The sequence below is a fragment of the Mya arenaria genome, chromosome 7 (genome assembly GCF_026914265.1).
Source record: "Mya arenaria isolate MELC-2E11 chromosome 7, ASM2691426v1".
NCBI classification, from domain to species: domain Eukaryota; kingdom Metazoa; phylum Mollusca; class Bivalvia; order Myida; family Myidae; genus Mya; species Mya arenaria.
The window spans coordinates 22,407,372-22,540,616 of record NC_069128.1 but is presented as its reverse complement, the minus strand read 5'-3'; the positions used below and the strand labels follow the sequence as shown (position 1 = coordinate 22,540,616).

General features: G+C 35.4%; 4 protein-coding genes and 1 long non-coding RNA gene across 10 annotated transcripts in view; 3 read left to right on the top strand and 2 right to left on the bottom strand.

Moving 5' to 3' along the window:
• Window positions 1-2,295, top strand: part of LOC128241421 (innexin unc-9-like) — a 3,877-nt gene extending 1,582 nt beyond the window's left edge. Inside the window, exons 2-3 of the mRNA XM_052958341.1 lie at window positions 113-291; window positions 1,083-2,295. Coding sequence (XP_052814301.1) covers window positions 113-291; window positions 1,083-2,209 — 1,306 coding nt within the window. The 3' untranslated portion in view covers window positions 2,210-2,295. The remainder of the gene's footprint in view (window positions 1-112; window positions 292-1,082) is intronic.
• A 9,273-nt stretch (window positions 2,296-11,568) lies between these two features.
• On the bottom strand, window positions 11,569-47,430 carry LOC128240844 (ubiquitin-conjugating enzyme E2 E1-like). The gene is made up of 5 exons (XM_052957773.1): window positions 47,216-47,430; window positions 46,623-46,786; window positions 38,661-38,711; window positions 16,504-16,636; window positions 11,569-14,449 (listed from the first exon to the last, which is right to left on the bottom strand). The coding sequence occupies exons 2-5, from the start codon at window positions 46,766-46,768 to the stop codon at window positions 14,108-14,110; spliced, it is 672 nt and encodes a 223-aa protein (XP_052813733.1). The 5' UTR covers window positions 46,769-46,786; window positions 47,216-47,430; the 3' UTR covers window positions 11,569-14,107.
• Window positions 47,431-52,102: 4,672 nt separating this feature from the next.
• Window positions 52,103-91,276, bottom strand: LOC128240284 (advillin-like). 5 transcript variants are annotated; one of them, XM_052956856.1, is made up of 22 exons: window positions 91,195-91,276; window positions 82,755-82,829; window positions 82,303-82,377; window positions 81,727-81,765; window positions 76,919-77,115; window positions 76,545-76,647; window positions 74,047-74,157; window positions 73,607-73,708; window positions 73,120-73,308; window positions 72,581-72,679; window positions 72,104-72,248; window positions 71,741-71,841; window positions 70,927-71,064; window positions 70,592-70,678; window positions 69,631-69,702; window positions 65,911-66,099; window positions 64,635-64,690; window positions 63,318-63,615; window positions 62,890-63,012; window positions 60,641-60,712; window positions 56,680-56,790; window positions 52,103-56,316 (listed from the first exon to the last, which is right to left on the bottom strand). In XM_052956856.1, exons 2-22 carry the CDS (start codon window positions 82,818-82,820, stop codon window positions 56,203-56,205), a joined length of 2,487 nt encoding a protein of 828 aa, XP_052812816.1. In that variant the 5' UTR covers window positions 82,821-82,829; window positions 91,195-91,276; the 3' UTR covers window positions 52,103-56,202. The 5 variants fall into 5 exon arrangements, with proteins under 5 accessions (XP_052812816.1, XP_052812817.1, XP_052812821.1 ...); XM_052956857.1 differs by lacking the exon at window positions 81,727-81,765; XM_052956861.1 differs by lacking the exons at window positions 76,545-76,647; window positions 76,919-77,115; window positions 81,727-81,765; ... (1 more) ...; window positions 82,755-82,829; window positions 91,195-91,276 and adding an exon at window positions 75,957-75,975.
• A 7,197-nt stretch (window positions 91,277-98,473) lies between these two features.
• LOC128240107 (delta-like protein 4) lies at window positions 98,474-102,820 on the top strand. The gene is made up of 3 exons (XM_052956611.1): window positions 98,474-98,610; window positions 101,579-101,695; window positions 102,661-102,820. The coding sequence occupies exons 1-3, from the start codon at window positions 98,514-98,516 to the stop codon at window positions 102,723-102,725; spliced, it is 279 nt and encodes a 92-aa protein (XP_052812571.1). The 5' UTR covers window positions 98,474-98,513; the 3' UTR covers window positions 102,726-102,820.
• Window positions 102,821-122,080: 19,260 nt separating this feature from the next.
• Window positions 122,081-124,103, top strand: LOC128239787 (uncharacterized). Of its 2 annotated transcripts, none has more exons than XR_008261923.1 (3): window positions 122,081-123,131; window positions 123,376-123,467; window positions 123,986-124,103. It is a non-coding gene; the product is annotated as an uncharacterized LOC128239787 (long non-coding RNA). The 2 variants fall into 2 exon arrangements; XR_008261922.1 differs by having other exon boundaries at window positions 123,376-123,500.
• The last annotated feature ends 9,142 nt before the right edge of the window (window positions 124,104-133,245 follow it).

Below are 133,245 nucleotides of genomic sequence, written 5' to 3'. Positions count from 1 at the left end.
TATGCTTGTTTAGTTACATTATACATATATGCCTCTACATTGATGTACATACAACTGAAAGGCTTTTTGCATCCACCAGCACTGCAAATATTGTAGCATTTGTATTTTGTAGGATTTCCATACTAGGAGGTATAGGCTGGAACAGGCTGACAGGCTCCACAGACGATGACTGGATCGACCGAGCCAATCATTTATGGACCGTGTGCCTTCTGCTTGTGTTTGCAGTGGTTGTGAGTTCGGCACAATACGTTGGTGATCCGATACATTGCTGGAGTCCAGCAGAGTACATGGGTGAGTTCTACTAAGATGTGCTCATTCAAGCTATTGAAATAATTTGTGTGACAATCTACACAAATTTGTTTTGTTCATCTGGTAGGGGTTGAACCTGCAACCCCTGGTTATGCAGGTGGACACTTTTCCACTTTGATTTAGAAGTTAGCTCAATACTCAATCCTGTGACAGAATGAGTGCCACTATGTGCCACTATGTATTCAATACCTGGTTACACTTGCAAATCGCATTTACAAACCCAGCAAGTGTCATTTTTTCCATTGTTGAACCCCAAATTCACAAACCTTAAGGTAATGGCCCCAACTCTTATGGACTATTACAGACGTGTTTAAATGCAGTCTTATTCCTTTAAAACATTCTTCATACACAGGATCTTATATAATAGGGAGCTTTGCTTAGTTACCTTGTTTAAAATATACTATGGTAAAGTCACAATTATTTTCACCATTCTAAGGGTCCTGGCCCTATTCGCTTTAAAGTGAGATAAACATTTCAGCATCATAAATTGTACACAAATAAGTTCAAGTACTTTTTCAATGGACAAGAATGTCATATATGTTGTTAAAATAGTTTAAGCCCGGAATTATAGTTATTCGGGTTTTCCCAGCCTAATCCTCCGGTACAAACAAAATTAAACCGTTGTTATATACACACGTTACTTCGGAGACAATAGAGTCATTGGACTGTTACATGAATTTCAATAGCTCGATATTCACCTTTTATTTGTACCGGCATGGGAAAACCCAGTTAAGTCAATTCCGGGCTATATATATTGCATTGTCTTGTTCCAGGGCCATACGGGACGTACATTAGATACTACTGCTGGATTTCCAACACATACTACATCCCAATAGACACGCCCATCCCAAAAGACAACACCCTACATCAGCAGGCTGAAATCAACTATTACCAGTGGGTTCCCATCATATTACTATTCATGGCGTTCTGTTTCAAAGTTCCAAACATCATTTGGCATCTGATGAACACTAAATCAGGCATTAACCTTGCAAAACTTTGTGAGATAACTGATAAAATTCATCTGAATGGAAAGCCTGAAGACCGGGACGAAAGTTTGCGGATGATCGCACGCCATATTGACTGTTGGTTACGGGAGAACCGAAATTATCATAGGAATATAGTGGTTAAAGTGCGTTCTAGAATTTCGAACGTGTTTGTTTGGTGCTGCGCTAAACGTGAGGGATGTTACCTATGTGGGTTCTATCTATTTACGAAGATGCTGTATTGCCTCAATTGTGTGCTGCAGTTTTATTTCCTGGACGCATTTCTTGGAATGGATTTCGGAAGATACGGTTTTGAGATTCTTGAACATTTTCACGACCATGGGGAATGGAAGGAAACACCACGATTTCCGCGTTACACGTTGTGCAATTTCAAAATTCGTCAACTACAGAATGTACAGCCATTCACTGCTCAGTGTGTGTTACCTATAAACTTATTTAATGAGAAAATTTTTGCAGTCATATGGTTTTGGTTATTTTTGGTGGCCATTTTATCCTTCTATAATTTAGCAACATGGCTGTTTTATTTGTTATTTGCTCATAGAAGAGAGATGTTTGTGAAAAAGTATCTGGAAATTTCAAATCTGATTCAAACTGGATTCGACAAGAAACTGTCACGACGATTTGCGAATGTTTATCTACGTGATGACGGTTGTTTCCTACTTCGCATGGTTGGTAAAAATTCAACAGAATTTATTTTATTAGGGTTGATCAAGATTTTATGGACTATGTATAAAAACAAGCCATTTGATAATCGAAATATATCAGATTTAAGAAGTGATGATGAACCCGGGTTTAGAAGTGACGAGGAAACCGGGTTTTACCATTCTATGATTAATGAGAGTAATAATAATATCCATAAAGGCATTACCAACACAAAAACCATGAGTCAAGTTTAGAAAAAACCTAAGGTCAGACAGCAGCAAAGGTGTGAACTTGTGACTTTTTGCCAGTGCCTTTAAGCGGTGATGAAATTCAACTTTAGACCCTGAAACATTTGTTTGTTATACTGTACATTCAACTTTGGAACAATTTCTACATGTAAATGTGTTCATGCATTGTATTCATAGTGTTGACTGCTAACTTGTATTAACAAAATGTCTATAAGTGAAAGACATTCTGTTGTTGTTGTATTAAAGTTGAGGTATTGTAGAAGCCTGGATGTAAGGGTGTGGGGGTAAAAAATCAATTTGAAACCATCCAAACGCTTTATAAATGGTTATATGTGGACATGTGGACAAGTCCTGTTACTCAGCTATACTATATTTGTTGGATATATGAACTGTTAAATCTATCTTTTCAAAAAATTGTGAACTTTTCCTTTGATGCGAAGATCATAGCTCCATTAAGGCAGTTAAGGCCTGACCTGCACATGTTTTTCAAAAGCCAAACAATGCATTTAAATCTTAAGGGTTAAGGGTTATATATGCTTCACGTAAGAAAAAAGGCAAATCTTAACAATTTTTTTTTTTTAGATTGTTCAGGTAGTTTTTCCAGTGATATTGTTGAAAATGCTTTTAAGGGCACCCTACTGTGATTTATAATATTTGCAGGGGAGCTTTCACGCCCCCCCCCCCCCCAGCTAACAAAAGAATTGTAACATTTAATGTAAGAGATTAAATCTTGACTTTGATATGGATGTTGACATTTCAGATTGTCCTTTATGTAGGTGGCACTTGTTGTTTTATTGGCTTATTCTCCCCCATCACATGTATTGTAGAGCCCCATTGTGTTATGTTAGCATTTTACAGTTGCCAGTTATGTTATTGTTTTGGATGAAATGTTTTGAAATGTTATTTAAATGTACTTGTATATTACCGAGTCCTTAAATGTCTGGAGGGGGGACTTAGAACACAGCTGTTATTCTTAGATCTATACCAACTCCTTAAATGATCATGAAAACTGATACTAAATCATTGCATTCATTCTTATTCTTGATGTGAAATATTGATATTCTTTTCATACCTGAGGCTGTTCAATTTCCTTTTAAGATTTCATCATACAATATGGACACCAGAAAGACCTTCCTCAATAGAACTTCTCAAAAGAAATGGGAAGTTGATTGTCAAGTTGAAATGTGATTTTAAAGACAAGTTATTGTGGTTTAAAGATTCAGAATAAAACAATATATATTTCCAGTTGATCTGTGGGAGTCTTATCACTTCTCGTTGCTTGCGTCAAGTTTCATGGCGCTCAACTCTCGGTCTCGAGTGATATGAAATTTGGCTTAAGTAACAACCCCACAGATCAACCAACGAACATAATATTATTCATAGATATACATATATATGACTTTGATAAGACCATTTCACAATCCTGACATATCCATGCTGTAGTTGCCATTCTAACAATAAGGCATTAGTGGTAGTGTTTGTTGACAACATGAATGATATATATGTTTATATAAACAGAAGTTTTACTCATTTGTAGTAACAGAGTAACCTAATACACGTGGTAAAATGATTCCAAATTGGGCCTAATTTGTGTAAATTGATCCGGAGTACTTCACTTCTACTTTTGATAGTTAATACGTAGCTGTGACTAGTTGTGACATTTTGTAAAGTTTGTTCCTACAACTTAAGTACTCACTATAATTGATTGAGCCATGTACTGGGTGTAGCAAAAAATGGTTTCTTGTTTCCCAACAGATACATATGTATATATAATTTTTAAGCCTGAACCTAGTTATTTATTCACAACAGGCAATTTGTTTTCATGAATGTTAATTTCTTCTTGTTATGAGAATATAGATTTGCTATCAGTTTCTATAACTGGCAAGATGGGTAAACATGCGTTGTCTCAGATTAAATAGCAATGATTTGAAGTGTAAAAAAAGGCATTCAGACAAACTTTCTCAAAAAAATCTCAACTTTCATACGCTAATTTTTTAGCTCGACTATTCGAAGAATAAGGAGAGCTATACTACTCACCCAAGCGTCGGCGTCGGCGTCACACCTTGGTTAAGGTTTTGCATGCAAGCACACATAGGTAAATATCTCAGCAACTACTTGAGGTATTGCATTGGGACTTTATACAATGGCACTCAACCATCCAACCTACTTAATTAACCAAGTTAGATAACTCTAGTTTGCATTTATGCAAATAATAGGCTTTTATTATTTGACTTAGAAATTCTGATTAAGGTTTTGCGTGCAAGCACACATAGGTTAATATCTCAGCAACTACTTGAGGTATTGCATTGAGACTTGATACAATGTTACTCAACCATCCAACCTACCTTATTAACCAAGTTAGATAACTATAGTTTGCATTTAATGCAAATAATAGGCCTTTATTATTTGACTTAGAAATTCTGGTTAAGGTTTTGCATGCAAGCACACATAGGTTAATATCTCAGCAACTACTTGAGGTATTGCATTTAGTCTCGATACAATGGTACTCAACCATCCAACCTACTTAATCAACCAAGTTAGATAACTCTAGTTTGCATTTAATGCAAATAATTGCCCTTTATTATTCGACTTAGAAATTCTGGTTAAGGTTTTGTGTGTAAGCACACATAGGTTAATATTACAGCAACTACTTGAGGTATTGCATTGAGACTTTATACAATGGTACTAAACCATCCAACCTACTAAATTAATCAAGTTAGATAACTCTAGTTTGCATTTAATGCAAAATAATTGCACTTTATTATTAGACTTAGAAATTCTGGTTACGTTTTTGCATGTTACCACTTTTAAGTCAATACCTCGGCGAATACATCATGTATTGCATTGAAACTTTACATACAGGCTCCCAACCATTTAACCTTCTTTTTTAATGAAGTAAGATAACTCTATCTTTCATATTATGTAAATTTTGCCCCTTTATTATGCGACTTAGAAATTCTGGTTAAGGTCTTGCATGTTAGCACACATAGGATAATATCTCAGCAACTACTTGATGTTTTGCATTGAGACTTTATTCAATGGTATTCAACCACCCAACCTAATTGAATAACCAAGTTAGATAACTGTATTTTGCAAATAATGGCCCTTTATTATTACACTTAAAAATTCTGGTTAAAATTTTGCATGTAACCTCATTTATGTTAATATCTCAGCACATCATGTATTGCATTGAAATCTAATCTAACAGCTGATCCATGCATGTTTTGCCAAAACTTTTCAACCCTTACACTGAAAAGTGGCGGAATAGTCGAGCGTGCTGTCTCTGTGACAGCGCTTGTTATGTACCAGGTACTAGATATTCAAATGAAACTGGTACACTCGCTGCCAGAGACACTTACACGCATATACAGGAAGGCCCATCACTCTGAATGTAAGCATTATTGAGTTTTGCCCCCTTTTTTAACTTAAAAATACCAGACAAGCAGTTGTGTTTGCTCTGTGGCACTCTTTGTTTCATTTGATACTGTAAAAAGTATTTGGAAAGGATGTGTTTATTATACAAGATTCTCACACAGAAACACGTGTTTAATTGAATCCAGTCACTGACTAAAGTATTGTCAAAATATTCCCCTTGATTTCCTTTTCAGACAAACTTGTTTTAAATCAGTGTATCTGTTTTTTGTTTGTTTCAAAGGCTGTTGCAAAAAAAATGCAATAGCATTCTCCCAAAAAAGAAAATCCGTAAAACATCTGACACATGCTGTGACACACTTGTGTTCAATACATTTAAAGGCCATTATTAAAAGATAATGGTCATGTAAATATTAATAATGCTGCTTTATTGAGTGCACTCTTAAGTTTGGTATTTAAATCATGCACAAGCAAATATATTTTTTTCTTTTTGATTCTTATGCAATTATCCATTCAAATAGTGTAAGCAAATACTTGAGTACAGATTAATGGATCATAGATTATTAAAGAGACATTGATAATAGTAATATACACTTTGAAAGAGAGTTTATTACATAAGGTTACGTAAGTTTGTGTATGACAGATTCAAGGAGGGACAGCGAGAGCAACCATATAAATAAGTTTTGTTTAATTTGTAAACAACTTCAAGTTTACTGTTTATTGTTGTAACTAGGGCCCAATTTCTCAAAAAATACTTAATTGTATTATGCTTACTGTCTTATTTAATTTACTTTATTTTCATACTTTAAAACTTGATTTTTCAAAAAAACAGACAATACTGTTTAACAGGTTAGTCTGAATTATAAGTCCGAAATCAAACTCTTTAAAGTTATTATATTACACTTTTTATACCTAAAACATAATATGAGTGCTTAGCTTGAATCATTTCAGTCACATACACCAATTAACAAAGTTGAGTGTTTGAAATATTTGACTGGCCAGTGTTAAAAGCATTGAACTGTAATAAGAGATCTTGTTGGCTTTAATATTTCTCCAATTTGGGTATGGATTATACTTAAGTTTGTTCAAAATTGTTTGGTTGGTTTTAAGTTAATATTAATTTGTTTGTTACTAGTTTATAAATATATATTCTGGGATGTTTTGTGTTCTTTTGTTTTGATTTCATATTGTTCTTTTTTGTAATGTTTTTGAATGTGTACATGAGTATTGTGATTATAGGTTGTGTTGATTTCATGTATGTAATGTGGCATGTATGATATTAATATCTTGTCTTTGAAAAATGTTAATCAAAACAATTTCATATTTCATTCATTATTTCATATTTTCAATTGCTATTTCATTCATTCATTCATTCTTTCACAGATTATTTCATGCTTTCATCGATTGTCTCATTTATTTATTGATTATTTCATGTTTTCATATTTCATTGTTTATTTCATATTTTTGAGTTTCATACAGGTACTACATTATGTTTGATATTTAATGTATAGGTTGATGTTCATTAACTTTTGCTCCTTTTTTTGAAACCATTGTTTATGACATTTATTTATACCTTTTAGTATATGTAAACAATTGTATTAATTGCGGTACATCTTATTTGGGAGTAAGAGTGCATCTTTAATGATCATACCCGTTCTTTGATTCAGTAAACTCTAAAGGGACTTGTTCATGTTTTATAGGGTCAGACATCAAAAGAATTCATACCATGTGAAGAGGGAACCAAATGCTTGTGAAAGGATAAAACATCTCAAGTTTTAATACGACTTGTATTGTTGATAATAGAACTTAGTAACTTAGTAAAGTGGTTTTGATATTATTTCTCACGGCCAATGAGAACAAGTCAAAGACAACATGTTATTGCTTTGGACTTTCATTTTAATAATATAATTCATCAGTTTATTTTATGTTAGATACGTGACATGAAAATATAACTATACATGTTAAGTCATGACGTACTATTGTATAAGTCTAATAAATGGTTCTGTTCTGTTATGTTCTGTTCTGTTCATAACTACACTTGTATAAAAAATGTGACAGAAAATGCTCTATTTTGCCGAGAAGTTTCAGAAAATATTTAGTATTGCTATTGTAAATTGAACGACCTTAAGGCTTGGGTTCAAATTAGAATCTCACAGCCATTGGGTGTTTGGTCATAAAGAATGTACAATTACTCAATTTAAACAAATTTTGCAAAAAAATATTTTCAACTTGAAATCAGTGACAAGTCCCTTGAGTCTCTGCAAGTCGGTACATTAGTGTATATCGTACGAGTTGAAGTGAACAATACTTGAAACAATCCTAATAAGGCTACATTACTCCCTACAGTAATTATTAGCAATTAGTCACAATTGTTTCAGTAATCCAATGATGACTTTTAAACTTTGTTCCCACTTAATGAGACCATTATGAATACGTCCAACCAAATGATACAGCTGGTATGGTGAGATTTTCAGCTCAACGTTGATCTTCACTGAACATTTGTAACAATTTCTGGTAATTCGGTATATTTCTATTATTCAAATGTGTGAATGTTACAGATGATTTATCCTACGTAAAAAATAACTAAGTCATGATACAGTTGAATTTAATTCAAATGGTTCTCACCAGGGGATCGCACATAATTCGTCCACATTTCATGGCCGCTTCATAAAATTCTGAATCAAATTGATCAATAATAGCGTGCCACAAATGTTCAATCTCCAGAACGTGTCACATATATGCCTTCAAGATCAAGGCCACACATAGGACATCACATGTAATGTGATGGAGATATTGCAAGTCTGTCCTTGGTTTCAAACTCAAAAGCCACTGAATCTATGGTCCTCAAATGTCACATGGATATTCGGCTCTGACATATAGATGGCCGCTGTTGATTTTGAAGTCAAGGGTATAGGTCACAGTAACCTTCAGTATTACCATGGTTTCAATCAACTGACTCCAGGTTCATCAAATTTCTCAAGAAAATTGTTCATGAAATGTAGATGATTCTTATTCAGTTTGAGATCAAAAGGTAAAAGTAGACTAATCAAAGAATAAGGAGAGCTATACTACTCACCTTGGCGTCAGCTTCACAGCTTGGTTAAGGTTTTGCATGTTAGCACCTTTAAGTCATTATCTCAGTAAATACATCAGTTATTGCTTTGAAACTTTGGATATGTATTCCCAACTATCTTTTATACTAAATTAATGAAGTAAGATAACACTTCATTGAATATAATGCAAATAATAGGCGTTTATTATTTGACTTAGAAATTCTGGTTAAGGTTTTGTGTGCAAGCACACATTGGTTAATAGCTCAGCAACTACTTGAGGTATTGCATTGAGACTTTATACAATGGTACACCCAACCTACGTGAATAACCAAGTTAGATAACTGTATTTTGCCAATAATGGCCCTTCATTATTAGACTCAGAAATTCTGTTTAAAATTTTGCATGTAACCACATTTATGTTAATATCTCAGCACATCATTAAACTGAAATCTTATCTAACAGTGATCCATGCATGTTTTGCCAAAACTTTTCAATCCTTACATTGAAAAGCAGCGGAATAGTCAAGCGCGCTGTCTCTGTGACAGCTCTTGTTAATACCTCAAAATCAACAGGGCACATGTTGCCCTTATTTAAGAAGAAGGTTGGCAGAGCGTTGATTGTTCACAACTTTGTTAGTGATAACATTGTGATGAACAGAATCGAACATGATATGCTCATATCAAGATAAAACAAGTATAGCTGAACCGATTTTCTCAAATCTTATTAGAAATATGGCAGATAATGTATTTTGTACAAGAGTGTCCATGAAACTTCCCTGGGAGTAAACATAAGAAAGTTAACAATGATGACGTCAGCAACTGTTGTTAACCTAAACAAAATTGTGAACCCACTGGCCAGTAAATGTTGACTTGGAAATTCATGAAAACAGGACAGATACCGCTCTATCTAAATAACATGTTGTAACTGGTAGTCTGTAACCAGATCAGGCAGGCAGAGCGATTGTAATCAGATAAAGGAGTGCATGTGGTAAGGGTTTTAACTGAAATTCTGAGAGTTTTCACTGTATGTATTTATATACTCCAGGAGTCATTTGCCTAATATTGTATAAAGAGAGTATATGAATAAATGTCCTGCAGTCATAGTCATTGGCAGTATCGGGCAGTGATGGTGACAAACGTATTGTTTGTATGTAATTGTATAAACAAATATATCAATAAATACATACTTATTATGTTTTTAATAATATCTAATAAAATGATACCCCTGGTCTGCTAACTGTCTCACATTCTGGAGTCAGGGGCGCACGCCTATGCATACTCCAGAACACCCAGGCGAACATATGAATCTAGGTTCCCGGGAAATGGCAAGTGTTTGCATGTCAAAATCATGAATAATAATTGAAGAGTGAAAGGGGATGTAAATAGTATATACATATAATTTTCGCTGGTTTGGTTTGTCGTGAATAAAAAATAGTTCCTTTATAACACTGCTGCTCTCACCCCATTTATCATATTCAGACCAAACTGGAAGAAGACCATCACTCGTTGACACCTCACTCATGTGTATGGTTGCACAGCTCAAAATGCTTCAGGAATGCCACTGGTAATGGTAAACTTCAAAACTTTATTAACATGACTGTTTACAAGTGATCAAGCTTAGAAATATGTAATAAAGGGAAGTAACCATTCAATAAGATCTACTAACAATTTTATTTTAATCTCCCTTGTATAATGGTACTATGGCAGGCATTTCATTTCATTTTCATTTTGACACAAAGAATTGAGTAACTAACTGTTCAAACAAAGTGTAACATAATCAAAAAACCAAAATCAAAAGGATTTAAGGTTTGCCTGCAAGTTTCTGGCCAAGGCAATTGATTCAATGATACCTTTTTCAAGACTCTTCGCCAAAATTACATGTACATATTAAACATTTTGATGTTGACCAATTTGTCCCTAAATCAAGAAATGGTTTATTGTTATAATTGTCAATTGCCAGCTATACCCATCAAGTTGTTCACTTGCTACTGGCTTGACAGTTCTGACCTTGACCGACCTGCAGTGTTTTTCCTTTACCTAAGATAGGGCCTAAATTGAACCAATTACACAATTCCAAAAGCTGTAGTTATTTTGTAGCTGTAGACCCGTTATTTGAACAAAGATATCAATAAGTAAGACATGTTATGAATCCCATTCCAAGCAGTTATTAAATACCAAATTACCATGGTTGTAAAAATCTGATAAAACTGAGAAAAACACTGGATCGTTTTGGCCAACCCACCATGGATCCACTGAGCAAGAACAAGCAATCAAGTATCATTTAGCTATCAAAACATAGTAGTATTCTCTAGTTGATTATTTTAACAAGGACTACCCGTCAAAAGTAATGACCTTGACCTACTGACCATAGAATCATAACAGTTAATCTATCTCTTAATCTGTGACCTTGACTGACTCCGTAGACCCAATAAACAGTAGGAGCCATTTATTGGCAAAGCATAGATATAAGGTTTAGTGACCCTAAAAACAATTTTTTAACTGATAAAATTTGAAAGTTGGAACATCTCACACCAAACCATGCCACAGCTAGTAGCCGTTAGTAACCCACTTTATTTCTAGCTCTAATAAGGTCCATATTCTGCAGAAATCTGTACCAGTTTTAAGTTTCTTGACATATTCATCAATATCTTTCACAATATTTATGTGAAAAACTACAGAAACAAGCTCAATTGCCAAAAGTTTAAACATAAACAAAGTTTCACACATCTTTCACATGTATGCTGCCTGAATGGCCTTGACCAGCTTGATGTTGATTCCCCTCAATCTACCAATTACTTACAGAGACAATTAAATGCTTCTTTTGAATAATACTTATAATAAAACCATTACAAATCTAACTAGCTTTCAGATTTATCTCATAAAATTGCTTCAGGTAATTTTCATATTAAGCTACCATAGAAGATAACAAACACTGTTTTATTCACATAACAATTTTATTATTCACCTTTGACAAAATACAGCATAAAAACCAATGTCAATATATTCATTCATAATTATGTAAACCTAGAAAACAATTACTCATCATTTTTTCGCTGTATGTACAAAGCAATGTTATTGAATAGAGCTACTATATATTCGATACGAGTAATTCATAACGCCCACTTCTTTTTAACTCATTTTCATTCACCTCAGCCAGAAATTTACTAAAACAGGCGACTGAATATAATTGTAAAAGGTACTTAAACTGCGAATGTCGACTGTTTTTTAATTTCAGACAAAAAGGGCCCGGGCTAGCACGACTATGATCTGAGACAGGGCTACGGGCTTTGCTACACATATGTGATCATAAGCATAATACTTATTGTCTCTAGCAACCTGTGTACCAAGTTTCATGTAATATCTTGCACAAGGACACTAATGAAAATGTTGATACCATGGCTATGACAATACTTCAAATTTATTAAAGCTAAATACATTACATGGTGCAAAAGTTGGCGACTGGAAAATGGTATGATGTACTTTTATAAAATCTCAAATAAGAAATGAAATTTGAAATGAAAAGTCAAGCAATGTGTTTTTTAAATCTTGTACAAATTTCATCAATGTATTACAATCATACATATACCTTATAGGCCCATTGGTCAGTCTCCATGACACATCGACAACTCAAAAATGTTGTGTAATAGAATTTCAATTATGTTCATCATATCAAAAGTTAAAACTAATATTGATAAATTCAATACAAATATTTGCATGCTCACATTTATCTAATCAATGTGATATAAATTGATGGGATATCGTTTAACGGGTAGAATATAATAACTACTCGTTCTTTTTCATTTAATAGGCAGCCACGGAATGTCTGTCTATGTTTCAAATGTAAAATACAAGGTCTTATGTTTCAAATGTTGGCAAAAAGTGAATTTGCTGATTTATGAAATGAATTTCAATAAGAAATACTAATACAAAGTTTATTTTAATAAAATCTCATTTGTTTAGATATGCTAATTATGATATTGAAAGCATTTTTGACTTTTTGAATGCATTTCTTCACTTCTTCATAAAATTTTACAAAAAGAGTTTTGTTTTACCAGGTCGCATTTGAAAATATGTCAAAAATATAACTAATGTTTAAAACACAACAGCAATTTCACAGTATTTACAAAAGCAGTAGTCATTAACTACAAATATAAATCGGATAAATTTTGTACAGTAATAAACATTTAATGGTCAACACAAAAGTCAATGTAATACTTCTCAATGCTCCATGCAAGATCAATGGAGCAAGGCCGGCATTCATAAAACATCTTAAGTCATTTTCCTTTTTATTTTTAGAATCTCACTGATCACATGATATAATAATTTCAAAAGTATCTGAAATACTTAATAGACATTTATTTTATTCAATATTCATATTTTTATTTTCAAAACACGTCTACTTTCCTTTTAATTTGACAATGAAAGAATTATGAAATGGAGTTAAGTTGCGAAATGGCTTGAGATTTTTTATGAACATCAGCCCAGACAATTTAATAAACTTAATCATATCTTTAAGTTCTTCAAAAATTGTAAACTATCTTTGAAAAAAATAATAAAGATCTAGTCATAAAATTGGAAAGTAAATCTTTGTTTTACGGCTTCAATATAAAAGCAAAATTAATAACTCTACTAGAATTATGAGATATCTAGAATGGATATGATACCCCCCCCCTCTCCCTTAAATCCATTGCAGAATGCATTCTTTGGTTGGATAGTATTTTTACAGATTCTTAACTTGGCACACGTATCCATGTGTTCAACATAGCACTTTTTTCCATTCTTTTTTACAAACAATTTCTAAAAGTTATCTCCAAAATATCTGTTTTCGTACATGTACATACACATGAGGTACAGTTTGAAAGAGACCTCTTTACATGTACACAATTTGACAATAAACATCAAACTTATAATGTCCTTCAAGGAATCACACACCAGCTCTTGAATAAATTCAACTCATTAATGAATTGATTAATCAAGAATTGAGAATTCATTGACTGCTTTAAGAGTGCTACAATTATTCTCCGGACAAATACAACAATACTCAATTGAAATCTCTATATTTTTCACATTTTATATATATGACCAGTTTCAACATACACATGCTTTTTTCTAATCCACTTAATTTCACAAGTATTCAAATCCTTAGGATTTAACACCGCTTTCCACAAGTCTACCAATCCTCTAGGCATGACTCAGATTCCAACCTATTTCCATTCCTCGGAAATACACAGATTTCATTGTTCAGATCCTCAGAATAACAGATTTCCAAAATCCCTAGGATTACACAGATTTCGCAAATCCCTAGGATTACACAGATTTCCAAAATCCCTAGGATTACACCGATTTCGCAAATCCCTAGGATTACACAGATTTCGCAAATCCTTAGGATTACACAGATTTCCACTGCAAAGTCCAATCCTCAGGATCACACAGATTTCAACAACAGATTATCCAATTTTCTACATGACATAGATGAATCATTATGACACGGATGCAGGACTAGGTGTATTACTGTCTGAAACATTGTTCGAATCACCGTTATTTGTACCATTAATACCATTATTCGTAGATTGAAGTCCCGTAGCGAATCGCTTCGTCCACTGACGAGCAACTCGATCATGCTCTGTACGATTTTGCAGGTAAAGTGTTGCGATACTCCCGACCAATGGATCTCCAGGGTTACAGTCAGTAAGTAACGAACAAATAGAAAGAAGAACTTTTGAGATGGTCAATGCAGGAGACCAGTTGTCTTTAAGAATATCGAGGCAGATATTTCCTTGGCTGTTTATGTTGCAGTGGTAAATTCTGGTGCGGAACGTAACCTGAAAAAGATAACAAAAATATTGTAACATGGGTTCTTATTAAGAAATACAACACACCTCTGAGAGTCATATGACATTATAAGGTTGCTAGAAAGCGCTCAAAGATGTATATGGACTGAGGCGTTATATTTGACCAAACATTAATATTAACATTCAACTTTTTAAAGCGCTTTTGAGGTGTTTTGTTGAACATAGTAAATAATTCGCAAATTTTTTTTGGCTCTTGTGAAAATCACAAAGCTGCATTCATAATTTTTATGACCTCGGCTGTTCATTTTTGGACATGTCTGGACACTGCAAAAATATTTTATCGCCTGCTGATGTCATAAAAACCAGATTTTTATTCTAATACAGATATATACAGACCGATCAATTTTATAGACACAAAGAAGAGACGCATTTATGTAAGGTATAATATTTTCTTTCAGATTGATTGTGATGAAAGCTGACAGCTTACAGCTTCACACTGGCTTCAGTTGTGGAGTGTATTTTGTCAAAGAGTTCTCTTGGTGGGCGGGGATTAATTCCACAACCTCTTGGCTGAGAGGTGGACACCTATACCACTAGGCCACTTACACCTCTCTATATAAATATGGGGTTCTCGCTATGTCCTCTTGCAACATACATCCACATATAAGACCCCTTCCAAGCAAAATCATATCAATGAATTTGTTTGAACATTAAATAAGGAACCTCGTGAGCTGACTGGAAGTAATAAATCTTGAGGAAACAATACATAACACTTGTATTTTGTTTATGCCAAAATCTCACAGAGTTATTTATGCTTCAGCATAGAAAAAAGTTAAGCCACACATAACAAAAACTGATTATTCTCTTCCATGTATTGCAATAAATTTCCAATAAGTTTCAAAATTATTCTTTTCATGATCATGAGCAACTCAAAGAATTACGTCAGTTGTCGAAGAAGGTTTGATCTGTTAGTAGAGGGTCATACTTGAAGGTGATGGGTTCCACCTTGAGTACAGTGTGAGTAAGAATGGCAACATACATTTCTGAACATTTGCATAACCTACAGTAACATATACTTTCCCAAGCTTTTAATACTTTCTATAACAAGATTGCCGCGGGGCAGATTACAATTCTCGCCTGTCTTTTCTTCTCGATCAAGGGGCATAACTTAATAATTATTACAGCCAGAGTTATGGGCCTTGCTGTACATGTTTGTATTGTCTCTGGAAATATATGTACTGAGTTTTATTTAAATATCATGGGAGATGTTCAAGCTATAATCAAGATTACATATTTTGTACAATGACACTGACAACACCCAGGCTTTCAATGTCACGTCAATATTGATTTTGTTTATTGTTGGATATCATATAACATAATTATAAACAAGCTCTTTGTAAAGCTGTTAATAAGATAGATGAGAATACCTCAATTTATTTTCTTTCAAAAAACAGACAAGCTATGGATAAAAATAGTGTTAACATGGCCTTAAAAAAACTGATATAAGTAAGTTCAGGCATTTTTGGTACAATTAGTCTGTCTCAAAATTCTTTGGATTGTGGATTGAAATTCTTGAGATGCTTGTCAAAAATCAAAATAATGCATGATTTAACAGAGCTTCCTAATGGAGATCAGAACATATGATTTGTAGAATTCCTACAAAAAACACCTGACTGGATATTTAGTTTTTCTCCTTATTTTCTATATAAAACGTCAAAATAGTAAAAAAGACATTGGACTAATTGTTCAGAACTTTGTTAAAATAACAATGTGATTAACGGACATGGTTGTTTACTTTTAACTGTGAACTTATTAAGATGGGCTAAGTATATTACTAGTACAGCTGAAACAGTTGTCTCCAATCCAGTAGAAATACAGCAGATCTGTAGTAAGGCAAATTTGAGGTGAAATTATTTGTGATTATTTTGAAAGAATAATTCTTCATTTTGCAAAAAAATTCTCAAATAACCTCAGATTTGCCATACCACAGATCACAAGTGTCATCATTCAGCTTCGAGAGCAATCATGATTTGAAAATTAACAAATACGATGTTAAGAACATTGTTAACTGTTTCTGACTTTACCTTCGGTGGTTTGAAAGGGTACTCGGATGTGAAGTGAATATCAAGGAAGAAGACTCCGCCCTCGTACACCGTGCCTGGGGGTCCCAGGATTGTTGACACCCATTCAAATAGGTTGTCTCCCTTTGGTCCAGCACTGAAACAGTCAGAAATGAAACATAGATACATGAACAAAATAAAAAAAAAATAAAAAATGACTAAAAAAACTACTTAAGGTTGCGGGATGGATTAATTGGCAAGTGGCAGGAATTTTTTCCTTTGCACTATCAAACAATAATTTTGGTGATTAACAGATCACAGTATTAATGGTACCAACATATTATGTAGTTCAAAAAGGTAAGGAAAGACATGAAATTACTGTACTATGTATAATGAGGTAATCAATAACCATGATTAACAAGTAACAAATATCTTGAAATTATTATAAAGACTTGCACACAATTTGCTCAGAGCTTTGAAATCATTCTTTGCCTTACATACACTTGTCAACCTTTTAAACGCCATGATTCATCAGTAAACCATCAAAACTTTCAAAATTGTCAGGAATATTTTTTGGGCCCTGCTAATCTTTACATCAATAATCATGCAGTACTGCAAACATTCCTGAAAATGTCACTCTTTCCTCGTGGCCATATTTGGAATGACAAAAAAACTGATTCACCATGGCAGGATAATGACAAATATGCATCTTTTGCTAGCTGCAGTGTAGTGTAGTGCATGTATCATTTCATTTTTTGAGTTTGAAACCACTATGAATACAGCAGAGTGTGAAACTATACTCATCTACCAAGTGCTTAAAGTGCAGTCGACTGGTTCAATGTATTGCCAACAATGAAGATAATACAATGCATTATTTATCCTGGATGATTCATGAGAACTTGTGTGCTTTGACTTTCTATGTCAATATCAGAGAAACATTTCGAAAAGAATGCACTTTAATGCACAATTTCAGACTAGAATGGCTTAATCACTAGCAGTTGTTTTTGTAATAAAAAAGCTGATGTCTCCCTCCTCTGCACATTGTCTCAACATGGTGAACATTTGTGGCAACTTAATTCCAATCCTTTAAGAGGTTCAAGAGATATGGACCAGACATGAAATGTAGTCATATGACCTTTGACCTCTTAGTGTGGCCTTGACCTTGATCTGAGCTGGTTGTAACCTGCTCTTTGTACATTGTTTTAATATTGAATAAGCTGACATAAAATATAGTCATATTATAGTCATATGACCTTTGACCTCTAAGTGTGACATAATTAACTCACTAAAATCACATATTGTTTGTATTCTTTTGGAAGGGGGGCACTCTTTCATAGTCGGCCTCTCACAAAAGGTATCACTTTAACGCCAAATCCTGAACTCAGGCCCTGTGGTGGGGCTGGCTGATTAAATTCAATGCCAAGCAGTAGTGTAAGGATTTATGAAAAATAACTGCCATTTGACATTTTTTTCAGCATGGTAATTGGTTTAACAGCAGTGTAGATTAGAAATGGCAGAATATCACAAGAAATGTTTGTATCATCAGGAGATCCTCAGTTTTCCAGTATGAGGAATATTGATCAGGAGACAGTCTGATTCCCCTTCAATCCTAGTTGTTCAGGTTTCCATCCTTATTGCACTAACACTTCTGCAGTTTGACAGGAAGTTGACTTTCTGATTTCATGTATTTAGAATAAGGTCAATTGCACTCAACCAAATTTGACAAATGTAGTTGACTGTGTTTTAATGATTGTATAAAAAACAAGAGCTGTCACAGGAACGTGACAAATGCCCCCAAAAGGCTTCAATGGACAGACAGCCATTACTATATGGCCATAGACTGATAGCATCGGGTATGTAACATATTGTCATGTTGACCTACCCTACCTTCCAATGAAGTTTGGAAATATTGATCTGTAACATTTCTTAAAAATCAAAGTATTTGCATGGAAATAATGCCACTTCAAGATGGAAAGGAAGTCAATTTTATTTAAAGACTATTTAAAGTGTTCTTAATTCAATTATTGATCAGAAAAAAACTTTCAGCTAAAGGTCACCACAACATTAACATATGACTCACTGACCTCAAAATTGATTTCAGCTAAAGGTCACCACAACATTAACATATGACTCACTGACCTCAAAATTGATTTCAGCTAAAGGTCACCACAACATTAACATATGACTCACTGACCTCAAAATTGATTTCAGTTAAAGGTCACCACAACATTAACATATGACTCACTGACCTCAAAATTGATTTCAGCTAAAGGTCACCACAACATTAACATATGACTCACTGACCTCAAAATCGATTTCAGCTAAAGGTCACCACAACATTAACATATGACTCACTGACCTCAAAATCGATTTCAGCTAAAGGTCACCACAACATTAACATATGACTCACTGACCTCAAAATTGATTTCAGTTAAAGGTCACCACAACATTAACATATGACTCACTGACCTCAAAATCGATTTCAGCTAAAGGTCACCACAACATTAACATATGACTCACTGACCTCAAAATCGATTTCAGCTAAAGGTCACCACAACATTAACATGTGACTCACTGACCTCAAAATCTATACAATTTATCTGCTGGTCATTACCAACCTGCCTGCCTAGTTTGAGGTCCCTGGGACATCACGACCTCTGACCAACTGACCTCAAAATCAATATGGTTCATCTACTGGTCAACCAGCCATCTAAGTTTGAAACTGATCAATGTTTCTACCAAAAACTACCACAATCATTGAAATTCAGACTTTTTTGAATTAACAAGCCAGGTATATGCTTTCGATCAGTGCTTGTGCTAATATTAAACACTGCTACCAAAGAGTTTTACCCCTGTGGTGATCCACTTTTCCTGTTGGAATTTAACCTGTATAATATATTTCAGTTTATTTTTTTTTATTCAATTAGAAGACCATGTGCTGGCACAAAGAAACCATAGAATACAACCTACACTTCCTTCCAATGAAATCACCTATTGGCATCTAAATATATGTTGAGAATTCATTTTGAAGATCTAATGTAAATAGAGCAGGCATTGCAAGGTAGCAGGCCAAGAAAGCTTGTACCATTTTCTGTAGAATGCCAAAATGAACCCTTACATATTTGGTGTTTGCACTAATTTGATTCATTAGCTCTTCCCTCGAAGTAAAGTGGTATTTTGGCTCATAAGTTAAAATCACCCAGGCATTATAGTTTATTTAAACCAGAAAATGAGTGTCGTGCGATGGTAAATTGTCACGCTTGAAAATTTCATAATAGCAAATAAAATCAATTGTTGGTTGAACAAAACGGGAAAAACACTAAAATATGAACTTTAATGGTAATTTTCATTAAAAATCAACAGATTGTAGGTATTCGGTTTACTATAGTAATCTCGGTACATTTGCAAAGAACAGTTACTCGGATGAAATTGTTATTTTTGTCATTCATAACAATGTCGAATATGCTTCTTTCAATAACGCTATTCTAAGAAGAAATATAAAATACATTTTGGTACTTGATTATCCTTTCTAGGTTGTATATTAGAAATAAAATAAAATAAGAAGTAGAAGATCTAAATTAAACGCTTAATTATTTTTTGTATGCTATAATATACATAATATGAAGCTACAGTTAATTGGATAATTCACAATTGTCATTTGCCCACAAATCACTTGAAGACCTGGCACTAAACAGGCATATAATAATATGTCATGGTTTGGTGTCTTTCTGCAGAAAACATATTTAAATCTAAGTCAATAATTATTGAGTGAAGCTTGCTTGCTCTAAAGATTTTTATACAAAATCAACCAACTACATTACATAATCAGTGTGTTTACAATGCATTCTGTATATTATCTGCAGGGCAACACCAATAATAGTTTTCAGGAAATATATTCCAATTCCCCCCTTATCATTGAGTAGGTGGTTCTCATTCCACACAAAACAGTGTCCTCTTATAACCTGGTATAATCATCCAATAGAATACCCTTCTTAAAATCCCAGCAGTTATTTAAAGTTTTAAGTGTGAAAGAAAACTGAGATAAGTTAGGGAACTTGATAACTCTGAATCCTAAAAATTGAAATAAAGATTTAGACCATTTTCACTTATTATAACATATTTATTTCACAAGTGAATACAACAATGATAGTATGTTCATTGCATTCATCCATGTGTGTGATATTGAGAAAACTATTTGTGTTACTCACATTTTTGGGGACTCTTGAATAATAAATATCATAGTTTATATACACATTAACCTTGCGATGATTTACAAGGTCTGTTTAATTTTACTCAACAGTTAAACACTAGTTGTTGATTCTCCCCCCACCCCAGGTTTAATAATTGTAAGATTTGTAAGTGTTTATCCAGATGTTATCAAATTTGGGGATGGGGTTTAAGGCCAAGAGAAAGATTTTAAATTTTTAATTCTTTCATCATGGTGTATTCTACCAAGTTTACAAAATTGTTTGGTGTTGATAACAGGTTCTCACTCATGCATGCTGGCAGGCTATTAGCCTGTAAGACATACTCCCATACTCTCCCATTTTTTTGTTAGGAGGGGGCACCCATCACACACACACCCCATGATGCACATATCTGACAATTTAAAAAAAACCTGCATGGAAGTACATTGAATTCAGCCCTATAAAGGTGGTTGTTTTTTTCTTAACCTCAAAGTAAATTGCATTCTTCAATAAGCCTGGAACTTCTGTAAGAGGAGGGAGACAAATGAGGTTAAGGGTGGAAATGGTTTTGTTTCCAGACATTTTTTCATGGTAAAGTTGTTAAAACAGTTATCAAAAGACCAGTGTAAATTGGAAATGGCTGAATATCACAAGAAATGTTTGAATCATCAAGAAATTCTCAGTTTTCCACTATGAGAAATATTGATCAGGAGGAGATGGTCTGGCTTTTCTACAATCCTTGCCTTCCAATGTCTGTTAAAGGTTTCTATCAGCTTTTTTCAGTTACTCTACTGCAACTTGACAGCAAGTTGACTTGATAATTTCATGCATGTATAATTAGGTCAATTTAACTCAACCAGACTTGATTGGTACAGTTCACTATGTTTTTAAAATCATTGCATAAAAAAGGGTTATTTCACCCAGTGTAGATCTACTGTTTGAGTTTAAACTTATTTGAAAGCAAACTGATAAAATATTGTCAACTTCCTAATGAAGACAAACATAACTTGGTGACCAACTTGAAATGTTCTAGCATGCATAGACATTTTACCTTCATAATACACAATCATGTTAGATTTGCGACCTTGAATTCCATAATTACACTAGACTAGTACAGGCAATTATTTAAATTCTTTGGTTTGAGAGGTACATGGTTTGAGAGGTACATGCTGTTTGGTGGAAACTATACCCCTGAAGCCCTTTTTTCATACATGTAATAGTCTCAGCACTTCCTTTCTAACCAGGATATTCAGCATTTGAAACCCAATCTTAAGTCAACCACAATTCTCTAACATCTTCTGTCAAACTCATAATGTTCAATTTCTTCATAGCCAGACACAATGTGCCCTTTTCTCCATTTTGAGTACCATTACATCAAATTTGGAAATCCAGTCTTTCATTCTCTGAAAGACATAATGAGGGAGAACACCAAGTATTTGGCCATTTTCATATCCCCAGCCCCATCATCATCATCATCATCATCATCATCATCTCTTTCTTCAACAAGAATTCCATCATGGAATTTCTGCCAGCCCCAATCCTAATTCACCAGCTCAAGATTTCTGGCTTGTGGGTTTAGATGACACTGTTTATTGCACTAGACTATCAACTATCATTTTAAAAACAAGAGTGTCACACGCCTTCTTAAATCCATGCACATTGATTGGTATCAAAGCATGACCAACTATTTTAACAAATCCCCACGCTAGCTGTATGACTCGGCAATAAAACCTTTTATTACAAAATGTTTTCCTTGTTTAGATATTTTACCTTTTTTTGAATTTGCTTTCAATATCAAGATGAACAAACAATTATTTTAAGATGTTTAATATCAGTACCTACCAATACATATTACCAAGGTAGGCATGGGTTCAATCAGATTTTTGTTTTTATTTCAATTTTAACCAGGAGTTAAGTATTTACAAACATGCTTGCAGTGTTAACAGCCTTGGAAAGGAATAGACACGCACATAAATTATGCAGGAATTGTTTGTGGTTAAAAAATGGGCTCCAAATATGACTTGGTCATTTGGAGTTCTGGTCCCAAGTCTCTTCATTAAATATGGATCTTTGTCCCATTTGTGATCATTTATGGAATAGCTTTCTAAAGCTTTGAACTTAGACCTTATAGGGAACTTATTCTTCATGACCACAAGGCCACGCAGGGCGTGCAAGGCCAACAAAAACAGGGCCATCAAGATCAGGGGCCACAAGACCAGGGTCCATATTCACAAAGTTTTCAGTCTGAGTTTGAGAGGCCAAACAATGTATGTTATGAAACATATTTGATTTAAATAATTTTGATTTAAAAAAACAACATACGCGTTTCTGAGTCTTCGTCTAGGCGCAGACTGGAAACTATTCAGAATCATATGGCCCAGGTGTAAATGCGATAAACATTGCTGCCAAATTACAGTCGAACCTGTTGGCTTGAACTCCCAGGGACAGGTGAAAATACCTGGAGAATTCGAGCCAAGTGGGAATTCTTACCTTCAGTAATAACAGATCCGTCCTTTACATTCAGTTGGACTAAAGGGAAATTTGGAGTCAAGTGAGTTAGAGCTGTTACAGGGTTTGACTATATATTAAAATCTTAGAGCATAGTAACTGGGTGAGCCCCAACAGTTAAACCCCTGACTATACGAGGCAAGAATGACAACAAAGTTATCTCTATGATGAAATACATCAGGGAGCATTACTATCAAGGTTTCTGCCGGTGATCCTGACATTGCAGTCACCAAATGAGACAAAATCCCAAAGTTGGCAGAACTTATCAGTTCTTACTATGTTAATGATATAGACAGTTATAACATGACCTGACTTTACTTCCCAGTGTAACACTAGTGTAATAGGACTTTAATTGCAATCATTTCTCCCTACTTTAGTGTAAGTGTTTTTACAAAAAAGTAAAAAAATAATTAGTGGTGACATATGTTCAGGTCTTTCATTTGTTGAATGGATTGCTTGATAATTAAGCTTCTTTTTCTTGTTTCATAAATGTTTGTTTTAAAGGCAACCTATGTTAAATGTAAGATCCATATATGTTATGCTTCTTTTATCAGTGACTGTTCAAAAACAAGCTTATTACACACAAAAAACCTTCTCATTTTGTGTTTAATATGCATTCTTCATATGATCTGCAGCTTACACAAATAATTTCTTCCAATTTCTCCCCTTAATACATCAATTTCACATCACTTGAGTAAGATGTTAATCATTCCACACAAAACAGTGTCCTCTTATAACCATGGTATAATCATCCAATAACCCATTACTGTTTATTGTAATTCTACAGTTTCTAAGAAAAATCCAGATTTGCTATAGAGAACAGTATTACTCTGAATCCTGACAATTGAAATTATAGATCTAGACTAGATCATGACATTAACAAATGTTGCAAGTGAATACCACAATGAATTATTTTTACTGCAATTTGATCTTTGAAGTGTGATATGGAGTCAACTGTTTGAGTTACTTTTATCTGTTATGCCTCTTAGATAATAAATATGATGAAGGTTTAGAGACAGACTTTGAGATGTACCTAGGCAATTTCATTTTCCTCCCAACAATTCCTCAATCATTGAAATTAAACATTAAGATAGAACAAGCCAGGATATTCAGCAGTTTAAGCCATGCTTGTGCTAATTTTGACCACTGCTTCCCTAGAGATTTTACACCCCCCTTCCTTTTCCTGTTTAAATTTACCTGTATAAATTACTATATTCCTGTTCACAATATTCTAATGACCTTGAAAACTATGTGATTCAGACAAAGAAAGCTTAAGATTATATTTTTAAATATTACATTCACTACATTTCCAGTCAATGAAATCATCTATGGCCTCTAATAAGAATCAGGCTTAATATGCATTGCCAAAATTGGCTGTGTTTATTAGACTTAACATCCAGACAGGACACATGACTTGGTTCCCTGCCTGCAGTAAACACCTTAAAACTATAAAGTCAGTACGAACATAAAGTGAACAATCTAATGAGTACAAAGGGCTGTAAATCAGTTACTTCACTCCCCTCTCCTCTGAATCATTCAAATGTTACACAATGTTCTAACAATTACATTTATTCATACTAATTGTGTTTAATTAATGATAATTATACTTGCTTCAACTACCCAAAAAATATAATAAGGTCCATTAAGCTCAACTATGTTCCAATGATCGAAAATAATAAGTCAAATTTAAGACAATATGTTTTAACTATAACATAATCATTGTGTTTACAATGCATTCTTCATATTATCTGCTGTGTTACACCAATAATAGCTTTCAGGAAATTCCCCTTTATAATCCCACCATCACTTGAGTTAAGGTTGCCATTATTCCACACAAAACAGTGTCCTCTCATAACTTGGTATAATCATTCAATAATGAAACAGTCCATGCTCAGGTCTGCCAAATGCCAGCAGTTAGTTTAAAAAAAATTGTAAGTTTACAGTGGCTAAGTAAATCTCAGATTTGAATCCTGACAATTGAAATTATAGATCTAGACTATATGATATTATATATTTATTTCACAAGTGAATACAACAATGAGTTATGTTCACTGCAATATGATCCATCAAGTGTGATATTGAGTAAACTATTTGTGTTACTTCAGTTACAAATAGTCTGCCTTTAAATAATAAATATCTTCAAACTTCATAAAATCATGACAAAAGAGGCTATTTGATTTTGTTCATCTTTCACTGAAAATTCTTATGAACACTACAATATCACACACAAGTGGTTGGCCTAAAAAATATAAATGGTTTGGTTAGGGTTACATCCTTTTCAAAACCAGGTAGTGTAGGTAGGCCTTTTTAAAAAAAGGCTTTATATAAAAACAGACTTGTCCTCATTGGAGGAATGTGTTGAGGTTATCTTCTGTATAAAGCTTTAAAGGTTTTAAACTAGTATTAAAACACTCTATAAGAAAAAAAATTGAAAAGCTCTGCTGAAAATTGAGCAATTGTGAAAAGCATTTTAGTAACGCAGGGCTCCAGGGCTTTACTTTCCACCACAGCTTCTTCAAGAATTGGTATCTTTGTCCCCTTTGCTCTCCTAATTCTAATTTCCAAAAGTTTTGCAATAACATTCACTTCATGTATGATACCAGAGTTAAAGTGAGGTGAGTGTGTGGGGGTTGCTGGTGGGTGGGGGGGGGGGGGGTTGGGGGGGGGGGGGGGGGTCTGTTTGTGTTACAGCCTATTTTCTAATGTAATCAGATTAATCTTAAAGGAAAAGCTTTACAAACTATCATTAGATGATCACTACTTGATTTTTATCTCCATCCACCCTATCCCTTCACCCTGACTACCCCAATTCCTTCAAAGGTACAAGGTATGTTTGGTATTACTGAAAAGTTGAACACAAGCTGACTTCCCCCCCCCCCCCCCACACTCAACCATTGAATACTATCACCCCAACTACCTTCCCCTGACAAATAAGGTTGGTCCATAAGACCAGAGTTTTTATATCTTTAGATTTACGGGAGCGCCGTACCTAAATATTGCAAAACCCAAATAAAAATAAAATTCATTTTCATAGTTTTATTTTTATTTTTTCCGACGAACGTTGCTCCAATGTTAAGAAGAAAATAAAATTAGTGTTCTATAACCCATATCCCAGAACCAACTGGTGTACCAATTGTCATTCATTATAGGTCTTTTTACTGCACAAACCACGTAAACCAGTCGGAAATACGCGGGGAAACAGAACAGGTACCCGTTACCATAACAACGTCCTGTCAAAAGTGAAAGTAGTTTTTGTCATAGCCCTTATTTCTCGCAATTTCTGCAGCTATATAGAAATGTTTTACTACAAAAACGTTCCGATGTTTATGTTTCATTATTTAAATTAATCTGTGGATAACTTAAAGCGTGTTTATTGTGAATTTTTTATAGATTCAGTATGTTGTTCACGTTTCGTGGAATGATTGCGAAACTTCCGGTCAAAATAAGAAGACAGAAATTCGTGGGTTGTTTTGTCTATTAAAAGTCGTTGGCGCATGTCGTATATTAACAAGGATGAATTGGATTACAGCGCAAAAATGTATAGCTTCTGACAAACACAAACTGCAAAATGATATCGTGTTCATCATAGTCAAAATGGATATTTTTTTCTGAATTTGACTCTGGGGAGCATTGAACACACTACTTCACGGACACGATCACATAATTGAAGAGAAAAACACAAGGTATCGTGATATTCGTAGTTGTTAATTAGTTTAATAATGATTTAGAATTTAAATCGTTATAGAATACTGAAAATGATGTAATAATAACATAGTGTGTGTTTCCGATAAGACAGAAAAAAATCTGAACATAAGATATTTGGCAGTCAGTGCAAGAAGTCAAACTTATCCGTTGCTAATTGCCAACGGGCATAGCTGGAATTAGAAGGATATTTTTCAGGACTGATTCTAAAATCAGTTCTTAGACCTGGTTTTTTGAAACATATAACACTTGCCAAATTTATCTTAATGCTCCCGAATTTTCTTTGGTGAAGTACATAAATGTAGATTTTGACTGTCTGTGTATCCGTAAGCCCTGTCAAACTTTGAAGTGAAGAGGAATTTCCATTAGGGCTTCGACTTTTTTTGGTTATTTTTTCTATATCAAAACCACATCACGGTAAATTGTCACGGTACTATTTCGTTAAAAACACATTTGACCTCCTTATTATACCGTGTCTGAAACTTTGTTCAATGTTTGATTACTTCACAATGGAAAGGATATGCTTATACTGTGGGCAAAAGGTTAGAAATGGCCATTTAAACTTCTTTATTACACTGACATGTTTCATAAAATCCATGGGTTGATAATATATGCACCTCATATGCATAGATGCATTCAAACAAATATATACATTTAATTTCAATGAGCGCTTGAACTCCACAGTGTTGAGGTCAATATTTTTAGTCATTAAAAGGATCTTATAATTATGCTTTTGAAACTTGATGGTGATCTATCACCCTTTTTTCAGCCTATGAAATAGCTGACACAAGTAAGGTGTGTTTTGTCTTCATGATATAAGAAGATTTAAAAAATAAAAAAAATCGGAGAAAAATCCGTTTTATTTTTATTTATTTCTCCTTCCGGACATTTTATGCATTTTATTTTTATTTTTATTTCCTCCTCCTTACCCAACTTTTTGAAAAATCTCCCGTAAATCTAAAGATAAAAAACTCTGGCCTAATCATCATGAATCATCTGTATAGAGGTTGTCTGCAGTTTAATTATTATAAGATTTCAAATAAGACTAAGATCAAATTACAGATGGGGTTTAAGGCCAATAGGAAGTTTATAACACTGCCAATTTAAAAACAACCAAGAATTCCCACAAGTTTGATTTTGATCGAATGTTAAAATCCTTAAGTTCCTGTTGAAATTTTACCAGTGACAAAATTGTGTGGTTTGAAAATGTTTCAATGACTTTGTTCCCTGGCTCGCAAGTTTTAAATCTAGAAATAACTTGTATTCATCAATAAGCTGGAGTTTCTTTTTACTAGTAATTAACCACTTGTGGTATACAGGTTTGAAACCTAGAAAATAATGCATTTCATTCATCAATAAGCACTGCTTTCATTATGGGAGGAGAACAAATAGGGTTAAGGGTGGAAATGGTTTTGTTTCCAGACATTTTTTCATGGTATAGTTAAACAACAGTTATTTAAACACCAGTGAAATTGGAAATGGCAGAATATCACAAGGAATGTTTGAATCATCAAGAGATCCTCAGTTTTCCACTATGAGAAATATTGATCAGGAGGAGATGGTCTGGCTTTTCTACAATCCTTGCCTTCCAATGTCTGTTAAAGGTTTCCATCAGCTTCTTCAGTTACTCTACTGCAACTTGACAGCAAGTTGACTTGATTATTCCATGCATGTATAATTAGGTCAATTTGACTGACCAGACTTGATGGATATAGTTGCCTATGTTTTAATGAGTGTATAAAAAATGTTATTTCACCCAGTGTAGATCTACTGTTTGAGTTTAAACTGTTTTGAAAGCAAACTGATAAAATATCAGTTGTCAACTTCCACATGAAAGATGAAGCCTAAGAAAACAAACATAACTTGGTGATAAACTTAAAATGTTCTAGCATGCATAGATGTTTTACCTTCATAATACAAAGTCATGGCATTCAGATATGTATCATGAATTACAGAATAACACTAAACATAAACATGCAAGTACAGGCAATTATTCAAATTGGTTCTTGTGTTTGAGAGATAAATGTTGTTTAATGCTAAATGACCTGAAATGATCTATCCTTGAAATGATATACAATCTGAAATGATCTAGGACCTAGAATGATCTAGGACCTGGAATGATCTAGGACCTGGAATGCTCTAGGACCTAGAATGCTCTAGGACCTGAAATGATCTAGGACCTAGAATGATCTAGGACCTGGAATGATCTAGGACCTGAAATGATCTAGGACTTAGAATGATCTAGGACCTGGAATGATCTAGGACCTGAAATGATCTAGGACCTGGAATGATCTAGGACCTGAAATGATCTAAGACCTGAAATGATCTAGGACCTAGAATGATCTAGGACCTGGAATGATCTAGGACCTGAAATGATCTAGGACCTGGAATGATCTAGGACCTAGAATGATCTAGGACCTGAAATGATCTAGAACCTGGAATGATCAGGTGGGCATTATGAGACATTTTACCTTCATATAAAACCTCAGTCATGTTGTTTATAAAATGAGCTACGACTAGAAATGATAAGTTAATTACGTATTTCTTTTTTTTGTTTATTCGAAAGTTATACTTTGATTATAAAAATATATATTTAATGATCATGCAGATTTGACTTTGAATCCTAATATTACCTTAATTAATTGCAATTCCTGACATATTCAGTCAAATTCATATATTGCTCAAGTTTATCATAGCCATGCATTTCACTATGTTCTTATTTCCCTCTGTTCTGCACCCAGTTGGTTAAACCCCTTATCAGCTGCATAGAAAGGGAAAACCAGTTGCAGCATAGGTATCTCACAGTTTCATCTATATGTATATACCTGGATTACAATAGCTTTAGGGCTTAATATTGTCTGCCTCAAGTGTAGAAACCAGTACCAGCATTGTTATTTAGAAAGGCCAGGAGAAAATACCCCATAGTGGGTGCGGAACCTTTAACCTGTTTGAACGAGTAATGAGCACCTACAACAGCAGAGAGCTATTTAATTAAAAAAAGTGGAACCTTATTTATTTTCATAAATCAAAACCTTGTATGGCTTGAGCAAAAGTATAACTGGTCTCCACTAGAATCTCAATTTCGATACAATAGTGTCATACCCAGTTTCAAATCCATGCAGAGGGATTTAATGGTATTGAAGCATGTCACAAACTATAGGAAAAACTCCTCACACTAACTTTATGATCGGCAATTAAACCTAATATTACAAAATGTTTTCCTTGTTTATATAATCCATGTTTCTTTTAGTATGCTTCTTACTACAATTATTTGGAGGTGAACACTCTTAGACAATTGACTTTACATTACAATGGCATGAATGAGTTCAATCAGAATGAAATAAAAAAATTCTCTGAATTTTAAAACTAGAGTTTATAAGTATTTTAAAAACATGTTTGCAGTGTGCACAGCCTTAGACTGCAATGGACACTAGCTATTTGCAGAAATTAGGTGGTGGTTAAAATTAGCCTCCACGTATGACCTTGACCTTTCTAAGTTTCTGGCTCCAATACAAGAGTTTTAATTAAATGGGCATCTTTGAAAAATAGCTACCTTGAACTTTATAGGGATCACAATATTCATAAGGCCAAAAAAAAAATGTTTGTTTAGGGTAACCTTCCCAAAATTTTTAGGTAGGGTAGGTAGGGATTTTTTAGGATTTTTTTATTATTTTTTTTCAAAATCTGTCTTAAGTTCAGAGTGTTTTCTTTTACATGGCAGTCGTTCCTACATTACTGTCATTGCCTGACTTTGTTTTATCATATAATCAATAATTCTGAATAAAATCTGCATTTATCCGCCCTTCGTAACTCTCTATTCGCTAACGAATATTTTTTTTGCTCAGAAACGGAAAAAAATAGTTAGGGTCGGCGCATTTTTAAAGGTAGGGTCGGGTTACCCGAAACAGACATATTTTTTTTTATGCCTAAACACAAGAATAATGTGACCATGATGACAAACAGTCTCAAGTCTGAGCTCAGACTCAAGTGACAACATTGCAAATTAGCATTACACAACACGATTATTTGTGATATAACTTGCTGAATTCATTACAATTTGAAATTGTACAATTATAAACATTTATCTTTACAAAACATAAAGTCCTTTGCAATTTACAATTAATGAATTTCTAAGTACAGGTCTAGAGTTGGACTTGAGCACACTAGCGGATCAGAAAGGGGGGAGGGGTGGGGTAAAAAGGTTACACTCTTAAGTTATGCCCCCTCTATGTCAAATCCTGGACTGCCCCTGCTGAGACTGTTTCTAATCACGGCCTCTGTTTTCCCATAGTATCAAGTATCAAGGCTGATTTCATAATGTTTTATTGTTTCATTAATGTTTAATTAAGGAAACTTATGTCAGATTCAATATGTTATGCATCTTATTTCACTGACTCTTCAAAAATGTGCTTGACACAAAGAAAACTTTGCTTTGTGTTTATTATGCATTCTTTATATAAGCTGCAATAGCTTTGAGGAAATATATTTCAATTCCCCAATCACTTGAGTAGGTGGTTCTCATTCCACACAAACAGAGTCCTCTTACAATGTGGTATAGACATCCAATAATGAAACAGCCCATGCTATAAGGCCTGCAAAATGCCAGCAGTTATTCTAAGTTTACAGTGTCTAAGAAAAAATATCAAGATTTGCTAGATAGAGCACTATTACTCAGTCCTGACAACTGAAGCATAGATCTAGACTTTACAAATTAATTCATATGTTTATGTTGCAAGTGAATACAACAAAGAATTATGTACATTTACAGAAGGAATTGCTGGATTGATGGCATTATCAGTAGTTCATTATTTATATCCAAGAATGTTAAAAAAAACTTCATTGTGGAAACCAGTGATTCTTCTTACCCAGTCCATAAATAGAACGATCCGGTCATAACCAGAAAAAGTTTATCATGTTACATCAAAATAATGCAGGAAAAAATGATTTCACTTGATCATAAAATTGAAATGCTAGTGACGTCAACATATTTCAAATATATCATAAATTAACACTTTCCAACATGTCGATTTTAAGTTTTTCATGGTCTGCCGACAAAATATAAACAATAACAGCAAAAACAATTTTAATGTATTAATATGCACTGATTTGTGATCCAAGCATATTCAAAAAATTTGCGTTTATTTGAAAATATTTGCAATTGCTAAAAGGTAGTTCATGAGAAATGGAAGTTGAGGTGTAAATATTGCAATTTGATCTTTGAAGTGTGATACTGAGTCAACTATATAAATTACTTTCATTCTTACATAATAAATATGATGAAGGATTAGGCCATCATTTTTTAATAATCTGATTTACAAACCCGCCGACCCAAGTTTTTGCTAAAATGAAATAAAAATAAAAGAGATCATCAACTGTTTTATTTTTACTTTGCCCGCCGACCCGAAAAATTGGGAGCAAATAAAATAAAATAACTTCTTGGAAAAATTAAATTAGCTATACATGATCATTAAAAAACAACTCGTAGACTTCATTTCCGAGTATTAAACCTATATCACGGGTTTCCCTGGTGATTGGAAGCTGACATTCGGCTATCCATCGACATTCTCTACAGCTTTGTGATCGCCGAGCTGCTACGGTGACGTCATTTTCGACAACCCACGGAAATTTCCGAACGACTCCGTTACACAGATAACATTGCAGCTTGTTGGCCGAGGAGATTCGATTGCGGTGAGGATGTGGTTAAGCCCGGAGCCTGAACTCCGGAGCCTGAACTCGTCTATTCCACGACGCTCTGTGCTAAACATAGGCCCTGTGCATAATGTTGCAAAAATTTTAACTTGATTGTCTGCCAATTACACTTCGACTAGTTTTAACGAATTCGCATTTAACATATCCGCATTTCGAGCATCGATGCCGTGTTTTAGTATAACCATCAAGGGAGGTGACTCTGAATATCGTCTGCAATGGCGGCATCGTCAGCTGCTTGTTATTTTAAAGTGAAAACAATCCTCAACAAAACAGAAACATCGACAATCCAGGCCATCAACCTTAACCAATCGTTGTCGGAGTTCGCATCTGCTTATTTAGCAGACAAAGACGTCCATATCGAGCGTGTGGCCGGGGATGATGCGGACACGGATTTAAACACGCCGTTCTGGGTTCTGAATGATTTCGGGTAATTGAATTTTAAAAAATACACGCCTTTTCATTTAAAGAAATATTCCAGTTGAAACTTTTTACAAAACGCAATTTATTATCGGGATTAACAATGATACAACGACTACGAGTTAATATTTCCCCAAATTAATGCGAGTTAGGCTGAGAGTGAGATGAATATACGGTACTGATGACCCTGAATACCGATGGGCTATGAATAACATTATTTAAAGTGACGAGTTTACGGACATTTGAATGGATTCATTTTTTAATTTAAAAAAAAAACATATCAAAGAAGATGATGGAGCCATTTGATGTAAAACTGTTTCTATTTACATGTTTATCAAACTTCATGACATATTTTGACTTGTGATTTGGATTTACACACTAACTGTGATGACATCATTACTTTCCCACTTTTTGGGTCACGTGCAATTAATGCTGTCTAGACCACAAGCAAAAGATGGTGACGCAGTTACAATTATAAATTTACATCAACTGTACTGTACAGTTAAGTGCACCATGCAGGCAGTCTAGAGACGTTTGTTAACATATTGTCTCTTCTTTTTGGTACATTTCACTTGGTGACTTTGGAGCTTGGTATCACGAGTAATTGAAACAACTGATCAATGGGATGCATGGCATTGCATTACATTTCAAACAAAACCAATCCACAATTCATACAGTATTGAAGCAACTACAGAATGTTTAGGTTTCTTCTCAACTGAAATTTTTTCCAACTTAACAATGATAGAATGTTTTTGAAAAAGTCATTTTTTGAAGACCACAAAAAAATCGGTCAATGGCGCTACCGGGAATTGAGCATGGGTCTACTGATTGCCATGTCATTTTCATGTAAATGTAACTGATTATAATTATTATATTGATCTAGAATGTATTATTGTATATTTTAAAAATTATTTCCAGGCACGTAATCGAACCAAGTATTTGTCAAGCTAGAGCAGAATCTGTCGTGCTCACTGTGGTGACATAGACTCAATTTTATTTGTCCACATAACCTAAATTAGCTATTCTTTACCGTTTTTACAGAATTAACTCCCATTATATTGAGTGAATAGCTAATCCTCTCATAGTAACAATATTTGGACAAGACATCAAATAATTAAATTTTTGTATGTTGGATGTGTGATATAGTAATCTGACAAATACTTAGAACGAAGGTTTGAATATGACAATGCAACAGTAATGTAAACTTATGGTACATGTACGGTAATTGCCATATTAGAATTTGATAATGTTTAGTCATGTGTCATATGAATATTGTTTTTACAAACTTCTTTTGTGAAAAGCTTTTGTTGTACAATGTATGTATATTAGTATAAACACTGACCATGATTCTTTGTATATGTACACATGTCTGTGTATAGGCCGGTGGCCATAAGCACAATAAATAAATATATATATATGCATGCATGTATATATAAAATGAGAATATATTATTTTTGCTGATAGCATTTAATGTTATATCCTCAGTATACCAGGGGAATCTTGTTAATATGTTGAAAAAATGACAAGATGTATATGTTACAATGTTTATTCTAGTCAAAATACCAATAGTAAGGCTTTGGTACATCTCCTGTTATGACTACATAATTTTCTAACATCATTTTAGCTTGTCTGAGTTAAAATATTAACAAACACTAGTTTGTTTGTGAAGATTTTTATTTTGCAAGCACATGTAGTAAGTTCTATAACATGTAATAAGAGATTAGACTGTGGAAGGTGAACTTGTATATGAATTGTGCCAACAGTGCTGAAATCCGGACGTCAATATTTGTTTCAATAGGTTTAAAAACCGTTTACCATCTAGACAGTGTATTAACATGTTCTTATGACTCAGTTAATATGACTAGTACTTAACAATGCACTTCAGATAATGCAGACCTTTTTGTCTCTTATTCAGCAGCTTTTTACCTAAATGCTGTCAAACTTTCTCCGTGTACAGTTTTCTGTTTCATTCTTTGTACACTAACAAATCTGAAGTGAAGTAAAATACTTTACTGTGTATGTATTGAATGTGTGGTCAACATTTATGACCAATCTGTTGGTTGATATTGTAGACCACTTTGTGAGAATTTGATATCATTATGTTCAGTCATTTCACAAAGTATGTAGTTATACTACTACAATACTTACAATATACAGTATACCTCACTTTGCGACCACCCTGGGGATCCTTTACAACTGATCTTATTATTGAGGTGGCCTAAATAACGACCTTAAATGAAAGAGCAAAATTTGGAAAATGGACTTGAACATTGTGTTCTTAATTTTGAGGTGGTCTTATTATTGAAGTGGTCTTTAAGGGAGGTTTTACTGTATCTGAAGTAGCTGATGTTTTATGTCACCTTGAACTGCTACATAGAACATTAACTTTGAGTTGTTATGAATAAGAGAAAGTTTACCATTCACTATTGGTAATAGTGCATTACAAACTAAGTAAAATCAAATAGTTTGCAATATTTGTTTGACTGCTGTTTAACTTGATGTTAGCGAGTATTTCATCTGAAAAGTCATTCTTGTTTTACAAGTTCATGTTACAATAAGCCAAAACATGTTTCTTCATTCAATTTATTTCGTACAATTCAATTGTTAATCCATTTCAAATCTTAATCTAGCTTCAATCTACAAGACTTGAAAATAAAGCATATATTGAGCAAATTTGTGTTGTGAAGTAAAATAGTGTTTTATTATACATTTCTGTGGTTATTATGGACACAAAACATGCATATACATGATATATAGCTCTATAAACAGGCATTTTGGGCTTAAAATGATATAAATGAAAATAAAATTTATGCTCCCTCTCGGTACTTTTATTTTTATTTTTTTGTACTACTGCTCACTTTTTCAGCTTTTATTTTTATTTTTATTTCGCCCCCTCGACTCAACATTTTTGAAAAAAATCTTGTAAATCAGATAATAAAAAAATGATGGCCTTAGAGACAGACTAGATATGTAGCTAGGCCAGTTTCATTTTCATCGCAACACTACCTCACCCAATCATTGAAACTAGATATTAGATAGAACAAGCCAGGAAATAAAGCAGTTAACTTTTGACCACTGCTACAAAAGAGATTTTAACACCCCCCTTTACCCATCCAAATTTTACCTGTATATTATATTACAGTTTACAAAATGTAATTGACTAAGAAGATCATGTGCCTCACACAAAGACACAGGTCTAAGAATATAACCTACTCTTTCAGCCAAAGAATAATAACAATAATCAATCACTATTAAATCATAATTTTATACAAGTATCACACTTATGCACTAAAGTGACACTCTTATTCAAAATCAATACATAATTACACATGTATAACAAACATAAATTTTGAGTGATAAACCTTAAACTACTTACTAAATAATGCATTTATGGAAATTATTAATTACTGATAACAAGAGTGTAACCATGTTTTTAATAGTTGGTATTATGTAAACAATTATATTAATCGTGGTAAATCTTATTTGGGAATAAGAGTGCATCATTAAGACTTGACAGATGTTTGAATCAGACTCAAAACATTTTTTTTCAGTTTTAACTTCATTTCAGTCTCAAAAGTCAAGACAAATGTTCATGTCATTGTAATTTTCATTCTAGCAGAGCATTGATGGTGAACATAAACACATGTTTTGTAAGAGGAATGAAGCAGGTTTTTTGTCATTCCTTTAAAAATGATTTTCTGAGTCTGCGTCTAGACGAGGACATGAGACTGTTTGTAATCATGTGCTCAGGTGTAAATGTGGTGAACATAAAATCTCAGAGCATAGTAACTGTACAAGTCCACACAAATGATAGCCAGACATGATGTCAAACCATACAAGGCAATCGGGAAAACAGAGCAACCTGTATTTAGAATACAACCTACATTCTAAGCCAATGAAATTGCAGATAGGCAATCATTAAGAATTTCACCTTTTATGGGTGACCGGTACATCTGATACACACTCCCTGTTTCAGATTTTGCACAGTCAATGTAACAGCCAATAAGGCTGTATTCTAAGTCAGTTAGATGAACAGAAGTAATTTCTTAATGATTAAGAAAGACTTGCACACTACCTCACTCTGCCCATTCTTACTCATTAAGAATTATCTTCATGTCATCTAACTATTACATACATCAAATGTAACAAGGAAACTCCGCCCATTCTTATTCATTAAGAATTATCTTCATGTCATCTAACTATTACATACATCAAATGTATCAGGGAACATTACATATTGCTCAAATACCACGGTTTCCTAAGGCAATGCTCGTTGCTCATAATATTAAGGTTCCAGCTGGGGACCCCATCATTGGTACCAATGCGACCAATTACATTAATTGCGATGGCTTTTCAATTCTTACAATTTACATTACTTATCTACAAAAGACCTATTGTGACATTTCAAATTCATTATTTCATGAATTCATGAATTCACAGTTTTACAAATTCATGATTTCAACTCCACCACTTCAAGAAAACTGAAATTCTTTAGATTGAAATAATTAATTCATGTATTTGTGAAGTTGAAATCGTAATTGTGTGTTATTCAAATTTCCCCTTTATTATCCCATAGTTACTCGAGACGGTTTGTTATCATTCCACATAAAACAGTGCCCTCTTTTAACCTGGTATAATCATCCAATAACCTTCTGGAAATCCTAGCAGTTCAGTGAGTTATGGTAGGTTTACATCCAGATTTGCTAGAGAGAACACTATTACCCTGAATCCTGACAATTGAAACTTCAGATCTAGACTATATCAATGACATAGTTATTTTAAAAGTGAATACAACACTGAATTTGGTTCACTGCAAATTGATGATCATCAAACTTATCTGATACTAAGTAAAATATTTGTGTTACTTTCGTTTTCAATGATAACGGCTCAATTTTTTTTTAAATATCTTGAAACTTAGGCAATTCAGTATCTCTGACTTCAGACCCTGAACATAGCGACACAGAATTCCCAAACTCCCACCTTTTCACTCAAACAGACTTCTGTTTGTTTGAAACATTTTCTTTCTGGCATCAACAAAAATTGACATGCCCTGGGCCAGTATTCGTATAACATCTTAAATCAGCACTTACATCATTATCTTCATTTAAGTTTGTCACTGGAAATTTCATTTAATTAATTTAAAAATATCTTTTAAATTACGGTATTGAATAACCCACTAATGTACTTGGCAGCTTATTTAATGTTAAGCATATTTAGCAATCATGTCCAACCTATCTTAAAAGCCAGTTTTACACAGATCAATAGTTGAACACTAGGTGATTCTTTTTTCCATCTATACCCCCACCCCACACCCTTCTTCAATAAGCCATACTTTCAATATGGAAGGGGGAATCTCCCCCCCCCCCACCTCCATTTTTACTAAGCCCCTCTTTCATTATGGAAGGGAGACAACTGAGGCTAACAGTTATAGGTTAGTGCCCATGTTTCATCCAGAAGTGAATATGCCACCATGTTTCATCCCGGTACTCCAGTTTCCCCCACAACTCAAGACCACACTCCTGCACAACATTGTGTCAACGAGAACGCTTCATGTAATGTTGTTATAACTTGTTTTGCGAGCATTGTAAAATCAATTGTTGTTGTTTGAGGACTTATGTCAACCCAGCAAAGTCAATGAACTAAAGGGGGATAACTCACCTGCAATTTGGGGGAGGGTCAAGAGTTATCTCAGCTAGCTCTTTCTGGATCCTGAAAGTACAAAAATGAAGACAAATATTGAATCCTTAAATTTTAAACTCCATTATGAAATTATATCTTACAGTAAAATTCCTTAAGAACTTGTAGCAGGTCACAGCTTAAACAAATATTGGTTCCTGTGACATGCTGAAAAAAGATGGTGTAGGTATTCTCATTGATGGATTTACAGGTAGATAGTGCTTAACTGTTATATATTTGGCAGTTAAAACCTAATATCTCTACATATAAACACAATCCATGACATTTTCTGTCGAATTCATGATGCTTGCTCTATACTAAGATAGGGTGTTTCAGGACTTAACTGCCACATTTACAATACATTATGTAGGAGTATTCAGTATAAACTAATGAAAACTTGCCACTATGATATAATGCTCATGTGCATGACAAGAGATATGGAATAGGCACATATTCACAGATACCGTAAATTACCTAATAGGAACGCTAGGAGCTCGTCTTTTTTTTAATATAACCAATTTTCCCCAATTCTGCAAACTTTTTAAACAAGTTTCCATGATAAATCATATATTGAGTCATAAAAATAAAACGTTGTCTATGTTTGTCACATAAATTTACACTTCACCTAGTCTGGCAGTAGGCCGAGTCAAGAGCTAGGGACTGACCAATAACTGACCAGTGTTGGCTACGAGTCAAGAGCCAGGGACTGACCAATAACTGACCAGTGCCGGCTACGAGTCAAGAGCCAGGGACTGACCAATAACTGACCAGTGTCATTTACGAGTCCAGAGCCAGGGACTGACCAATAACTGACCAGTGCCGGCTATGAGTCAAGAGCCAGGGACTGACCAATAACTGACCAGTGCCGGCTACGAGTCAAGAGCCAGGGACTGACCAATAACTGACCAGTGTCATTTACGAGTCCAGAGCCAGGGACTGACCACTAAATGAGCAGTGTCGGCTACGAGTCAAGAGCCAGGGACTGACCAATAACTGACCAGTGTCGGCTACGAGTCAAGAGCCAGGGACTGACCAATAACTGACCAGCATCGGCTACGAGTCAAGAGCCAGGGACTGAACACTTACTGAGCAGTGTCGACTATGGCTTAGCTGTGCTGTATACATCTGTATGTAAATCAATAAAAATGTCCATTTAACATTTATTGGATTCACCAAATACACAAACTTTCACTCTGTTGTCAACATAACGTAACCTAAATTCTAAGGTAGGGCATGGTTTATGTGCATGATGTCATCAGTTTGAGCAGGTACATCATAAACACAGCACAATCAGAAAATATATTACAGAGAGACACTATATGTCTACAGGGCATGGTTGTCTAATAGGACATAGACCGAAGATCTACATGACTTATAAATGAAAATCATTTTATGCCATAAGTAGCAGTTTAAGTTGCTTGATTTGGATGAATAGCTCATTTGGGATGTATACCGTACATACATTAGTTGGTTCACAAAATGTAACATTTCAAACTCTGGAGTCATAATGACAGTTTTGTATAAAACAGCCTTTTTTTGGTTTGGTCAAAATTAGCCGAAATATGTATTGTTCAGTCAAAAGTTATTCAAAAGTAACAATTAACCAATGAAATCATTTAAAACTGAAAGCTTGCTAAAACACTTCTACAATCACCTGCTGCCTTTCAGTGGCCATAACAAGATAAGCTTGTAGGTTGGAATATTGGCAACCATTTTGTGAAAATTCAATATCCATGAAATTTAAAACTTGCAAAATTAAATAACTTAAATCTACAGTTAATAATTATTCCCAGAATTGATGACTTCCCATGCACGCCGCCTTGACACAGGATATTATCGATTTACTGAGCCTACTAATGTTGAAATGAAATCAGAGTAGATGTAAGATTACAGAATATAAAGGAAATTAATTCTTATTTGCCAAAAGATCGACCTAAAATCTCAAAATAGCGAAATTTTAACCAGATGTTCACAAGTCTTGGCCTAAGTTTAAAAAAAAACACGACTTACTCAACTACCCATCATGGTGGAAATATGTACCAGGTATAAGAGTGATATCTTGGTATTGTTTTTTTTACAGAAAATGAGATGTCAATTAGGCCCCATTCACAATCCTAAAGCGTATACTTTTTCCACAAAATTCTGTAAGAAATTTTGTCGATTTTTTCACTCTTAACAACTAAAATATGCGTTTAAGAGCACTTCTGGTTATTAAAATGATTCAACCCTGAGAGCTAAGGTGCTGGGTAAATTCTCCATTATTAAGCCATGTCATAGCTCCATCCAAATTCACCTGCCAGAGACGCTCGCTCAACAAACTTCAAATCAGAGGCTCTTCCCTTGCCAGAGATGCCTGCTCAACAAACTCCAAAACAGACACTATTCACCTGCTGCAGATGCTCATTCAACGAACTCCAAAACAGACACTATTCACCTGCTGCAGACGCTCACTCAACAAACTCCAAAACAGACACTCTTCACCTGCCTGAAACACTCGCTCAACAAACTCCAAAACAGACACTATTCAGCTGCTGGAAACGCTCGCTCAACAAACTCCAAAACAGACAATATTCAGCTGCCGGAAACGCTCGCTCAACAAACTCCAAAACAGACGCTCTTCACCTGCCTGAAACACTCGCTCAACAAACTCCAAAACAGACGCTCTTCACCTGCCGGAAACACTTGCTCAACAAACTCCAAAACAGACACTATTCAGCTGCCTGAAACGCTCTCTCAAAAAACTCCAAAACAGACACTATTCAGCTGCCGGAAACGCTCGCTCAACAAACTCCAAAACAGACACTTTTCACCTGCCTTAGACACTCCCTCAACAAACTCCAAAACAGACACTATTCACCTGCGGGAGTAGCTTGCTCCACAAACTCCAAAACAGACTCTCTTCACCTGTGGGAGAAGGTCGCTTCACATACTCCAAAACAGCCCCTCTTAACCCGTGGTTGTAGCTTGCTCAACAAACTCCAACACAGCCCCTCTTAACCCGTGGTTGTAGCTTGCTCAACAAACTCCAACACAGCCCCTCTTAACCAGTGGTTGTAGCTTGCTCAACAAACTCCAACACAGCCCCTCTTAACCCGTGGCAATAGCTTGCTCAACAAACTCCAACACAGCCCCTCTTAACCAGTGGTTGTAGCTTGCTCAACAAACTCCAAAACAGCCTCTCTTAACCCATGGTTGTAGCTTGCTCAACAAACTCCAAAACAGCCCCTCTGAATCCGTGGTAGTAGCTTGCTCAACAAACTCCAAAACAGCCCCTCTTAATCCGTGGTTGTAACTTGCTCAACACACTCCAAAACAGCCCCTCTTAACCCGTGGTTGTAGCTTGCTCGGCAACCTCCAAAACTTCTTAACTTACGGGATAGCTTGCTCCAAAAACTTTTTCGTCCAATAACCTCCAAAACAGCCACTCTTAACCTACAGGAGTAGCTCGCTCCACTAACTCTTTTTGCTCCACAAAATCCAAAACAGCCCCTCTTAACCTTCCGAGTAGCTAGCTCCACAACCTCCAAAACACTCACTGCCACTCTTAACCTGCGAGAGAAGCTCGCTCCACAATCTCCAAAACAGCCCCTTTTCACTTGTGGAATAAGCTCGCTCCACAACCTCCAAAACAGCCACTCTTAACCTTCGCAATTAGCTCGCTCCACAATCTCCAAAACAGTCCCTCTTAACCTGCTAGAGTAGTTCACAACACAAACTCCAAAACAGCCCCTTTTCACTTATGGAATAAGCTCGCTCCACAACCTCCAAAACAGCCACTCTCAACCTGCTAGAGTAGTTCACAACACAAACTCCAAAACAGCCCCTTTTCACTTATGGAATAAGCTCGCACCACAATCTCCAAAACAGTCCCTCTTAACCTGCTAGAGTAGTTCACAACACAAACTCCAAAACAGCCCCTTTTCACTTGTGGAATAAGCTCGCTCCACAACCTCCAAAACAGCCACTCTTAACCTTCGCAATTAGCTCGCTCCACAACCTCCAAAACAGCCACTCTTAACCTGCTAGAGTAGTTCACAACACAAACTCCAAAACAGCCCCTTTTCACTTGTGGAATTAGCTCGCTCCACAACCTCCAAAACAGCCACTCTTAACCTGCTATAGTAGTTCACAACACAAATTCCAAAACAGCTCCTTTTCACTTATGGAATAAGCTCGCTTCACAAACTCCAAAACAGCCACTCTTAACCTGCTAGAGTAGCTCACTACATAAACTCCAAAACAGCCCCTTTTAACCTGCTGGAGTAGATCACTCCACGAACTCCAAAACAGCTCCTTTTAACCTACGGGAATAGCTTGCTCCACAACCTCCAAAACAGCCCCTCTTAATCTGCTAGAGTAGCTTGCTCCACAAACACCGGAACAGCTCCTTTTAATCTGCAGGAGTAGCTCACTCCACAAATTCCAAAACAGCCTCTCTTAACCTGCGGGAGTAGCTCGCTACACAAACTCCAAAACAGCCCCTCTTAACCTACTAGAGTAGCTCACTCCACAAACTCCAAAACAGCCCCTCTTAACCTCCTGGAGTAGCTCACATCACAAACTCCAAAACAGCCCCTCTTAACCTACTGGAGTAGCTCACTATACAAACTCCAAAACAGCCCCTCTTAACCTACTAGAGTAGCTCACTCCACAAACTCCAAAACAGCCCCTCTTAACCTACGGGAGTAGCTCACTCCACAAACTCCAAAACAGCCCCTCTTAACCTGCTGGAGTAGCTCACTATACAAACTCCAAAACAGCCCCTCTTAACCTGCTGGAGTAGCTCACTTCACAAACTCCAAAACAGCCCCTCTTAACCTACTGGAGTAGCTCACTATACAAACTCCAAAACAGCCCCTCTTAACCTCTTGGAGTAGCTCACTCCACAAACTCCAAAACAGCCCCTCTTAACCTACGGGAGTAGCTCACTATACAAACTCCAAAACAGCCCCTCTTAACCTACGGGAGTAGCTCACTCCACAAACTCCAAAACAGCCCCTCTTAACCTACGGAAGTAGCTCACTCCACAAACTCCAAAACAGCCCCTCTTAACCTACGGGAGTAGCTCACTCCACAAACTCCAAAACAGCCCCTCTTAACCTACTGGAGTAGCTCACTCCACAAACTCCAAAACAGCCCCTCTTAACCTACGGGAGTAGCTCACTCAACAAACTCCAAAACAGCCCCTCTTAACCTACGGGAGTAGCTCACTCCACAAACTCTAAAACAGCCCCTCTTAACCTGCTGGAGTAGCTCACTATACAAACTCCAAAACAGCCCCTCTTAACCTACTGGAGTAGCTCACTATACAAACTCCAACACAGCCCCTCTTAACCTACGGGAGTAGCTCACTCCACAAACTCCAAAACAGCCCCTCTTAACCTACTAGAGTAGCTCACTCCACAAACTCCAAAACAGCCCCTCTTAACCTACTGGAGTAGCTCACTATACAAACTCCAAAACAGCCCCTCTTAACCTGCTGGAGAAGCTCGCTCCACCAACTCCAAAACAGCCCCTCTTAACCTGCTGGAGTAGCTCGCTACACAAACTCCAAAACAGCCCCTCTTAACCTTCCGGAGTAGCTCACTCCACAAACTCCAAAACAGCCCCTCTTAACCTGCTGGAGTAGCTCACTATACAAACTCTAAAACAGCCCCTCTTAACCTGCAGGAGTAGCTCACTATACAAACTTCAAAACAGCCCCTCTTAACCTGCTGGAGTAGCTCACTTCACAAACTGCAAAACAGCCCCTCTTAACCTACTGGAGTAATTCACTCCACAAACTCTATAACAGCCCCTCTTAACCTCCTGGAGAAGCTCGCTACACAAACTCCAAAACAGCTCTTCTTAACCTGCTGGAGTAGCTCGCTGCACTTACTCTCAAACAGCTCCTCTTAACCTGCAGGAGTAGCTCGCTACACAAAATCTTAAACAGCCCCTCTTAACCTACTGGAATAGCTCACTACTCAAACTCTAAAACAGCCTCTTTTAACCTGCTGGAATAGCTTACTACACAAACTCCTAAACAGCCTCTTTTAACTAGCTGAAGTAGCTCACTACACTAACTCTCCAACAGCTCCTCTTAACCTGCAGGAGTAGCTCGCTCCACAAACTCCAAAACAGCCCCTCTAAACATGTTGCGGAAGTTTACTTCGAAACAGACCAAAGTGCAAAAAAAAATTTCCAGGGCACACAACTCTTAAAGGCAATGTGAATCTTTAAGTCGCAAAGTAGGGGTCCGGGTGTGGCTTGTGACACAAGCCATAGTCGTAATGTGAAATTATTTCAAATATCACCCTGAATAACAAAGATATGGACTGGACCGGACCTGAGCCACTATCATCAGTAAGACTTTTATAGCAAAACTGACACTGCCAAGTGTTAAGTGACCTTTACCTTGAAATGAATGACCTTGGTGGGGTGCTCAACATGTTGTCAACTAATGGTGGTCACTTCTGCCAAATTATTTTGAAATCCCACCATGAATAAGAAGGAATTAAACTGTAAACATGAAGAAGGAACGATGGAATGAATTGCGAGATTCCTAAATAGTATTTACCCCCCACACAGGGTGTATAATGGAAGTTTAAATTCAAGAAGTTTTCAATTAGTCAGTACATGCAAATTGTTCAAACTTTTTTCTCAATCATTAGTCCATTTTATCTACATAATACCTGCATATTTATTTCAGTTTTACAGAAACAAAGAAATTATAGAATACTGCACATTGGGGAGTTATTTTAAGAGAAATATTTCTAATTCATTAACACCCGTACATGACATACATTCTTTCTCCTGTACAAACACACACGGCTGTCTTTTTTATGATTCCCCACCTTTAAAAGTTTTTTTTTTCCTCCAGCTTGTGAAAATTGTCCTGTTTGAGAATTGTTTATTTCATATTCGGACAAAAAATTAACAGCCACGATATACGTTTTTTACCCAATTATTGCTCATGAGATTGATGATACTGTATATTATTACTTAAATTAACGATGCCTACATTTCAATTACAGAAAATGAAACAAATTTTATTCAAAACATGAAATATATATTACAGTGTTTTTTTTCTGAGTTTTAAATGATCTCTTGTAAACATTGTGATAGATCACCAGTATGATTTTGAGTTCGCATTTCCTGTTGGATAAAATAAAACATTTAAGGTCAAAAAAGTACACATATTTAGATAGGATACAACCGGACAGTCAACTGGTTTTGATAATTTAATGTAAACAATCATTGATCAACAAATCATTAACCCACTATCATTCAGATTCTCCTTCCAATTTGCATCCAGTTTAAAATTATAGCTTAAACCTTTCAGTTTGTCTTTGCAAAAAAGTAAATATGTCAACAGTTTAATTGATGTAGGACGCTCTAGTTAACAGATTGTCATACAACTGGGCCCCCTCAGGATATCAAAATTCTATAAAATCTTTTTTTCTTTAAATTTCTTCTGAACAACAAATCTTTATCTTTCAACAGAGCATAATAAAGAAACAGTTCAACAAATGTTAAATAAAGCCACTGGGTTTTAGCACACATGAATTCGCTAGCTTGTAGCACAAGCCAAAGAAAACTCGATACTGTATAGGGAAAATTTAACACACAGCAAATGAACAGAGAACGTTAAGGTTTAATGGTGATTTTCTCTAAATGTATTGAAATATCAGATAATACAATTGTACCCTTTTAAAGATAAGCTTATTTACTGCAAGAATATGTAAAAAATATATACATAATTAAAACAATGAACTTACATGAGTCTGTCAAAGCTTATATGCAAATGAGATGACACTACCGTACATACTCAACCAAATCCAATAAGCAATCCAGAAAACCAGCCAAGGATCATCAAGACCAGAAAGAATATTATGAACTCAACCAAATCATGAAATGTTAACAAAAATAGAAAAAAAGGAATTAATTTAACAAAAAGTTTACCGTTTCAACGAAGTACTCATCAGTTTATTGTTGGCGCTGGCTTTCGATGATTTTGGAGCGGGTGCACTTGTTGATGTTCCTGCACCATCCTCATTGGCTTGGGCTCGAGACCGCTTTTTCCCTCGACCGCTATTTCCAGACGACATTGTCAAAGTCTTTGTCACCTTTAAAATATGTAAGTATACTTTGTCTTATTCAGCCATAAAATCAATTGAAATACTTCTGAATCTTTTACGAGATAAGAATTATTTATAAGATTAAACTGATTTAAGATAAACAACATAACATAATAATTTTACTCTCTTTTTTTCAATTATTTACACTCATTTAAATGTGGTATGATAATGGACTTATCAAATGATCAAAATAAATATGACCATATTCATCATTATAACTTATAATAAGAGTTCGATGTAATATTCGAAGTGAAGGGAATTTTAACAAAGACTCTCTTGACTTGAGAAAAACTGTGTTTTCTTCAAACTGAAAATTCATGGGGCTTTGCCACCCAGCCATTATATTCAGTAAAGAAAGAGCTCTATGAAAGTGAAGATATCTACTCAATACATTAAGTATTTGCTTAAAAATCTTACCTTAAAATGATGACAAAATCCGAGTGTGTTTCAGAAACGTGCACTTTTCCTGTATGGCTGTTAGATTCTCCTCCCTCCTCCGGTATGTTCTGTGAAGACGCAAATATCCGTAAAACTATGTATCCAAACAAATAAGTAAGGGCACATACATGAAAATCACTCAAAGCCCTATGAAAATCAGTAATATTTATTCATGAAAACCGATATAAATGTAAAATTATCCATACACATTTATCATACCTAATCGCGGGAGGCAAATCTACTTGGCGTAATCCTTGCGATCATTAGACCATGCCATTTTTTGTCATGGGGTCAACAGAGTACGCGACCTGAATATCAAACATAACCGCAATAGTAAAAACACTTGAAAATAACGATTTATTAAACTTAACTAATATTGTCTGATGACATAGTGGTGACATGAATAAATATTTCCAATAAATACATGTTTTAAAACTCATACACGTTTACTTGAACAGCTCCACACCTATGGAATATTGGATGCCTCCAAGATTGCTTCGTGACACCACCCGACAAAAGATCAATTAAAATCACCCATTAATCGATTAAAGAAGCACATCTGCACGTGACAGCATCCGACTAATGGATGTAATAAAGAGTATTTCCCTTGATTAATTAATTTTATTAATGGTTATGAATGGGCGATGGGAACAGCAGTTAAAGTTAAAAATCTCAAACAATATCGCCCTCAACAAATGATAATTATGATTTCAAGATACAGAATGTCAGAACCCTACGGCTTCAGTGAGTGGGAAAGGGGGTGGGGGCACCTTGCCCCCCCCCCCCAAATCGTCCAAGTTTACTTTGTATGTACATATTGGAGAAAAAGGTAATAACAGACGCTCAAAATGCACCGTTCCGGACAAGACAATCTTAAAAGAATTGTGGGGGGGGGGGGGGGGCGGACCACCAATTAAACCTGCCAACAATTTAAACTATTTAAATTTCAGTTCTGAGGATGGGCAAATGACAAGAAAGTGTGTCCCTTAGTTTCGCGCTCCCTCTTACGACAAATTATTGGCCCGCCCCTGAATACAGTGACCTCAGACGAAATGCGCCGATAATACACAGTTCAACAATTCATAAAAAATAAGCCAATAAATATCGAATTAGGAATTATATAAGTTAAATAAATCAAATGATTTCATTTTTTTTCATCCTGACAATGTTAATATACTAAAATATGAAGGCAATATAAGTTTGCTGTCTATATTAATTTAATTTTCATGTTTATAGTTACTTAATAGCTATATTATGATAGCTATGATCATCATCAAATATACACGCAACTCCCCGGGAATATATGTAAACACAACTGAAATTCACGAACGACCGAAATTAAGATAATTACACAGATCTGTAAACCTAGGTATGTGATAATGATAATAGGTATATTAAATCCAATTAGATGAAACTGGAGCTGTATCATTTCATTTCATTTTTGTGTAACTTTATTAAAAATAATTTGACCTCTCACCATGACAACACTATTCAGTGAACTTGGGGGAATTACTTGGGGCTGAAACTCATCAAAACCAGGGCTGCCTCCACAACCTAAAATATACATGCTTTAAATGTAACGTGTAACGGGGGGTGGGGTGGGGTGGTGGTGGTGGTGGGAGGGGGGGGGGGTAATATTAGTTAAGTATTCATGGTGTATTTTTGGTTCATTTGGATGTGCGCTAGTGGTTATGTCATTTGACCTTTCCCGAATTGACCTTGACCTGATGGGTTTGACACAGACATTTTCTTTCTGTGAATTTTCCGCTTTAAGTGTAACTTTCACCATTCACCATGTTAGCACTAAGGTGATAACACATTATTTTTCCCCTGGACTTTTCTGATCTAGGTGTGACCTTGAACCTTCACCCTGTCAGCACTAGGAAGATAACTCCAACTATTTTGCAACTTGATTTTCCCCTTTGTGTGTGACATAACCTTTAACCATCTCAGCAATAAGATTAGCACGCTTTTGTCATATTACCTTTTTGAATTAAATGTCACCTTGACCGAAACACATAGCGATGTTAACACTTGTAGCACATATATCCTAGCTTTGACCTATTGAGTCTAAATATGACCTTGACCTTTTCCCATGTCAGCACAAAGGAACCTCTTAGAATGACCTTGTCCCCAAACCATGTCAGTACTATGCAGAAAACCAATACTTTCTGTCATGTGACAGTTTTTGTGGAGTTATATTAAACATAAATTAAGTCACTTGACCTTTCATCTGTATGCGTGACCATTACCTTAAATCATGTTATCGCTTTGGAGTAATTCCAGGAGCTGCCATTTTCCCTCCAAATGCGACATTGCATTTTATCCATGTCAGCACTATAAAATTAACACAAAAGCTTTGTCACTTGACCTTTTCACTGTTCGTGTGACCTTGGTATTTAACCACTTTGAACAACACTTTTGGGTTAACAGAGAAGTTTTGTCACTTCACTTTTTCACTATAAATGCGATCCTAACCAAAACAATTGGGTTGTCACTTGTTATTCTCCTTCTTGATATGACTTTGAACTTTCCCCTGTATGTGTGTCCTTGACCTTTGACCATTTTGGGACTAAATGTTAACACAGATGTTTTGTCCCTTGACCATTGAACTCCTAATCTGACCCTGAACTTTGACCAATTTAGCACTAGAGTTAACAAAGTAGCTTTTTCACGCGATGAGGATCAACGTGTAACCTTGTTTTTAAACATGAATGTTACCATTGTGGAGTGATCACAGAGATTTTGGCACTTGATGGGGAACAAAGTGTGACCTTGACCTTAACCATTTCAGTACTATGCAGGTAATGTTATTTTTTATCACTTGATTTTCCCATCCAGGTATGACATTGACATTTAACCATATAAACAATGTACCGTGTACACATGTTTTGTCACTTGACCTTTTCCTTTCTAATTTTGATCCTGACATTGATTTCAAGCACCTTTGTGTTATCACAGATCTTCTGTTTCTTTACCATTCCCCCTAGAGTGTGACCTTGACCATTACTGCGGTCAGCGTCATTGAGTAACATAGAACATTTGTCGTTTGACCTTCATTCTTTAAATGAGGCCTTTAATTTTAACCATGTCAGCAATTTGGAGTTCACACAGAAGTTTTGTCACTTGACATTTTCCCTCTGAGTGTGACCTTGGCTTTGAACCATGTTTACACTGTTTAATTATCCCAACGCTTTTGTTACTTAACTGTGCCCCTCTAAGTGTAGTCTTGACCTTAAACCAGTTTAGCAATATGAGGGAAATGGAGACTTTTTTTACTTGGCAAGTCCCTCTTATTTTTGACCTTGACCTTTAATCATTTAAACACTGGATTTGTCACTTGACCGTTGCCCATTGAGTTTTAAACATGTCAGCACCATGGAGATATCATAAAAATGCTACACGATATTTTCCCTCTACCTGTGACCTTGACCTTTAACAACGTCACTGTGAAATTGCCACAAAACTTTTGTTTTAACGTTCCCTTTTAAATATGACCCTGATCTTCAACTAGTTCAGCGATGTGTAGTCAATGCATACGTTTTGTCACTCTATAATATTCCCTTAGGTGTAAACTTTATCCTTAAATATGTCAACTCTATGGATAATATTAACTATATTTATGAGGTGACAAATAACTTATCTTTCATGACCGTTCTCCTTAATGAGTGATCTTCATCTGAACTATTTCAGCATTACAGTTAGCATAGAACTTCTGTCACTCGACCCTGTCTCTCCACGTATGCCCTTGATCTCCATATCATTACTATGGATTAACATAGCACCTTTGTTACATTACCATTTCCCTCTAAGTGTGACCTTTGTCATTTGTCTTTTGTCCCTCTAAAGGTGACCTTATATCTGAAGCCATGCTGGAACTATGGAGTTAACCCTGAACTTCAGTCACTTGTCAATCTAAGTGTGACCATGATCTAAAGCCATGTTTACACTATGGAGATAACACAGAACTTTTGTCACTTGTCAATTGTCAATCTATTTGTGACCTTGATCTATAACCATGCTGTCACTATGGAGTTAACACAGAACTTCTGTCACTTGTCAATCTATTTGTGACCTTGATCTATAACCATGCTGACACTATTGAGTTTACACAGAACTTCTGTCACTTGTCCCTATAAGTGTGACCTTGATCTGAAGTCATGTTGGAACCATGGAGTTACCACATAGCTTTTGTCACTTGTCCCTCTAAGTGTGACCTTGATCTATAACCATGCTGGCACTATGGAGTTTACACAGAACTTCTGTCACTTGTCCCTATAAGTGTGACCTTGATCTGAAGTCATGCTGGAACCATGGAGTTACCACATAACTTTTGTCACTTGTCCCTCTAAGTGTGACCTTGATCTATAACCATGCTGGCACTATGGAGTTTACACAGAACTTTTGTCACTTGTCCCTCTAAGTGTGACCTTGATCTGAAGTCATGCTGGAACCATGGAGTTACCACATAACTTTGTGTCACTTGTCCACTTAAGAATGACTCATCTACAGCCATGTAGCTATATTGTGCACAAAGATTTACAATTAGGCATTTAACAAAAATTGTTTCCATTAACCAGACCAACCCTTTTTTTCTAATCTGACCCTACACATTTTTTTGCTGTAGCGCAGATTGTTTTTTCGTTATTCCCTAAAACATATGCGTTTTTTCAGTGATCATGTAAAACATTTGACCATTTTATATTTAGTTTTTCTACAATAGTGATCTGATTGAGATCAGTCAATCCCGGTTCTCAAAAAAAGAAAGAAAAATATGTTACGCTTACTAACATGTAGCTACCCTAAAATGAATTGAGATGTTGGGGGGTGGGGGGGAAGGGAGGGGCTAAGCAAACAACAACTGAAGATATGTATAATTTTATTGCCGGATGATATGTATATAGAAGTGAAAATATGTAGAACAATTACAACCTACTGTAAAAATATGGTGCAATACACACATGCAAACATGCTCCAATTATTATTTTCTTGAATGATCAGTTTACACATAACAAATATGATTAAAATGTTTAATTGTATCTAAATTTAAAAAGCAAAGTTAACAACAGTGATTCAGGTCATCACAGTAATAGTAAATTTTGGAGCATTTTTTTTTTAGGTCAATGTACTATTCGGGACATAATTTAACAGTCATTGTCTTAGGCATACAGTATCTACACTTGAAGTTAACAAAAACATCGCAAGGCGTCATTGATAGCTATGTGGTATATTCTGTAATAGGATCAGTCTATATCAATATCAGACTGATGTTTTTTAACAAACCATTTAGCTGAGGAAGAAATTATTTACCTCAACCAAACTATCATAGTGTAATAAGCAAGAAAGTAATATTTGATAAAATAACTGTTATTGAGACATGTTTTGAAATAGATCACAGCAATTGATATAATATTTCCATTATGCATGCTATCTTTAAGTGCAATCTTTACAAGGTATTTATTACTAAAAACTAAACCATAAAAAATATCAGCCATGGTAAATATTAATGCAAATATGTAATGAATTTTTAACTTTTCCTATATGAATTTAATGACTTAAAACACACAATTAGGTTTGGAAGTATCTGTATCCTCTATGATTCAGACTAAACACATACGGAATTGCACATTTTCATAAAAATAACAACTGTCCTGAAAAGGCCACACTTTCAGAACGTTTTTAATTTGTTGTTTCATGAGATGCAAAGTGTTATAATCCAAAATATATTTTGTATGCAAGAGTGACCTGGAGCAACACAATTGCTCGTCTGTAATTTTTCAGTAAAATAACCCAGAGTTATGGGCCTTGCTGTACTTGTGCTTCATTCCAATATCTTAAACAGTTTTTGAATAATGGCCAAGGGTAAAGTGGTTACACTATGATGCAGACAATGATGTGACAATTGTGCTGACAACGATGCAGACAATGATGTGACAATTGTGCTGACAACGATGCAGACAATGATGTGACAATTGTGCTGACAACGATGCAGACAACAACAATGCAAGCACCATACACTGACTTATCTTCTTGGAATAAAACACACAAGCTAAAAACAAATAATAATTGATATGTAGCCCAAAATATGAATATTTGGAAAATATTAATATAATCAAATAACCGTCATGGAATGTTCCATTATGGAATGGAATGGAATGCTTGTCACAGGCCTAGCACTGAATGTATATACAATACAACAAGATTTTGAAAACTGCTTAACTTTTATACATGACAAAAAAATAACAGAATTAAACTCTGTAAATATTAAACAGTTTTGAGCAAACTGAAACTGAGTATGTTATAATAGCTTAGATTTCAAAAGAAAAATAATTCAATTACTCATGTCTGAAATGAATTCTTTGTTCAAAATCAAAAGAATTAATATTAATACAGAAACAAGGAAACTTTCATGGACACAGACATGTTCCTAATCCAAAGATATCTTATGGAAATGATTTTTGAAATATATGAAATAATTTTTCAGAAACACTACTTCACACATGTCTAAGAGCTAGTAAAGATGTTATATAACAAGAAAATGCCCCCAGTTCCAAACTACAACACTACTTGATTAAGCTAAACTCTGACTAATACTGTACCCTAGCAAACCAAAGTTGGCCAATACAGCATAACAACAGGTCACAGTATATACCTGAACATTGGTTTACTAGGGATTTCTATCTACGTTAAGTACTGCATGGGCCCATATTCACTTACATTTCAACTTCGGTTTTGAAATTCAACCTCAAAATGGATACATAAATCATAAATTTCATTATAAAATTGCTATGACATATCATTGTGAAATTTGTAGAATAAACCAGGAATGAAAAAAAAAGTTTAACAGTTGTTTACACACTAAAATATCCTCAAAATATAAAGTTTCAGAAATATTTTGTTCTTTCCGAGTCAGAGTCTCAAACCGCGACTTAAGATGTGGGTGAATATGGACCTTGAGTCCAGTACTGCAAGCTATACAGGCAAAGCTTATTGGCTATTTCAATATTTTGTCACCTTGCAGCAAAACTTCATTTCGTAATTAATATGTAATGGTATTATATCCATCTTGTTTAGTTAAGTGATGTTTAGATTTAAGCCATACAAACAATTATAACAGTTTGAATAACGTTCAAAATTAGGATCCAAAATACTTCCCGTCAAAGATAAGAAATGTCATTGTTTAATTAAAGGGAAGTTACTGCATGAGGACAATCTCAAGGTCTGGGCCAGTTCCCTGTATTTCATGCCAGCATAGTTGATTTATTCAGACATCTTTTAATTACTCGTTGGTCTCCGCTTAGTGCCAATGATTCGGACAAGATAATCTACAAATAGATATATCAGGGTCTTGTGAGGAGTGAAATAATAATGATCACGGAGCTGATGTAGCTAATTTACAGTGAAAACTTTCCCTTTAACTAATTTGAAATATTTTAAAACTTTTAATCTAACATTTAAATGGAAACAATTTAAATGGTACTCATTTCAAACTTAACATAAACAATAACATTGAAATGTTTACCAGCAATATTATAACAACAATATAGGACATTGCATGTCATTGCAGCGCAAGTTTTCAGATCTATATAAAGAACAGCAACAATAACTCTGTGATACATAACTGAATATAAGGTAGAAGGCAAAATAGAGAACATTCTAGATATAGAGCAGTGAGCACTAGTAATATACAACATTGACATTCAAATTGACAAAGTTCTGCGTACAATAGAGAAGCTGTGGAACACTACTTGTAATGGGTAGGTGTATGTGTTGTGTATGTGTGCACTATTGTTTGCGCGCTACATCATTGAAGTTAGTCTACTTTGTCCAAGTGAAGTTTGAAGCCTGCACTCCAGGACATATATGTAACACTTGGGACTTGTGTCATATGAGTAGGCTCGGCGAGGTAACAGTAAATGAATGATGTCTACAAGAAAAGCCATTCAACGAGCGTCAACGGGCCTACCATTACAAGTGGAATAATTTCACAAACAAGAGTTAAGGCTAACTGAAACTACTTCCATATGCTACACGTACAAGAGCAAGAGGTGTTCCGCAAACTTTCTATTTATAGCAAATATACATGTATGAAGGTCAATAAGAAACATGTCTCACAAAGTAGACACACAGTATCTGGGCTTGTAGGTACACCCATTTTATGAGGTTAAAAGCAACTGAGTCGCCCTTGTCCATCAATTCTTTCCAATGTTATGCATTTTTAGTCAATAATTATTTTTCACCTTTAAAAAATTCCGATGTTACATACAGTTTTAACGCGCAATCTGAAATGTTCTAACAAGTAAACAAAATAAATCACAAATCATCAATACGTTTATAAAGTTATTAAATAATGGAATCTAATGATAATATTATATTTATAACAACAATTTAACAATAAAATATCAACAATCTTGAAAACATATGTTTTGACAAATTAATAATTGATAATTATTTATCATAACTAACATTTACATCATGTGAAGGCCAGTTTTTATAGATAATTTTCTAAAAATAAAAAGTAATGACATTGATTACTTTTCAGTTTCCTTTTTCATATTGTCAGATTGATTTGGCAGTGTTTCCAGCATTTCACTACTCCCATTTCCCCATTTCTAACTAATTCACAACACAAAGTTCATGAATGACAACTTCTATTCTACTGCAACGACACACTTTATTTACCCTTTTATTCATAAAATTGAAGCTTTATAACAATAAATATGATCTCGATATTAGATGCTAGGTTAAATATGAATTATTAAAAAAATACATCCCTAAACAAAAGCTTTCTATAACAGTTTCCACTGAAACACTGAAGTTACCATAGAAACCACGTTTCTTTTCCAAAACATGTAATAAACATAATTGACATATTCTTGCTAGGTTATAGAAAAGTTATTGGCATGGTTACCAACAAGTATTTACACAGATCACCATGGAGACTAACACTAGTGAGAGAAACAGTTCTAGAATAATCCCGCACTCTTCTTAAGAGCTTGTTGTTTCCAAATCGGTTTGCTAAGGAAGTCTGTGTATGTCATGCCAAACACACTCTGGAATTCTTCCTGGCTCAGGTACATCTGTAATGCAACAAATACCTTGGGCATAATTGTTGGTTTCAGTGCAAGATAGCAGTAAAATATTTCACTGTTTCAACACCAAAGAACTACAACTGTCTTACTAACTTCATTGTTTTCTTTTATAATCTTGGTATAATAACCATTTTCTTATTTTCATTTATTCATTGTTTTTTCTTTCATCTCATTTTTTTCAGTTATCAAGTCATGTTAAAATGTTATATTAAACCAGAAATGATATGTAAAATAAATTAAGCTTGAAAGATATGTGAGCAACTTACTCAGGTGACATAGCAAGAAACTGAGACTGGTTGCTTCATAAAACACAAACTAGCAACAAAAAAACCCCAGACTGTATCCACTGACCTCTTTAGTCTTAGGGTCAACCCCTGCGGGCAATTCCTCAGTGGCACCTTGTAACTCAGACAGGGGATATTTCATGGTTTCCTCAAAGCTGTTCCCACCATTCATATCATTCTGAAATACAAACATGTTAAAAAGTTTAAAATAAACGTCATCTAATGTTATTTATTGTTGGGTTAATGTCAGAAGGGACAAAGCAACATTAAACCATAGATGTTTCAGGTACCTTTTCGCAATAAAGCCCATGTTATATGGTCTCTAAACTAACTATGAACGTCAATTAGTTTATTAAACTTATTTAATTTACAATGATTGTGAACAAATTATTACAACATTATATGCACCACTCTCATTGGCATGATGTTACGCGAGAGTGTAGTCTTGTGTTGTGGGGTAAACTGAAGTACCCAAAGTGTATTTCTATACTTTTAAAGTGTTGGTATGAAAATGTATGATCATTTTTGTGTACCACCAATTCTGGTCAACTCATTGATGATTTTCGGTTATATTCAATCATGACTTGGTGACTACATACACAAACATGGGATGATTCAGGGGCTCAGCTAATAATTTGCAGGCATGGATTGGGCAAAATATCATAGTTGGAATACAGTGTGGTAATACACGGAGTGAATAATCATAAATTGCTGATCTTTTAGCAATTAGTAATCAGCAATATCTATTGCAAGGTGAATCTTTTTTTTCACGATAACCACTTTCAAAGACAGTGATAAAATGTGAATTTTTAAAAAAGACATTAAAATAATTGAAGGGTGACATGCAGAAATGGGTCATAATTAACATAACAATAAGTGCAACAGGTCACAAGTCTAATTGTTATATGGTGTAACTGGGAAACATGGTATCAACCTTCTGGGGACTTAAATTACATCAACCTTCGGGGGACTTATATTACATCAATGTTCTGGGGACTTAACTAACATCAACGTTCTGGGGACTTATATTACATCACTATTCTGGGGACTTATATAACATCAACGTTCTGGGGACTTTTATTACATCACCGTTCTGGGGACTTATATTACATCAACGTTCTGGGGACTTATATTACATCACCGTTCTGGGGACTTAAATTACATCAACCTTCTGGGGACTTATATTACATCACCGTTCTGGGGACTTATATTACATCAACATTCTGGGGACTTATATTACATCAATGTTCTGGGGACTTATATAACATCAATGTTCTGGGGACTTATATTACATCACCGTTCTGTGGACTTATATTACATCAATGTTCTGGGGACTTATATTACATCACCGTTCTGGGGACTTATATTACATCACCGTTCTGGGGACTTATATTACATCACCATTCTGGGGACTTATATTACATCAATGTTCTGGGGACTTATATTACATCACTATTCTGGGGACTTATATTACATCAATGTTCTGGGGACTTATATTACATCACCGTTATGGGGACTTATATTACATCAACATTCTGGGGACTTATATTACATCACCGTTCTGGGGACTTATATTACATCACCGTTCTGGGGACTTATATTACATCAATGTTCTGGGGACTTATATTACATCAACATTCTGGGGACTTATATTACATCAATGTTCTGGGGACTTATATTACATCAATGTTCTGGGGACTTATATTACATCACCGTTATGGGGACTTATATTACATCACTATTCTGGGGACTTATATTACATCACTATTCTGGGGACTTATATTACATCAACGTTCTGGGGACTTATATTACATCATTATTCTGGGGACTTATATTACATCACCCTTCTGGGGACTTATATTACATCACTATTCTGGGGACTTATATTACATCAACATTCTGGGGACTTATATTACATAACACTATTCTGGGGACTTATATTACATCACTATTCTGGGTACTTATATTACATCAACGTTCTTGGGACTTATATTACATCACTATTCTGGGGACTTATATTACATCAACATTCTGGGGACTTATATTACATCACCATTCTGGGGACTTATATTACATCACTATTCTGGGGACTTAAATAACATCAACGTTCTGGGGACTTATATTACATCACTATTCTGGGGACTTATATTACATCACCGTTCTGGGGACTTATATTACATCACCGTTCTGGGGACTTATATTACATCACCATTCTGGGGACTTATATTACATCACTATTCTGGGGACTTATATTACATCAACATTCTGGGGACTTATATTACATCAACATTCTGGGGACTTATATTACATAACACTATTCTGGGGACTTATATTACATCACTATTCTGGGGACTTATAATACATCACTATTCTAGGGACTTATATTACATCACTATTCTGGGGACTTATATTACATCACTATTCTGGGGACTTATATTACATCACTAGTCTGGGGACTTATATTACATCACTATTCTGGGGACTTAAATAACATCAACGTTCTGGGGACTTATATTACATCACTATTCTGGGGACTTATATTACATCACCGTTCTGGGGACTTATATTACATCACCGTTCTGGGGACTTATATTACATCACCATTCTGGGGACTTATATTACATCAATGTTCTGGGGACTTATATTACATCACTATTCTGGGGACTTATATTACATCAATGTTCTGGGGACTTACATTACATCACCGTTATGGGGACTTATATTACATCAACATTCTGGGGACTTATATTACATCAACATTCTGGGGACTTATATTACATAACACTATTCTGGGGACTTATATTACATCACTATTCTGGGGACTTATAATACATCACTATTCTAGGGACTTATATTACATCACTATTCTGGGGACTTATATTACATCACTATTCTGGGGACTTATATTACATCACTAGTCTGGGGACTTATATTACATCAATATTCTGGGGACTTGTATTACATCAACGTTCTGGGGACTTATATTACATCACCGTTCTGGGGACTTATATTACATCACCGTTCTGGGGACTTATATTACATCACTATTCTGGGGACTTATATTACATCACCGTTCTGGGGACTTATATTACATCACTATTCTGGGGACTTATATTACATCACCGTTCTGGGGACTTATATTACATCACTATTCTGGGGACTTATATTACATCACCGTTCTGGGGACTTATATTACATCACTATTCTGGGGACTTATATTACATCAACGTTCTGGGGACTTGTATTATACTGACAGCATCCGTGGTGTCACATGTTTTTAGACCCATGAAACTTTTTAAGGAGCACAATACAGGTTGATGCCATTTTTTTATTTTATTTTATTTTAATGCATGATTATGTTTAACTCATTTGACAGTACAGGAAAAACAACACAGAAAAAAGCGTACCAGTTATTCTGGGGAATTTGTAACCCCATAGCTATTCAATAATAATAACAAAAAAAAAAAAAAAAAAAAAATATATATATATATATATATATATATATTATATATACACCCCCCCCCCTCTAAGTTGAGAGCATAAAAACATTTAAAAAGGCTAACTGCACACAAATCTTTTTTTTTATCATCAATGTCAAATGAGATGAACATAATAATGCATTCATCTTCTTATTTATTTTTTTTGCATCAATCTATGCAATTGGCCCAATTCATCTCCTTATTTCTACATAAAAGAATCTTTTTTTTATTTTATTTTTTTTATATCTAGGGAAGTGCTGAGGATTAATAAGGATACTTACCAACACAGAGGCATACATATTTTCTAGTTCAGCAAGCTATTCCCAACAAGATATTTATAGAATGAAATGTGCATGTTTTGTTAATATTAAATGATGGAAAAGATGAACCAGGCAAAAGTAAAGGCACAGTTATATGTATTAAGTACAATATTCTTTAACCACAAACCTTATTTGGAGTTATGCTAGTTTGTGTTATATACATCAACTATTTTATCCATGTCCATAAATCTTTATTTGTACTTATTTATATACTGTAAAATAAGCAAACCTGTTGGACCAGGACGACGGCATCATTCCCGGCGGCCAATTCCTTGCCAAAGTCTTCATATGACATTGAGTCCTGAAAGAGTAGAAACATAACTACAGCTATCACTGGAGTGATGACTTTCCCAGCACACTGCCTTCGTACATGTTATTTCTATTTTCAGGTTAACGACAGCATTGTTCTCGGCCGCATATTCCTGAAATAGTCTTCATTTGACATTGTGTTATAAAAAACACATCAAATACAATATTTCTAGGACAAAGAGACCCCTAGGCTAAGTATTTTTTTTACCTGGCATTAAGTGCAAGAAACAAATGTTAATATTCTATTATCCACCCTGATGGCGATTGGTTCATGAAACCAATTGGCAAGATTATGGATATTAGAAGAAAGAATTCACAAACCATTAACTTGCCCAAAGTTTCCATACAACAATTAAACACAAGATCAGGACATTCAGATCCTTAAATTATGATATAATGGTCATGTCAAGGCCTCTGTAAGCTGTCAAATGTTGCTTGTTCACTAAAGACAATATTAAACAAGAGATGTTTGTCAAACATTATGCCCCCCCTGAGCGCCATGTTGTCAGGATTATATGGACAATTGAATGAAATATGCATGGACCGAAATGACAGCTGATTTGTTGCTGTTTTAAGATTATGGCCATTAAAGTGTGAGGATAAAGTGTGTTATGACCGTCATGACCTTTGACTCTATGAACTCAAAATCCAGAGTCATCAGCTGGTCACCAGAAACCTAAATGTCAAGTTTGAGGGCCATGGGTGCAGGCATTGTCAAGTTATCACAAGACAAGTTTTTTTCGTTCAAGGTCACTGTGACCTTGACCTTTGACCCGATGACCCCTTAAATCATAAGGGGTCATCTTCAAGTCAGATGCAACTCCAACTCAAGTTTGAAGGCCATGGGTTCAGGCATTGTTGAGTTATCACTCGGACAACCTTTTACCATTCAAGATCACTGTGACCTTGACCTTTGGCTCTATGAATCCTAAAATCAATAAGGGTGATCTACTGGTCAGGCTTAACATCCATGTTTAATGATCATAGGTTCAGGCATTGTTGAGGTATCAGTGGGGGAAGATTTGTTAACTTTTTTGCGTTAAAGGTTACTGTGACATTGACCTTGGCCTGATGACCCCCAAAGTTGATAGGGGTCATCTACTGGGCAGGTCCAACCTCCATGTCAAGTTTGAGGGCCATGGGTGCAGGCATTGTTGAGTTATCACTCGGAAAACCTTTTATCATTCAAGGTCACTGTGACCTTGACCTTTGGCCCAATGACCCCTAAAATTAATAGGGACAATCTTTTGGCCAGGCTCAAACTCCATATCAAGTTTGAGGGCCATGGGTGCAGGCATTGTCGAGCTATCACTCGGACAACCTTTTACCATTCCAGGTCACTGTGACCTTGACCTTTGGCCAGATGACCCCCAAAAACCATAGGGGTCATCTCCTGGTCAGGCCAATTCTCCAAGTCAAGTTTGAGGGCCATGGGTGCAGGCATTGTTGAGTTATCAATCGGACAACCTTTTACCATTCAAGGTCACTGTGACCTTGACCTTTGGCCCAATGACCCCCAAAAACGATAGGGGTCATCTACTGGTCAGGCCCAACCTTCAAGTCAAGTTTGAGGGCCATGGGTGCAGGCATTGTTGAGTTATCACTCGAACAACCTTTTACCATTCAAAGTCACTGTGACCTTGATCTTTGACCCATTGAGTCCAAAAAACAATAGGGGTCAGCTACTGGTCAGGCCCAACCTCCAAGTCAAGTTTGAGGGCCATGGGTGCAGGCATTGTCACGTTATCACTCGGACAACCTTTTACCATTCAAGGTCACTGTGACCTTGACCTTTGGCCTGATGACCCCCAAAAACAATAGGGGTCATCTACTGGTCAGACCCAACCTCCATGTCAAGTTTGAGTGCCATGGGTGCAGGCATTGTTAAGTTATCACTCGGACAAGCTTTAAAATTATTTTACCATTAAAGGTCACTGTGACCTTGACCTTTGACCCGATGACCCCCAAAATCAATAGGGGTCATCTACTGGTCAGGCCCAACCTTCATGTGAAGTTTGATGACCATACGTCCAGGAATTGTTGAGTTATCACTCGGACAAGCTTTGGTCTACAGACGGACCGACCGACATACCAACATGCCTGTGCAAAGCAATATACCCCTCTTCTTTGAAGGGGGGCATAACAATTTAGTCATCGGGGAGACTTTACCTTAAAGAAGTCTGCCTCCCATATACCAAAGTGTCCAGTAAATGTTGGTGGTTCGTAACCTTGTTTTACGCGGAACACAGGTGTGTCAGGATCACGATCTGCGGGGTCGGTTGTGATGTACTCCTGCAGATAAAGGTGACATGTAATAGTTATGTTTAACCAGGTTTTTTTTGAAGAACTGCTAAATTATCATTTTTTTATAATCATCACATGTCTATTAAAGTTATTGAATTAATCTTCATTGGAAAAACAATACATATATAGGTAGATACTGCAAGATGGAATATGGTGCAGAGCTTTTCTCAGCATAACTCAATAACTATTTTTGGAAGAACAAAGTGATCCGCTAATACATCATTGTAATCGAGTACCCCATCAATGTGAACATTACAAAATCTCAAAGAGTTGAGCTAAATATGTGCACTAACCATTGCGAGTCGTTCAGCCTCTTTCTTCTCTTCCTCTCTCGCATTTGCGCCGATCCACACATACACCCCATCCCAAACGTCGAGAATCATACAATCATCAGTCACACAATCCTGCTGCGTGAATTCTGGAATCTCTTCACACATGAATCTTCCAGAGGCGTTGCTCAGCTGGAACAAACGAGCCGGGTGCTCTGACTCAGGGTCAGCCAGGCGCTTGCTGCTCATGTATTCTCCCTTCCCGCCAATTGCGTCCCAGAAAGCTGGCTTCTCCTGGCCTTCAATCACAATTGTGCACTCCCTAGAAGTATATTAATAGAGAGTCAATTGTTCAGAACTTAGTCAAATAATAAACTTCATTATTCACATTGTTGTTAACTTTTAAAAGTGAAATTTATGGTGATGATGATTAATAGCTTCAAGGTTTTAGCAAAATACTGGGTTAATGCCGTGTATGTCTATATTGAGTTCAAACTGTCTTGCACTGAGCTCACAATATAATCAATTAAAACAAGCGAAGCTTAAGCAGTTTATCAGAAGAACTGTAAATGAACATGAAATTCCAAGACCAATTAATATTTGAAAGTTAACAACAATCACATATAGCAATATTGTAGAACCTTACAAAAATGAGAACAATCAGCCCATAATGTTAACCACATTATACAAAAATCAGTACTAATTTCAAGACTTTGGATTAAGTCAGTTTGAACCACTAGGAAAGCATATGATCTGATATGGAAGCATAACTTTAAACAACATGCCTATATTGAACCCAATTAGGACTTCACTTTTGCTAGACCATGAGCCCATTACAGTTCTGACATGTTCAGATGTCTTATAGCAGCAACACTTGTTTAAACAAGCAATGTGTTTTCAGTAAACTTGCCATGTTAAACCAAACTGCTCAATAATGTACAGCAGCATATAAGCCCTTTTAGATGCATGGAATGCATGTCATTCAAGTAATAGCATTAATTATAAAATCAATTTTACAAATCGTCTTTTCAGTGTAAAGTACACACAATGTGGAGCAGGTCCGGAGGGTTACCATGGTGATTGGTAAACACTATAAATGTTATACGACGATAGCTGATTGAGTCGGCAGCTGTACAGTTGTTCAAACATAGTAATAGCTGAAGAATAGTTACACTTAAGGGGGCATGAGATAGTTCCCATTTGAGGAATTAAACCTGCGACTTGTACAGTTGTTGATTATAAGAGTCAAACACATATAGCAATTAGACACTCTCATCCATATACTAATACATGACTAAATAATGACATGTTTAGTAATCATTTATTGTACAAAACTGTTACCTTGGCGACCTCTTTGCCACAAGTTTAGCAGCCTCTCTCTCATCACCTGTGCTGCCCTGAAAACAAAATAAACATATCAAGGTAGAATTATGATTGAATATCAAAACACTACATAATATCAAGGTAGAATCATGATTGATTATCGAAACACTACATAATATCAAGGTAGAATCATGATTGATTATCGAAACACTACATAATATCAAGGTAGAATCATGATTGAATATCAAAACACTACATAATATCAAGGTAGAACCATAATTGATTATCAAAACACTACATAATATCAAGGTAGAATTATGATTGAATATCGAAACACTACATAATATCAAGGTAGAACCATGATTGATTATCGAAACACTACATAATATCAAGGTAGAATCATGATTGATTATCGAAACACTACATAATATTAAGGTAGAATTATGATTGAATATCGAAACACTACATAATATCAAGGTAGAACCATGATTGATTATCAAAACACTACATAATATCAAGGTAGAACCATGATTGATTATCAAAACACTACATAATATCAAGGTAGAACCATGATTGATTATCAAAACACTACATAATATCAAGGTAGAACCATGATTGATTATCAAAACACTACATAATATCAAGGTAGAATCATGATTGATTATCAAAACACTACATAATATCAAGGTAGAATCATGATTGATTATCGAAACACTACATAATATCAAGGTAGAATCATGATTGATTATCAAAACACTACATAATATCAAGGTAGAATCATGATTGATTATCAAAACACTACATAATATCAAGGTAGAATCATGATTGATTATCGAAACACTACATAATATCAAGGTAAAATCATGATTGAATATCAAAACACTACATAATATCGCGGTAGAATCATGATTGATTATCGAAACACTACATAATATCGCATAATAATGTTATCATCCATACGCTTTATCATATAACATATCATGTGACTTTAGGCTCCATAAAAATGAATTATCAAATTTAAGTTTAAACTTACCGTATTTATTTTACAACGATTGCAAACAGGTTATTACAGCATTATATTAATCACTCTTGTTGGCACAATTTTACAGTTGATTGTGGTCTTGTGTTGTGGGGGAAACTGGAGTACCCAGAGGAAACCCACTTGTCCAGCTTGGTGACCACAAACAAAACATCATGAATATCTTTAAAACAATGTATTAATGGGACTTTCATGGTCTTGATACAAAGTACTTGCCCCGTACTACACTTGAACATGCCGGAAGATAGCCCTTACCTTTCCACACCAGATGTAGACGGCAGTTTTGAGGAAGACCACAAACGTGTCATTAGAGTTGAGTGACGCAGCCTCCATTGGAACCTGAATGGCCTTGGTGTTGAGAATGGATGTGCCTCTCACTTGGAGCATGTAGGAGTCACCAGGGCCTTCATTACTGGGGCCACCGGTCCATCCGGCATGACCTCCCTGTAAAAGAGTGAATTATCAAGACAATTCAATAACTGGTCTTCTATGGTTAATAAATGACAAGCCTCTCACTTGGAGCATGTAAGAGTCCTCAGAGCCATTTTTACATAATGGAAAAACTATTGTTGAATAATTTTATACAAACTTTTAAAACACATACTTGGTTGTACGTGGCATATGAAGGTTTAACATTGGATTTGATAACCATAGATTAAACTTTTATGATGCTCAAAAATGCTAAAGAAACTGTGCTGTGTATTTATTACCTGGAACACTTTGATACACTTAGCGCTATTCCATTAAACATACATGAATAACCCCCAGGGGGTAGACACTTTTAAAATATACCACCCCCCTACAGAAGCAAATTCACCCTTTCGGGATCCAAATTAGTGATAAAAGACACCCACCTATATACTATTTAAATAATTGCCTTCCTCCGTGGGTTGTATGTTTTATTGGAATAGCCCTTAGTTCCATAGATGGCATAAGATGAAGTTTATACTAATAAATAACAAGAGATGTTTGTCAAACATTATGCCCCCTGAGCGCCAAGTTGCCAGAAATATTTGGACAATTGAATGAAATATGCATGGACTGAAATGACAGCTGATTTGTCATTGGATGCATATGAGGCAGGTCATCTACTGGTCATACCTAATCTTCATGTCAAGTTTGATGACCATAGGTCCGGGAATTGTTGAGTTATCACTCGGACAAGCTTTGGTCTTCCAACAGACCGACCGACATGTGCAAAGCAATTATATAACCCCTCTGCTTCGAAGGGGGGCATAATTAAACTAGATGTTCACTGAAAACTGATACTTCAACTCATGCATTTAGTGACATATAAATTTCTACTGTCTACTATATAAGAAAATAAACAAGTTATTGATCGGAAACCGTTTTTCATGTAAAGGTCACACTGACCTTGACCTTTGACCCACTGACCTCAAAATCAATAGGGTTCATCTGCTGGTCATGACCAATACACCTACCAAGTATGAGGTCCCTGGGTCAAAGCGTTCTCAAGTTATTGATCGGAAACCGTTTTTCATGTAAAGGTCACACTGACCTTGACCTTTGACCCACTGACCTCAAAATCAATAGGGTTCATCTGCTGGTCATGACCAATAAGCCTACCTAGTATGAGGTCCCTGGGCCAAAGCGTTCTCAAGTTATTGATCGGAAACCGTTTTTCATGTTAAGGTCACACTGACCTTGACCTTTGACCTCAAAATCAATAGGGTTCATCTGCTGGTCATGACCAATACACCTACCAAGTATGAGGTCCCTGGGTCAAAGCGTTCTCAAGTTATTGATCGGAAACCGTTTTTCATGTAATTGATCGGAAACCGTTTTTCATGTAAAGGTCACACTGACCTTGACCTTTGACCCACTGACCTCAAAATCAATAGGGTTCATCTGCTGGTCATGACCAATAAGCCTACCTAGTATGAGGTCCCTGGGTCAAAGCGTTCTCAAGTTATTGATCGGAAACCGTTTTTCATGTTAAGGTCACACTGACCTTGACCTTTGACCCACTGACCTCAAAATCAATAGGGTTCATCTGCTGGTCATGACCAATACACCTACCAAGTATGAGGTTCCTGGGTCAAAGCGTTCTCAAGTTATTGATCGGAAACCGTTTTTCATGTAAAGGTCACACTGACCTTGACCTTTGACCCACTGACCTCAAAATCAATAGGGTTCATCTGCTGGTGATGACCAATACACATACCAAGTATGAGGTCCCTCGGTCAAAGCGTTCTCAAGTTATTGATCGGAAACCATTTGGTATTCCTACCGACCGACCGACAGACCGACCGACCGACCGACCGACCGACCGACCGACATGTGCAAAACAATATACCCCACTTTTTTCAAAAGGGGGCATAAATATGGACAATCAGAAAACCTTTTTTCAGCTTACAGTCACACTGACCTTGACCTTTGACCCACTGACCTCAAAATCAATAGGGTTCATCTGCTGGTCATGACCAATAAGCCTACCTAGTATGAGGTCCCTGGGTCAAAGCGTTCTCAAGTTATTGATCGGAAACCGTTTTTCATGTTAAGGTCACACTGACCTTGACCTTTGACCCACTGACCTCAAAATCAATAGGGTTCATCTGCTGGTCATGACCAATACACCTACCAAGTATGAGGTTCCTGGGTCAAAGCGTTCTCAAGTTATTGATCGGAAACCGTTTTTCATGTAAAGGTCACACTGACCTTGACCTTTGACCCACTGACCTCAAAATCAATAGGGTTCATCTGCTGGTGATGACCAATACACATACCAAGTATGAGGTCCCTGGGTCAAAGCGTTCTCAAGTTATTGATCGGAAACCGTTTTTCATGTAAAGGTCACACTGACCTTGACCTTTGACCCACTGACCTCAAAATCAATAGGGTTCATCTGCTGGTGATGACCAATACACATACCAAGTATGAGGTCCCTCGGTCAAAGCGTTCTCAAGTTATTGATCGGAAACCATTTGGTATTCCGACCGACCGACAGACAGACAGACAGACAGACAGACAGACAGACCGACCGACATGTGCAAAACAATATACCCCACTTTTTTCAAAAGGGGGCATAAATATGGACAATCAGAAAACCTTTTTTCAGCTTACAGTCACACTGACCTTGACCTTTGACCCACTGACCTCAAAATCAATAGGGTTCATCTGCTGGTCATGACCAATAAGCCTACCTAGTATGAGGTCCCTGGGTCAAAGCGTTCTCAAGTTATTGATCGGAAACCGTTTTTCATGTTAAGGTCACACTGACCTTGACCTTTGACCCACTGACCTCAAAATCAATAGGGTTCATCTGCTGGTCATGACCAATACACCTACCAAGTATGAGGTTCCTGGGTCAAAGCGTTCTCAAGTTATTGATCGGAAACCGTTTTTCATGTAAAGGTCACACTGACCTTGACCTTTGACCCACTGACCTCAAAATCAATAGGGTTCATCTGCTGGTCATGACCAATAAGCCTACCTAGTATGAGGTCCCTGGGTCAAAGCGTTCTCAAGTTATTGATCGGAAACCGTTTTTCATGTTAAGGTCACACTGACCTTGACCTTTGACCCACTGACCTCAAAATCAATAGGGTTCATCTGCTGGTCATGACCAATACACCTACCAAGTATGAGGTCCCTGGGTCAAAGCGTTCTCAAGTTATTGATCGGAAACCGTTTTTCATGTAAAGGTCACACTGACCTTGACCTTTGACCCACTGACCTCAAAATCAATAGGGTTCATCTGCTGGTGATGACCAATACACATACCAAGTATGAGGTCCCTCGGTCAAAGCGTTCTCAAGTTATTGATCGGAAACCATTTGGTATTCCGACCGACCGACCGACAGACAGACAGACCGACCGACCGACATGTGCAAAACAATATACCCCACTTTTTTCAAAAGGGGGCATAAAAAACATGAAAGGTAGGGCTGAGACTTTACCATAGCACATAATATTTACCCTATATAAGATATGATGTAAATGTGTACAACTTACGGAGAAGATGATCATTTTCCCATCAAACATGGCCATGAAGTGTTGAGGTTCCTTCCCCATGACAACCCTCACCTGTAACATATACAATGATTGTTACTCTTCACAAAACAACATATACACAAGAATTAAAGTAAACATAGCTTAGGAAATATATACGGTACTGTAAGAAAAGTTACTATTGCCATAGTCATTCACATAGCTTGAGCACCAATGAATAATTTTCAGCACGAGAGTAGTAGATGATGTAACTGTTTAGTACCTTGTTGTCAAGGGCAAAGTTTAATAATAGTATGCCTTATAAGTGAATAGCATTTTCTTTTTATCCGCTTGCTAGTTTCTGAACAGTTAAGCTGCACCTACTATCGTTCGTATAGTGGAGCTTATGTATAGACAATAATAAAGGAAATGCTCTTGAAAATGAAAAAAATGTATAGTACATCCAGCTTGCAGTATTAGACAACAATGCAGCGAAGCATAAAAATGACTTCATGATTTGTGCGACATGTTTGGTGTGATGCCTTTAAGCTATGCAAAGTAATAATGATGAACAAAATTGCGTAAAACTTGCAAATACATGATACACATAAGGTTTTTTTGTGAGCAAAAAACCATAAAGCACTCCTACTTTGTTATACATGTGTGAGTCAGGCCTTTTGGCGTCGTAATTACATTACTACACCTCTTAATTCCAAACCCTGCTCTTCATTCACCAATAAAGCAATCTAGTTTCGCAGTTAAACAAGCGATCCAAGCCACAATTTCTCAAACAATGGTATGTCCTTATCAAGGTAATGTTTGTAGAAGTTTCCCATTTGGAGGAGATCTGAGTGTTTTCTATGATAATCACTATAAACTATTTATATCCAGTTAAATCAAGTTTAAGTCATAATTTTGGCAAAATGAAATCAGAAACTTGTCAGACACTTGAGATATTTTGTGAAAGTGGGGCTATATATCTCACCTGTACAGCAGCGCCCCCTAGTTTATCATCAAGCTCCACGGCCTTCAGAGCGGACGTTCCTTTCTCATCTGATGAAGATTTGGATCCCTGTGAAATGGTACAATAAAGTATATTACTTATCCAGAAATCCAATATTTTATACACTTTTTGAATAGGTTGAAAAAGGCCAATAATTCTGACCAGTTTCATGAAAAACCAAAAAAGGGTAAACATGTGGCTTTTAAGAGTACCAATTAACAAGCAATCTGTTGATGCCCAAAACAACTGAAAACAAAAGCTGGCATTTTGTTTCTCAGGTGAGGTAAAAAAAACAACTGCAGGTGTCAATGATTTACCTGCCAGTAGTAGATGATATAGTTCTCTTTGCCGTTCACTTCATACGTGTAGAGGATCACGTAACAATCCCCTCCGTAAAACAGGCCAATGTCCTGGCTTCTGATTGGCTTCATGTCAAAATCATCAATACGCCAGATCTGGAAATAGACATTGACCAGTTCACGTAAATTTCCCTCAATTACTTCATGCTTGTACCTCAACATTTTGTGTAGGTTATTAGTTGAATTTAGTTAAAGCTTATTTATTTTACAACGATTGTGAAACAAGTTATTACAACATCATATAAATCACTCTTGGCAAAGTGTAATGTGAGAGAGTGGTCTTGTGTTATGGGCGAAACCAGAAGAAACCCACTTGTCCAGCTTGGTGACCACTAAACCAATCTCACAGGCTGGGAATCAAACCTGGGTCGTCTAGCTGAGAAGTGAGTGCGTAAACCACTGCGTTAGCTGGACAACCTGAAGATCCTTGATCATGCATGTACTTTTTTACCGCAGAGACTATCAAACTTTTGATGCAAAGGAAGTAAAAGGATTTAGTAGCCATCTTAGCAGTGAGTCTATGACAAAATTTCCTCAGATCAAGAATTTCACTTCAGTGTATCAAATAAAATCGCAAAATCAATTAAACTCTGCCTTCCCTTACTTATAAAGTCATAACTTTCGAGATATATATCATAACTATTCCAAAACCAAAAAGTGATTGCATGATACTTGCATTGACAAGATATCTGTGTAGGTCATCTCATTTGTTTGGTCATCTTATATGTATCAGTCAACTTCATGTAATGTACATCCATCATCCCTCACTTACCTCACACTTTCCTGTGCCATCATCCACCATCTGTGTCTGAGCGGCCAGGGCTGTGTTACTGTGAAGGGTGGTCGCGTCAAACTTGGTCTGAACTGTCTTTGCTGAAATAAATGGCCAAAAGGTTTTGAAAATAAGAAAATTTGCAAAGTTAAATATTACATTAATAATTCTACTCATGTTTCAGGTGGTGGATGGCACTTTTTTACCCATTAAGTTTTTTAAAAGTTGGTTGATAAAGCTCTGCATTGTATCTTGCCGTGCCAACTTAACCTTAATCCTACTTTTTCCCCCTCATCATTTTTTTATTACCAAGACATTAAGAGACATATTTAAAGTACATCCTAAATCAAACAGAAATCCTACCAATCTTGTTGTTATTGTAGGCTTTGCCTGTGGCCACGGGCATGGGCCAGGATTTAAAGAGAGACTTGAAATCTGATGGCTCCCCTCCCTCAATAATGCGGGTAACACTAGTACTGTTAGGAAGGCCCTTCTTCTTGATAAAGCCCTGAAAAATAAAATGTTAAATTTCATGATCTCACTTTTTCTATTTAATTATGCATACATCAGGGCATACAAAAATCTACATGTTAAATGTATTATTCACTGACGAGGTCATCACTAATACCTCATTATTGTTTTCATATTTAACAAGTCTTTTCAAATTGGAGGAAATAAAGAATCTCTCTCTACTTTGGTAATATTTGATAAAACTCAGTCGCCCATTGGCCTCTATCCTCATATTATTTACAAATCCCCTTGGGCATGCCTTAAACCATTTTATACACAAACATCAGGACATCTATATAAAAGTTGTTGATATTTTACATATCCCCTTACCAGGGCATTCCTCATAGCCTCACTCTTCTCCTTCTTGGTGGAGTTCTTGCCGATCCAGGCCCAGATTCCAGCTGCTCCATTGTCAATGATGTACGAGTCCTGCAAACATATAGTGAATAAGAATTAATAAATATTCAATTTGACATTAAATTTAGAGACACTCTTTTGAGAAATAAACCATTTAAAACTTTTTTAAACTTTTCACTTATATGAACATTTTTACCGTAATACAAAGCTTTATGAATGCAGTCCCAGTGGACAACATTTAAAGCTTCCCAATAAGACGTTTGATTGTCTATAAGGGCTCAAGATGAGCAATTGAGCTTAAAGCCATAACACACTTGCATGATTTAGATGAAATTTCCACTGCAACTACAACTGGAGTAAAGACCAGACTTTACCCGTGACCAAATATGCATTGTTAAGACCTTTAAAGTTCCTCTCTTTCTGCACATTATGCTTCTGTACAACAATGATGGAGGACACATTTGACCCCTGAATAATTGATACTTTAACAATGATACATAAACCCCACTTACACTGGAGTCAAGGTCAGCCTTCACCAGGGGCCCTGATTTCACTTCAGAGACCTTCAATGTCCCTTCCTCTTCTGTACACCTGTACAGCTTGATCATGGATGCATTTGTCCGCTCTGCAGCCTCGTCTGTGCCGCCTTCGCTGGCAGATTTCACTGACTTTTCAGCAAGCGGAATAAGGGCATCCCACATCTGTAAAGTAGGTGTAAAACTAACTCAGCTCAGAGCATCAATCAAACTCAAGATCCTCTGATCCACAAGAGTGTGATTGGCTATATATAACCACTTGGCTATCACTAACAACTTGTTGACATCAAATTAAGCCTAAAAGTTTTACAGCTACTTCACAGCAGTTTCTCATTTGATTTTGATGCCCAGTTCTGCAAAATTTAGTGTCTCTGAAAAAGGTTTGCTCATTAATAAATATGCATGCACTAAAACTCTTAGCAGAAAATGTGTTAACCGGCTACAAACATATAACTCTTCATACCTTGATCTCACTCTCGGCCATTTTATTCTCATCCCCCTCTTCCACGCAGACAATGTTGACCTTTGACCTCTCATCTCGGTACATACGGGCCTGTTCCAAACCCTGAAGAATTCAAGATTAGGGATATCAACTACCTATATAACACAGACAATGTTGACCTCTGACCTCTCATCTCGGACATATATGTAAGGCCCTGCTCCAGACTTGTGATCACACAGAATTTGTTACACCATGGGACAGAAAACAATCCAATTCCCTGGTACTAACAAAAATCCATGCAAATTGATGACTTGTCAATTATTGGTCGATAAAAAGGTTGAATTTAACCAGCATGTGTTACCTGAATGATGACCTCCAGATAGTTGTAAGTGTAGTAAAGTCTCAAATGCAAAGGTATGATAATTCCCGACAAAGTTTCAAACATTTCCTCCAAATCATACCTTAAATCTCTCTGTACGTGTGCTGTCCTTGCCGTTCCACACATAGATCATCTGACCAAGATCCAGCAGGAACACGTCACCACTGTTGAAGGAAGACCATGCCATGTCCACCTGCAAAAAATGCTCATATATTACATTATCATTGCAATAGCATGATAGCAAACAAGTAAAAGGTCTTCTATATCCAATCTCATTCAGACCTCTTTTTGAATTTGACCCTAAAAATTGAGCCCTACTGAGTAAATACAAAGTAAGTTTGACCCTGAAACATTTTACCATTCATGATGAATTTGACTGCTTTATAAAAAAAGCCCTTGTAATACTATGTTCGTTACCTCCTGCACCCTGACATTGTGTTTGCCCTTGTAATACTATGTTTCCTTACCTCCTGCACCCTGCCATGGTGTTTGCCCTTGATAGACTATGTTTCCTACCTCCTGCACCCTGACATGGTGTTTGCCCTTGATATACTGTGTTCCTTACCTCCTACACCCTGACATTGTGTTTGCCCTTGATATACTGTGTTCCTTACCTCCTGCACCCTGACATTGTGTTTGCCCTTGATATACTGTGTTCCTTACCTCCTGCGCCCTGACATTGTGTTTGCCCTTGATATACTGTGTTCCTTACCTCCTGCGCCCTGACATTGTGTTTGCCCTTGATATACTGTGTTCCTTACCTCCTGCACCCTGACATTGTGTTTGCCCTTGTAATACTATGTTTCCTACCTCCTGCACCCTGACATGGTGTTTGCCCTTGATATACTGTGTTCCTTACCTCCTGCACCCTGACATGGTGTTTGCCCTTGATATACTGTGTTCCTTACCTCCTACACCCTGACATTGTGTTTGCCCTTGATATACTGTGTTCCTTACCTCCTACACCCTGACATGGTGTTTGCCCTTGATATACTGTGTTCCTTACCTCCTACACCCTGACATTGTGTTTGCCCTTGATATACTGTGTTCCTTACCTCCTACACCCTGACATGGTGTTTGCCCTTGATATACTATGTTTCCTACCTCCTGCACCCTGACATGGTGTTTGCCCTTGATATACTGTGTTTCTTACCTCCTACACCCTGACATGGTGTTTGCCCTTGATAGACTATGTTTCCTACCTCCTGCACCCTGACATGGTGTTTGCCCTTGATATACTGTGTTTCCTACCTCCTGCACCCTGACATGGTGTTTGCCCTTGATATACTGTGTTTCTTACCTCCTACACCCTGACATGGTGTTTGCCCTTGATAGACTATGTTTCCTACCTCCTGCACCCTGACATGGTGTTTGCCCTTGATATACTGTGTTTCCTACCTCCTGCACCCTGACATGGTGTTTGCCCTTGATATACTGTGTTTCCTGCCTCCTACACCCTGACATGGTGTTTGCCCTTGAATTACTGTGTTCCTTACCTCTTGCAATCTGACATGGTGTTCTCCCTTGATAGACTATGTTTCCTACCTCCTGCACCCTGACATGGTGTTTGCCCTTGATATACTGTGTTTCCTGCCTCCTACACCCTGACATGGTGTTTGCCCTTGAATTACTGTGTTCCTTACCTCTTGCAATCTGACATGGTGTTCTCCCTTGATATACTGTGTTTCCTACCTCCTGCACCCTGACATGGTGTTTGCCCTTGAAATACTAATTGTTTACTACCACCTGCACCCTGACATGGTGTTGGCCCTTGATAGACTATGTTTCTTACCTCTTGCACCCTGTCATGGTGTTTGCCCTTGAAATACTAATTGTTTCCTACCTCCTGCACCCTGACATGGTGTTTGCCCTTGAAATGCTAATTGTTTCCTACCTCATGCACCCTGACATGGTGTTTGCCCTTGATATACTGTGTTTCCTACCTCCTGCACCCTGACATGGTGTTTGCCCTTGATATACGGTGTTCCTTACCTCCTGCACCCTGACATGGTGTTTGCCCTTGATATGCAATGTTTCCTACCTCCTGCACCCTGACATTGTGTTTGCCCTTGATATACTGTGTTCCTTACCTCCTGCACCCTGACATGGTGTTTGCCCTTGATATACTGTGTTCCTTACCTCCTGCACCCTGACATGGTGTTTGCCCTTGATATACTGTGTTCCTTACCTCCTGCACCCTGACATTGTGTTTGCCCTTGATATACTGTGTTTCCTACCTCCTGCACCCTGACATGGTGTTTGCCCTTGATATACTGTGTTTCCTACCTCCTACACCCTGACATGGTGTTTGCCCTTGATATACTGTGTTTCCTACCTCCTGCACCCTGACATGGTGTTTGCCCTTGATATACTGTGTTTCCTACCTCCTGCACCCTGACATGGTGTTTGCCCTTGATATACTGTGTTTCCTACCTCCTGCACCCTGACATGGTGTTTGCCCTTGATATACTGTGTTTCCTACCTCCTGCACCCTGACATGGTGTTTGCCCTTGATATACTGTGTTTCCTACCTCCTGCACCCTGTCATGGTGTTTGCCCTTGATATGCAATGTTTCCTACCTCCTGCACCCTGACATGGTGTTTGCCCTTGATATGCATGAGTCTCTTCTTGAAGGTCGTGTCCACGTGGTTGAAACCAGACTTCACACCTCCATCATTGTATCTGCACAGTAGAAAACATGCTTGTTCATGTCCTTTGATGCAGTGAAGACATTTCGAGTGCATTGCGATATGGCAAATATTATAAGGCACGAACATAATATAAGGCCATCATTATTCATCATCTGATTGTCATTGTCTTCATCATCAGTCACGCTATTAAAATTACAAAGTGAATTACTTTTATCTAAGTTTGTCTGACCTATTTACTTAATTGGAAATTTCACAATTTAAAAAATAAATGAAATAAAGCCGCTGCAATAAAGACAACTCACTTGATTCCCTTCTTAAAGTAGCTAAGAAAGAGCTTGGATTCACTCCCCTGGACTTCACGATGCTGCACGGGAAATCCGCCCAGAAGATCATCCAGTTCGACTGATTTAAATGCAGCCACACCGGCCTCATCCTGCGATGTTTCCTTGCCCAGCCAGAAGTGAATGTGGGCGTCCAGCGAGCCTTTCACATCCTTGATCTACAATAAAAGGAGAAATTTGAATTCTCTCAAAACTGTTGTTATATTCATTCACATTGAGGACATCGTCTTTGTATAACGCTGAACACCTAAGGCAAACAGACAGACAGACAGACAGACAGCCAAACTACACATTCTATCACATGTTAAAAATCTGGAAATATATATAGCTACATTACATTTTTAGCTAGGCTGGATTCTTTAAGATATAATGAACAATAAAAATTATTTGTATATACATGTACATGACTTTTTATAGTGTTTCACAATAATATTAATTACAACATAATGGAGGTATTCATGCAAGCTTCTGTTTATAATGTCACTTAAATTCTATTAATAATAATTTTAGGTGTTTTATCATATTTGTTTTCATTTTAGCATACAAGATTTGAGAAAAGTATAACATTTCAACATTCAATTATCTGACATGACTGTCATCTTCTGAAAGCAGGAGAACTAATATCAAAACCCAAACATGATTTAACTGGCCATGAAATATGATACACATAAAATGCAAATTTCATGCACAAATTTTGTATCACATTTCATATCTTTATGAATTTCTGGTTAACAACTTTTCCAGTCGGTATAAATTATATCTTAAAAGTGCAAGCCTCGCATTATCATTTAGTATATTAAAACAACCTACTTCAGAACTTTCTTTATCAAATAGTACTGGATTTATAATGTGTCCAGCTGATAAGACAAGATTTAAACAAATTTGAAATAAAAATGTGAATGCATTACAAAACGTTCTTAAAATAAATGAGCTATTTAAAAAATGAAAAGGCATTTGACAATCCTATAGAGAGTGGATCCGACAATGCACACCCACACATTCAATGTTAAAATCAAGGACAGCGAACACGACCTGTCAGCTCAATTGACTTAATATGACTAATGGTAGTACACCAACACAAAAAGTAGTTCCGACTAGTCTTCAATGAAGTAGTCAAAAGATGGAACTTGCTCTGTCCAAAAATTTGATTTACTAATTCAAAAGTTTGATTAAAGAGAACGCTAACATTGTTATTGACCGCAGTCTTAGGGTTACAAATTTAGGACTATATATTAATGTTCTATGTTGGGGTAGTCAGATTAACTCTAATCTTTGCTTCTATATAAATGTATAATTACGGTATATCAATTATCAATCAAAAAACTCTTTATCAAGAAGATGGCAGGAGTAATTATTACACAGTTTGAGTTCTTGATTTGAAGCATTCTAGATAATGTAATTTAGATAGAGACATGAACATTACTGTCATAAACTTTGTCGAGAGTTTTTAATAACCTGTATTTTATAATTATGTAAATTATTTGATGTATCAGTAATATCAGGTAATGATACTGTGGTTGAAGCATTATGAGCCGAAATACCACTGGACTACATTATAGAGGGAGGAGCTAATCAGAGTCAAACACGTTGTTAAGAGTAAGAATTCATTTTGGTGCTCTACAGAAAATGGAGCGAGCTTTCTTGGCATATGTCCTCTCAGCGCTCACTCTATTTTTTTTAGAATGTTAAAATGAATTCTCAACATTATAATACTTAGATGACAATAGGTGATATCATTGGCTGGACGAAATCCATGAAACTGAACGTCTGTAAATCATACATTGATAGGATGTTTATGATTATACACTAGGGTGGGGCAATAGTGTAGATAGGTTCTCTGTCAATTTCTCATTAACTGCCCACATGTAGCTATATATAATAGTTGTTGTAATCATTATTGTCCGGAGAAAACAGCCTACAACCTTACTTAAAGACAGCTAAAAGGTACATTAATGGTGTCGTGTAAAACATTAACATTGATTGATGAAATTGTACATGGTCTATAAATAAGTCTGTGTTTTATGAGTTTATGGGAACAAATATTGTCATTTTGGATAAATTATAAAGTCAACTTATCAACTTACTTTTATGCAAATTTGTTTAATACAGCTCATCAGTTTGTCAGGTTAAAAACTTAAATATTGATAGTAAACAGTTTCAATGTTTGCATTTCAAATTATTTCCCTGCATTTTAAGGTTTCTACTAAAATTTCTTAAAATTTGACGGGTGAAAGCTTTTTTCAATGTTATTTAAAATATGAGTGATGAATGAATGAATTCAGTGTGGTAAATGGTGCGGGGGCTTCAAGTTATGCGTGGGTTCAAAAAGCTTTCCAAAAATCAAACATATCAGATAATTAGTTATAAACACATTACCGACCAAGCAGTAAAAATGACACCCTAAATCTTATGTCAATAAAGCAGACAGTCATATATTTAGTGGCCATATTTATACTATGTCTCATTATTACTATAATAACGAAATACTGACAGCTTTAATACATAACTAATGTGTACATTCTGTATATTGTACAAAATACACTATATTCAATAAAAACCATCTGTAATACTGTTCAAAATGCTGTAAATATGATAAAATACATAGGTATGTAATAGATTTAGGAAATGTTTTTGAAGGACAGATAGTTTAGAGAGCAATGCTCTGGCAAAAATGTTGTGACATCGCTTGAATTCTCGCTTACTTTCTTCATCTGTCATACAAGAAAGATATTTAATAAACGAATGATTCATTCAGAAAAGAAACCATGTTTTCACCTTGCATTTTTACTAGATATCGATATAGACCCAACTTTTATGCCCTGTTGATTTCTATATAAATACTTAAACATATACTGATATTGATGCTAACACAGTACAATAATATCATAAATATTTAAAATGCCTATGTGGTCTTTAAAGCATTGACAAAAACAGAAAACAATTCAACTTTACAAATCATGGACACAATTAAGAACCAAGAAGGCTGGCAAGTTTAAGATCAAAATAAAAGGAAGCCTGGTTCTCCTTTGTTACAAACCTACACAATGTCACTACAATGCTATAACAAACATTATCTCATTTTAACCACAAATTATTTCATAAATTCGTTTTTTCGATTTATTCCTAATATTTTTTATTTTTTTTTTATTTTTTTTGGGGGGGGGGGGGGGGGGGGGCTGTCAATGGAAAGTAGGTTAAATCTTCCTTTAAGAAGTACAAGTTTACAATACTTAAAGCCAGTAAACGGTGAGAGAATTAAAAAATATCAAAATATCTTACGAAAACAACCCTGAACAAACCATGATGATCTTAACTTACTTGTATGAAATTAAATTTTACATCTTTATTGAAAACCATTGTTGCATAGAATAGTTACAGACAGATGCATACATTGCATACCGCGAATAAATGGCTGACTCCACATGGGATATCATCTTATGAAACGAAAAATATTTTTTAAGAGAAATTTGATAATAAACAGACACAAATTTGCAATATAATTAAACGCTATGTTAAAGGTACTTGCTCATGCTTTTGGACCAAAAATTTGAATTTCCTGGCAATGCATCTGAAAACACTTATTTTATCATTATTTTACTCTGTGATACTGAAATTGCAGATGGAAATAAAATTATAGAATAAAAAAGTTTGGTTTTAGTGGGGAACAAACCAACGCCGGTAAAGTCAAGAAATCAATCGAAAACAGATACCTAAACCACTAGACCACCAGGACTTAAACAAAAGAGATGGATATTTTGACCTTTTAACAATACATTGATAACATAGCATAACATTGAGCTGATTGTTCAGAACTTTGTTAAAGTTAACAATGTGATTAACAAGATTGTTGTTAACTTCTAAGCAAGAAAAAATTGATAATGTGCTCATATATTTAAATAAAACAAGAAATACTGAAACACTTAGTCTCAAATCTTGTTAGAAATACTGCAGATCACAAGAGTAACCATTAAACCTGCAGGTAAGAAATGTTTTGAAAGTTAACAACGATGACGTCAACAACGTTGTTTACTTTAACAAAGTTCTGAACAGTTGACCCATTGTTTATCAACCAATCACACAACAACAAAGCCAATACCAATGTACCATTAGTGTTATTAACGCTAATGCAAATGTGGTCTTTGATGATATTTGAGCAAATATTAACATTTGCTGAAGCTTTCCAGTTTTTGGTATCTTAGTTTTAACACTTTTTATTAATTGCCACACTGTCATACAGGAAAGTGCATTTTGCGAAAACATGAGTGAGTCCCTTTAAGAGAGAAAACCTCTATACAATATATTTAATTCAATACCTTTGTAGAAATACAAAACCCTTACACAGTGCAACAGCATTGGATCCATTCAGATTATAATTAGTAATTCAGATTATAATTTAATATAATTGCCACATACTGTACATATTACAGTATTTTTTTTTCAAAAGGTTTACATCATGACACAGTAACAATTTGAAAATTGAAACACACTTTCACAACAAAAACATGCTACAAGCAAATTCTGCGTAAGCAAATATAGGGGAAACTCTGAAAAACTGTTTATAAACACAAAATCACCGCAATTTTCTGTTAAAAATTCTATTTATTGATTTAAATGAAAAAGGGTTAAATGTTACAACGCACAAAAACACATACACTTGCGAAAATAGCAAAGATGTTAAATATGCAAAAAATATCCCAAAATAAAAGGATATAGCTCATACAATAAGAAACTTGCTGCTATGGTGACACAATAGCAGTTGCCATAGTTACCTGTACACTTGCACCCCGACGGTGTCCAGAAGAAGATATCTGTTACCATGGTTACAAGGAAGATATTTAAAGCAGAATATTTAGTAAAAGCTTGTAGGATATAATTGTGAAAAATGTACAAAGGAAACTTTGAAATAGTTCAGCTTGTCAAAAGTCATTGTATAGAATTAAGGATGTAGACTGTAATCTATACAGAAAGATGAAACCTTTTAGTCTGAAAGGCTTTTAACTACACAGAATTAGTAGGATGGTTATGTATATATGGGTGCATATTCTATACATAAAAAGTGTATGTTAATCATTCTCCGGGGTACAAAACAAGTATATATTTTGCAGTAGTGAGAGAAAGCTAATGTTTTAAACAAGGACATGTACGCTACCAGAATACAAATCTCTCTTTAATGCATCAGTTTTACCCCAAATTAGGAAAACCTGAAGTGCACCTTCCTGATTCTGAATTTCAAAGATGTAACAAGGCAAATATTTATAGTTTTTAATAATTATGTAATTTGCTAATGGAAATTAAAAATAACTACAACTACAATCATTGAACTTGTATATTGTATAGAGTCTTACCGAGAGAATGATGTATGAATCGCCCTTGAAGAAGTTGCCATACTGTTGCTTAGGAACAGCTACCACATTCAGTTTCTGAAGAAACACAACAGCTTCATTACGTTCACATATTATTATAGCTCTTATAACTCAGAACTTAACAGAAAGCTCATTGTTTCAAACAGGGTGAGGGAATTGTTGTTTTCTAAAATAACCTTTAATTTGAAAATATGACCTTAACCTTTGATAACATGTAAATGCTTTAAATGTTTAAAACTTTCCTTTGGGAAGTACAGAAAACCAGCAGAAAATGGTGGCTAGTGGTGAGCCCATTCTCTTCTCCCCAAAGTGTCCCTTATTCGAGGCTATGCCTAACAAAAATGAGTGAGTCGGGTAGGTCAGGACAACATGCCCTCATTCTTGAACTGGGTTTCCTCCATATTGCAACTATTGATACCAATAAAGTGACAAACCTCTATGCGCCAAATGAGGAATGTGGGCTGTCTAGGGTTCACAACCTTGAAGGCTGGGTCTGTCATCTTGTCTGTCTGAAAATAAACATGGATGTAAATACAATGTTTAAATGTCAATTCAACCACCTTTCAACTTTCCAACACATAGCTGTTTTTCCAAGTTTGCCAGAGTGTCAGCAAGTGATTGTTGGAACTGTTAGCATATAGGGTAAAGGTCAGGCAACATTTAATATGTTTTCACCAAACTAATGATTAACAGAGTTGAAACAGTTTGTCAGCAGACTTTTTTTGGCAATTTAATTTCAGCTATCAATAGACAATCAATCGGCAAAAACATTCTGTAATTAAGTCACCAACCGGGTTGCCTAATGTTTGATGAACATAAAAAAAACATGACTTGATGAGCTACCGGTAACAGCTTGGCAAATGTTTGTCATTTGCACTTCAAACATTTTTTTCAGATGTTGCAGATTTGACGGGCTGCAGGTTTTTCTTTGACAGTTTCTTTTACCTCTTGTGCTTTCATGGGCCGCTTTAATTAAACAAAATTGAATTAGACCAAGTCTGGTTAAATACAGAAACATGGTGATAAAACAATTCACAAACTTCAATTTAAATACAATTAGGACACAGCGAGCTCAAATTAGAGAATAATGCAGTTAATTCAGATAATTACATTGAATGGAGAAACACTATTATTCTCACATTCCAATCAGGGCTGGGTTAATTACAAGTCAATGAATGCAATTTTCATCGATTGATAAACAAATAGCAGATCAATAGAGAAATTCAGGATGGGGAAGATGAGGGAAACACCTTCTTGAATACTCCCTAGGTAAGGTTTACACAAGCACGAGTCATGACAGTAAGATTTAAGCCTGAAACCCCCCTTTTTGTAAGAAATATTCACGTTGGTGACTACAGCGTAACCGACGAAACACTACATAGTGAAACTCCAAATTTGGCATTGTTCAAAATGCACACTCAAAGAAATGTAGTCTAGAATATTATTTATTACGCCTGGGCAATGAAAAATAGTTGCCACCCACCCGATAACAATCTATTGTCTTCAACATGAGGCTGCCTTTACAATAATGGCTTAAAGAGGACTGCATACTCTTGGCATTAAGCAAATACAACAATGTTCAAATATTTATTAAATGCGCTAGTAATCAAGCGATTACTGGGAGAATCTGTTCAGTGATATAATGATTGCTATAAAATGGTGCTTGAGCAAATGCAAGGTTAAGATTGAATCCTTCTGCTTGATTTTAATAACATCAGCAAATATTTGCAAAGATATGAGACATAAACTCTATGAAGAGATATTAAATCAATCTTAAAAGGTTCACGACAGATAATTCTTTTAAACTATAATAACTGGATATACGGGTAAATGACTAAAATTTCAATATACACAAAATCATTCACCTAACCGGACATAATAAAATGTTCATAATTATGTGTAAACTTTTTTGGGGATATTTTCCTGAACACCAGGATAGGGCAAGCCGATATTACTGTTTGTCTGTTTTTCTGAACATTTCTTTCAGTCACTTCAGCATTATAACAGAGCATGTAAAGATCTGGTACAGTCAACACTTAAGTTTTGGCAAATGGCTAACTATATGACCATAATTAAACAACATTTCTTCAATTAATCTGTAATGTACATAGATCTCATCAACACATCTTAAAGCATCAATTTTAACTACTGTTCAATGCCTATATAATTAGGAATCTGAACAATGACCATGCAGATCTCAATCTTCAGATTGTGTCAGCTGTATTCATTCCTGTCACAATGCTAGTATGTCCGAGACCTGTAAACATTATAGGACACTAAGTTATCGTCAAGAGGTGTGAAAAATAGTTACAGATCTAAGCCAGCCTATCTTTTGAAAACTTTATCGACCATTTGTCAACATCTTTAAGCAATCGTAAAGCAAGATTTAGAGCTCCTGACTCAGCTTTTAGGCAACCTTAATATAACTTGATAACAATGAGTGCAAAACTGAGGCTTTTAACATCAAAATTGTTTAAGAAAGATTTAACATATATTTGACACTGTTACTAAATGTACTATGTACAATATGATCAAAGAGTGATAATTTCATCAATAGATTTGGCAAGAAACAAACCCCAAATTAATTAAAGCACACATTTTCACGATCAAACTTAAAGCGCTTGGACTACAGCATGAATGAAACTTGAATCAGAAGCACACATTTATTGTTGAAAGGCAAATATTGGAGTCTGTCACTGAGTAAACATAACGGTCCTGAATATTCAAATATTTCAACACAGTAGGGTAAAAGGCATCACATGACATCTGCAGTAGTTAGATTGAAATTAGTCAGTTTTGAAATTTGCAAATAAAAACTTTCTCTCACAGTTTTGACAATCTTTTTTATTTTTTGTCTTAGAATGAACCGATTTTTGCGAAAATCCATGGAAACCAGTTATATAAGACTCCAGACAAAAATTAGATATAGACTCAGTAAATACAGGCTTCTGAAGATATTGATTGGACAAAACCAAAGATAATTTCTTTACTTATTAAAAAGGACAATAATTCTCAAGTGACTTGAGCGATATGGCTGGTTAAGGAACATGTTCAAGAAATAATTCCCATACACATACTGACTTCGGGCCCCAATTTCTCGAAACTTCTTAAGCGTAACAGGCTGAAGTCGCTTATTTCAATTAGCCAAAATACATACTGAAAATGGATTTTGATAAATGAAAAATGGTTTATTCTGATAATCATACAGATTATTCCTACGTAATTTCTAAACATTCTTGAAGAAGTAAATATAACACATTTTATAGAACAACAAAAATAGTGAGATTAGCTTAATCCTGTTATAATGGACTTAAGAAGTTTCGAGAAATTGGGGCCGGTTTCTTAAGTTGTTAATCAGACAAGACCGATTTACAATCAAAGGACAAGAACTCTTGAGTGACTAGAGAAATAAATTGGCGGAGAACTGTTGTGATACCAGCCGCACAGAGGTAATTGCATGGTCACAGACCACTCTGGGTCACTTGACGAAATACTTTTCCTTATTTCAATAATATTGAGTGTCTTAGTTAATGACTGGTATGGATTGTTGAAAGACATCAGAAATCAAAGATAATTGAGTTTATTTTAGTTTATAATAAAAGTTATTTTTAAATGGACACTTATCAAAGTTACAACAAGGCATGGCCTTAGTATTTCTGTACGTAAAGAAGACGAAAACCTGTTGTCTCACAAATAGCAAACCATATGTTGTATCATATTAACCCTTTTTAAGAACTGTTACAGCAAATCCCAATCATTATAGACTTAATATGCCTTTCCTTTTTCAAGCCTACTTATACAGACTTTATTAGGACATTTAGTGTGCCGTGGTTATTTGAAGCTATTTATTGTTCACTGCACAAGTAAATATAAAGCATTTATTGTACAAATGCAAGAAATAATAAGGTATTAATTTTAAACTTCATCACAATTTCTCCACCTAGTTTAGCTGCAATCGCCACAAGCTTTATTTGTGCACAGCAGTCCCCAAAAGACTTCAATAGGGAAAATGCTGAACAATTATTCTTCCCACTAATTATTTGTAAACTATATAAAAATAAGGGCTTGTCTCCAAATTCCTGTGCTCCATAGAAATATGGCCAGAGTGGAGAGATTTGTTTGGCCGTTTGTCTCCACATGTATACCAACAAGCTTCTCTATCTATATCGCTTTTCCGGGTGCGATGACATTGTCAGCATTGCACAGATTGTCCCGTCCCTTAATTGCCCTGTACTCAGTTTGGGGTAGATTATGATGCAAGAAATGTTTTTGTTTTCAGAGTGATGCACTTCATCAAGATGACATTAATTTGTATCAGGGAAATTGTTTAAAAACAGCCGCAGTTACCGAACTACAGAGGGATTTATTACAGAGGTTGCATAACAAGACATACACATGTTCCTGTAGTCTTGTATGTGTGGCTACACATACACATGTTCCTGTAGTCTTGTATGTGTGGCTACACATACATATGTTCCTGGTAGTCTTTAATGTGTGGCTACACATACATATGTTCCTGGTAGTCTTTAATGTGTGGCTACACATACATATGTTCCTGGTAGTCTTTAATGTGTGGCTACACATACATATGTTCCTGGTAGTCTTGTATGTGTGGCTACACATACATATGTTCCTGGTAGTCTTTAATGTGTGGCTACACATACACATGTTCCTGGTAGTCTTGTATGTGTGGCTACACATACATATGTTCCTGGTAGTCTTTAATGTGTGGCTACACATACACATGTTCCTGGTAGTCTTGTATGTGTGGCTACACATACATATGTTCCTGGTAGTCTTTAATGTGTGGCTACACATACACATGTTCCTGGTAGTCTTGTATGTGTGGCTACACATACACAGTCATGTTCCTGGTAGTCTAAGTGTATGTGTGACTTATATAACACATACTTGGAAAAATGACATAATGGATTTAAAAGTTGTTTGCACAATATCATGTTTAACATCTTTTGTAGGCTAGATGATACTTGCATTTAAATCACCTTCCTTATGCAGTGCTATCATACAAAAAAAGTAATTCTAAACTTATACAATGCACTCACACCTGGATAAAGCACACACACAGTAGCCAACACGTGCACATAACCGATTAGGAAGTGTTTCAGAACCTATCTGTCATTTCAAAGCTACCCAGACCAAACTATTACAGGGCTTTTTCTATAGTACCCACGGGTCCGACTATCGGACCCATTCCCAAAGCAAAATATAAGATATTTTTCCCAATCTTCAGGAAAAAATCCCAAATTAAAAAATATTTAAAAAAATTTGGTATTTGAGCTCAGAAATCATTGATTTTCATCACAATCAGAGATATGAAATATTATCTGTCATGATTTATTGCAATAGATATTTACACCCCAAGGACTGATATTTCAGCCATTGTGGGTCTTTTAAAGGGAAAATAAACTAATATTTAATCATTTCCTAATTCACAGGAGACTAGACAGCTTTTTCTTTTCACTGTAAAATTTCCCAATTTCCTCATTTTCACGAAGCAAAATTTCCCAAAATGTCTAGGGTCTGTATACCTCAGTTTAAGGTTATGTGGGTGGGAATAAAATTATACAATTACACTATTGCTCATTTGTATTGAGAAATATCATAGTTTTATAGACATTGTAGGCGAACTCCTCATTTCATCCAATACTACTTAACAGTGCATTACTCATTCACTGAATGATAACGTATGACACTCCGTATTACCAATTACGGTAAATGTAAAAAAGATTAGACTAATCTGACCCATTCATTGAGATGGTATGAACCTATGATAATAATACATGTTATGTTCCTCCTTGTTGCTTCTTGCTTTGCTATACATTATCCATATAATTATCTAAATCCTTCTAAGGATGCTTTAATTCACCAAACAAGGAAAGTGAATGGCATATCGCAAGGGCTTTTTCGACTCAAGATGGGGCAGAAAATTGGCCACAATCACACTCCAAAAAAGTATATTTTTTCACAAAAAATGGCCTCAAAATTCACAATCCTATGCAAGCCATCTGTCAAAAACATGTCTGACCTAATTTTTGGGCACCAAGTTTGGTAATAAGTGGTTGTTCGTTAGGCCAAATTTAGAGAGCAGACTCTGTAAAACCAGTTCTTGCTAATTCAAGGGTTATTACTCTCAAGTGACTTTGGACATCGAGTCTGACTGAGATACTCTGCCCATACACATTCTGCCCAAATTTGGTGATGATTGGAAAAAGAATTCTAACATTGTCAGACAAGACAGATTTAAGGAAATTTCTTTGATTAAAGGGCGGTAACTCTGGAGTGACAACAGCAATATGGCTGTTTATTGAACCTGCCCGAGATATTATGCCAATTCACATTTTGACTTAATTTAGTGGTGATTGGACGATGGTTTCTAAAGATATTTAGTGGATTAGACCAATTTTTAGTATTAAAATGTATTGCAGTGTACAATAATTATCATTGAAACTGAATTAAAGACATAATATCTTCATTGCATGTCACTCATGAAACATTATTATCAACTAAAAGCAGTGTATTGTTGTCATAATATTTTACACTAACGATTGCCTAAATGACTTAATGTACATATAGATGGAGACTTACATTGAGTCATCTAAGATAGCACAGATGTATTGGTATAAAATGATTGCTTATTGACTTAAATATGAGTTTTATGTAAATATTGATTGATGGCTGTTACTCACTGTGGCAACTGTAAGTAGTTTTTTATAACAACTATTATTAAGTACATATACTAACACGACTATTTTATTTCTCCGATGTCATCAAGAGATCATAATAAAAAAGTAGCACTGACAAACAGAGCTCGTCATTATAAGATCCGCTTGTCTGTCTTGACTGACGTTGGCTTAAAGGGCTCTTATTAAATGATCAAATACATGTAAATATCCTTTCGACACCCGCTCAATCTTTTTTACAATGAATGCCTGTAACGCAATAAAATGTATGCAATTTGTCTCTCTTCAAAACCTAGAGAATTTTAGCAGTTATTGCCTTCAACATTGTTGTAAATGTATGCATGTTTTTCCCTCATTGACACCAGGCAATGATGTAACATGAAGTTACAAAGTAATCAATCTGGAAGTAGGATTTTATGTATATTTCCAAACGTCTTGCAATGCTATTTTGATCAAATCTGCAAAGTTTTATTGCTTTGTATTTATAGGACTATATTTAAGCTTTCTATCATTCAGCCTGATTGGACAAGTTTTACCCGCTTGTTTAATGGTGCAGTTTGAAAAAACTTATGCATATGTAGTGCATGATAAATCATTCAATAATGTCAACTTATCAACGTACCCCCCAAAATACATTGAAAATTCTACAGCATTTATAAATTGTGTCAGCATAAGGCATTGAACGTGTACATATTGAATGTCTAACATTTAGCTAACCTAACTGCTCACAGCATTTGAGCACCATCTCTATTCATGAGTAACTTATGATTAAACTATACACAGTGTGCTAGACGTGTTGCATTAATACAGTGCAGATCTCTCTAGATCAACTTGGCACCAGAGAAAACAAAGAAGACAGTAACCAAGAAGTGTGCCATTAGGCAAGAAGAACTCATCATCATCATGAAGGCTGGAGAAGTGATGGTGATCAGCTACTCTTGGGCTTCCATTTATACTGGGACCGCAAAACACAAATATGCTAGTTTACATTAGAAACATGTTCAAAAAGTTTCTCAATCGCCAGACATACGTCTGATATGACATATGTGTTACCTTAGTACCTCTAACATATTTAACATGAGCACGACATATGCCTAACCTGGGATAACTAGGATATCCACATATATAAGCTTAAAAAGATTGTGCATGTGATTTTTTTTTATTTTGGGCTCTTCATGCAAGTACATCAAGGTTATACCAGCATGCTTTTAACGTTTAATACTTATACCACTTCTACCCCTAACATATGTAGTGTGTGTGTGCTACAAGTCATAGTGTGATCGACTTGGCCATAAGATGTGAACTAATGTATGTTATGCACCAGTCAATTGTAACCACGCCCCCCCCCCCAGGTCCGGGGAATAGCCGGGGACTTTGACTTTCGGTTCAGCCAACTCCAGGTAAAATGAACATAATGGTTAAATCCCCATCAAATGCCCTCACACCCCAGGGACCCTAGGTTAGGCCCAATCCCCGCTATAGTTTTGCGAAGACGAAACCACCGCATTCACCCGGCACTACGGGGCAACCTTGAAGGTAAAAACATGGCCCATTTTCCTGGCTTTCCCTGGACCTGGGGGGGAGGGGGGTGGGGGGGGGGTGGCGTGGTTACAATTGACTGGTGCATTAAATTATGTTACAAGTAAACATGTACAGAACATATCAACTTACTTTTGAAATATGTTTAATAAAAATATCCACCATCAGTGAAACTAAGCTTTTGATTTAGCAATGAGTAAGGCCTCTGTGAGAGACAGTCAAAACATAAAATGTTTGCAAATAATAAACATGTGCAAGTCTATATGGTATGTTACATTTGGATTTTTAGTCTCTCATTCAAGATATAATTATTGCATTTTCTGTTCACTTACATGTACATGTACGTTGCATGTCATTTGTGTAAAATGCAAATAAACGTCAGTAATCTCAAAATGTATTTTACACTTATATTGTTATAAATAAGTTTATTTTTACACATGACTACACAAGAATTATAATCTGTCAGTTATGGAATTTGCTAATTCAGAAAATTTGTCAACTAGTTTCGGCTTCAAATAAATGCAGTTTTACGTTTTAACAATTGAATTCGACTTAAAATAATTTAGCAAATGGGTGCAATTGTGCCATATGCTACAAAAAGTAAACAAATGTTAAGCATTTTGAGTGAACCTACCTGAAGTTCGATTAGTCCAATACACAAATCAACAGGTAATCAACTTCCCTGCGTAGGAATACAAGGCTATATTTAGACTAATACCACGCCTTTGTCAACTTTCCGCCAGGTAAGAAATAGTGCGTTGTATTTGTTCTTTACATTCATATGAAACATTATTTGAAAAATAGTTTTTAGCCTTTTTGTCTACAAAACTGTTTTATACACTGGAATTATGAAAGTACAATAAGTAGATGAAAAGAAAGATTGAAAATAGTTTAAGGTCTTGGAACAGGATTTTATAGAAAACCAAGCACAGTTTCTTCCCTTATTCTGTAATTTGCCTTTGGCTACAAATAACTATACTGTAAAGAACCAAATTCCAACGCAGTGATGTCCCTTATCTGAGATTCATAATTTATATTTTCAATATGTGTTGGACATTTTGTTTCCTTCCTATTGTTATTGAAATCAACACAGACTACATGTACATGTTTCGTGCAAACTGTTTTAACCCCTAAAAATGAATAATAATAATAATAATAATAATAATAATAATAATAATAATAATAATAAAATAATAATAATAATAATTATAATAAAAATAATACATTATAGGTTAAATAATATGAAAATAATGCATTAAAAAGTGCCATTTCAAAAGTAAATAGCCAATATGTAATTTTGGGAGGAACCTCAAAATCCCTGCACGTATCCGAGTCTGTTTTGGAACAAGTGCCACACGTCATATGTTGTGCCACAAAAGTGCACACTTTCTACACTTTCCAAATCCTGAACTTGCCCCTTTCCTGTAATATAAACGGTGTATATCGAGAATACGATATTATTAACAATTATATACGTGTCTAATTAATGACACACATGCCGCACTGAGAATACAGCCTTTAAATGGTACAAACATCTTCTTTGTTAAGACAGGGGGTCGGCTGCTACCTACATATTTGTACGTTTCATGTCAGGACGCAAACTGAATTCTTGACATTTCTTTGCATATGCCCCGGATACCATAAAACATATAATATAATTGCACACACGACCATATAAAACCAAGGGTGACAACTCCGGATTCACTCTACCTATTTAACACAAGAAGCAGGGATTGTCGCCCGTGACATTGGACACGAGTTCCTTCAAAGCAGAGGTTCATTTATGTTTATTGTTCTGGCTGTTTGCCCACTGCAATATCTGTTTCCATCTTTTCTTGAAGGCCATGTAGGTCAAGTAAATTTTGTAAACACCTGTCAAGAAATCATCACACTGAGAATACAGCATTTGAATGGTACAAACATCTTCTTCTTTGTTAAGACAGTGGGTCGGCTGCTACCTACATTTTTGAACGTTTCATGTAGTCAATAATACTCTTCTATTGATTCAATGTTTGGCATGCTTAGAAACAAAACCCGTATTGCAGCTAATAGCGTTTGAAAACAAGACACGGTGTTTATGAGCAATTTGTCAGTCTTAGAATAATGATTCCTTCTCCTGCCACTGTTGAACAGCTTGAAGTTTTAATAGTGCCCATTCACGACGAGGAGATATCAGTACATGGACGACGTTCCTCCATGTACGGTACATGCCCTTGCGCGCCTCACTGGTTGATGCGTCCGCTGGACGTTCCTCCCTGTATGGTATATGCCCTTGCCGCGCCTCACTGGTTGATGCGTCCGCTGGACGTTCCTCCCTCACTGATTTGTCCACTGGACGTTCCTCCTTATCTGGCAATGTCGCGGCGTTCTCACGGTGCCCCTGGCGTTTCTATGGAGCTCCATGGCGCTCTAACGCGTTCCAACGGAGTTCTAGTTGCCGATTTTCTGCGCTCTCATGGCGCTATAACGGCGCTTCCACTGCGTGCATTGAGATGTCACGGCGCACTGCGCTCACTCTACGCTGTTTTGCACTACCTATTAAAAACGATATCTCCATTAGTTCTACATTTTTCTATTTGCTCTCGTATAGTTGAGACCATGCCCGCCAAAATAGGTCGAAGGTGAAGAAGGCAGGGACAGATTAATGCCCAACGCAAACAGAAGTAAGTCCACCACCATGTTGCACATCCGTCATGGTTAAGTTTATGTTTATTTGCATTAGCCATATACCATAGCTTTATGCTATTTTGTTGTGTTGTATTTTATTGTCATGCAAACGCAGATTGACGCAGAAGAAGCGCATTGGGAGCGCAGTGATCGCCGTTGCGGCTGCGTAAAATCGCTGTAAGAGCGCAGTAAGAAAAACAAAACTCATTTAAAGCGCCGTAGACGCGCCACACATGCGCTGTAGAGACACTGTGTCATCTCAGATAACGCCGTACGATCGCCGTGCAAGCGCCACCAATAACCATCGCGTCATCACTACGACCTCTGTGTGCGCCCGTGGCGATCCTGTGGCGTTGTAGGAATCCTAACTGCGCTGCTACGGCGACCTCACGGCGATCCCACTGCGCTTTTATCAGAACGCCGAGCGACGGCGATTGTTTTGGCATGCCCAAAGTGCGCGCCGTCGCTCGGCGTTCTATGCGATCCCATCGCGTTCATTGGCGAAGTCACTGCGTTGCCGCGGCGATTCTTGCGATTCCACTGCGCGCAGATCGGCGTTCTAGATTTTTCTTGGACGCGGCCCTAGTGTGACAAGTTTTTACATTACGACCAAAGAAAATACAGAGGATAATTGCTTGTTTCAGTGTAAGCATCTGAGCTATATATAGTCCACGAATGGCCAGGGGCGGTCCAGGAATTGCCGGGGCGCAACTTTTTGACAAGCGCCTATCCTTAAGAACCAAATATATATTGCATAAACTATTTACATGTGGGGTTGGGGTTACTGCCTCAAGACCATTATACAATTTGTAGTCAAAAATGGTGCATTTTGAGCATGTTTTATTACTTTTTTTCACTCCCATATTGAAATAAAAAGTAAACTTGGACGATTTTAGAGGGGGCGCCCGCCGGTGGACACTGGTTAACTATTTATTGTTAGTTACACGAACTGAAATGAATTGCAATCTTACACTGAGAGAATTTTTTTTTCAATTATTTAATTAATAAATATACACCTATAAAGCATGATTAATTATATGCACACGTGACGCCATCGTAAAAATTGTATCCCTGCCCTGTGTGCGCGGACGTGATTTGACATACGAGCGGACAGTGAAAAATATCAAAGTGATATTTTAACTGTTGAAACAGTGAAATGACATTTTCATTTTTAAAGATAAATCTATATAAACTACCGAAAAGCATACATGATAACCAGGGGCGTAGCTAGCCCTCTATCCATGTGGATTCATAATTGTGCTAGGGGAGTGGGAAAAATCTAAAAACCATTGTGCAATCTAGTGCATTCTATGCGTTCCGACGTGCTTTATTTAGTTCTTGAAAATGGACAGTTTTAGGATCATGGAGCTAAGTTCGCATACTGCAACTTTGGCTGATTTTTCTGGGTCAGAATCATGTGGATTCAGCCGCGTATTCGCGTATAGGCAGTTACACGCCTGATACAATTTAACTTTCACCTATTAAATGTCTGCAAACTAATTAGTATCACTTTTCTTTAGATAAGCATGTCTATATAAAGAGCCATACAATGCCAATGTCAACAGCATTATCTTTACGATTAAACCTGAACTTAAGGTGCATTTCAGCTGGACATATCCTTCCTCGTCATGAGAACTGGTAGGCTGATATTTGAAATGCAAAATTATATTTTTAAATGTGCAACGTATTCATATCAATTGCATTTGAATGAGTATTAACTCGACCGATATTAATCTCATTTATATTTCTTTCATTATAAGTGCAAGTGTTTTTACATACAAATCAGGTCTATTTGAAATTGGGCACCAAAAACCGGGCTTAAACCCATGGGTGGTGCCGTATACACTTTTAAATGTGCAAAATATTAGTTTCATTTTTATCAATAACTACGGATTCCACCGACTTTACCGCAAGCTCACATGATAACCACTTACAGATAGTTTTTTTTGCTGGTATGTGGACATTTTACCGTGGAATCATAATAAGTTGTTGAATTGTGTCCCATGTCGTGATAGATAGTCCAAAATGTGTGGCTCTGCATTACATCCTGGACAATCGGAACACCTCGGCCATTCTCGCGAAGCTTTCCGAAGATGGCCGAGTTGTTACGTTTGACATCCTGGTGTATGTGCACGGAAACGGGCTTATACCCTAAGTAATGCTCTATGTAGTTTCACTGGCCCTTCCAAAATGAGGTATATTTTTGTAATCAGTGTAAACAGATCAGAACAGAACATAAATGTATTTCAGTTCAAACATTGAACATAATTGCACACAATGGAATAGATTAAAATAATCCTTGATCATTGGCAAGAACTAATACATGTTCATATATGCATGGCCATCAGCGAGTCAGTTAATGAAACGAAAGAATTTTTAGTGTTTTATCCTAATAGGATAGATAAAGAACACAATATGGTAGATTGTAATGAACACACTAATTTGATTCTAAAGAAAATAAATGTAAATAAGACCTTGACATGTCAACAATTATAACGTTTTCAGAGGACATTCACACAACATAATACGTCTATAAATATACAGAGGACATTCACACAACATAATACGTCTATAAATATGCTTAAGCTTCAGAGTAAACTGTTTTCTTATTTCAAACGCAAAAAATAGGGTAATCTCCAACACTTTGTGATAACCAAACGTGATAGAATCCCAATGAATTTAGAACAAATTTTACTTGTTTAGCGCAGTTGTTTTTTAAAGGACAAGATTGATGTATTTGTGTTCAGGCGAACATATTCCTTAAAACCAGTCTTAAATCATGTTTAATGTACTTAACGTCATAATGTCTAGTCTTCCCGTGTCTGATAAACTAAAATCGTTCTGTGTACTAGTTTTTTTACTGAAAGTTTATATAGTGTATTCGTTCTATATCAATTCTTTTCATGGAGCCCCATACTTCAGACCCATACAACAAAATTGGCTTCATAAGTTTGTCAAACAGTTCAATTTTATGATCAGGAGCAATATTGGAAAATTTATTTAAATATTTTCTTAACGTGTATATTGCTTTTTGCGCTTGATCGGCTAGTGTTTTTTTTGCCTGCATAAAAGATCCTCCTGTTGTAAAAACTATTCACAAGTACGTAAAATTATTAATTATTTCAATGGCGGTACCATAATAAAAAAAATTCTATTGCTCTTGGTAATCTTCCGCTTTTTCTGAAAATTAACACTTTAGTGATATTTATATTGACCTTAAGTTTCCATTGTTTGAAGTAATCGCTTACTATATCAATATTGTATTGAAGTTCCTCTGCAGAACTGGCAAAAAAATACAATATCATCTGCGTACATAAGTAAGATTTTTTTTTAATAACCCAGTATCGACTCCTTTGGCCCCTTTCAGTAAAGTGTATCTTCTAAATCATTAATACTCGTATAAAGAGAGAACACAATTGGTGAAAGGCTTTCACCCTGCCTTAACCAAAGATGACCTTTCAATATAGCACCTATATCATTTTTGAAGCTTAACTCTTGTATATACATGGTTACACATTGGCTTTATAACATTAAATGGCGATAACTGATGAAGTCCAACTTCAACAAAAATCATTTATTAATGAAACAAATTTATAGCATTAAAAAGTCTACCACGAATACCTAGTCTATATATCTTTAACCAAAGGGTTCCCCTTACAATATAGTCAAATGCTTTACTAAAATCAATAAATGAGCAGAATAATTGCTTATTTTAGTAAACAAAATGTGTTATTAGTCCATTCAAGGCAAATATATTGTCAGTCGTTCCCATCTTAGCCCTAAAGCCTGCATCAGCTTCCAGAGGTACATGATAACTTTCTGCCAAATTTGTGAATAATTATCCAATGCCTCTAAAGTTGTTTGGTGCGTGAATGATTTTGTGATATTGTTATATCAAATGTCGGTTCTGACTGTTCAAGGACATGTTTGCATTACCACGTGACTTCAGGGAATATTACTATATATTATCCAGGTGTGATTTTATTGGTTGTGCTCCCTTTGCTCCACGTTAGCGTCTGTGTACGCAGGAACAGGCGTATACTGGCCGGGAGTGGACGTTTAGATGCAAGCGGCGGTTTCACTCAAGGTGACTTAGACTTAAACAGTTGTTTAATGTTTAGAATGAATTTGATACAAATAAAATAGCTAAAGAGGTGCATTGATGGTGAGAAATAGCTGAACACATTGTCTCTAATTGTGTTTATTGGTTGGCTTGATCTGTATTTTTGATGAAAGTCAAAGCTATACAGTCAAACCTGTATTAAGTGTCCACCCTTGGGAAAGAGGTCAAAGTGGCTGCTTAAGACAGGTGGCCACTTAATCCAGGTTGGACATTTCCGCCACTTTAGCTTTATTCAAACGGAGGTCGAATATGCATCTTAACAACAACCTCTCACCACATCAGTACTATAATTATCTAAGCAGATTAAATACAGATGAAGATAAAATAACTTTATTTCAATTTTATAAAATTTATAAATAATATGCATAAGATAAATGATTTATGCCCTCATATCCCTCCACATAAATGTATATGACAGGACATGCAAGCTGTTTGTTCATTGTTTCAAGCTTGCTTTATATCTACGTACAAACGCACTTTTACTGCGGCATCTATTTGAGACAGAAGACGACAGAAAGGCGGCATTTATTGAGAAAAGAGTAAAGGGAATTTATTTTCGACAAAATGCGACAATAAGGGGGCATTCATTTGAGACAAGAGGCGAAAGGAAGATGCATTAATTTGAAAAAATAGGCGACAGTAAGGGACATTTATTCGAGACAAGAGGCGACAGAGAGGGGCATTCATTTGGGACAAGAGGCGACACACAGCTGAATTGATTTAAGACAAGATGCGACACTAAGCGGCAATCATTTGGGAAAGAGGCGACAGCAAGGGGAATTCATTTGAGATAAAAGGCGAAACTAACGGGAATTTGTTTTAAACAAGAGGCGAAATTAAGCGGCATTTATTTGAGAAAAGAGCGACATTAGGGAGCGTTTATTTGATACATGAAGCCACTGTAAGCGGCATTTATTCCTGATCAAGAAGGCTTTACTGTTCTGATCTTTCTTTGATCGTATTTTATTTAAACTTTATTTTCCTACACATAAGACCTTTTAATGACACCAGAATAAGCTGGCCAGAATTAGGACTACTAAGTGTTAAGTAAGGGTATAAGTAAACGAAATGATACCTGGTAAATGTAAACGGAATTGTTTTCTTTAATGTTTATATCAGGAACTGGAGGCATCGGACTAGGACCACTGTCGCTGTCGCCGTGTATGGAAGAGCTGTGTTCTGGAAAGGGACAATGCAATGTGGAAACAGGGAAGTGTGTCTGCAATGGGGATTACTGGGGAGAACATTGCCAGTATTATGGTATGTAAATGGTTGGGTCCTATACTGGTCTCTTGGTCTTGAGCATGCTTTTAGTTTCTTGTCTCCGATCCATATTATGCAAGGGTTTTCATTATTCCCGCTAGTTTTGAACATATGGCGTTGTTTTATATTTAAAATAAACGGTTGATTTCATATCTAGCCTCATTAGTGATGATGAGTGATGTATAGTTAATCGGACCCTAGATACTCACTCTGAGTGAATCATTACTACATTAGTGAAAGAGTATATTGACCAGAATTGCTATCTGATTTATGAGAGGCACGTATCGCATTTGTCTCTCATCTGTCTTTATTTGATTAAAAGTAAACTACTTTGATTGAGAATAACAACTATAGAGCTCATCGCCGTCTATGCATTTTTCATCAGCTACACTTTATTTGCTTGTCTTATGTGTAAAATATTAGCTATAAGTTGAGTCCTATGTTTAGACAGTTGGTCCTATGTTTAGACTAATGTTTAGACAAGTGGTCCTATGTTGAGACCTATGTTTAGACGATTAATTCTATGCTGAGTCCTATGTTTAAACAGTTGGTCCTATATTTAGTCTAATGTTTAGACAATCGGTCCTATGTTGAGTCCTATGTTTAGACAGTTGGTCCTATATTTAGTCCAATGTTTAGACAAGTGGCCCTATGTTGAGTCTTATGTTTAGAATATTGATCCTTTGTTGAGTCCTTTGTTTAGAAGATTGATCCTATATTGAGTCCTATGTTTAGAAGATTGATCCTATATTGAGTCTTATGTTTAGAATATTGATCCTATATTGAGTCCTATGTTTAGAAGATTGATCCTATATTGAGTCCTATGTTTAGAAGATTGATCCTATATTGAGTCCTATGTTTAGACAAGTGATCCAATGTTGAGTCCTATGTTTAGAAGATTGATCCTATATTGAGTCCTATGTTTAGACAGTTGGTCCTACATTGAGTGCAATGTAGACCGTATCGATCAACTGATTGGAGACTATCGGTCAACTGATTGGAGACTATCGGTCAACTGATTGGAGACTATCGGTCAACTGATTGGAGACTATCGGTCCTGTATGTAGATGACTGGTGAAGTTTTCTTATTTTCATTTATCTTGTAATAAACATATAACTTATAAAACATCTTCGACACTTTGACTTTGACATTTGACATTAACACTTTGACTTTGACATTTAGGCATTAGCACTTTGACTCTGACATTTCGACATTAACACTTTGACTTTGACATTTCGACATTAACATTTCGACATTAACACGTTTACTTTGACATTTCGATATTAACACTTTGACTTTGACATTTCGACATTGACACTTTGGCTATGACATTTCGACATTGACACTTTATAGCAACACAAGAAAACAATAACATTTACATAATTTTATTTTTATTATTTCAATATTAGTTAACGAAATTAAATTTCTCTATATTATTTTGTAACTAAATACATGTAAATCTATATGCATGTATAAGCAATAACTTTAAAAAGACTGATTTTGAAACGAACAAGCATCCTTGAAACATGAAAATTTTCACTGGCAGGAACATTATTTTGCAGGAGAGAATTTTAGGGAAAGAATTTGTCAGTAGTAAAAATATGAGCAAACAAGTTTATACATAATTACGTCAGTCCTATGTTTAAACTATCGGTCCTATGTTTGTCTAGACTATCGGTCCTATGTTTAGACATTTGGTATTTGTCATATGTTACGTGCTATCTTTAGACGATTGGTCCTATGTTACGTGCTATGTTCAGACAGTTGGTTCTATGTTAAGTGGTATGCTTAGACAGTTTGTTTTATGTTAAATGGTATGTTTAGACAGTTGGTTCTATGTTAAATGGTATGTTTAGACAGTTTGTTATATGTTAAGTGGTATGTTTAGAAAGTTTGTTATATGTTAAGTGGTATGTTTAGACAGTTGGTTCTATGTTAAATGGTATGTTTAGACAGTTTGTTATATGTTAAGTGGTATGTTTAGACAGTTGGTTCTATGTTAAATGGTATGTTTAGACAATTTGATATATGTTAAGTGGAATATTTAGAAAGTTTGTTATATGTTAAGTGGTATGTTTAGACAGTTTGTTATATGTTAAATGTAATGCTTAGACAGTTGGTTCTATATTAAATGGTATGTTTAGACAGTTTGTTATATGTTAAGTGGTATGTTTAGAAAGTTTGTTCTATGTTTATTGGTATGTTGAGACAGTTGGTTCTATGTTAAATGGAATGCTTAGACAATTGGTTTTATGTTAAGTGGTATGTTTAGAGAGTTGGTTCTATTCTTAATGGTATGTTTTGACAGTTAGTTCTATGCTAAATGATATATTAAGAGAGTTGGTTCTATGTTTAATGGTATGTTTAGAGAGTTGGTTCTATGTTTAATGGTATGTTTAGAGAGTTGGTTCTTTGTTTAATGGTATGTTTAGAGAGTTGGTTCTATGTTTAATGGTGTGTTTAGAGAGTTGGTTCTATGTTTAATGGACTGTTTAGAGAGTTGGTTCTATGTTTAATGGTATGTTAAGAGAGTTGGTTCTATGTTTAATGGTATGTTTAGAGAGTTGGTTCTATGTTTAATGGACTGTTTAGAGAGTTGGTTCTATGTTTAATGGTATGTTAAGAGAGTTGGTTCTATGTTTAATGGTATGTTTAGAGAGTTGGTTCTATGTTTAATGGACTGTTTAGAGGGTTGGTTCTATGTTTAATGGACTGTTTAGAGAGTTGGTTCTATGTTTAATGGACTGTTTAGAGAGTTGGTTCTATGTTTAATGGACTGTTTAGAGGGTTGGTTCTATGTTTAATGGTATGTTGAGAGAGTTGGTTCTATGTTTAATGGTATGTTTAGAGAGTTGGTTCTATGTTTAATGGTATGTTAAGAGAGTTGGTTCTATGTTTAATGGTATGTTAAGAGAGTTGTTTCTATGTTTAATGGTATGTTTAGAGAGTTGGTTCTATGTTCAGACTATTGTGGGACAAGGGAGAGGTGTTTCAATGGTGGAACCTGCAGGAATACGATCGATGATCAGGGATTCCAGTGCCACTGTCCAAAATACACCATAGGATGGTTTTGTGAGCATAGTGAGTATCATCTTCAATTACTCGTACACACATTACAATAGAAACAGCTCGACACATACATTAAAGCTGCACTCTAACAGATTATATGACTGGTTAAGAATCGATTTTGCAAGAATTGGCTCATTCCAAGACAAATATTTTTGTTTGTTTGTCAAAATGCTCAATCTGTGAAAGTGCAGCTTTAAATCAGACCATTGTGAGCAAATTAAATGTTTATTAAAGAATATAACATCCTTACAAAAGAGAAAGTGCAATAATTGCAATAGTATCATAATTGATTGTGCGTATATTAACAAAAATTAGGAATGCCTTAAAGTTATGAAGTTCGATGGATGATTTTTACGTAAAATCTTACTTCTATTCTAGATTTTCATTACTTCATTTTAGACAGTTTATTGTATAGTACGAATAATAAGTCGCGAATGGCATTGTAAGAACTTTGAACAACCTATAACTGTTACAGGTTTTAGGCGCACACATTTTTTATTTTAAAGTGACACTCTTATTTAAAATCAATACATACACATGTATAACAAACATAATTTTTGAGTGACCTTTGATTATTTACTAAAAATGCATTTATGGAAAATCTTAATTAATGGTAACCGTGTATGTAATGGCTAAAATGCACAGATATTAAATGACTGGTGAGTGCTAAAAGAGTTACAGTGATTAAACATTGTTAAAATACCGTGTTGTCTGCACCGTTCGTTGACATTAAAGAGGGTATCCTTCATAAGAACCATTGTTTTCGATATTTATTCATCCTTTTCGGTAAATTAAAACAATTGTATGAATTGTTTTATATCTGATTTGGGAGTAAGAGTGCATCCCTATTTTATATCGGGGTCGGAGGCCTACAACACAATACAACTTTTGTCTTGTTTTGTCTTTTCTTGTCTTGACAATTTATAACACTGCGTCAATCTAGATTTGTTTATATTTATTTTGCGTTATTCTTCCAGCGACCACAAGCAGCACGACGACCACCACCACCACAACCACAACAACTTCACCTGCCTCACTATAAAGTCTTTCAAACGATCGCATGCAATTCAAAGTATTAAAACGATTACATGTTCATATTGGTAAATGATTCCATTAAGAATAAACCAGAGAGGTAAAGCTGACTATCTCTCTGTTTGGTTAAGCCCCGGTCCAATACAACTACAACTGCAATCGTAACATGTCGCCCATCTCCGGCAAGCGTCGAGATAGTCGAGATAGTCAATTCTGTTGGATGGCCGAGGTGTTCCGATTGCTACAAATGCATACGGGAATATGGTATTGTTTCAAAGTAAGGTTGCCACCCAGTGGACAACTGATGTTCAATGACCGCATGGTAGATCCATCGCTAGAAATCTTTAAGAAATTGATTTTATTACATGCTTTCGAGAGATTTATCAGTGAAATAGAAATGATATTTCTCTGTCTTGAACCTTTAGCCCGATAAACTTTCCAAATCAAACTCCGGCGCAAACAAGGCTGGGACCCAATATCAACAACGTCATTTCCGAAATGACGTTACGTGCAAAGAGTCGTCTTTATAATACAGCCTTTAGAAATGAAATGAAAATAAAAATATATATGGTTGTTTCAGTGTAAGATCGTAATATATTTAGCCTCGTAAACAGCAAAAATAAACAAAAATTGGGTACGACACTCATATAATATAACGTTTGATTTTCACTGAGATATATTGCGATTATCTGACTTGATCTGTTGTGATCGCATGTATTCCTTACAATGTCAGTTGACTTGGTGAATATGGCTGAAGACTACAAACGTTGAATGTCTCGACATAACAACATAAAAGATCGTTCACGATGTGAAAATCTCGAACGTCCATTGTGCGTCAAATTCAGACCGATTCAAGATAATCTCAGACAACGCTGCCAGGATTCCATACATACACGGACATCTCGCTGCGATTGAAATCACTTGCCCGACAGGATACGATTGCCAGAGAACGTCACAACTGGCGACGCTCACCATGTCATTTAACAATACTTTTTAATACGATTACACACAAATGGTACGTGCACAGGCATCGTATCATGTTGTAAGCGATTGTAATGCCTAGTGTGGCCCGGGCTTTAAAAAAACCGGATAAACTATTTAAGCACTCAAGCTTAAAAAAAGTAATAAAACATCCTAAAAATGCACCATTTTTACAACAAATTGTTACAATGATATTGAGGCAGTAGCCCCAAACTAATATGCAAATAGCTGATGCCATATATTTTCGGTTCTTAGGGAGGGGCGTTGCACCCCGAAGTTACGCCCCTTATAACGTCAATTCATGGACCCGCCCTTGGGATCTTTATTCATTTTATAATGAATTTGAATATGAGAAAAATACATATTGCGCATAATTGCCCACATATTGCCCACAGCCGAACGGTAATGCACCAGTCAATTGTAACCACGCCCCCCAGGTCCGGGAAATAGCGGGGACTTTGACTTTCGGCCCAGCCAATTCCGGGTACAATCCCCGACCTGCGAGGACGAACAGTTGGTTAAATCCCTGCCAAATGCCCCCGCACTCCAGGGACCCTAGGTAGCACCCATTCCCCGCTGTATTTAAAGCGAAAACAAAACCACCGCATTCACCCGGCACTGCGGGGTCACCTGAAAGGTAAAAACACTGCCCATTTCCCCGGCTATCTCCGGTATACCCCCTGACCTGTGGGGGGAGGGGCGTGGTTACAATTGACTGGTGCATAAGCAACCCATTTATATAGAAAAAAACAACAACAACAAACAATCATGTTGGCTGGGTAATAAAACATTAAATCTTGCATCGAAATCACAAATCACATGATATGATTTTTACGTCTCATCTCCGTCTCATTGAACACCAGGATATATGGTAATACAAATAGCTTTCAATGTTTTATGTCAGGGCCTGTCTCACAGATGATAAAACAGCAATAAAAAAGAAAATTGTCGAAAAATGACATAACCTTTGCATCGATGTTTACAATGCATTGGAACTTACTAACTGAAGTATCACATAGTTTACAAGTTATTTAAATTTAGCAGTTATTTTGTATTTTTTTCATTAAAAAAGATTACTGGGTATGTCTTCCAGGTAGAATTCATTCCTTATGCGTGATTGGCTATTCTGTGTTATCACGTGATATTACCATGGTAGGTGTATAGCTTAATTATGTCACCCGATTAGAATAACCCTTAATAGCCCAGTGAGTAAGACGCTGGGCTTCAAATTTGGCGACGCGGGTTCGAACCCGGTCTCCGACATATTTTTTTTTTTTACATTTTGGTCCTTTTTTACAATAATGACATCAAAGCGCAACACATTCTATTAGATAGTTGTCCTGAGATTCGTTACAGAAAAACTTTTTATGGTGCCAATCTGTGACACAATCCTTTTACAATTGATATGATGAACTCAAATATCATGTTAATACTTAAAGACAAATGATGTTAATTGCAAATAAGACTAGATCATTTGAAATGCCATTTTTGAAACAATATTGCAAAATGCACTGTCCTGCCTTCATAAATACAATACAAAATCATTAAGAATATTAGTTATAACACGATGTACAAGCATATACTAAATGTAAAGAAATTTGCACTTCACACGTGAAAACCAGTCGTGCGCGAATTGTATGAAATGTGTTGAAAGGAACGATCGAAATGATCACAGGACAGCTGAGGTGGAGTTTGGTCAATAACAAAATAAGAACAATATTGCAGCTTATATTAAACATATAAACACTACAACTCCACCCCGCAAGGACAGCACAAACTATAAATTCAAGTATCATAACAAGAATGTAACAGGTATAAAGATTCTTTTGTACAAGTTGTACAATGCCTTTTAGCCCGTGGACATGTTGACATAAGTTTGAGTAAACTGGGTGATATTTAGTCCACCTTGCCAACACATTGATCAGTTTTCATAGAGGCGGCCACCGAGAAATATTTTCAGGCTGCAGGTACCTTGCATATTTTGCTCGCTGTTTTTTTTATTTATCATAATAGCTAATACTTTAATGAAAAGTTTCTGTTCATTTTGTGATTTTTCGTGCGATTCTTGTCGGTAAACAAATCGTTCAGATGATCTGATAATTCTAAAATGACCTGCTTAAGAGTTCAAAAGCAGTGTGGCAGTTTTATCGTGATCTAAAATTTTCAAATCATTATTCTTCAGTTAACTTATTGTAAGAATAATCAGTTTATATTGATTTGGGTGCAAACAGTTCTAGTATGAGTGTGATCCGTCTGGAATCCTTGTTAACCAGATTTTTCAGTTGATGAATTGTTGTCCGAAGTGGAACTGATGAACATCCATTCTGTCAGCGCGACCAACCTGTACCTGCATGGCGTCAATATTGAAGGTCCCATCCTTAACCACGGAGCCACTGCGATGATTCACACGAAGTAACGTCTCATCCCCGTCTCACTGAAGGCCCCATCCTCAACATGGAACCACTGCGATGATTCATACGAAGTTACGTCTCATCCCCGTCTCATTGAAGGCCCCATCCTCACCACGGAACCACTGCGATGATCCATACGAAGTAACGTCTCATCCCCGTCTCATTGAAGGCCCCATCCTCACCACGGAACCACTGCGATGATTCATACGAAGTAACGTCTCATCCCCGTCTCATCGAAGGCCCCATCCTCACCACGGAACCACTGCGATGATTCATACGAAGTTACGTCTCCTCCCCGTCTCATTGAAGGCCCCATCCTCACCACGGAACGACTGTGAAGATTCATACGAAGTAAAGTCTCATCCCCGTCTCATTGAAGGCCTCCCCCCTCTGAACCAGCTGCCACTACAACGAGAAGTAAGTTGAATTAGCTCGATTTTATGTAGAAAAAAAATCAATGTTGCATTTTGAGGATAAAGATAAACAATTGTAAGTTTATAAATACAATAAACACAGTTTTCACAAAATAAGTAGCTTTAAGGTAGATAGGTTTTACATTTATCTCTGAATACAGTGGCAAAAATACCAACGCGAAAAATTAGCTTCAACAACCATTATTTAAATTATGTTCATTTTCTCATCAAAAAGTATAAGCAAAACAATCTTGGTAGAAAACACGAAAAACAGGAAGGCATTGCTGTTTTTTTAGTAATCTCGTACTGAAAATGCTAAAAGATGCCAGCATCTTTCCCAAGGTTTCTTTAACTGAACATGGGTAGCAAACCACCAACACTCACACATCTTTTACTTTGCCTCTCATTCTTTTCTTCTTCGTTCTTTCTCATACTATATTTTTTCTACCTCAATACAGTTGATTAATTTAGAATAAAGTTTTTTTTTCTACAATAAATGTTTTTGCATTTAACGTCTATCATTCAATTGCCTAAATTTTAAACATCATTTAATATGAGCTTGTATATTAATATGATTATAACTCCATCACTAGTATCCGCCTCAAATGCTAATTGTAATTTATCATAACAGGGAAAGGAACTCTATTAGTTTATTTCTACCGTTCCAATCCTGAAATTTGATTATGTATTTGTATTGAAATGTTGATAAATTTTGCTCAATAAAATATGTTTAAACCAACATGGGTAGCAGAAACACATTATTTCGTTTTCGTGTATGTTCATATTTATATGTATTGTACAAAACCAATAGGAGGCTAAATTTGTGCGAGATTGTTATAATCTGCAATGCATGGGTCAATTCTATACTTTATAGTAGAACGGTTTACCAAATATGAAGTGATAAGGTATATACAAGAAATTATTGAAAGAAATTGAAAAGGATTGTCAAATGAAGTTTTTTTAGTGTATTTTTTTATTCACATATTTATGAATATGTTCTTATTTTGATTCTATCACGATGTTATATGATATTGTTTTAAACTAAAATTCATAAAACGGTTCGATGTTTCAGTATCCACTCTACCGGAAGTGTCCATTTTCGCAACTGGAAGTATCCATTTTCGCAACCGGAAGTGTCCATTTCCGCAACCGGAAGTGATGTCCCTTGCCACCTGAAGTGATGTTCCATCAACGAAAGCTCCGCCCGACCTATCGGCACAAACCTACACAACGCTTCATCTTCGCGCCAGCTGACTTGAATAACAAAGCCAGTAAAAAATATTTCATTTCTCTGTTATTTAAATTGTTTAAAACCTACCAAACAACTTCAAAGTTTTTAGTTAAGGAATCAGTATCTTTGTTTACCTATGGAAGTACGAAAGGGGGTATTGTCCATACTAACGTATAGGTGCAAGACCTACCAAACAACTTCAAAGTTTTTAGTTAAGGAATCAGTATCTTTGTTTACCTATGGAAGGACGAAGAGGAGATTGTCCATAAGGAATCCATATATCTTCGTGTTAACTTATGGAAGGACGAAGAGGAGATTGTCCATACAAAGGTATAGGTGCAGCTCAAGACGTCGTATCTATGTATTTATTTCAAGGGTCAACGTCTGATATCAAATACAAAATATTTATTGTGAGGACCCCAAAACTTAGGGATGGACCCAGCGAGTGGTTTCAATAATAATTTATGGCTAACAAATGGTTACTCTTATCTGTATTTCAGGAGCCACCCTCATATGTTAAATACGTATTATTTCGTAAGACCAGTCCCAAATTGATGTGTTATTTAGTTTGTTTCTTTCTTACATATATTATCAGCTTTATATCGAATAAGAATTACATGAATTTCTTCAATATTTTAGCTTCTACTGTACCGGAAGTGACCCATCATGCAACCGGAAGTGATGCCCTTGCCACCTGAAGTGATTTTCCATCAACGATTCCTCCTCCCGTTCCATTGACGCACTCCTACACCCTGTCCCTTCGCACCAGCTGACTTGGGTAACAAAAGCAGGTAAAGATGAGTTTCTTTTACACCACTTCTATGTATTTGAAATTGTTTTAAACCTACAAAACTATTTAACGCTTTCAGTTATTGATGCAGTATCTTCGTGTTTACCTATGGTTGTGGCATATTGACCATATTGCTATATAGATGCAACTCATCTATGTATTTATTTCACGGTCTAGTGTCTGATATCAAATGCAAAATATTTATTGTGAGGACCCCAAAAATTAGGGATGGACCCAGCGAGTGGTTTCAATATTAATTTATTGACCCACTCATGTACGTGAAGTTAGCGGCCTAGCGGCCTAGCGGCCTAGCGGTGTGAAGTTAGCGGCCTAGCGGCCTAGCGGCGTGAAGTTAGCGGCCTAGCGGCCTAGCGGCGTGAAGTTAGCGGCCTAGCGGCCTAGCGGCCTAGCGGCGTGAAGTTAGCGGCCTAGCGGCCTAGCGGCCTTATATAGTATCTTATTTCAAAGTAGGAATATATGCTTTTTCTTAAAAACAATGATAAATTAAATGTTTTTGTGCACGAAATATCAATTTCAAGCGATTTTCAACATTTTTTTTCAAAAAAGTTTATCAAACATTTTTCTATTTTATAGCATGCAAACATGCCTGCTCTGCTAACAAACTGATATATTTGCTGTTTATATGCACCAATCATCACTCTGAAACGATTTACAACATTTTTTTCAAAGAAGTCGATCTAGCGATCTAGCGGCCTAGCGGCCTAGCGGCGTGAAGTTAGCGGCCTAGCGGACTAGCGGCCTAATATGGTATCTTATTTCAAAGTAGGAATATATGCTTTTTCTTCTAAATAATGATAAATTAAATGTTTTTGTGCACGAAATATCAATTTCAAGCGATTTTCAACATTTTTTTCAAAAAAGTTGATCAAACATTTTTCTATTTTATAGCATGCAAACATGTCTGCTCTGCTAACAAACTGATATATTTGCTGTTTATATGCACCAATCATCACTCTGAAACGATTTTCAACATTTATTTCAAAGAAGTCGATCAAGCGATCTAGCGGCCTAGCGGCCTAGCGGCGTGAAGTTAGCGGCCTAGCGGCCTAGCGGCCTAATATGGTATCTTATTTCGAAGTAGGAATATATGCTTTTTCTTCTAAACAATGATAAATTAAATGTTTTTGTGCACGAAATATCAATTTCAAGCGATTTTCAACAATTTTTTTCAAAAATGTTTATCAAACATTTTTCTATTTTATAGCATGCAAACATGTCTGCTCTGCTAACAAACTGATATATTTGCTGTTTATATGCACCAATCATCACTCTGAAACGATTTTCAACATTTATTTCAAAGAAGTCGATCAAGCGATCTAGCGGCCTAGCGGCGTGAAGTTAGCGGCCTAGCGGCCTAGCGGCCTAATATGGTATCTTATTTCGAAGTAGGAATATATGCTTTTTCTTCTAAACAATGATAAATTAAATGTTTTTGTGCACGAAATATCAATTTCAAGCGATTTTCAACAATTTTTTTCAAAAATGTTTATCAAACATTTTTCTATTTTATAGCATGCAAACATGTCTGCTCTGCTAACAAACTGATATATTTGCTGTTTATATGCACCAATCATCACTCTGAAACGATTTACAACATTTTTTTCAAAGAAGTCGATCTAGCGATCTAGCGGCCTAGCGGCCTAGCGGCGTGAAGTTAGCGGCCTAATATGGTATCTTATTTCAAAGTAGGAATATATGCTTTTTCTTCTAAATAATGATAAATTAAATGTTTTTGTGCACGAAATATCAATTTCAAGCGATTTTCAACATTTTTTTTCAAAAAAGTCGATCAAGCGATCTAGCGGCCTAGCGGCCTAGCGGCGTGAAGTTAGCGGCCTAGCGGCCTAGCGGCCTAATATGGTATCTTATTTCATAGTTGGAATATATGCTTTTTCTTCTAAATAATAATAAATTAAATGTTTTTGTGCACGAAATATCAATTTCAAGCGATTTTCAACATTTTTTTTCAAAAAAGGCGATCAAACTTCACGCCGCTAGGCCGCTAGGCCGCTAGATCGCTTGATCGACTTTTTGGAAAAAAAATGTTGGAAATCGCTTGAAATTGATATTTCGTGCACAAAAACATTTAATTTATCATTATTTAGAAGAAAAAAGCATATATTCCTACTTTGAAATAAGATACCATATTAGGCCGCTAGGCCGCTAGGCCGCTAACTTCACGCCGCTAGGCCGCTAGGCCGCTAGATCGCTTGATCGACTTCTTTGAAAAAAATGTGAAAATCGTTTCAGAGTGATGATTGGTGCATATAAACAGCAAATATATCAGTTTGTTAGCAGAGCAGGCATGTTTGCATGCTATAAAATAGAAAAATGTTTGATAAACTTTTTTTAAAAAATTGTTGAAAATCGCTTGAAATTGATATTTCGTGCACAAAAACATTTAATTTATCATTGTTTAGAAGAAAAAGCAGATATTCCTACTTTGAAATAAGATACCATATTAGGCCGCTAGGCCGCTAGGCCGCTAGGCCGCTAACTTCACGCCGCTAGGCCGCTAGGCCGCTAGATCGCTTGATCGACTTCTTTGAAAAAAATGTTGAAAATCGTTTCAGAGTGATGATTGGTGCATATATAAACAGCAAATATATCAGTTTGTTAGCAGAGCAGGCAAGTTTGCATGCTATAAAATAGAAAAAATGTTTGATAAACTTTTTTGAAAAAATTGTTGAAAATCGCTTGAAATTGATATTTCGTGCACAAAAGCATTTAATTTATCATTGTTTATAAGAAAAAGCATATATTCCTACTTTGAAATAAGATACTATATTAGGCCGCTAGGCCGCTAGGCCGCTAACTTCACGCCGCTAGGCCGCTAGGCCGCTAACTTCACGCCGCTAGGCCGCTAGGCCGCTAACTTCACGCCGCTAGGCCGCTAACTTCACGCCGCTAGGCCGCTAGGCCGCTAGGCCGCTAACTTCACGTACATGACCCACTCATGGATACTCTTATCTGTATTTCAGGGGTCACCCTCATGTGTTAAATACGTATTAGTTCGTAACACTTGTCGCGAATCGTCGTGTAATAAGTTTGTTTCTTTCTTTTACATCAACTTTAAATTGAAATCGAATAACATTATTTGTTTTCATGTTTTAGTTCCTTCATGCGACCGGAAGTGACGTCCATTGCAACCGGAAGTGATGTCCCTTGCAACCTGAAGTGATGTTCCATCGACAGGACCCGTTCTCGGACAGTGCTCGCGCCAGCGGCCGTTGATAGCAACATTAACAAAAGATGAGTTTAATTGTAGTGCTCATTTATGTTTTAAGAAATCGTTTGAAACCAAAAAGTCCGTCTAACATTTTTATTAACTGAACATGGGTAGCAAAAACACTTTAATTCACGTCCGTATATGTTTATTTTTATATAAATTGCATAACTGTAGGGGGTTTCTTTTCTATGGGATTATGTTTTTATCTTTAAGGGAATGTATTCATACTTAACAGTAAGACAATTTATCCTATTTGAAATGAAAAACTATCATAGACATCATTTCAAGAATTTGATATTAATTATTCAATAAATTGATTATTTAATTATGTTCGTAAAATATAATTGTCTTGGGATTCACTCACGGTTGGTTACTCCAATTTTTTAAGGGGCGATTCTCGAATTCACTAAATAACTTGGTATTAAGTGTGCTTCATTATAATATATTATCAACTTTATATTGAAATAGAACTAAATGAACTCGTTCACCTAAAGTGATGTTTCATCGACGTGACCTCTACTCGGACAGTCTTCGCGCCAGCTGACGTTGATAGTATCATTAGCAAAAGATTAGTTTCATTGTGCTCTCTTATGTGTTAAAGAAATTGTTTGACGGCATTCAGTCTGTTTCGCATTTTAAGATATGGCAAAAGTCAAACAGAAGACGGTACAGTAAACAAAGGGTTCATTTAAAGAAAAACAGTAATAACTAACATTCCGGCTCAAAACGATTGATTTCATTTTATAAGTCTGTATAAAATCTTAACATTCATCTCTGTTTATAAATTCAATCATCAAGAAAACCACACACACTTGAATTCGGTTAAGGGAGAAGTTCTTAATAAAAAAACAATATCATCAATCTCATAAACGTTCAGTGATATTGTTTATTTCAATTCTAGGGGGCGGAGGTTAGGGGGTGGGGTGGAGTTGGTCAACAAAAAATATAACTTAATTAATTCTTTTTCGAAATACACGAAAATCGAAATGGGCATTTCTGTTGGTTTTTGAAATCTTACAGTGAAAATGCTAAAGGTGCCAGTATCTTTCCTAAGATTTCTTAAACCAAACATGGGTAGCAGAATCGCTTTATTTCGTTTTAGTGTATTTTCATTTTATATATAAATTGCACATAACAGTAGATGTTTTGTTTTTATGGGATTTTCATCAAAAAAGGATTTCTTTTATACTTAACAGTAGGACGATTTATCTAATTTAAAGTGAAATTTCATAAAAGACATCATTTCAAGAATAATATTAACTATTTAATTAAAATGTTTTTGTCAATTAAAAAAAATGTAAATTTCATCGGGATCCACTCACGACTGGTTAATCTAATCCTTTAAGGGGCCCTTCTCATGAATTCCTGAAATAACTTGGTATTAAGTGTGCTTTACTACAATATATAATCAGCTTGAAATTGAAATAAAATTACACAATTAGTTCACCTTAAGTGATGTTCCATCGAAAGGACCTCTACTCGGACAGTATTCGCGCCATCTGACGTGAATAGTCCCATTAGTAAAAGATTAGTTTCATTATGCTCTCTGTTTCGCATTTTAAAATATGACAAAAGTTAAACAGTTAACGGTAAAGTAAACACAGGGATCATTTAAAGAAAAACGTGTTCACAAACAGTCCAGCTCTAAACGATTATTTACATTTTATAAGTCAGTCTGTAGACAACTTTCTTAAAATTAATATCTGGTTATAAGTTAAAATATCAAGGAAAACACGCACACTTCAATTCGTTTAAGGTAGAAAGTGTTTTATGAACAAACAATACCATCAATCTCATAAAATTGCATTGTAATTGTTTGTTTCAATATAACAGTAGGATTCATTACTGTGTGATTATGTTTTCATCTAAAATGGAATTATTTCATTCTTAACAGTAGGACAATTTATCAAATTTAAAATGAAAATTCATAAAACACATCATACCAAGAATATGATAATTCCTTTTTAATTAAAATGTTTTTGTTAATATGCAGAAAATATAATTTCTTGTGATTCACTCACGACTGGTTAATCTTATTCTTTTAAGGGACCATTCTCATGACATCCTGAAATAACTTGGTATTAGGTGTCTTTCACTATAAAATATCATCAGCTTTAAATTGAAATAGAATTACATAATTAGTTCACCTTAAGTGATGTTCCATCGACAGGACCTCTACTCGGATAGTCTTCGCGTCATCTGACGTTAATAGTCCCATTAGCAAAAGATTAGTTTCATTGTGCTCTCCGTTTTGCATTTTAAAATATAACAAAAGTCAAAGAGTTAACCGCAAAGTAAACACTGGGATCATTTAAAGAAAAAATGTTCACTAACAGTCCAGCTCTAAACGATTATTTTCATTCTAATAATAAGTCTGTATATAAATTTCTAAACATTCATCTCCGTTTATAAGTTTGAATATCAAGGAAAACACACACACACACACGCACACACACACACACACGCACACACACGCACACACTTCAATTCGTTTAAGGTAGACATACTTTATTAAAAAAACAATATCATCGATCTCATTAAATTGCAGTGTCCTTGTTTGTTTCAATATAACAGTAGGATTCATTACTGTAGGATTATGTTTTCATCTAAAATGGAATTATTTCATTCTTAACAGTAGGACGATTTATCAAATTTAAAATGAAAATTCATAAAACATTACATTTTAAAATATAACAAAAGTCAAACAGTTAACGGCAAAGTAAACACAGGGATCACTAAAGAGAAAAGTGTTCACTAACAGTCCAGCTCTAAACCACAGGCATCTGAATCATTGTTTGTCACTAAAATATTGTTTAAAACCATTGTGGGTACATACAATGAGAAAAACAACACATCTGAAGATATTTAGTGTCTTTAATATACAAAAAAGAAACAAGGTATGTAACTCAAACTTACCCGATTTCACGGTAGAGTCCAGTTTTATGTAAATTTCTCAACCAACATATAAACAATCCATTTTTAAATAAGTGACATGGAAAGAAGAGTCGATTACCTTTAAAATGGTATGCGATATGTTGGTATAACTATATTGTCTTTAGACAAACAAGCATAATTCAATGTAAAATTCTCATGTTTTTCTTAAGTCGGAAAGAGTACAGCAAAAAATCTTCATGAACACAGACCTATTCAAGTTATTTTATGCTTCAGTGTACAGATAAATTAATTCCATTCCATAATATCACGAAAAGACTAACATCACAATGTTAGAAACAACTGTATCAGTCTTTAAACTAAATCCTCTTTAAATTTCGTAGGCACCCGACCATTTTACCGACAAGCGCCCAGATGATGTCATTGACATGTACATTTAACATCTTTGTACCGGCTTGAATGTGAGCCACACAAGCTTGGATGGGTCAAATACTCTTCTTTGGAGGTTGATCAGAAACATCTGAGCGCTGTCAGGAAAATGTCCGCCTCAAACAATATTTTAAAGTGGATTTAATTTGAAGACTGATACGGTTCATTCTTAAACTGTGGTGTTAGTCTTATTGTGATATAAAGGAATGGAATTAAATTATCTGTACACTGAAGCATAAAATAACTGTAATAGGTTTGTGTTTAGTACTGTTTACACGGGGAAAATTGAAGATTTTTTGCTGTACTCTTTCCGACTAAAGAAAAACATGAGAATTTTACATTGAATTATGCTTGTTTGTCTAAAGACAATATAGTTATACCAACATATCGCATACCATTTTAAAGGTAATTGACAATTCTTTCCATGTCACTTATTTAAAAATGGATTGTTTATATGTTGGTTGAGAAATTTACATAAAACTGGACTCTACCGTGAAATCGGGTAAGTTTGAGTTACATACCTTGTTTCTTTTTTGTATATTAAAGACACTAAATATCTTCAGATGTGTTGTTTATCTCATTGTATGTACCCACAATGGTTTTAAACAATATTTTAGTGACAAACAATGATTCAGATGCCTGTGCTCTAAACGATCATTTTCATTCTAATAATAAGTCTGTATATAATTTTCTTAACATTCATCTCCGTTTATGAGTTTAAATATCAAGGAACACACACACACACACACACATTTCAATTCGTTTAAGGTAGACATTCTTTATTAAAAAACAATATCATCGATCTCATTAAATTGCAGTGTCATTGTTTATGTTTCAGTTCTCGGGAGGGGGAGAGGGTCATCAAAAATTCTAACTTAATCTTTTTCGAAATACACGAAAATCGTAAAGAGCATTTCTGTTGGTTTTCAAAATCTTACAGTGAAATTGCTGAAGGTGCCAGCATCTTTCCCAAGATTTCTTAAACCAAACATGGGTAGCAGAATCGCTTTATTTCGTTTTAGTGTATTTTCATTTTATATATAAATTGCACATAACAGTAGACGTTTTGTTTCTGTGGGATTTTCATCAAAAAGGGATTTATTTTATACTTAACATTAGGACGATTTATCTAATTTAAAGTGAAATTTCATAAAAGACATCATTTCAAGAATAATATTAACTATTTAATTAAAATGTTTTTGTTTATATGCAATAAATATAATTTTCATCGGGATTCACTCAAGACTGGTTAATCTAACTCTTTTAAGGGGCCATTCTCATGAATTTCTTAAATAACTTGGTATTAAGTGTGCTTCATTTTAATATATTATCGGCTTAATATTGAAATACAATTACATAATTAATTAATAATAAAGTCAGTCTGTGTACAATTTTCTTTCATGCTTTACGATGAAATATGGGGTTTTAACAGTGAAATAACAACAGTGAAAATATCAATTTGATATTTTCACTGCAAAATAAGGAGTGAAAATATCAATTTTCAGAACTACTTTTAAAATCCTTTGTTATTACATGTACTTGCCTTGGTCAAAACAGAACACTGGACTTCAGTAAATTATGTCAAAAAATGTTAAAAAAAATAAAGAAATATTTTATAAATTTAAATAAATATATAATTGGAAACTAACAACTTACCGTTTATTACCGGTTATCCCGTTTATCAAACATTTTACTGATCTTTGAAGCTGAATGTTCGAACATTTGCTTTCATTCCAAACAAATTACAGACAAAAGCAACTGTTCGAACATAAATAAAATTTTATAGCATCGTTCAAATGTATTTTGAACTGTTAACCGTTGTAGTACGTAAAATGAGCTTCCTGGAGAATTCACACAACAATTATAGAGATAGATCCGATATTTTTTACCCCACCCACATCTCAAAATGTGTCAACAAACTAGTGTGGCATTTACTCTTCTGGAAAACAAACATTTTAAAGCGAAACAGACTGGTCTGTAAGATGACTGAATATTAACTTACTATAAAAACACGCGTATATGCAGTCTTATACTAAGAAGAATAGTTAAAATCCAATGAGTATCCACATTTGTTTTGCTAACACATTTGACCTTCCAAATTTTCATTCCATAAATAGCGGCGTAGTAATTTGGTTAAAATAAAGTGTTTTCATTATTTTTTGGAACATTTGTGCACTAATAATACTTCATTTTTTACTGTTCATAAAGCTTTGCAATAAAAAACGAGCGAATATTAAGCTATAAGAATGAATAGCAGAGAACTATTTCTCAGCAAACCGAAAGTAGAAAAGTTGACAGCTATAATTATGCATGAGGGGCGCCCCACGGGTAGCGGCATAAAGCCCACCCTTTTCAAAAAAGGGGGTAATTCAGAAATAAATAAAAAACAAATAAAACTCCGAAAATAAGCATAAAAGAAACAGATTTTTTTTTATTTCAGTGTAAGATCGTATTTAATTTCACTCGTGATCATAAAAAAACTACATTTTCACTCGTGGCTTCGCCACTCGTGAAAATATGTTTTTCTATGACACTCGTGAAATAAAATACGATCTTACACTGAAATAAACAAATATCCTCTATTTCTTAACATTAATATCTGGTTATAAGTTTAAATATCATGGAAAACACACACACTTCAATTCGTTTAAAGTAGAAGTTTTTTTTATTAACAAACAATACCATCAATCTCATAAAATTGCAGTGTAATTGTTTGTTTCAATATAACAGTAGGATTCATTACTGTGGGATTATGTTTTCATCTAAAATGGAATTATTTCATTCTTAACAGTAGGACGATTTATCTAACTTAAAGTGAAAATACATAAGATATTATTTGAAGAATATGATAATAACTGTTTAATTAAAATGTTTTTTGTTAATATGAAATAAATATAATTTGCATTGGGATTCACTCACGACTGGTTAATCTAATTCTTTTAAGAGACCATTCTCATGACATCCTGAAATATCTTGATATTAAATGTGCTTCACTATAGAATATTATCAGCTTTAAATTGAAATATAATTACATAATTAGTTCACCTTAAGTGATGTTCCGTCGACATGACCTCAACTCGGACAGTCTTCGCGCCATCTGACGTTAATAGTCCCATTAGTAAAAGATTAGTTTCATTATGCTCTCTGTTTCGCATTTCAAAATATGACAAAATGTTAACAGTTAACCGCAAAGTAAACACCGGGATCATTTGAATAAAAAAGTGTTCACAAACAGTCCAGCTGAAAACGATTGTTTTCATTTTATAAGTCAGTCGGTATACAATTTTCTTAAAATTAATATCTGGTTATAAGTTAAAATATCAAGGAAAACAAGCACACTTCAATTCGTTTAAGGTAGAAACTTTTTAAAAACAAACAATACCATCAATCTCATAAAATTGCAGTGTAATTGTTTCAATATAACAATAGGATTCATTACCGTAGGATTATGTTTTCATCTAAAATAAAATTATTTCATTCCTAACAGAAGAACAATTTATCAAATTTATAGTTAAAATTCATAAATGACATAATTCCAAGAATATGAGAATACCTTTTTAATTAAAATATTTTTGTTAATATGCAAAAAATATAATTTCTTGTGATTCACTCACGACTGGTTAATCTAATTCTTTGAAGGGACCATTCTCATGACATCCTGAAATAACTTGGTATTAGGTTTCCTTCACTATAAAATATTATCAGCTTTAAATTGAAATAGAATTACATAATTAGTTCACCTTAAGTGATGTTCCATCGACATGACCTCTACTCGGACTGTCTTCGCGCCATCTGACGTTAATAGTCCCACTAGCAAAAGATTAGTTGGATTGTGCTCTCCGTCTTGCATTTTAAAATATAACAAAAGTCAAACAGTTAACGGTAAAGTAAACACAGGGATCATTTAAAGAAAAAAATGTTCACTAACAGTCCAGCTCTAATCGATTATTTTCATTCTAATAATAAGTCTGTATATAATTTTCTTTACATTCATCTCCGCTTATAAGTTTAAATATCAAGGAACACACACACACACACTTCAATTCGTTTAAGGTAGACATTCTTTATTAAAAAACAATATCATCGATCTCATTAAATTGCACTGTCATTGTTTATGTATCAATTCTCGGGAGGGGGAGAGGGTCATCAAAAATTCTAACTTAATCTTTTTCGAAATACACGAAAATCGAAAAGAGCATTTCTGTTGGTTTTCGAAATCTTACAGTGAAAATGCTAAAGGTGCCAGCATCTTTCCCAAGATTTCTTAAACCAAACATGGGTAGCAGAATCGCTTTATTTTGTCTTAGTGTATGTTCATTTTATATATATAATTTGCACATAACAGTAGACATTTTGTTTCTGTGGGATTTTCATCAAAAAGGGATTTATTTTATACTTAACATTAGGAGGATTTATCTAATTTAAAGTGAAATTTCATAAAAGACATTATTTCAAGAATAATATTAACTATCTAATTAAATGTTTTTGTTAATTTTCAAAAAATGTAATTTTCATTGGGATCTCTGTTTCGCATTTCAAAATATGACAAAAGTTTAACAGCTAACGGTAAAGTAAACAACGGGATCATTTAAAGAAGAGTGTTCATAAACAGTCCTGCTCAAAACGATTGTTTACATTTTATAAGTCAGTCTATATACAATTTTCCTAACATTAATATCTAGTTATAGGTTAAAATATCAAGAAAAACACGCACACTTCAATTCGTTTAAGGTAGAAGTTTTTTTTTTATAAAAAAACACAATATCATCAATCTCACAAAATTGCTTTGCAATTGTTTGTTTCAATATAACAATAGGATTCATAACTCTGGGATTATGTTTCCATCTAAAATGGAATAATTTCATTCTTAACAGTAGGACGATTTATCTAATTTAAAGTGAACATATATAAAACGACATTATTTTAAGAATATGTTATTAACTGTTTAATTAAAATATTTTTGTTAATATGCAAAAATATAATTGTCTTGGGATTCACTCACGACTGGTTAATCTAATTCTTTTAAGGGACCATTTTCATGAATTCCTGAACTAATTTGGTATTAAGTATGCTTCACTATAGAATATCATCAGCTTTAAATTGAAATAGAATGACATAAGTTCACCTAAAATGATGTTTCGTCGACATGACCTCTACTCGGACAGTCTTCGCGCCATCTGACGCAAAATATAAGTTTCACTGCGCTCACTTTTGTGTTAAAGAAATTGTTATAAGGCATTTAGTATGTTTCGCATTTTAAGATATGGCAAACGTTAAACAGTTGACGTTTAACTTAAAACAAGGACCATTTAAAGAAAAAAAAATCACACTCTTAAATTAGTTTTAGATATTAATACTGAATTAGAAAAATCAACAACAACAATATCGGTTTCATAAATTTGCAGTGTAATTGTTTGTTTCGACCAGCTCAAGGTTGGTTATTCTGATAACCTTAAGGGGTCAACCTCATTATTTCAAGTACGTATTTATTCAAAACGACCAATTTCGGAATTACTTGGTATTTAGTTTGCTTCATAATGATAGGCTATCAGCTTTATATTGGACCAGAATGACATGGTTTATTTCATTGTTTTAGCGTCCACTGTACCAGAAGAGTCTCTTCATGCAGCCAGCCGGAAGTGATGTCCCTTGCCACCTATATTGAGGCTACATCGCAGCCCCCGTCTCGGCACAGAAGCAAAAGATAAGTTTCATTGTGCTCATTTATGTTTTAAGAAGATAATGAAGCCATAAAGTCTGTTTCGCATTTTAAGATCTAATAAAAAGTAAACAATAAGAAATAAAGCAAATACAAATCTCATTTTAAGAAAGAAACAATAACAAGCAGTCCATCTCAAAACCATTCACTTTATAAGTAAGTCTGTATATAATGTTCTTAACATTTATGACTGTTTATAAGTTCAAATATCAAGAATCATGCATACTTAAATTAACTTACGGGAGTGGTCATTGATTAAAATAGTATTATCATTTGTCTCATAAAATTGTAGTGAAGTTGTTTATCACGGTTTGAATTTGGGAATGGGGGGGGGGGGGTCATCAAAAAGTAAAAAATAATTAATTCTTTTTAAAATACACTGAAATCGGAAAGAGCATTTCTGTTGGTTTTAGAAATCTTATAGTGAAAATGCTAAAAGGTGCCAGCATCTTTCCCAAGATTTCTTTAACCGAACATGGGTAGCAGAAAGGCTTTTTTTCGTTTTCGTGTATGTTCATTTTAATAAAAATGTATATAACAGTAGGAGGTTTCTTTTCTGTGGGATTACGTTTGTATCTAAAAGGGATTAATTTCATATAGCCTAACAGGACGATTTATCTAATTTAAGGTAAAATCTCTCACTTACGGTTGGTTACTCTAATCCCTTTAAGGGGCCAGTCTCATGAATTACCGCATTAACTTGGCATTGAGTGTGCTTCATTATAATATATGATCAGCTTTATATTGAAAAATAATTACATCAATTAGTTCACCTTAAGTGATGTTCAATCGACAGGCCCTCTACTCGGACAGTCTTCATGCCATCTGACGTTGATAGTAACATGGACAACATATTAGTTTCAATGTGGTCACTTATGTGTTAAATGAATTGTTTAAATGCATTAAGTATGTTTCGCATTTCAAGATATGGCGAAGGTTAAAAAATCAACGGTAAAGCAAATACAAGGATCATTTAAAACAAAGTAATAACAAACAGTCCAGCTCAAAGCGATTGTTTTCATTTTATAAGTAAGTCTGTGTACAATTTTCTTAACATTCATCTCTGTTTTGTACGTTCAACCATCAAGAATACCACACACACACACACACTTAAATTCGCTTAAGGTAGAAGTTTTTAATTAAAAAAAACAACAATATCATCAATCTCATAAAATTGCAGTGTAATTGTTTATGTTTCAATTCTCGGGGGCGGAGGTTAGGTGGAGGGGGTCATCAAAATGTATAACCTAATTAATCTTTTTCGAAATACACGAAAGTCGAAAAGAGCATTTCTGTTGGTTTTCGAAATCTTACAGTGAAAATGCTAAAAGGTGCCAGCATATTTCCCAAGATTTCTTTAACCGAACATGGGTAGCAGAAAAAACTTATTTTCGTTTTCGTGTATGTTCTTTTTTATATAAATGTAGCTAACAGTAGGAGGTTTCATTTCTGTGGGATTATGTTATGATCTGAAAGGGAATAATTTCATTCTTAACAGTTGGACTATTTATCTAATTTAATTGAAAATCCATAAAAGACATTATTTCAAGAATTTGATATTTATTGTTCAATTTAAATGTTTTTTTTTAATAATGTTCGAACAATATAGTTTTCTTGATATCCTCTCACGGTTGATTGCTCTAATCCTTTTAATGGGCCATTCTCATGAATAGCCGAACTAACTTGGTCTTAAGTGGGCATCGATATAATATATTACCACCTTTATATTGGAATAGAATTACATGAATTAGTTACTTAATTGATGTTCAATCATAATGTTACATAAACACATGACCTCAACTCGGACAGTCTTCGCGCCAGCTGATAATTACATGGACTAAAGATTAGTTTCATTGTGCTCACTTATGTGTTAAAGAAATTGTTTAAAGGCATTAATTCTGTTTCGCATTTTAAGTTTTATAAAAAATAAAACGGTTAACGGTAAAGTAAATACAACGACCATTTAAAGAAAAAAAAAGTAATAACAAACAGTCCAGCTTAAAGCGACTGTTTTCATTTTATAAGTAAGTCTGTATATAATTTTCTTAACATTCATCTCTTCATATATAATTATTCATGTGTTTAACAGTTATTTACTATTGTATATGATATGAGCTTTTTTTAATTAAATATTCATGAACAGTTAGATGTTTCAGTATCCACTTTTCCGAAAGTGTATATCTCTCCCACCGCAAGTGATGCCTGTTTCGCCCGGAAGTGATGTTCCATCAACAAAACATTCTCCCGACCAATCGACGCACCTCCTACACCACACCCTTTTCTTCGTGCCAGCTGACTACGTAGTTAATTTCACTTATTTAAAGATTTCTTTAACCGAAACTCGTTTTTTTTATATTAACATAAAAGTTATTGCACATAATGGTTTCATTTCATTTTACATATATTTGTTTAATATAGATGTAATATTTTTATAGGTGTTTGTTTATCCCCGTATTTATAAATATATTCAACAATTGTTTGTATTCCTTTTATATTAACATTAACTGTATTTTGAAATGTACATAAAACGACCCTTTCTTGCAGAAACAACGCTACCAGGAGTGTCCATTCACGCAACCGGAAGAGGTGCCCCTTGCTGCATTGAGAAAACCTCCTTATTGCGCCAGCTGTTGTCGGTGAAATAGCCAAAAAAACGTTTTTACTACTATGTAAATTGCTTGAATCCAAACAATCAGTTTTTCACATTTAAGTTAAAGATACAGTTTCTCCCTGATAATTCATGTATAAACGAACAGGGAACTGCTCATAATAATGTATGGATAAAATTTTGATATAAATATATGGGACCCTTAATGTTTAATACCATATTTATGAATACTTTTTACATCTGTTTTACTATGATATATACATTATTTGCTGAAGTGATACAATAGTACATATATGGGCTCGATATTTTAGTGTCAAAGCTACCGGAAATGGCGCTCCACCAAACCGGAAGAAATGCCCCCTGCCACATAAAGTGGTGCTAAATCCGTGAGCGGCCAATCTTAAATGATGTTGACGACAACAATGACGTTGTTGTTGTTGTTGGTGGTGGTTGTGATGGTAATGACGATGATGTACTTTTAGTTTTAAAAATGTTAGCAGGAATATGATATTTAACATGAGTGATAGTCGTATAATAATTTTGCAGAAAGTGCCCGACAGCCGCGTCTCTGTCCCCCAACCCCTCCCGTCTCCCGATCGTTTCTTGGAAGTTTTCCACCGCATTGACCAATTGGCTTTATGGCAGGACTGGAAAAGTTAGGAAAGTAAGTACCAGAAATAAAGATATTATGTCATGTTGACGATGATGAAAACATGTTGTTGTTGATGATGATGTTGTATTTGTGTATAGCACTCTGATAATAAGAATGATGTGATGTTGACGACGAAGACAGTGATGTTGGTGCTGTTGGTGGTGATGATGATGGATATGTTGTACTTTTAGTTTTACAAATGTCAGCAGGAATGTTATATTTAATATCAGTTATAGTCGTATTATATTTTTTGCAGAAAATGTCCAACAGCTGCGTCTCCGACCCTCACCTCTCCTGCTCCCGAGCGTTTCCGGAGTTATCGACCGCATTGATGTCCCCCAGATTTTATGCAGGACTGGACCAGTTAGGTGAGCGTTGTGTGTAAAACTCTGATAATGAGAATGTACCAGAAATAAAGATTTTATGTGATGTTGACGACAATGACGTTGGTGTTGTTGTGGTGGTAGTGGTTGTGTTGTTGTTATGGTAGTGGTTGTGTTGTTGTGGTGGTAGTGGTTGTGTTGTTGTAGTGGTAGTGGTTGTGTTGTTGTTATGGTAGTGGTTGTGTTGTTGTAGTGGTAGTGGTTGTGTTGTTGTGGTGGTAGTGGTTGTGTTGTTGTAGTGGTAGTGGTTGTGTTGTTGTTATGGTAGTGGTTGTGTTGTTGTGGTGGTAGTGGTTGTGTTGTTGTGGTGGTAGTGGTTGTGTTGTTGTGGTGGTAGTGGTTGTGTTGTTGTGTTGTTGTAGTGGTAGTGGTTGTGTTGTTGTGGTGGTAGTGGTTGTGTTGTTGTAGTGGTAGTGGTTGTGTTGTTGTGGTGGTAGTGGTTGTGTTGTTGTGGTGGTAGTGGTTGTGTTGTTGTGGTGGTAGTGGTTGTGTTGTTGTGGTGGTAGTGGTTGTGTTGTTGTGGTGGTAGTGGTTGTGTTGTTGTAGTGGTAGTGGTTGTGTTGTTGTAGTGGTAGTGGTTGTGTTGTTGTTATGGTAGTGGTTGTGTTGTTGTGGTGGTAGTGGTTGTGTTGTTGTAGTGGTAGTGGTTGTGTTGTTGTGGTGGTAGTGGTTGTGTTGTTGTAGTGGTAGTGGTTGTGTTGTTGTAGTGGTAGTGGTTGTGTTGTTGTGGTGGTAGTGGTTGTGTTGTTGTAGTGGTAGTGGTTGTGTTGTTGTGGTGGTAGTGGTTGTGTTGTTGTGGTGGTAGTGGTTGTGTTGTTGTAGTGGTAGTGGTTGTGTTGTTGTAGTGGTAGTGGTTGTGTTGTTGTAGTGGTAGTGGTTGTGTTGTTGTGGTGGTAGTGGTTGTGTTGTTGTAGTGGTAGTGGTTGTGTTGTTGTTTTTGGTTGTTGTTTTGGTTGTTCTTGTAGCTGCTGCTTGGAGATGATGATGATGATGATGATGATGATGATGATGATGATGATGAAGATAATTGTGTTCATACTTATTTTTATTTATTTTCAGGGAAGAAAAAGGATGCCATCACAGCGTTTTTACCTTTCTTCAAAGAACACAACGATAGAACATACACATGGACAGCTCGATATCTCGCGTATACATGAATCATGTGAATTGAACTGTATTCTATACATCGTTGTTAGGGAGCTTACGGGTGATGAGGCCCGACAGTGGTACGAGACAAAATCCTGTAATTCTGGATGACAAACGGGCAGAGGTATCTGAGTTTTCCCCAAAAAAGAGGGGTTTATCTCAGTTGTTCCTCGGCGAGTCGACCACGTCTGTAAGCTCATTTTGCAAATTCATACTGTTTATGCTTATCAGTTTCTCAAATGCTTCTCTTTGAAATTCCAATAAATTTGAACTGGTACGGAAGAGAAATGTATCAGATTTGAAGAAATTCTGTTTGTATTTTACGGACATGTCTTTTAACTAGATGAATATTCATTTGTGTCAAAATGTTGCAGTTGATTTGTTATATTAACTATATTATGTCTTTTTATGAATATATAGCTGCATTTGTGTCAAATGTTCTAAATGATTCTGGCCCCAATTTCTCGAAACTTCATAAGCTTAACAGGCTAAAGTCGCTTATTTTAATTAGCCAAAATACATAATGGATTTTGATAAATGAAAAATGCTTTCTTCTAATTTGCATACAGATTTTTCTTATATAATTTATAAAAACTCTTAAAATATAAAACATTCTGTAGAACAAAAAAAATGTGAGTTTAGCTTAATCCTGTTTTAAGGGACTTAAGAAGTTTCGAGAAATTGGGGCCTGTTTATGTATTATTTTTCTTTAAACATAAAATTGCATTTGTGTCAAAATATGTATGAACATGACAATATTATGTCTTTGTATAATATGAATATGTATTTGTGTAAAAATATTTTAGTCGATTTAGTATTATAACAATTTCTTTGTCTTCAGTATGATTATACATTTGTGCAAAATGTTTTGTATGATTTATTATGATAACTATATTATGTTTTTCAACAGTATGAATATGAATTTGTGTCAAAATGTTTTGATGATTTATTATGATAATTATATTATGTATTAAACAGTATGAATATGAATTAATGTAAAACTGTTTTAGACAACTTTTTATTACAACTTATTTTTAAAATGTTATTTGCTTTTACCTAGTTCATGAAATGATCAATCATGAAAAATAAAACGATGAAACAAAAAGTGTCTCATTGCTTAAATAATAATTAATGATAAAACAGGCACCTTAAGTGTAAAATTGGACAATACAGATGCATGTATTACGTCATCAAAACTATAGGGCGTACACAGAGAATACCTCATTACCTTGACTACTACGCGGTATGAAAGCCAGATTGTGACGTAATGCAGACTTGTGTACCATGTGATCTTTACAGTGACGGCGAATCAACCAATACCCTATCTAATACGTCACACAGAGACTTAGGCAAGTGCTTCAAATGCAAGCAAGTAAATTACATGTGTTTGGTTATCACTCTACTACGATATTTTCACATAATCAGTTTTTAAATGGACGATGATAGAACACTTAGTTGACTGTGGAAGTTTCATTCATCGTAACGTGGATAAGCTGTGTCAATGACCAATTCAAATTAGATTTGTTTGTAAAACAATGCCAAAAAATATTTAAAAAAAAACACTAATCAAAAGTACAACTTCGGCAATAACTTGAAATAATTTCCGTTAAAGTGTTTTGTTGGTCACTTCTGATGATGTCAATCACTACACGAATTTAACTAATAATGTATAATTGGCGCTAAAGGCCATGCCGAATTTATATTTTGGTCCTCAGAGTTTTGCTAAAATAATTTTGAGCATTTAAGTGAGCGAAAGAAAAAAATTTTTTTTGTCTGTTTTCATAAAACCCGAAGCAAGCAAAGAGCGAAAGATATGTTTTCTTATACTCAATCTAAAGAAAGTTTGTTTGATATTGTTGATCTTTAACCCAATGGAATTTAATCTTGAACTGAGTTGTTATTCATAAATGTTCATATACATACTATTTTATCACCCGTATTTAGTAAGCCCAATACATGAATAAAACATTTCTAAAATAATTATAACATATTTAAAGTACGATGATCATTCATACTTAAAATTACTCTGCTTTTCGGAAAATGTTAAACAACACCCCTACCTGAATCACCTTAACATTATTTGCATCTGTATTTAGACATTTATATAGTAAGATTGTTTTTGGATTTTTAAAAACATAATGTTTTACACAGGCAAGATCAACCAATTCAGGAGTCAAAATACATTTTTATTTCATGACTTAATTAGGTTTTGAATTTTATTGTAAATGCAAGGGCATCAGGCGCGTAGCTGCCTATACGCCAGTACGCAGCTGAATCCATTTGATTCATGACAAAAAAATCAGCTAAAGTTGCAGTATGCGTTCTTGACAACAATATCCTAAAACAGTCCATTTTTCAGAACTTAATGAAGCACATCAGAACGCCCAGATTGCACCATGATTTAAAAAAAAATCTGAGGGGGCATGTCCCCAGACTCTACTGGCACAATAATGAACCCACATGACAGAGGGCTAGCTACGCCCCTAAGCATGTGCCACTGAAATGAAAATATAAGGATACAGTATATATGCTCAAAATACTATTTAGGTCAGATTAGTTGTTTATTCATCCCAGATTATGCTGTAAAAGTAAACATAAATTAAGGTTATAAACCAAGGTTAGTCTTAGCTGTATGGGGACCAGTGTTCCATTCTGTACTGATCAGGGGCGTAGCCAGGCTTTACTGAATGTTACGCACAAATGTGGGAGGGTATAGGAGGGGGATTTCCCTGTAACCGTAGGCGGTTCAGGGGGGATGCTTCACAGGGAAAAAAATTGGAAAATCGAACTAACATGTTGAGCCCTGATGTGTATTATGAGGGACGCCAATTGTAGCTATCAAGTGATTTTTAAGCTTTGTTAGCACAGAGAAACAATGCTTTCTATAGCTGATATTCCCTTTATTCTGTTGTCAATATATAGCGTATCCCTCAACTTTGATGCCAGGTTTGCCCATTTTTATTTTATTTTTCATTTTTTTTAATTGATATTTAGCACGTGTATAAGTGCGTAACGCTGGCTACGCCCTTGCTGATCATTTGTGACCAGATATTTGTTCGTTATTGTTGAATTTATTCAAAAGTAGAATGCCTCGCGCTGACAAACTTCACCATAAAATTTCATGTGTGTAGGTTCTATCTCTATCACATGTATAACACACATAAATTTTAAATGGTAAACCTTTACCTCTTACTAAATAATGCATTTATTGAAAATAATAATTACATATATCACGACTGTAACCGTGCATTTGATAGCTGAAAAGGCACAACTATGAAATGACTGGTGAGTGTTAAAAGATTTACAGTGATCATCTATTTTTCTCATAAGGTAGAGTTACCGTGTTGTCTGCACCTTTAAAAGCGCTTCAGAGTGATAATTTGTGCATAAAAAATAGTAAATATATCAATGTTTTAGAAGAACAGGCATGTTTAATGTTTTGAAATAGCTGACTGCTTAATCGACGCTTTTGAAAAATAATGTTGATTCTCACTTCAATGTGTTAATTTGGGCACAAGAACAGTTAATATGTCATTGTTATAGAAGAAAATGCATGTATACATGCTTTGAAATAAGATTGAATTTCAGGCCGCTAGGCCGCCAGGCCGCTAACTTCACGCCGCTAGGCCGCTGAACTGCTCGATCGACTTTTTTAGTTAAAGTTGAAAAACTGTTCAGAGTGATAATTGAGCATAAAAACAGTTAATATATCATTGTTTTAGCAGAAAATACATGTTTACATGCTTTGAAATAGGATTCAATTTCAGGCCGCTAGGCCGCCAGTCCACTAATAAAATGTAAAGAAAAATATTCTGAATAGATAGCAATTAAAGGCCGCTATGTAACTGTATGAATAAACAACTTTGATTTATCTTTGTTTAAAAAAACGCATTAACAATTGCTTGGAAATAGAGAAAAAATAGGCCGCTAGGTCGCTAGGCCGCAAACTTCACGCCGCTAGGCCGCTAGGCCGCTAGGCCGCTAACTTCACGTACATTATTTTTTGCTCTATTTAACCATTGATAACAACTATGAAAGTATTGGCGCTTAGTCTCCTTACAAGCCAGTGCTGTAAGTATACGGACAACTGTATAATAAGTTTACTTAAATCTAATTAATAACTTATTTGGTTGAAACGCGTCATTTGACTAAAATCGGGAATTTACCAAGAAATGAACAAATATGCTTAAAAATGGACAGAAGACACCGGTGATGAGCAAAATAGTCACGTGACTACAAATGCAAACGCCAGTAGTATTTTGGCTCGATTGATCGCCGATCAAGGTCAGTTTGCGAGAGTTCGTTTAAATGACATAGCGCAAAAAAATGCATTGTTATGTCTTTCGATCGGTGTATTGGTCACCATTCATGTCTGCATAGTTTCCGAGAACACTTCGATACAAATTGTGTCCATGAATGCAAACGCATGTAGGTAGTGTTAAAATGTCTCATATTTAGATAAATTGCAACATTTTTTCAGTTGTTTTGATTTTCAGTTGCTCAAGTATGGTTTTTATTTGTTTTATGAATATTTTGTGCGATTCAATTTGTACAAAAAATGCATTTTCTGAAGTATTTAAATTTGGCAAACGCACGTAGTCTACCTAAAATGGCAAACGTACGTAGGCATCTTATATAATAATAATAATGAGTTATCGTATATGTCGAAAGCTTTTAAAACTTATTTGTTTTTTCTATTTCTGATTTTGAATTTATATTTAATTATTGTTATGATCATAATGCTTAAGGTCATATGCATAAGGGAAAGTGAAACGCTTTATGTCGTTTTACTTAGCTAGATAAGCCATCTTATAAGATTTTAATAAGCGTTTGTTTGCACGAGACGTATTTTTTATGAAAATGCCATTGTGTAATATATTTTGCGAAGTTAATCAAGTGGCGCTTAATTAATGAATGACAGTGTCTGTTTCATTAATGTCATTTGTTTGCCATGATTGTGGGAATGCGTTGAAAACGACATGGGGGCTAAAATGACGGTGTAAAAACATTTACATGCTTTAGAAACAGTTGTACACCACGGAGAGCTTGACGCGCCATATGTAAGTGTATTCTATTATTAAAAAAAGTCACAAGCTTAGGCGTTTTTATTAAAGGTTACCAAACTATTGCAATTACAAGTATTTCAATTGCATACTTTTAAAGGCATATATGTATTTAACTATTAATACAGGTGCACAACACATGGACCCAGTAGGCAGTTTCAGTGCCCGAAGTGCATGCAGGAGGTCACCACACATACGGACCTGAACAGGCATTGGCGAGGAGAAGATGGCACGACACCTTATACGTGCGACATGTGTGGGATTTCAATGGAGGAGAAATAGACCTGAAGGCTCATATGGACTGCCATACTTGCGAGAAATCATACCAGTGCGCTGAATGTGGGAAATGTTATCGGCATAGAAGTAGATTGTGCAAGCAAAAGTTATTAAACACACCAAATCAAATTTTAGATAATAAGTATATTTCATGGCCGAGAGTGCAAGGTTCATTCCTACCCGAACATAGAGTGTATTGCTGCAGCGGGATTTACCGAGTTTCCGCGAAACACCCTGCGAGAGGGGTGGGATGAACCTATCTTACACGAGCGGCGATGATCCTGGAAAAACCTGGAAATCTTTTGTGCGTAGTGAATATAATGCGCGTATAGATTTGTAATAGTTCGTGGTTGTTATGGATATGCGTGCAGTGATTCAGATTATGTTTATGTTATGATTAAATATTTAAATCGTTCATTAAATAGTTCTAAAAAGAGGACAGCGTCATTTATTGATTGAAGCGCGAAAACTTTTCTATTGTTCCTTTTGAAACGAGAAATAATTTATTTTGATTTTTAAAATTGCCACGAGAATAGGTTTCCATGATGCTACAGACGACAGTCGTCTACAAGGGAGGTAATTGTGTGATGACAATTGAAAATGAATTTCATACGTGTAAATGTTTTATCTTGGCCCGTGCCAAATTTTTAGGTCAACTTATCTGATGTGGAAGAAAGTAGAATCTCAGGCAGATCAAAACAAAAGTATTGTTTATTAAATAATCGTTATGTTATTTGATTTGATTACTTATCTGTGATTTTATCTGATTATCTGTGATCGCTTTTATTGTCAATCATTTAATTCAATGTTTAAAACTAATCTAAGATATACAGTTATAGAATTAATGAAGAACATTTCCATTATGATGTCTTTATTTCTGTGAAAAAGCACTTATACATACAGTTGACATAATATGTTCAGTGATATAAACATTGTTCCGGGTAGAGCATATCATCGCAATATCATTTTATGGTTATCATTATCACAATATCTGTCATTAACAATTATCATGACAGTATTATCATCACAACATGAAGAATGGTTAAATAAAAGGTTCATTAAACATGTTTAAATTATGTTCAAATTAAACGTTTATCCCCATGCGATCTGTTACAAGCATCTTAGAATCGTTGCGTCTGGCCCGCTCCCAGCACACACCAATGGTTCCCTTCTGTAATGCATTTCTGTTTATCAACCCAGTCCCGTACTGTACTGTACTCCGACTCTTTGTATCAAACGTGTGGTTCCTGAAATGTGACATTACAACAGCTGTTCTAAATGTTCGAGATTAACATTTATTATTTAGTTAGAAGTTAAAGGCTAGACAGTCAAACTTTAAATTTGTTTTGAGTATCACAATAAATGCGGTGGCACGTGCTTACCGAAATGAAAGGTATACGGAAATATTTAGTCGGCGCCCCGACTATATTTGATATTACTTTAGAAATATTCCAACTAAGGGACTAGTTCATAAATTGCAGAACAATGCTTTCAATAGTTTCCACTTTGCATGATAAAATATGAAGTTTAGTTTGTTTTATAAAACTTAACACTTTAATTGATAATGAAGCCTTAAATAATAATAGCCCTGCTTATCATTATGAAAATTTTGATTTTAAATACCAACTCAATCATAAAAACTCGGCCATTTCCGAGATAGATACTGGCCGAGGTGTTCCGATTGATACCAAATAGGTGAAGGTTACACGCTACTATTAAAATATCCTTTATGTTTGTAAACCTCCTACGCAGTAATCTCCCTTGGTGACAGCAAAAATGCCGAGTTTTGAAAAATTAACCTTGAGCTTAATTGTTTGTTTTGAAAATGTCATTCGAAAGAATGAAATCCAGATATTCCCCTTTGATGTATTGTATTTTTATCCCCGTTCCATATACTCAACATGCCGGTACAAATACTATTGAAATCTATGTATTAGACCATTGCCTTTTTTCATCCAAAGAAACGAATGTATATTTTTGTTATAATTTAGTTTAAACCAAATGATTAGCTTGGGGGAAAAACCAGAATATCTACAATTCCGGGCTTAAACTATTGTAACAATATTATTAACCATAATGTCATTCGAGCATATGTATACCCAACATAAAACAAAATATTATCATTGAAATAATAACCATTTTTGGTTATCTGCATGCACGTTTTTCTTCTAATTTCATTGCGCCGACTTGATGCTATGCATCAACTTTTTTCTTGTTCATAGAGATCCAACCATTGAATAATTACTATCTTAGTGTTGGCACCCTCTCTCCCAACTAGCCAGTGCG

What these genes read in the sequence shown, in the direction of transcription:
- LOC128240284 (XM_052956856.1), bottom strand. Translation starts at nt 82,820, where the DNA reads ATGACAGACCCAGCCTTCAAGGTTGTGAACCCTAGACAGCCCACATTC. An exon ending in TGGCCGAGAGTGAGATCAAG is followed by an intron (nt 73,309 to 73,606) that starts GTATGAAGAGTT and finishes CCTACTTTACAG; the next exon opens with ATGTGGGATGCCCTTATTCC. An exon ending in GTGGCAAAGAGGTCGCCAAG is followed by an intron (nt 63,616 to 64,634) that starts GTAACAGTTTTG and finishes ATATACTTCTAG; the next exon opens with GGAGTGCACAATTGTGATTG.
- LOC128240844 (XM_052957773.1), bottom strand. Translation starts at nt 46,768, where the DNA reads ATGTCGTCTGGAAATAGCGGTCGAGGGAAAAAGCGGTCTCGAGCCCAA. An exon ending in ATGAGTACTTCGTTGAAACG is followed by an intron (nt 38,712 to 46,622) that starts GTAAACTTTTTG and finishes TTGTACTTTCAG; the next exon opens with GATCCAGAAAGAGCTAGCTG. An exon ending in GACCCTCCCCCAAATTGCAG is followed by an intron (nt 16,637 to 38,660) that starts GTGAGTTATCCC and finishes TGACTGTTTCAG; the next exon opens with TGCTGGACCAAAGGGAGACA.
- LOC128240107 (XM_052956611.1), top strand. Translation starts at nt 98,514, where the DNA reads ATGGAAGAGCTGTGTTCTGGAAAGGGACAATGCAATGTGGAAACAGGG. An exon ending in AGAACATTGCCAGTATTATG is followed by an intron (nt 98,611 to 101,578) that starts GTATGTAAATGG and finishes TTCTATGTTCAG; the next exon opens with ACTATTGTGGGACAAGGGAG. An exon ending in AGGATGGTTTTGTGAGCATA is followed by an intron (nt 101,696 to 102,660) that starts GTGAGTATCATC and finishes TTATTCTTCCAG; the next exon opens with CGACCACAAGCAGCACGACG.